General features: G+C 40.7%; 1 protein-coding gene, 1 long non-coding RNA gene and 1 pseudogene across 9 annotated transcripts; all 3 read left to right on the forward strand.

Annotated features, from left to right (window-relative positions):
- Nucleotides 1–2,654: 2,654 nt before the first annotated feature.
- RWDD3 (RWD domain containing 3) lies at nt 2,655–85,845 on the forward strand (the record flags this gene model as incomplete). 7 transcript variants are annotated; one of them, XR_013824200.1, is made up of 7 exons in its annotated part: nt 2,655–2,739; nt 10,479–10,966; nt 13,101–13,216; nt 13,315–13,441; nt 81,889–82,004; nt 83,256–83,336; nt 85,770–85,845. XR_013824200.1 is itself a non-coding variant. In XM_079899524.1 (5 exons), the coding sequence occupies 4 exons, from the start codon at nt 2,655–2,657 to the stop codon at nt 13,427–13,429; spliced, it is 804 nt and encodes a 267-aa protein (XP_079755650.1). In that variant the 3' UTR covers nt 13,430–13,441; nt 33,432–33,467. The 7 variants fall into 7 exon arrangements, 4 of the variants coding, with proteins under 4 accessions (XP_079755650.1, XP_079755649.1, XP_079755648.1 ...); XR_013824201.1 differs by lacking the exons at nt 81,889–82,004; nt 83,256–83,336; nt 85,770–85,845 and adding exons at nt 24,284–24,466; nt 24,816–25,442; XR_013824202.1 differs by lacking the exons at nt 81,889–82,004; nt 83,256–83,336; nt 85,770–85,845 and adding exons at nt 24,284–24,466; nt 24,791–24,815.
- On the forward strand, nt 52,340–54,949 carry LOC307192902 (phosphorylase b kinase regulatory subunit beta-like; annotated as a pseudogene). Its single transcript has one exon. The product of its transcript is annotated as a phosphorylase b kinase regulatory subunit beta-like (transcript).
- A 12,075-nt stretch (nt 85,846–97,920) lies between the features above and the next one.
- Nucleotides 97,921–124,253, forward strand: LOC307194583. Its single transcript, XR_013830582.1, has 4 exons — nt 97,921–98,002; nt 98,649–98,815; nt 117,843–118,014; nt 123,874–124,253. It is a non-coding gene; the product is annotated as an uncharacterized lncRNA (long non-coding RNA).
- The last annotated feature ends 19,926 nt before the right edge of the window (nt 124,254–144,179 follow it).

Consider the following 144,179-nt stretch of genomic DNA (forward strand, 5'->3'; position numbering starts at 1 on the left):
GTTTTAACTGGAGGTGAGAGATTTAAAGCTACTCCTTTGTATGGTCTTGGGAAAGCAACTATTTAGAAAAGTTGCATGTATAAATAATATTGTTCTAGGAAACCATACACTACTGGGGGCAGGGGAGTGGAGAGAGAAAGAGAAATGTTCTAACCAGACATTCATCCACATGTCTAGACATCATAGCACATTTAGATATTTAGAATTTTCAGTAGCTTATGAATACAAGAAAACTTATTGCTTTAAGGTAGGCTTTAGATATTTGACATGTAGCTGATATTTTCATAGTGTGAGAAATATCAAGCTGACATTATGCTTTCTCTGTGTTGATTACTTCCAAATGTCAGAGAGTAGTAACTTATTCATGGGACTTCAGGGCCTTAGGATAGTATCAATTTAAAAGACATTCATATCGACTTCTTTTTTATTTAAACATACTAAATGGAGTATGAGAAGCAGGTTAAGGAATCAATGAAGAAAGGAAGAGCAAAGAAGAAACCTACTGACAAGAAAATTTTAAATAGACTGATGTACTCTTACATCACCTTGCTGACAGCAGGCTTTAGGGACTGCCTCCAAATATTTCTGACGGCTGTAGTCTTACTGTTCACATTATTTCACTCATACCACTTATACTGAATTTGGGAAATTAAAAATAAGATATGAACTACTTTATTTTTGGTCAATCTTTAATAAATAAGTCAAACAACTAAATTAATATTTTCCTACCACTTTTTTTTTTTTTTTTTCTGCAGTACGCGGGCCTCTCACTGTTGTGGCCTCTCCCGTTGCGGAGCACAGGCTCCGGACGCGCAGGCTCAGCGGCCATAGCTCATGGGCCCAGCCGCTCCGCGGCATGTGGGATCTTCCCGGACCGGGGCATGAACCCGTGTCCCCTGCATCGGCAGGCGGACTCTCAACCACTGCGCCACCAGGGAAGCCCTTTCCTACCACTTTTAATACTAACATTGGACTTCAAGCTAAAATCAAAAATAATTTAATGATATTTTAAATTAAAAATTTATTCTTTTGTTCACCAAACTCTTTAGCAGCTAATTATGAACCTACTGAACTACTATTTTGGAAATAACTCAAAGGAGTTATTATTATTATTAAACAAAAATTGGCCACATTAGAGACAATTATGTGTTTAAATAAACCTTTGTCTTTCCAGTTATGTACACAGCAGTGCTCTTAATTGCTTGGGGTCACTGAAATCCCATGGCATCCTCTGAGAAGCATTTCTCCTGCAGTTTATCTTGTTGAATTTCCTTTCTGTTCTCGGAAGCCAGTATCTTTTCCTTTTTAAAATCTCTTTTTAGTAACAGTGGGAATGATGCTGATGATGGTAACATGAATCCAGTCTTCAAATCAGCCCCGTTTTCCTGACTTCTGTAGGTCAATGTCAGGAGTCACTGTGTAGCCATCTACATCCCTTATTTATCTCAGAAAATGTTATCTCTGATACAAACAAAAAATTGTGGGACCTCCATGAGCTAGACCAGCTACCATCTGAGGCTGCAAAATTTTAAATTGTTACCTGACAAACAAAAGGACAAGCCAAAGATGCTGACTGACAGAACTATCACACACAATCACTGTAACCTTGTTCACGAAATCAAAGTTGAAACAGAATGGATTGATAATTGTTACCCTATTGGAACTGCAAACAATCTTAAATTTAAGTGCTGAGTTCAAGGATGAGCATTTCATTATTGAACTTCAAGAATCACATTGCTTTGTATGCATCAAATATCACAAAATAAGTAATACTGAAAAGCTAGCGTTTGCTACATTTTCATACTTTTTGTACCCCTAAAGGCCCAGGAGTTCTCCTGGCCGATTTCAGCAGGTCTGTCCCCTGTGAAGGCGGGAGACCAATGGGAAATTACGTCGTTGCTCCCAGCACCCGGGTGCATAGCTCCTCCAAAGGTTCTGGGTCACCCCAGTCACATCCTTAGAATGCCAGAGGTGGTAGGTCCAACCCTCCCCTTCTGCAACCGTTGTTAGGAGAAGGACGTCCCAGAAACCCGGTTCTGGTCCAGAGTCCGAGCTCCAGTTGCCTCTCAGCATCTGGAGGTTGCTCCTACCCCGGACGTTTTCTGGGTGTCCCAGACCGCCTGGGTCGCTAGTGCCTCCAGGAGGGCGGAGAATCTCGTCTGTTCTGTTAACTGCAGTACCCCCAACACCTAGTTTAGTTCTGAGCCAGACAGAGGCTAACCTCTTCTGGTCACTTCGCTGCTTGTTTTCTCCTCTTAACCTCCAAGTTCCTTTCAAGGCCAAGTCTGGGCGGGAAGGGCTAGTGTTCAAAGCCCGAGCTAGAGTTAGAGAATTTCGGGCTTTGCTGGGAGGCCTCCCTCCGTCAGGAAAGCAGCGGGTGAGCTGCACGGTGACCTCTGGCAGACACCACGGGGCCTTCCCCCTCGGACAGAAAACCCCCGAGAGGGCGCGGAGCCTCGCGTCTGGAGTAAGCGAGCGGGAGCTTGTGGGCGGGGCTTTTCGGGGCCTCCCGCCCGCCGCGCGCTGCGGAGACGCGAGGCGCCCCCCGGTGGCAGCCCTGCAGCGCTGCTCGGGGCCGGCGGGGGCGGGGGCGGCGGCGGCGGCGGCGGCGGAAGGCGGAAGGGGAGGTGTTGAGCCAGCCGAGCGCCGCGGCCATGGCGGAGCCGGTGCGGGAGGAGCTCTCGGCCCTGGGTGCGATTTTCTGCGGGCCCGGCGAGTGGGAAGTGCTGAGTCGCTCAGGTGACTACCCCCGCGCCAGACGGACTGGGCGCCCTCTGCTCCCCACCACCAAGGCTGGGCTCCCCGCCCCGGGCCCACACTTGGGGGCCGGGGTAGTTGAATGAGGGAACGACACGCCCCGGGACTGGGTGTGTGTGGAAGCTAGCGGGAGAGTGCGGCGACCCCCAAAACGTGAATAGTATCGCGCCCCTGCTCGCTCCTCTGCAGTGAACGGACAGCATAATGCTCAGGCTCTTGCGGCCCGTGGACCGGTTCCTGCTTCCCGCGCCGCTCCACCCACTCGTCCGTCCCACCCCCCACTCTCCCGTCGCACTCGCACTCGCCCTTCCCCCTCCATCCGCCGTTACCCCCCGTCCCCACTCTGCCGTTGCACCCTCTGACTCGCCTGTCTCCTCAACTCGCTGAGCGCTACGAGCCAGCCGCGCCCTCCTGGAAAGCGTCCCCCCCCCCCCCACGCTTTCCCTGGCCGTCCTGTACTTACCCGTCAGATCTGACCGTGAAAAGAGGTTTCTCCTGACACCCCTAGTTTAAATCCAGCTTCCCCAAATTGAACTACGTGCTTTGTAAGCACCACGCATTATGTCCTTCAGGGCACCCACCACAGTTTAACTATATGGGTATTTGGTTGTTTCAAGTTGCAAGAGGGCAGGGACCCTGTCCGTTTTGTAATCACAAAACTCCAGGAACCTACGACAGTGCCAGGCACGTGGAAGGTATGCAGTAAATGTTTGTTAAATGAATTTTTGAATTCGACCAGTGCTCAGTCAGGACTCTCAGTTTGATTGCTTTTCTCCTGCTTTTTCTAGTCGGCTGAAAGGTGGTTGCCAATTACAGGCTCTTGGGGGCGCATTAATCATTCAACTCATTTATTGAGTCCCCGGAAGCGCTGACAGGGTTTCAAAGACACTGACTGCTCAGGGCCTCTAGGAGCTTACAGTCTAGAACGGTTCTTTTGGCTATATTTTCATGATAGTGAAAACTTCTTCTCTGCCTGTCTATGGCGTCTATTAAGTAAAAACCAAAACTTCAGTTTATGAAAAAGTGCAGTGATGCACATAACTTTCAGTTTTTACTTAGCTTTCAAATACATTCTGTGAATTTTTTGGCATAAGATTTAAACTTCTGTTATGTTTCAGCTACTATTAAAATTGTCCTTCTGACCATAAATTGGTTGACCTTTAAGAAGGTAGTCTAAAATGTTCTGAATGTTGTGAGAAAGCCATCAAGGGTTAGGATCCATTCCTGGTATCTACGTGGTGTGCTATTCACCTACAGAGCAGGAGTTGGCTCCTTTTCATTTATTCTTTCTTGATCACCCGTGTCTATACGTTCATTGAGCACTGTTATGTTCTGGGCACTGTGAACCAATTCATGTAATGAAGCCGCTTTCTTTTCAGTGCCTAGCCTGTCTTGTAGCTTTCTGAAACAATTCTTTAAAATCCATATGAAAGGATTTACTCACTTTTAGTATTTTCTCGTCACCTCTCTTCTGATTGGATAGCGTTTGTTATTCTTCATCATCTTACTTTGCTGTCTCTGGCTCTCTTTATTGATAATTACTTCTGCTTGAGGCAGGCTGTTTGAAGAGATCATCAGTTTTCTTAAATTCCTTTATTATGGCTCAACTAGGAATCTCCTGGGAAAATGAACCTATGATTTCCCATTACACCTGAAAGAGGATGGAATGGTGGTGGTCTGGGTCATGAGTATGGTTGAGCATACGACACTGCTGACAGGTCAGAGAAAACCCAAAAAAGTAAGCATAGAAAGAAAGAAAGAGCAATTTCTTAATATGAAGAGCACTGTGGACCCTTTATCTGCTGTTAAATTGAGCATGACTTTCAAGCCATGCCTCCTAATTAATTTAATTCAGTGTTTTGGCATCAATAAGTAATTGAATTATAAAAGAATTCAGTGTAACAACTTAGGACATTTTGTTGCTGAAAGGTTCACTGGAGAATAGAACAATTCAGTGATTGAAATTGGGACGTTTGATGTTCACAACTGGGAATTAAGGGTAAGGTAAGGACTTCTTTAATAGACCTCAGTAAATATACAGTGGGCTGCTGGCTACCACTGTCATGGTCACTGTCAGCTTGGGTTGGAGGATGTAAGAACATTCTGAACACCATCAGTTCCTTCCTGGCCTTCCCCTCAAATAAGCTGCTCCTTGTTGCCACTGGAATCAGGTTAACATTGGGTAGGATTGCACTTCTGGTACGAGATAGCCCAGGCAGGCTCAGGCTGCTAACCCTAGGGTCATCTATGAAGGTCATAAGATTGAAGAGTTTGAATAGTTGGATTCTTTTAGCTGGACTAATTTGTGCTGAGAATTTCAGGGGACTTACATACACTGTGGCCTCTTTGTGATGGTTGTAGAAAGCTCATAAGAGGCATCAGGTGTAACTGTCTCTGATGGGTGCAAGTTATGTAAGCTCCTATTCCTGTCCACTAGGGAGGGCTGTGGGCAGATCAAACCAGGGGTATTCTGCTTCTCCCTGTGCAGTGCAGTCAGACAGGGTGCCAGGTTTAATGGGGTCACCTACCACAGACCTGATACTTTAAATGCATCTTACTTGATGAGGGGTATTCTTTTTTTTTTTTTTTTTTGCGGTACGCAGGCCTCTCACTGCTGTGGCCTCTCCCGTTGCGGAGCACAGGCTACGGACACGCAGGCTCAGCGGCCATGGCTCACGGGCCCAGCCGCTCTGCGGCATGTGGGATCTTCCCGAACCGGGTCACGGACCCGTGTCCCCTGCATCGGCAGGCAGACTCTCAACCACTGAGCCACCAGGGAAGCCCGATGAGGGGTATTCTTAACTTTATTTTATAAAGAAGGTAACAGATGCTCAGGCTGGTTGAGTAACCACCAGGCTCTAGAGTATATGGACTCTTGCATTGCGTCATGCTGCTTAACAGAGATGCGGCCATTGCGTCAGGAAAACAGTTCTTGGAGAGCAAGGATGACACCTGTCCAGGAAGAAGAGAGCAAGAAGAGCACCCAGAGCAGAGAAACAGGGATGACCCCACTTACGTTCAGAATAGTTCTGAAGGGGAGTGTGTGTGCATGCCTGTGTAGGTACCTATGAGGTAGATGGGATTTGGTATTGTTATAAATCTTCATTTTCCTGATGAGGTAATTGAAGGTCACAGAGATTATATTGCCATAGTTAGTGCTCATTATATGTGGAGTTGTGTTTCTGGAAATCATCTTACAGATAAAGAAGTTATAAAATGGGAGGTGTGTAAGACTCAATATCATATGATATGTTCGCACAGTAGCTTCAGAGTAGCTTTTTGTATTCTGCTAACACTAATGCTCAGATTGGATTGGGCCGTCTTGCAAAATGAATCATGACTGTCACCCACTGACCCCTCTAAATCTGCTCAGCCCTGTGTCCTGCTGATGGTCAGTACTGAGGTCGTCTCTAAAAACAAATCAGCCTTGAACTTCACGTCTAAAGGATGGGATTGCCACTTTTAGCTTCACTTATTTTTAGTTTATTTTTTTTTTTCTGTAACCATGTTTAACATGTATAAAATTCCAGCTGTAACATAAAAAGAAGCACTGGTGGATGTATACTTGTGGGGAGCCACCTGAGAGCGAGAGGAAAAAAATCCTGTGCAGTGAGGTAAGAGAGGGTGTTGGGGGCTTTTTAGTGGTTTTCTGAACAAAGTCTTACCCTGAGGACATATAAAACTGCAAAAAAGAAAAAAAAAAGCAAGTATAGGGAAATTCAGTTGTATATGGTATATAAATGATTTCTTAATGGGCTCTAAATGAATCTTGAAGAACTCATCCTCTTAAATTTTGTTTACATTTTCCACTATCTTCTGTTATTGGACAGCATTTATTGAATTTTTATTGTGTGTGATTATGAAGTAGAGTGAAGTCTTAAAAATAACAGTATGGAATTTGGGGTTCAGTTCAGTTTCTCTCGTTTGAATTTCTGTTGTTTGGAGTGTGGTTAGGAGCATAGTTTCCTTCATGTACTTGTAAGGAAGAATAAGGTTTGAAACTAACCTATTTTAGTTATGAAATTGATATACTTATTTTAAGGTACAATGACTTATTTAAAAAAACCAAAAAAACCCAAACTAGGGAATATGTATGCAAGCTTCAACCAGAGGCAAAACTTACATCTTTTGGTAGGATCTTTAGAACAGATGAAAATAGTCTTGGAACTCATGAAAATTTTAGATTTGTAGGGCAGGCATAAATTTTCTAGGGCATAGATTTTATTGAGAATGATGAGTTTGTGAGTTAAACTTAATGACTAGAGTTTTTTGGTGCCAGGGAAGGCCAGAGATTAGCATTAGATGTAGAACACCATTATTTTTCTGTTAATCACTCTGTTTCTAAGCTGTTAATAAAGTAGATAGGGACAACCTTGTTTTCTTTTTTTAATGGAAAAAAAACCCCCAAAATCAGACTGATAGTACATGTGATTACATGAAAAATTCTGAGGAAAAAAGAGCCAGTTTAATAGCATGTACAAACTAAGGCAGATGAGAAATGGAAGGGTAATATACATACTTCTAGAGTTTTAGGGAGAAAATGAGTTTTTAAAAGAATACGTAATTTTATTCCTGCATTAAGTATCAGCAGAATGGGGTATGTTGTTGGGATTTTCATTTTCTTACAGAGATAGCATCATTTTGTGTAATTTCAGCTTGCAGCTCCTGTGTGTGTGTGTGTGTGTGTGTGTGTGTGTGTGTGTGTGTCTGTGTGTGTGTGTGTGTGTGTGTGTAGCTACGGAGGGAGTCAAAGAGAAGACCAAGTAGGAAGGTTGTTAATCCTTTCCAATTCTTGATAAAATTAAAGCAGTTTTCCTTCTAAGCTTATAACTAATAATTTCACGGTTTTCTAAGGCGGAAGTCAGGATTTTCTCCTGTTGCTTTTCTCTTTGCTGACTAGGGCCAGAAAATCACTAAGAGAGAAGAATGAAAGTTGGTAAGGATTTGAAGAGCCAGCTCAGTAGGCTTTCCAGACCTTCTCCCTGGACTGCCTGTTTCTGTCAGTTAGGTCACTGCCCTGGGGAGGAATAGGTGGCTGTTTAGGTGGCAGAGATTGGAGAACACTCTAGGTTTCAGGGTTTTTACCAGAAAGGGAGCCTTGCTTGCGGGGAAAACCTTGCTTTGTGAGCACAGATAATGTGTTAGTTTCTTGTGGCTGCTGTGACAAATAACCACGAATGTGGTGTCTTAGAACAACACATATTTATTCTCTTACAGTTCTGGAGGTCAGAAGTCTGAAATCATTTTCACGGGGCTGTAGTCAAGTTGTCAGCAGGGAGGCACCTTTTGTTCAGAAAACATTAAAAAATGCTATTCCCATGGAGAGTTATCTCCATGGAAATAAAAAAAATATATAAAATACAGGTTTATAGAAATTATATGTATGTATGTTTATAAGTAAAGACATTTTTAGGTGTAGAAGAGAAGTTGAGGAAGATCACTTTGGCTCTGTCCACTATTTCATGTTATGAAACTGGATTGACTTGAGAGGACAGGATCTGTGTCTTACCCGTTGTTTTCTCTCAGACTAGAACAGTGCCTTGGGCCTAGTAGGTACTCAGTGAATGTTTGTTGAATGATGAATGAAGAGCTTTAAAAGTTATACCTCCCCCTTGAGAGGGAAAGTGGACCCTCTAGATGATTTCTGGAGGGTTTTTTTAGCCTAGTGGTCACATGTCTGTAGGTCTATTTATAATGCCCATTTTATCTAGTGAAGTGCAGTGATCTAACTGACATCTAGGGAGCTTACTTTAATAATAAAATATTTTTTACAAAGGATAAGTAACAGGATAGAAGAAAGAAGGGTTTTGAGAAGCTGGTGATGGATTTTAGAGGAATGTACTAAGTTGTTTGGAAAATCTTCCTTTATGCAGCATATATTTTACTTATGTAATACAAATTTAAGTTACATCACTTTAATATGATCTTTTTTTTAAAATAAACTTATTTATTTTATTTATTTATTTTTGGCTGTGTTGGATCTTCGTTGCTGCGCGCGGGCTTTCTCTAGTTGCGGCGAGCGGGGGCTACTCTTCGTTGCGGTGCACGGGTTTCTCATTGCGGTGGCTTCTCATTGCAGAGCACAGGCTCTAGGCACGCGGGCTTCAGTAGTTGTGGCACACGGGCTCAGTAGTTGTGGCTTGCGAGTTCTAGAGCGCAGGCTCAGTAGTTGTGGCGCACGGGCTTAGTTGCTCCACAGCACGTGGGACCTTCCCGGACCAGGGCTCGAACCCGTGTCCCCTGCATTGGCAGGTGGATTCTTAACCCCTGCGCCACCAGGGAAGCCCTAATGTGATCTTTTTTTTTTTTTTTTCTTTTTTTGTGGTATGCAGGCCTCTCGCTGTTGTGGCCTCTCCCGTTGCAGAGCACAGGCTCCGGACGAACAGGCTCCGCGGCCATGGCTCACAGGCCCAGCCGCTCCGCGGCATGTGGGATCTTCCCGGACTGGGGCACAAACCCTTGTCCCCTGCATCGGCAGGCGGACTCTCAACCACTGCGCCACCAGGGAAGCCGCCTAATGTAATCTTTATAATGGTTACTGCCTGGGTTTCGGGGTGGTGTCCTAAAACGGCAGTGCTTTGCAGCTGATACTGAAGGTTCTATTAAAGAAAAACCTGGTGTAATGGATGTGTTTGGTCCTATATGAATCCATGTCTGTAACAACAGCTTCTGTATAAATGGAATTGGATGGCTAGAGAGCCATTTTAATGTTCTGTTAGGTTCTTTAAAATGGGAATGCACTCAGGTTTCCATTGTTGAGGGTGTTGAGCAGCGATCCAGGTATGAAAATTAGAACAATCTGACTGCCTGTCTTGTGAAGGAGAATGAAACAAGGGCTGTGGAGAAAGAAGTAGGGTAGACGGAGGCAAGTTAGCTTCAAAGAGCCTCGTCAGCACCCAGTTCGGTTCTACTCTGCTCTTCTGATCTGTGTGCTTCTGCCCCCTGCAGAATGAATCAGCCTGACGTTTTATCAACTTTTGAAAAGTGGGGTGAAGTGGTGTGGAACACATCAGAGGGGTGAAGTGGAGCAAATCTGAAAGAGAGCAGAGTGTTTCATCTCGTATCCTGTGTGCGCTTTCCCCTTTCCCCCTCCTCCTTATGGAGCCAGAAACAGCTGAACTGATGTCTGCCCAATTTTAGTTCCTCCCGCTGCCTTCATGTTACACTGATACGAATATATTTGAAGTGAAAAAGAGCGGGTCCAGGCAGTTACTGTGTATGCACAGTCATGGTTTGCTCTGTACCCCTGCAACCACATGGGATCCAGTATTTGGTTTGATTCAGACTCACTGCAACATGACTTTCACCGGATTTAGTGTATAACTTTTAAACTAATCACTGATTTTATAAATACACAATACTGTTTCTTTGAATGTTCATATGAGTTTATTAGGAATTTCTGAATTATCAACTAAGTCTGGGGAGGAAGAACATCATATGATGAGAAACCTTTCTGGTAACCTTAATAAAAATGGGATAATGGCAATTATAAATGCCAGTGAAACCTGGGTGCTGGTGAGCATGATTCTATGACTATATATGTATGGCTGAAAGTAAGAATCTGTAAATCATGGCTTTCTTAGTGTGATGTATCTCTTCATAAACTAACTTAGTTTTCACATGAAAAATAAATTGATACTTGAAACAAAAATTCTAACTTGTTAGTGTTCCACTCAGATTGAATTAGGTACAGCTAATCATTATTTTTGGATGCTTTCCAGAGACAGATGGAACTGTGTTCAGAATTCTCACAAGAGCCGAAGGATTTATGGATGCGGATATACCCTTACGATTGGTGTTCCATTTACCGGTTAATTACCCGTCGTGTCTGCCTGGTATTGTGGTTAACTCCGAACACCTGACCAGGGCTGAGTGTGAGATTGTGAAGGAGAAGTTACTGGAGCAAGCAGAGACCCTTTTGTCGGAACCTATGGTTCATGAGCTAGTTCTCTGGATTCAGCAGAATCTCAGGCACATCCTCAGGCGGCCAGAAGCTGGAGGTGGCAGTGAAAAGTGCACTTCTGCAGCAAGCACGACTGTGGATGATGGATTGTGGATGACTCTTTTGCATTTAGACCATATGAGAGCAAAGACCAAATATGTCAAAAGTGTGGAGAAGTGGGCTTCCGATTTAAGGCTGACAGGAAGACTGATGTTCATGGGTAAAGTAATACTGATTTTACTGCAGGGAGACAGAAACAACATCAAGGTGCCAAAAAATTTTAATGTTGAATATGAATTTGGCTATTTTCTGCTAAAATGGTGTGTCTATAAGTGTGTTTGATAACAATGGGACAGATTAATCATTAAGATGTTTCTGCTTTCACTCTTACCATGTTAATGGATCTTTCTTTTTAAAGACTGTCTTTAACTTCTAATTACAACTACAGACTTGAAAAGCTTGAAGAATAAGTAGAAGATTATGTTTTAAAAATCATGCCACTTAATGAAAGTGGTAGGTTATTAAAAAAATCTCTGGTACATGAGTGTTTGTTTCTGTAATCAGCTTTGAGCCTAAATTTTATAAATTTGCACTAAAAGTTTGTGTGTATTTATAGTTCTTTCCTTAGTTAGGCACACAGCAAGGTGTATATTTGTGGGTAGCCTGCAAAAATTTTAACTTTTTGGAAGTTAAAGATATGTTCTGACGCTTGAACTTGGTATCTGTTATACCTGAAAAGAGGAGCTGTTCCCTCCTAACCAGGATTTAGTGTGAGTGGAAGTAGAATCGTTAGGGCTGTCAGCTTGTCACCTCCTCCCTAACTTTTGCTTTCCACCTGACTTGTCTCAGCAGCTGCTTTCAAAATCATCGTCTTCTTCAGAGTTTTCAAGTTCTCATTCTAAACTCATCTAACCTGCTTTATGTGGGACCAGACAAAGAAAGCTGCTTATTATATTTTAAATCTTAAAAGAGCTGCAAATCACTTAATAGGTTTTATGCTTTCAAGTGGGTTGGGTCAAGAATAATTACAATGGAATTTATTTGAAACAGATTTATATTGCATAACCTATCATCTTAAAGGTTTGTAGGATAACTACCTAGCTTTTTGTCATGGGCTCTTATCCCAAAACTTGTTGGTTAATAACTTCAGTTGACCAGAGTAGTGCTGGGTTATAGTGTATAGGTACCACAGATTTTCAGATTTAATAAAGATATTGTGTTGGGGTCTGACCAAGGAACCACATATATTTTTTAAAATTTAATTAATTAATTAATTTATTTTTGGCTGCATTGGGTCTTTGTTGCTGTGTGTGGGCTTTCTCTAGTTGCGGTGAGCGGGGGCTGCGCTTTGTTATGGTGTGTGGGCTTCTCATTGCTATGGCTTCTCTTGTTGCGGACCACGGGTTCTAGGCGCGCGGGCTCAGTAGTTGTGGCACACGGGCTTAGTTGCTCCTTGGCATGCGGGATCTTCCCGGACCAGGGCTCGAACCTGTGTCCCCTGCATTGGCAGGCAGATTCTTAACCACTGTGCCACCAGGGAAGCCCCGGAACCACAAATTTTAAGGTGATTTACAGTATATCTATAAAGTTTGATCCTTTTGGATAAAATACTGGCTGACAAAATGAATACAAATTAATTTCTTTGCTCATATATCCCCAAAAGGCTCAGATTTTTCTTTAAGCCAGCTCAGGCATATTAGGCTAAGTGTAGCTGTTTTGCAGATGTTGTTTCTCAGATTGGATCCATCAGTTAATTAATTTATTTAATCATATGGCTTGACCTCTGGTAATGTAGAGTACTTTTCAAGGAGTTCTTTCTTTTTTATTAGCTGTCCCTAAAATGTCATTTAATGTAAATATCCCTTAAATTTTTATAAGACTGTATATCAGGATTGAGAACTACAGGTACATATTTATAGATGCCATCAATTTGGAATGTTCGGTACTGTGTGCCTGTTAACTTCATTCCGACCTTGAGGAAGTGATAATAATGACAGTAGCTGGTACTATATTAAGCACTATTGTGCCAAGCACTCCTCTAAGTGCTTTATATGTATGAACTCATTTAATTATCGCAACTTCCCCATAAGGTAGATGTTATGAGTACCATTTTATGGAATAGGTTACTGAGGCACAGAAGATCTAGATAACTAACCCCAGAATCAGATCTAGTTTAGATTTAAGCCTACGTAGTTCGATTAGACCCTTCTTTACTCCAGCATTCACCAGAATGTTATGCTTCAAAGTATGTGAAAACACTGTGTAACTCTCTTACTGCTTGATTCAGAAAGTGAGTACTCTGTAAGCGTGGAAATAAGCCTATAGGTTTATGGCTCCTTTCAAACTAGGACTTTGAGATTCAGAGTAAGATACGTATTTAACGTACTGATTTATCATTTAGGAGTACCTGATTCTTCAGAAAACCTGCAAAGTAGATGTGGACTCAAGTGGAAAGAAATGCAAAGAGAAAATGATTAGTGTACTGTTTGAAACAAAAGTACAGACAGAACACAAAAGGTATAATTTAGTACTATTGCAGATGGAAAAGCAACTGAATCGATAATTATACTCTGACAAATTTAGGCATATTCATGAGTTTCTCTTGTATAATGCAGGTTTCTGGCATTTGAAGTCAAAGAGTATTCATCGTTGGATGAGTTACAAAAGGAATTTGAAACTGCAGGACTTAAGAAGCTTTTCTCCGAATTTGTACTTAGGCTGGTAAAATGAAGTGGAAGACAGGTATCTTTTAGTGAAACAACAGCGTTTTTTGTTTTGTTTTGTTTTTGTTTTTTGCGTTGGATTTTGAGAGTGGCTGATTGAAATACTCATAAGGGAACAATTTTAGAGTTTTCTCTGAAGCAAAATGACAGACACCATCATAACTTAAGGACAAAAGCCAGTTCTGTTTATGGAATATTAAACAGTAAAAATATCCATGTATTCTAATTTTGCCAGTATAGGCTGGGTTCAATAGATGGAATGTTATTTGAGAGATAAATACAAAAAGATGATGGTGAATGAGCCCTTGTGTTTATACAGAGGATTTGTTTGGAACTGTGCAATTTTCTGCCTAATTTTCTTGTAATTAAATGAATTTTTAAAAAGAGATTTGTTTTCATGTTTACTTCCTTCATGTTTACATTTTTAGCATTTGATAATGATTTTTCCCCCATTCAGATTATTCTGTCTAATGTTTTAAGTTGAATGTTAAGAAAATTATAACACTGATTTCATTGTGGAATTGGATAAATGGTTAGTTTAAATACAAACTAAAGAAGTTCTACAGAACTTGATTTACAATTGCTTTCTTTGGGGTCCCAGAATTGCATGATACTTACTAGTGATAGGACTGGAGAGTCAAATTAAAATAAAATTCTTCAATTTAAATTAAAACTTACAAGGGAAGAAGTGTTTTACACAAAATGAACTTGGCTTACCAGAGGGAAGAAATCATATGGAGATACTATTTTTTATTTTTGATGAAATTTGTTAAAGTCTGATAATCTCAGAATATATTTATTATGACATAAGGAGAGAAGCCATAAAATAAAAGCTTGTGTTAAAATTTGTACCAAAAGTATAGACAGGCATTTATGTTTGAGAAAGGATATTTGTGTTCCTGAAGCCACCTGTGCTCCTAAAATAAGAGGCTAAGTAATAGAAGAAAGGCCAGGCAAATCTCCCTCACTGTAATCTGAGGTACAGTGATGTCATTATAAATTATAACTGATGGGAGAGAGAAATAAGGAGATGCTGTGGCCCGCCCAGTAGCGTTTCTTGAAAGTGCTGCTCTGTGACTGTGGCAGTACCGTCTGATTGTCTCATTTTCAGACACCCTTGTAATTAAATTAGACCTACCTCTTGATCATTCCATTAATTAGAGGGGATTTTTTTGTTCGTTTTATGTCATTCTAGGGTGTTGATGATTTTTTCCTGGAGAACTGGTAAATGTAGTTAGGTTGTTCTATGGGAGGGTGATATTCTCAGAGTTCAGAAACTGCTAGGAGCCTGTACCCGCCGCTGCACTATTGGAGACTGTTGTAATTGATCCTAGATCTGCTCAAGTGGTACTGCCTGGACCAGAGCTAAGGTTGCTGATAGGTACTCTCTGTGGTCTGTTGGCATTCACAGTCACTCCACCCCTGCTGCCACTGCAGCCATTGCCAGCAACTACCATGGTGCCAGAACCTCTGCTGCCTCTGACTTCCCAGTGGTGCCTCCTGTTGACCAAACCTAACAGGAGTCCAGTTGGCAGAGAAGTCGGGAAATGTAGTTTGCATGTGTCCCAACCCCAGGAGAACAGAGCAGAATACAGGAGGGTGGGTGTGTAAGTGAGGGAGAGGGAGCTGAGTGCCTATGGCGAGTAACAAGCGCGACCTTCCCTTTTAGCTATTAAGCAGCCACGCACAGCCTTCTACCCATATTTAAGTTTCTGTACAACAGCAACAGTTTACTTCAGTCTATGCAGATTTTACTATCTTTTGTACAAAGGAAAAACTCTCACCTCTCCCCCAAAAGGGGAAAAAGTAAAGTTCCATCAGTTACTATTATCCTTAGCGGTGTTACTTATCCTGGTTCAGTCACAATCCCACCTCAATTAAACTGTCAAGTGCACTACGACCAACATTTCTTATGTAACTTGATAGGGGGTAGGGGAGGGAAAAAACTAGTTAATATGTACAAAAATATCCGCAAACGATGAAGTAGATTTGCTTAAGTACTTGTTTCTATAACTGGTCTTGAAGCTGTAGTTGATATTTATAACTTCTTCCTCTGCTCCATTTGGCTTTGCTCGTGGCTGCCTCTTTACCTAGTAGGGTGGGCGAATCTTCATTCTGGAAGGTCTGAGTCCTTGGGAGTTGGTTGTTTATTAACTTTCACTCTTGAATAAGAGAATATTAAGAGGCAACTCAGAGAACCCCTGGGCTCCTGACATAGTTCTTATTGACCCCATTGTGTAGCAGTAGATCAATTTCCCTGTAATAATGTGGTCAACCACCCCAGCCATTATAGGAACCTCTTTTGTTGCTTGTTGGTTTAGTGTCATAGGGACCCTAATATATTCAGGTGTCAGTCTCAACTTCAAATTCACTTGAACCATTTTGTGTGCCCTGGTAGAAATTTTTTTTTTCCATGGGAGCTAAGACCACCAAATCAACATAGCCCCTTTATAGGGATGGTAATAAAAAATTCTGTGAGTGGGTTATTAAACATAATACTGAGAGAAATCCATCCTATTTTTATTCTGCGATTCCTGGACCCATGTATTCCGGCAGTGGGAGAAATAACATCATATATTGATGACTGGTTCAAAGTCTTAATAGGTCATTATATTATTCTATCAAGCCAGCTACTTCTGGGTGATTTGGTACATGGAAAGACCTATGAATTTCATAGCTATGAGCCCATTGCTACATTTCTTTTGTTGTGAAATGAATTTCTCATTTAGAATTTATGTTGTGAGACATAACCATGTCTGTAAGATTATGGTTGGTAGTCTTACAGGAAGAGACTTAGGATTCATATCCAGAATTAATATTTTCATGAGAACAGTTGCTGACCCTTCCACTAGAGAAGAGATCCAATGTAATTAATTAGCCACCAGGTGGCTGGTGTCTCCCAGGAAGTGGGGCCCTACTGGTGGCTCAGGATTCGTCTCTGTTCTTAGCAGGTTAGGCACTCAGCAGTGACAGTAGTAAGATCAGTATTGGTGAGAAGAATTTCATGTTGCTGAGTCCGTGTATAAGGTCTGTCCCTGCTGCCACAGTTACTTTGTACATGAGACCACTGAGCCAGCACTGGGATGCTAGGGAAAGAGGATGACTACATCCAGAGGATGAGTCAGCCTGTCCGTTTGAGCAAGGAAGACATTCACTGCAGTGGTTGCCCTGTGAACATCACATGGGACACGAATATCCTCACATTTTGTGCTCATCCTGAGAGGTCCATTCACACACTCCTGCCCCAGATTTCCTTGTCATTAGGCTTCTGATCTTATTCTTTCAAAGTCCCTGACTACCTGGCCAACCCATTAGCCACTGCCCATGAAATACTGTAGATCTACGCCTGTGGACATCTCTTTACCTAGATAAGTAGACAGCCAGAAGTACTGCTCAAAGTTCTGCCCACTGAGAAAATTTCTCTTCACTACCTTTCAGAGACACTCTAGATTGCAGGGATAATTGCCAAAGCACATTGTGAAGAACCATCCCTATACCAGGCCTGAGTTCTTCCTTCCGCAGTAAATAAGTTATGGGTATCCCCATGACAGCATAGATGTGGACTAAGGAAGAAGCAGCAGTGCAGGAGTAGTCGCTATTGGCATTTGAGCCACTTCATGATCAGGGCCTGCTTGAGCCTGATCTTGTACATATCACTTCACTTGTACATGTCCAACTTCATGATTTCGTGGATGAAATAATACCTCATTAGTAATCAGAAGAAACGCAAATTAAAACCACAATGACACCTCTAGCCACCCACTAGAATACCTAAAATTTAAAAGATGGACAGTAGCAAGAGCTGACAAAGAAGTAGAGTAATGGCAACACTGATACACCATTGGCAGAACTATAAATCGACCCAAATGCTTTGAACAAGCAGTTTGGCATAATCTAGAAAAACTGACAATTCCATACCTTATAAGCCAGTATTTCTGCTTCTAGGCATATACCCTACAGATGTGTGCATGTATGTGTGAGGTTACCTGTACAAGAATGTTCATAACAATATTATTTTTAATAGCCCAAAGGAAGCAACCCAAACACCCATCAACATAGAATGGACAAGTAAGTTGTGGTATATTCATGCAATGAAATACTGCACAGCAAACTAAATAAGTGAACTATAGCCAACATGCATTCATCTTTAAAAAAGCAATGTTGAACAAATGAAGTAAACACAAAAGGTACCCTATGATTGTAAAAGTTCAAAAGCAAGCAAAATGATATTAAATTATGGATGCATACTCAAGTGCTGAAACTAAAAGACAAGAAAAGAAGTTGGTATAATAAAAGTCAGGATGGCAGTTACCTATAGGGTGAAAGGATGGGGTTGTGGTTGGAAAGAGGGTTTTTTCTGGGGGGTGGGTAGGGAATGGCTATGTTCTACTTCCTGACCAGGGTGCTGTTTCTCAGACGCTTCTTTTATAATAATTCATTATTTTTTATTTCTATTTCTTTGATATATTTATTTATTTTTGGCTGCATTGGATCTTCGTTGCTGCACGTTGCCTTTCTCTAGTTGTGGCTAGCAGGGGCTACTCTTTGCTACAGTGTGTGGGCTTCTTACTGCAGTGGTTTCTCCTGTTGTGGAGCACGGGCTCCAGGCATGCGGGCTTCAGTAGTTGTGGCACACGGGACTAGTTGTTCCGCGGCATGTGGGATCTTCCTGGACCAGGACTCAAACCCGTGTCCCCTGTGTTAGCAGGTGGATTCTTAACCACTGTGCCACCAGGGAAGTCCCTATAATAATTCATTAAGCTATAAGTTACTTTAATGCATATTTCTGTATTTCTTCCCCTATAAAAGTAGGCTTGGCTTAAAAAACGCCAGTTATTATATTTTTGGTAAATAAGAAAAATATTGAGGGTAATTCTTAAATCTTTGTAATTAATAGCAATTTCTCTAATCCTGAAGTTTGGTTCAGACAAAATTGTAAGTTACGTGGAGAAGGTAGGTTATTTCAAGCAGAGTGGTTAGGGAAATCTTCTGTAAGGGGATGCCATTGGAACCAATAGCCGAATGAAAGGGACCAACCACAGGAGAAGGAGGCAGCAGGAATTCCAGGCAGTAGGAACAATAAGTGTGAAAGGGCTGAGGCCTGAAGGAGCATGGCCTGTTTGAAATAGTCAAAAACAAGAGTGACCTGTATGGGAAAGAATGATGTATGAGGTGACATCTACAATCTACATGCACAGTGATAAGTTTGGAGAGAGACAGATACAGGAGCCTGATGCTGTTGAGTCTTAAAACCCAATATAAGCCTTCTTCTGTTTTGCTAACTGCAGTGGGAGTCAGTTGCACTGGAAACAGGTGTGATATGTAATTTACACTTTAATAAGATCATCTGGCTGTTACAGAGCAAATGAGTAATAGGAGAGCAATAATGGAAAAAAGAAGGCCAGTTAGGAACCTGTTGCAGTGGTTTAGCTGAGGGATGATGGTGGCTTGGTTGTGATGGCATTGGAGAAAAGTGGTCAGATATTAGATACATTTTTGGAGATAGAGCTGAGTATATTTGATGCCAGATTGGATGTAGAAGATGAAGGAGAAAGAAATGAAAGACAATATTTAGGTTTTTGTCTTTCGTAGCTGGGTGAATGATGGTACCACTGACTTGTGAATTAAGGAAGTCTGAGGAAGGAGCCTATTTGAGAGATATATTAGAAAAAGTCATTATATTTCCTTGCCTCCTCTTTGCTGCCATTATAGGTCTATTGGGAAAAAGGATTTTAAAAAATGAATTCAACTAGTGTTGGAGGAGGTCATTGAGAGGATATGAACTGCCGGTTGACCCAAGAGCTGGACTTGGGCAATCAGAGGCTCCTCACCCCTGCCCTGTCCTTGGAACGTATATTCTGCCCACCGTTCCTACACTAGGAGCCATTCAGGGATGCAGCCTTGAGACAGTAAGGTGGTTGAGAGCACCTGGACTGAATATGTGACTGAACCCACTTAAGGCCTCTATGTAAACTTTTAAGATTCTGGTGGGGTGCAGAGATTTACTCATATTATGGCCATCCAACACAAGCCTCGTCTGTAAGTTCACTTGCTTATTAAAACTACCACCTCCCAATCTGGAGTGATCTGCCTCTTTCTTGGGTCTCTCCTTGCCCTCCATGTATGGGGGCAAGCTACGAGCCAACAACAAGTTAACAAATGGAAGTTTTGGCAGCAAATGAAATAATTTAAAATAATTTTTCCAAAAGCAGATTGGTTAAAAAAATTGGTTTAAAATCAGTTGTTTCGATTGAGTAATATCAGTTACTGGTTTTTCATCTAGTGGTACTTTTGGTGAACCATGGGCGGAGTAATTTTTGCAATGTTTGTATGCACCTTTGAGTGTGAGTCTCCTATAACCATGCCGCTCATGGTGTGGTTCACAGACACAATCTCATGCACTACCCCAGACCTACGGAACTAGAATCTACAATTTAACAAGCCCCCAAGGTGATTTGTATGCACATTGAAGTTTGAGAAGCACTATCCTGTCAACATATCTATGTTCTTAAAATATGTGAGGGGGTCATATGTGAAAAGTTGAATAATAGACATACATGTTGTAAGGGGCATTCCAGTCCTGGAAAGCTAAAAATATTATAAAATTCCTAATTACCTCTGTCTATCAAACAATATTTGATCATATAAATGTGGCATTTCTTACATATTCTTAATTTTGTTCTCTGTCTCATAATTAACATGCAGTTGAGTAAAGATTAACAATTGTATGACAGAAGCTGTACGTCCACCTTTCTTTGCATGCCAAGTGATCTCCATCTTGTCACAATTGTGCTAACTTTATGAGACCTTTGCTTGCTAGCATTATTTTTGGCCCTTTAATTTGCTGTTTTCCATTTATTTTTAAACAAAAGGGAAAATGTAACATTTAAATGATTGTACAAATCCAGCTATATAAAAAGGTGCTGTTGAAATCTTGGAATTGTCATAGGATAGCTGACTCCTTTGTCACTTGATGCACAAAAGTCTGAATTTGATTGGTCAGGAAAATGAATTTAAAATTAAAAAAAAAAAGGAGCAGATCCCTCATCTTGTGAAAAAGACAAAAATGTCTAAAGGTTGCAAAACTGCCAGTGATGTATAAAAATTATCAAGAAATAAAAAAGTTGGGGAGTGGCATCTTTATTTTTGATCAGTTTGCCATTTTAACGAATCTAATGCCCCAATCAGTTTGCTTTTCACCATTTGGTTTTTGACTACATTGCTTTTTTCCAGACAACCCGGATCACAGATTTCAGTTTCTCCAGTTCCTTCAGATCACCTGATGTTATGTAGCTTTATTCCTTCTATCCTTCTTGTATTAGGATTCTCCAGAGAAACAGAACCGATAGGATATATATTTATTTATTTTAAGGAATTGGCTCAAGCGATTATGGAGATTGGCAAATCCAAACTTTGCAGTGGGCCAGCAGGCTCAGGAAGAGTCCATGTTGTAGTTAAAGTCCCAGAGCCGTCAGACAGGAGACCCAGGAAAGAGTCAATGCTGCAGTTCAGGTCTGGAGGCCGAGGCTGGAAGAATGCACTCTTGGTCAGGGGAGGTCAGTCTTTTGTTCAATTCACGTTTTCAACTGATTACATGAGGTCCACCCACGTTATGGAGGGCAATCCACCATAAAGTCTACAAATTTAAATGTAACTCTCACCTCAAAACACCCTCACAGAAACATCCAGAATAATGTCTGACCACATCTCTGGGTAATGTGGTCCAGCCAAGCTGACACCTAAAATTAGCCATCACACCTCTAGAGAACTATCCCATCTGTAGCTTTGCTTTTAGAGGTGAGGAATGTGGCTTTCCATTGTATCTGCTTAACTCATTGCAGTATATTCCTACCATGTTTTCACTGCTACAAAACATTAAATACTGATATGAATCTGTAGCAGCATTGGTAAGAAAGATACCATTTTCACATAAGTTAACAACTCGACAAATTGTAGTTTACCTTGGCTTGAATGACCCTCTTGAGACAGGACTGGCCCCAATAATACACTCCACAGAAAGCTACATTTCTACTAGCCTGGGAGTATAAAAAAATGTAGACTCAATGACATATATTGATTTTAGAAAAAAGTGAACTCATCTGCTTTGGGGCATCTCAAAATGATGTTTGCTCAGTTCTTTGTTGGCAGCAGATACCCTGAAGTGTTATTAGGAGGGAATTCTGGAATTGTGCTCCTTCCTATAAGAACCTGGTGTATTTCTGATACGTCTGACAATGCTGCTTCTCCATCATTAAGAGATGATTAACCTCTGCTAATGTTCAGCAGTAGACCTTTCGTGCAACTAAGAGAACTATGTAGTAAAGTGCTAGTGATTTCCCAAAATCCTGTGCATGTGTTTTTTCACTTCTATGTTTCTTGGGAATTTCATCCATTTCCATAGGTTTCATTATCCCCTCTATGTGGTTGTCTCAGATTTACACCTCAGGTACTGATCTCTCTCCTGAACTCTAAAACACTCATTTCTAACTGTGTGTAATATCACAACTTAGATGACAACTTAGATGTTCCGCCAACGCCTTAAATCCAATATGATTAGAACAAACTCATTAACGATTCCATTTTCATTGTTGTTGATACTGAAACTATCACCAGGCTCCCAGGATTTTCCTTTGACTATTTCCTCACTCCCTTGCATCCAATCAGCTGCCAGATCTAATTCTCAGTGATTCTTACATTCACCCATCTTTTCCATTCTCACGGCCACCATACTTTACTTGTTTTTCCTAGCCAGGACTATTGGAAGTGTCCAAACTAGTCTTCTCACCTCAGTTCCCCCCTGTCCCATCTTATACATAGCTACAGTTCCTAATATCTAATATTAAAAAATTGGGGTCAGATCTACTTTATTTTAATTAATTGATTTATTTTAGATATATTTTAGAATACAGACTTTTCTTGTTAATTCTTGGAGTTTTGGAAAGGTAATATGGAGAAAATACTGTATATTATAAAATCCCCCTAATGGAGACTGAGGCAGCATCCTGTAATCAAACACTGTTATTTCTTCAGTGAAATGTATGAATACTCACATTAAGTAATATAAATAATGATATAATTGGTATAAGTAAATGGTGTCTCATTGTTCATGTTAAACTTTAATACCTAATGTGTTCAGATCAGATTGGCTTTTGTCTCCACATACATTATTAAAAAACCACATATTTTTGATTTTTAGAACTTTTGGACTTTGGAATTGTGGATAAGGATTGGTAGACCTGAACTAGATAAATCTTCCTCAAATAACGGTATCCTGTTTCCTACTGGATTAGTTGCAAACTCTTCACTCTGCTATTTTCATATGCCTTCTCAATTTGATTACAATCCATTATTTCTAGATTTATCTTCCACTCATCCTCTATATATCCTTTTGCCCTAGCTAAACTGGATAAATACTCTTTTTTTTTTCCTGCATATGCTCAGGTTCATCCTTCTTGCTGAAAGATCCTTTCCTCTTATCCATTTTTCTGTCAGCTATCTGTTGACATTTTTTTCTGTTTCCAGAACTTTTTCCTCTGATCCCCATTTTGGGATCAGTAGTTGTTTTCTGGTCTAAATTCTTGTAGCAAGCTTCAGTTGTCCCATATGTAAAGTAAGAATAATACCACTTTCTTATCTCTTAGACTTGTCACTGGATTAAATAATGTACAAATGCACCTAGCACGGTGTAAGATACATAATAGGAGCTTAATTGAGGTTAGTTCTTTCCTTTTCCTCTCCTCCTCCTCCCTTCCTTTTTCTTAGTATATACTGTACTTTATGTTACAGGTTTTTTTTTTTTGTTTTTTTTTTTGCGGTACACAGGCCTCTCCCTGTTGTGGCCTCTCCCGTTGCAGAGCACAGGCTCCGGACGCGCAGGCTCAGCGGCCATGGCTCACGGGCCCAGCCGCTCCGTGGCATGTGGGATCTTCCCGGACCGGGGCACGAACCCGTGTCCCCTGCATCGGCAGGCGGACTCTCAACCACTGTGCCACCAGGGAAGCCCTATGTTACAGTTTTTAAAGTACTTTTATTGTCCACACTTCTAGATGAAAGGTTTTTGAGGATAGAACCTTGCTTATTGGAAGCTCAGTAAATATTCAGTTATGCGAAATGAATACAAATGGTGTTACTGGAGGAATTTCAACTCCCCCTCTGGATTCTGGAAAGACTGGTTTGTGTACATAGGAATATATATTTAAAAACTTAAAACAAAACAAAATGAAAAAAAACTATGATCACAGGACCCATCTTGATGCTAAATAGCATAATTTCTGCTTCAGTGGTCCTCTGGATGTCCTAAGCCATTGTAAGGGAGATTGCTCACCCAGACCATAGCAAGTCTCAGAGCCTAGAGGAGCACATTTATTTTTGGTGCATTAATAGGCCATTGAGCTCTTGGGAAGCTCTTGCCAGAAACCAGTGGGCAGGATGACTAACACAGCTCCTCTGCACTCATGAGTTTGGCGCTCACGTGCATGGAACCTGGATAGTGAGAAAGCACTGACCATGCTCCCACATTGTTCCCTGGGGCTCACTGGTCTGTTCCTGGGCTCACTCTGGGGGGGGGTCTCTGAACACCACTTTTGCTTTCGCCCACTTGGTCCTTTCATGTTGGTTCCATTTATCTCTAGGCTCTGCTCTCTCTCTCTCACTCAAAACATCTCCTCTAAAGCCCCTTTAACCCCTAGCCCAGAGAATATTATGTCCTCCAGAGAGAGAAAAGCTAGTGGTGTTAGAGATCACTAAGTGTTTACCTAATTTCTATTCTAGCTTGCTTTCTTAGTAGTTTTTCGTTAGTAATTTTCCAAGTAATTTCTTACCTGGGTACATTGCTATCTAGAATAAAAACTATATTTTACAGCTTTCCTTGAAGCTCGGTATGACCATAAGACTAAATTCTGGGTAAATGGAGGTACCATATGTGGTTTCCAGAAGGGCTTCTTGAAGGCGTTGACTCACTGGGAGCTGCTGCCTTTTCCTCCCTTCTACTGCCTGGAATGTGGACAGGAGGGCTGAAACTCCAATGGCAATCTTGGGTTATAAGGTGAGCATGAGGGTGAAGGTGGAGCAGAGAATAGGAGCTACCTTCCGAACGTGTTTTATGTGAAAGAATATACCTTTGTGGCTTTAAGCCACATTGGAAGTTTTCTATCGTATGTCATCAAATCCCGTCCTGATGGATATGAAGTTTGATACCTAGTATAAATAATAGAAGCTAAAATGTGACTGATTATGAATTATTTGAGCTTTGTTATTTAAGGCTTAAACTTTTGCTTGGAGCTCTTAGAATTCTAGATTTTCTTAATTCAAAGTAAGCTTTCGAAACATGTTGTCTAAGAATTGAATTATTTTGTTTACCTGTGTCCAGCTTCAACAGCCATTCTCTATTGCAGAGAAAGTGGGACACTCTAATTTTGGGGCTGAGGAAAGGATACAAGAAAATTCCAGGGGAGAAGACATGTAAGTTAGTATTTCTAAATACCATCTCACATCATATCCTATAGATAAATATTCCTTTGACTCTTTGTAGGGGAATAGCACCTTATCACATTCTTCGTTTATGTTCCAGTGTTTCTAATTAAGTACGAGCTAATTTGGCATGCTTTTATTTTTATTATAATCTTTCTGTTTCCCAGAATTATTACTAATAATTATTGGAAATCTGCATGGTGCTAAGATAGCCAGTAGAGCTAGGATGACTTCAAGCTTTTTGCTTAGAGTTCTCCTGAAAACACAGATTCCTATGAAAATAACACACAGGGGAAAAAATGGAGAAATCTGCTGTGAGTTTAATTTATGTGCACTTCATGGTTTTCATTAAGCCCATTGCTGGATTTACATTGTCAGCCCACACAAATGTGAATTCCCAAGAAATCCAAGTAGAAAGAGGAGAGAGAGAAGGGCAAAGTGTATTTGAGTTCTTTATGGCTAGAGCTTTGTTCTAAGCCCTCAAGTATGAAGTTACTTATATCTATTTATAAATCATCCATGTATATATATTCATAAATTCACTCCACGTACCAGGGAGCATCTCAGTTAACTTTGGATGGATGAGGTTCCTCACAATCCAAAGGTCAGTTCCTTAATTAACAAGACTCTTTTGGAAACATTCTAGAGATGAAAACATTTTAAAGCTGTTGTACACTCATCTGATAAGCAGACCGGATCGAACACATACTAAGCTCAGTGTGTCAGAGTTGTCATCAACACCACGACTTCACTCTGCTGCGGTGGAAGGAAGCCCTCTCCTGGTCTGTGGAGGTGAATGAGCCTCAGCTTCCACCTCTACCAAGGGAACCCTGTTGTTTCATGCTCCAGCAAGTGTTTGTTCCTTTCTTTTTGCTCTCTCTGCTCTGTTTCTCTTCTCTCTCTCCCTCTTTTTCTTGCTCACCATTTCTGATGCTTTTTTTAAGTCCTGCCATTGAAGAGATTGGCTGCTTATTGATTTCTTTCCTCTCCTTTCTTCCCTTTGTTTTGCTTTTTTTCTTCTTTGTGGTCTCTTCTCTCCCTTTCTTGCCACTTCTTTTAAATTTTATGACTTTAGGGTCACAGGGCTTAGCTTTTATAGCCATCATCACCCAGTGAGAGTGCATTTTCTTTCCATCAGTATGCCAACTGATCACAATGTGTCCTCTTAGACTTTATCTCTTTTTCCTTTACGTTATTTCCATTGGTACTCGCAATTTCAGGCTTTAAACATTGTTATTAGGTTTATAGTTTGTTCCTGAAGGTCGACAGTGCTTGACTGCATAAGTGGGGCATCATATATGCAGAAGTAAAAGACCTTAGAACCAGAAAGAGCTAAAATGATTTTAATCCAACTGTTTTTTTTTTTTTTTTTTTTAAAGTGTGATACTGAAGTAAGTTACTTACCCAAGGCCATGTATCTGGTAGCAAAACTGGGACTAGGACCTAGGTCTATAAATCTACTTTGAAAGAGAATTATATTAGCTCTTTCATCTTATATATGATCAAAGAGGACTCAGGGAGCCAAGTGAGCAATTGTTGTCCAATTGTTACAGTCTCCTAGGAAAACATCTGCTCCATTCTGTTCTGGCATGTTAGAGAGGAGAGAGAATTTCCTTTATTCTTGATTCGTAAAATTATACTTAAGTTTACACTTACTCATAGTCAATTTTATATGGCTTCCTCACAAATAAAAGATATTTTCTTATGATGGTATTAATTTATGTGTGAATAGGACATACAGGGCCTGTTGCCTGAAACTTGTTATACTTCTTGTTTCATACATTGGATGTTTTAAAGACCAAGTGATTCTTTTTGGTTGGAAGTAAGCATTCTGTGTATCACAGAATCTTATATTTATTTTTAAAAATGTAATTGAAGATATTTAGCTGTTAGAGAAATGAGCATATAATAAAAATCTCATTTTGTACTGTGTTTATGTATTTCATTTTATCAAGAAAATTAGAATCTGAGATTTAGAAAGAAACTTAGAGATTTTTAGCCTAATTCTCCACCTGGTATAGTAATTTTTAAAAATTATAACTCTAACAGGCATCCACTTCTGCTTGAAAACCTCCAGAGATTTGTACTGCCCTCATGAGACTGGTGTTATTTTTATTGGACGGCACAAGCAGATTAAAAGTTCTTTCTTGCATTCAGTCGGAATCTGCCTTCCTTTACTTCCAGCTTTTTATCCTAATTCTAGCCTCTGGAGCAACACAGAATTAGTATACTCATCTCTCCATGACAGCCCTTTGAATATTTGAAAGCTGATATTATGCCTTTCCTTATTCTTCACTTCCCAATTTGCTTGAATAATTTCTCAAAAATTATAGCTTCCGGGCTTCGCTGGTGGCGCAGTGGTTGGGGGTCCGCCTGCCGATGCAGGGGACGTGGGTTCGTGCCTCGGTCCGGGAAGATCCCACATGCCGCGGAGGGGCTGGGCCCGTGAGCCGTGGCTGCTGGGCTTGCGCGTCTGGAACCTGTGCTCTGCGGCGGGAGAGGCCACAACGGTGAGAGGCCCGCGTACCGCAAAAAAAAAAATTATAGCTTCCCCTATTCACCTGGACATTTGCTTTTTTTAAAAAAAATTATTTATTCTTGACTGCGTTGGGTCTTGGTTGCTGCGCGTGGGCTTTCTCTAGTTGCAGCGAGTGAGGGCTACTCTTTGTTGTGGTGCGCGGGCTTCTCATTACGATGGCTTCCCTTGTTGCGGAGCACAGGCTCTAGGCGCACGTGTTTCAGTAGTTTTGGCATGCGGGCTCAGTAGTTGTGGCTCGCGGGCTCTAGAGTGCAGGCTCAGTAGTTGTGGCGCACAGGCGTAGTTGCTCCGCGGCATGTGGGATCTTACAAGACCAGGGCTCGAACCCGTCTCCCCTACATTGACAGGTGGATTCTTAACCACTGAGCCAGGGATAACCCCTGGACCTTTGAGCCAGGGATGCCCCTGGACCACCGAGCCAGGGATGCCCCTGGACCTTTGCTTTTCATTACACTCTAATTGACCAATGTCCCTCTGAAAATGTGGCACCTAGAATTGAATTCTATATTACAGATGTGGTTTAAACAGCTAGAAATACAATAGAACTGTCACAGGTAGTGATCTGTGGGTAGTAATTTCTCAGGGAAGCCTCTTTTAAATCCCTTAAAAGAAGGTGGCTTGTATGAAAACACTTGGTAAACTGTAAAGTACTTTATAAGTGAAATACTTTGTTATATTCTATTTTAAAACTTTAAAAATATAAAAAATAATGAAAGAATGTGTGTTTTTTTTCTTGCCAGTAACAATGCTGATTTCAACCTTTAGGTTAGCAAAATCAGTAGAGTGAGCAAAAAGACTGATGTTTTTTCCTTGTGGCAAAAATACAAAAACAGTTTTAATCTCAGCCATTATGTTGGAGTACTGGGCCCTTTCTGAGTTGAACGAGTTTTAAATCATCTAGTCATTTTTGGAACATGCTTTTTGTTGACTCATATGATAAATGTAATGACATTTTATCATATAATGAATGTCTGTACATACTTATTTAATGAGGCAATAGCAGAGTCTCCTATTGACAAGACAACTTAATAAGTAAAACCATTTTCACATTCAAAGTAGAGTTTTAAATATGTAATCTGTATTCCTTCCATTTCAGAGTATACTTTTAAACATTTCTGAATTTTATGAATTTTGAGTAGAATGGGAATATGGTTTAATATTGTCATCTAACCATTCACTTATTCTCAATTGCTTATTGAGTATCAATTACATGTTAAGGACTTGAAAAAGACATTGATGAATTGTGTATCCTTCTTTCTTCACTAACTCTAGAAGAGTTTTTGAAAAGAGTAACTTTTTACCTAGTGTGTTTGGCATGAGTTTATAGTCTGAACATTCTAAGAATTTAACACACTGCTAGATAGAATAATCTCAAAACTAGCTGTATCAGGTTATAGTTGGTGAATATGAATGTGAAATATAAATATGAGGCCCAAATGGGATAATGGTAATGCTGGGAAGCCCAACACACTCCCTGGCACATACTAGATTCTTAATCAGTACTTGCCATATGAATACTGCATATTAAGAGAGTATTACTCCTAATCAGGTAGTGAACCTGGTGTTACAGCTGGAGGTTGAGTTCCATATACTGACGTGCCATTGTTCAAATGAATGAGACACATTTGGGACTGCACTGAATTTTAAGACCTCATATCTCTTTTTAAGAAACATTTCTTGGTCGAAAGAAATTACTACATTTTCTCGAACTTGACAGTGTGTTGTGGTGGTTATAGTTTGATTTGCAACATGGGTCAGATACTCTAAAGAACATAAATTATTTTAAATTATTTAAATATTCAGAATAAAAATCAGTTGTTCTGTACTGTCCACACTGGAAAGAAATTTATTAAAGAAGATAACCCAGTAAATCACTTCCACGGATTAAAGTATTCTGATATTTATTTAGAGAAAAATAAGAAAAAATTAGAATTCTGGAGAATCATTTATTTGTTGACGTACTTTTTAACTTTATTTAAACTTTATTATTGTTTTCTTGTTACAAGTCTTTGGTGACTGGGGCCATGTAAATTGGAGGGAGCCTGCTTTGTAAATTTAGATTTGGAGTCAGATAATTTAAATTTATACTACTAGATCCAGAATTTCTCTTTTTATTGGATTTTCTTTCTTTTAAATAGTTTTAAAAAGTTACTATACAAATAGGTAAACCTTTCTAGAGAAAGACAGTGTTTTCCCTTTTTATTTTGTACACTTAATCTTCCTAAGCTAGGTATTATTTGGTTAAACATACAATTTATAGTCATGTGCAGACTGAAGAAATATAAATATTCTAATAGCACCTAGTTGTTATTGTTTTTGGCTATATAGATGTGTGGGCTTTTATATCAATATTAGTTAGTGTTTTCTAAACTTCATAGTATTTTCCTCCAGGAAAGAACTGTCTCTTTTCTGAGAGGGGGAAAAAAACCCCTGCTTATGAAATGAGGCTATTTTGCATATTAATCAGGAGGTCTTTGAACTCTAAGAATAAAATCCGTCAGTGCTTTGGGTATGGAACAATTATGCATTCAAGGACTTTAATTTTATGCTAATAATGCAACAAGCTTTACATTTTTCTTTTTTTTTGTTTGCATTTCCTAAAGATAATTTAATGCAAATAATCCATCCATATACTGCATAGAGCACGTAGGATGGTTTCCCTATAGTTAAGATTGTATCAGCACTCCCATTATAAATCTCTATTACCCATGGTTTATAATTTAATTGAAAAAAACCCACTGCAGGCAAAGCTCAATACTTAGGGTTTCAGGCTAAAAGTAATATTTCTCTTTTAAAAATTGCCTCCTCTATTTAATTTCATAGTTAATGGAAATATAAGAAGGATCATCCTGGAGCTGATTTTGAACAAAGCCAAACAGATCATTGTCTGTAACTAAAATAATTTCTAAGTTAAAGTAGTTGATATGTTAGAATTGGCCTAATACTACAACGTTTAACAAAATGAGAAAAGACAATGGGATCTGTTTATCCTTTCTCTACACAAAAATATACATAAGGAGAACAGGAAAATTCTGTAAGACCAGACATTTATAAAGTATACATTTGACAATATTGTGTGAAGTGTTATGCTTTATTTTATTTCAAAGTACACACCTCACTCCTCTCAGTGGATCTGGGCTCAGGCTGTGGAATCTGCTTTTTGTCAAACTGAGATAGGAAGGGGCATAGGGTGGGAGAAGCATGCTCTGGATTCTTTACTTTATCTACTGTATAAATCTTATCTTAAATTTATGCTTCAATTACCTTGAGGGGATTGAGGGGTTAATTAACAGGCATAGCAGTCTCAACCTGCTTACACAGTAGAATTGAAAAGATCAGTTTTTAGACACATGGTGGTTTTGTCATCATCTTTTGAACCCAAATCCTGTAGAAGAGAAAGGTTAACCTGCCAGGTAATATGCAATCTCCAATCAAGACTTCACTGTAGCTTTATGAAGCCCAATGAGACAAAGAACATATGAGTGAGTTAGAACAAAATGTTCTCTATTTCTCTCAAACCATCAACCTTTTCCTGTTTAATTCCTACCTGTAATGCTGTTCATGAAATAATATGCTATGCTTTCTTAACCCTAAGCAGTCCTCAGAAGCTTAAAAATGATCTGGCTCTATGTATGAAATGTACTGTGTTTCTAAATCAGTGGTCTTTGAGATCCTAGGGACAATTATTTAGGACAATAATACAAACTCACATTTCTTACAGCACTTAGTGGTGTGCAGAGGGCTTTAAGAGACATTAATACACACAACCACTCAACAATAAAGAAAGTGGAGGCTAAGAGATTAAGTAATTTGCCTAAGCGTGCAGCTAACAAGTGGTGGCCACCCCTCTCATTGTGTCTTCAGTCTAGTCCTCCTTCGCTAGTGGCTCAGTGGCTCCTTAGTTCTTTCAGGGGAACTCAGATTTTTAACCTTGAGAAATAGCGTCTAGTGATACCATGATGAGAATGCCTTGTACTTACTTGACATCTGTTGTCAGAAACTGTAAGGGAATTCATAAAATTTGTAAGCCTAAGTCTTTAAATATTCCATATTAGCTTAGATTCATAAGTAAAGAACTTAGAGCCTGGGTAAGAGTCATGTATATCTAAGCTGCACAGTAGATCAGTGAAGAAGTAAAAGGAAGTCATGGATTTACTATTCCATCTCTGAAAAATTATTCTCAATGGTGATGTTTTGATTATATCAGAAACATCGCTTATGTATAAAGGTTATGAGAAAAGATTGTGTGAACACATGTGGTTGTACAGCCTTAAGAGGTTTTTGAGAAAATAGTAGACAATTATTTTCCAAGGATGGTGTAAATGTAGCAATGGTATAATGAAGCAGGGAATATATTAGAAAACCCCCTAGGATCGCTTTGAATCTGGAAGTCCATATTTTTTATGTATAGTGAAAAGCAGACTATCTTCTGATATTTACAAACTGATTCAAAGTTTTTTAGTTTTGATTATAAGAATTTTAATAGGTCACTTCTTACCCGCATCCCTTTTATTTTTGTTGCTTTTGGGTGGTGTAAATGTATAATAGTGCAGGGTTTACGTCTAAATTTTTTATTACAAAACGTTTCCTACCCCACTAGGTATTGTGAATAATATGTGATATTGAGTTCAGGCATTCAACTTGACAGCGTGCTGTCAGTGGATGGTCGCTCCATGTGGGAACCGGTAACCTTGTTTCTTTCCCCTACTCTGTCCTGAGCAGATGTCATCATTTGGTGCAGTTTTTACCTCCCATCCAAGTACTATCAGGCCCCGACCTTGCTTAGTTTTTTTTTTTTAAATTTTATTTATTGATTGATTGATTGATTGATTTATGGCTGCATTGGGTCTTCATTCCTGCATACGGGCTTTCTCTACTTGCAGCGAGCGGAGGCTACTCTTCATTGCGGTGCGCGGGCTTCTCATTGTGGTGGCTTCTCTTGTTGCGGAGCATGAGCTCTAGGCACGCAGACTTTGGTAATTGCAGCATGTGGGCTCAGTAGTTGTGCCGCACGCGCTTAGTTGCTCCTTGGTGTGTGGGATCTTCCCGGACCGGGGATCGAACCTGTGTCCCCTGCATTGGCAGGCAGATTCTTAACCACTGCGCTACCAGGGAGGCCCCCCTTGCTTAGCTTTTGAGAACTGGTGCATTTAGGGTGGTATGGCTGCAGACGCTCTTTTGCCTCCTTTTTCTCTCTGCATTCCCCACAAGATGAATTGCTCATGCTCTTCTGTTTTCTTGCACTGAAATTCTCTTGTTTGGGCCACCGGAGATTCCTAATGACAGCATCCAACAGATAATTTTTAGGCACTATCAAGGAGAGGCAGTGAGATGTACTTGAAAGACAGTGGATTTTGGATTTCGACCAGGGTTGGCACACTTTTTTTGCAAAGGACCAGATAGTAAATATTTTAGGCTTTGTGGGCCGTGTGATCTCTGTCCCAGCTACTTCCTTCTGCCACTGCAGCACTAGAGCAGCCATAGAGAGATGAGAACAAATGGGTGTGACTGTGTTCCACCAAAACATTACTTATGGACACTGAAATTTGAGGTTCATTTAATGTTCATATGTCACAAAGTATTTATTTCATTTGTTTTGACAGTTAAAAAGTGGAAAAGCCATTCTTAGTTCATGGGCCATAGAAAAACAGGTGGCAGGTGGGATTTGGCCCACAGGTTGTAGTTTGCAGACCCCTTTAGACAATCCTGAGTTTACCCAGCAGCTCTGTTAATTACTGGTCTGTGTCCTTGGTGTATGGTCAGACCACTCAAGATGGCAGTCCTCTTGCTTTCTGTGCATCCCCTGCCTGACGAGTGCCTGCTGCGCCTACACCCTATGCACCTGACTGACCTTCCTGAGTACTTGCCCCAGGCCCCAGTGAGTGATTGTTCTTATCAAAGTGGGGGTGAGGGGCGTGCCCCTCTGCTGGTTTCCCTGGTAACTGATGAGCCAACCTGACATCAACTGCCCCTATAACTGGTAACCTCTCCTTCCCCAAAGACTGCCACCATATCCTGACAACAGTCTGCCGCACACATTGGGGTGTTGCTCCAGGACCTTGCTTCAGACGTGTAAGCTCCCCCATCCTTTAAACCACTGATACCTCTGTCGCTGACTCCCCACTCTTTCTTCCATCTTGAAGCTGGGCAAGTACAAGCCTTGTAGGCCGGAGGGGTGCAGCCCAACACTTGGGTAAGTTACTTCTTTGAGTTTCAGTTTGGTCACTAAAATGGGAATTGTACCTACTTCATGGAGTGATTGTGAGAATTAAACTTGATAATGTAAAACACAGAATGTGGTAACTGTAATGACAGTTACATTGTAAATGGTAGATATAAAACGCAAATTTTAAATAATTAATGATTAACTTGCCTGTTGGCTTTTCCTTAATTATACTGTTGAACTCTCTTCTCAAAATGGAAATAGCTTTCTTATTCGTAAATAAAAGTACTACATGTTCTTTTAAAAAATAAAATAATATGGAAATACAAAGATAAAGAGAATGATAAAGTAATAAGAATAAAATTAACCCACAATGTTAATCCCACAACAAACCTATGATATAGGTACCATCACCTCCTTCATTTTATCCATACATATGAGGAAACTGAGGTTCAGAGATGTTAAGTAATTTGTCCAAGGTTACTATATATGTAGTGTTTATTTACCTTTTTATTGTCCAGAAGAATATTTCTCTTTTGGGGAGATTGTGTTTCCTCTATCTGATACCTGTAGTTGCGGTGAGGGCCAAACAGAATGCTTCCGTCCTTTGGCCACAGAGTTGACATTGTGCCAGACAGGGCCACTCATCATGCCCTGTTGCCCTGGCTTGCCGTATGATTCATTCTTTTCTTTTTAACATTTATTTATTTATTTTTGGCTGCATTGGGTCTTGGTGGCTGCGCACGGGCTTTCTCTAGTTGCGGTGAGCAGGGGCTACTCTTTGTTGCGATGCGCGGGCTTCTCATTGCGGTGGCTTCCCTCGTTGTGGAGCACGGGCTCTAGGCGTGCAGGCTTCAGTAGTTGTGGCATGCGGGCTTCAGTAGTTGCGGCATGTGGGCTCAGTAGTTGTGGCTCACGGGCTCTAGAGCGCAGGCTCAGTAGTTGTCGCGCACAGGCTTAGCAGCTCCGTGGTATGTGGGATCTTCCCGGACCAGGGATCGAACCCGTGTCTCCTGCATTGGCAGGCGGATTCTCAACCACTGCGCCACCAGGGAGGGAAGCCCTGATGATTCATTCTTGGTTGGCCATGTGATCCAGGCTTGTCTGACCAGTGCCATTTCCTGAGACAGTTTCAATTGAAGCACCAGGAAGCTCTTTTTTCTCTGGCCATGAAACTTGAAGAATATATTTTTAGTATTGCCAGTGACCATGGATTGAACTTGTGGGAACAGAGGGCCTGAGAGAATGAAACCAACTCTAAGGAGCAGAGCTGGTAGACTCTGGGAGGGGACAGTCAGTAGGTGGGGGGAAGAGAAAGAAAGAACCTGATGAGGTTCCATTCTCTGGATCCAGGTGTTTCTGAAGGCTTACTCATGGTTTGGTGGTGTGAGTCTTGACCAAAACATTTTTCTCAGGTCAGTTTGATTTTCTTTCTGTTTTTTGCAGTCAAAAGAACACTGACTGAGCAAGTCAATGGGATACAAACCCAGACCTGGCTGACCCTGGAGCCCTGAGCTTTCTTCCCAATCCTCCTCATAGAGAAACACAGCTAATAGTTTGAATTTTTCGTACCAACTTCTTTTCTTTTTTTAAACGACTAAACCAATATTATAGTATATGTGAATATTTATATATATATTAATTTTTTTAATTGAAGTGTAGTGAATGTACAATATTATATGTTATAGGTGTACAATATAGTGATTCACAATTTTTAAAGGTTTTACTTCATTTTTAGGTATTATAAAATATTGGCTATATTCCCTGTGTTGTACAATATATCCATGTAGCTTATTTTATACGTAACAGTTTGTACCTCTTAATCCCCTACCCCTATCTTGCTCCCCCTCATCCCCCCACTGGTAACCACTAGTTTTGTTCTCTATATCTGTGAGTCTGTTTCTTTTTTTGTTATATTCACTAGTTTGTTGTATTTTTTAGATTCCACATATAAGTGATACTGTACAGTGTTTGCCTTTCTCTGTCTTATTTCACTTAGCATAATACCCTCCAAGTCCATCCATGTTGTTGCAAATGGCAAAATTTCATTCTTTGTAATGGCTGAGTAATATTCCATCGTATATATATATACCACATCTTCGTTATCCATTCATCTGTTGGATAAACACTTAGGTTGCTTCCCTATCTTGGCAATTGTAAATAAAGCTACTATGAACATTGGGGTGCATTAGTGTTTTTGTTTTTTTTGGATATATCCCCAGGAGTAGAATTGCTGGGTCATGTGGTGGTTCCATTTGTAGTTTTTTGAGAAACTTCCATACTGGTTTTCCACAGTGGCTGCACCAACTTACATTCCCACCAAGAGAGTACGAGGATTCCCTTTTCTCCACATCCTCATGAAATTTGTTATTTGTGTTCTTTTTGATGACAGCCATTCTGACCGGTGTAAGGTGATATCTCATTGTGGTTTTGATTTGTATTTCCCTGGTGATTAGCAATGTTGAACCTTTTTATGTGTCTGTTGGTCATGTGCATGTCCTCTCGGGACAAATGTCTATTTAGGTCTTCTGCCCATTTTTTAAATCAGGTTTTTTTTTGATGTTAAGTTGCATGAACTGTTTATGTATTTTGGATATTAACCCCTTATCGGTCATATTATTTGCAAGTATTTTCTCCCATTCAGTAGGTTGTCTGTTGGTTTTGTCGATGGTTTCCTTTGCTGTGCAAAAGCTTTTTAGTTTAATTAGGTCCAATTTGTTTATTTTTGCGTTTATTTCCTTTGCTTTGGGAGACAGATCCAAAAAAAATATTGCTATGATTTATGTCAAAGAGTGTTCTATGTTTTCCTCTAGTAGTTTTATGGTTTCCAGCCTTACATTTAGGTCTTTAATCCACTTCGAATTTATTTTTGTATATGGTGTTAGAAAATGAGGCTGACCTGGGAGTACGGGTCCCTTGGTTTCTGGCTTTTGGTAGGGCTGGGTCGACTGATGGAAGGGTTGCAGGGTGGGGCCGTGGCAGGAGGTGAGAGGGAAGGAGAATTCAGCTGAGATACTGCTTCTCCTGGTCCTCCCTGTGGGATTGCTGAGGGATGGCTGCCTCCCTAGACCCAAGGTCACAGTTCTGGTAGGTGAGCCTCTCTGCTCAACTTCGTTGCTCCAGCCTTGGGGACTGCCTTATCCCTTTTGGGTTCCCTCCACCCTGCCCACACCCTTATGAATAATCCTTTTATTAAATGCTCTTCAAATTTCCCAATTTGAGCATGCTGTTTATTTCCTGTGTGGATTCTGGGTAATATTACTTGTATAAGCGTGGCTCTTCCTTCCACATTTCATGTCAAGATAGGGTATTACCCGTGTTTTTAATCATTTCAGTCCTCATAAGGGGAAAATGATATCTTGTTTTAATTTATATATTTTTGATTATTATTGAGTTTGAACATCTGTTCACATGTTAATTGGCTATTTGCATGTTTGTCTTAATTGCTTGTTAACATTCTTTGCCCATTTTTCTTTTGGGTGATCTCCTCCCTCCCTTTTAAATTCTTATTTTGAGTGGAATATTTTTTCTATTATATTTTCCAACTGATTGTTGTTAGTGTAAGTGAAAATTATTGCTTTCGTATTTTGCCATTCCTCTGAACTCTTTTGTTTTAATGGATTTTAGCTGATTCTCTTGGATTTTCCAATAACATTTGCAAAGAATGATAATGCCATATCTTCCTTTCTGATTTATGCCGCATTTCTTTACCCTGTTTCACTACAGTGGCTAGATCCTCCAAATCACTATTGAACAATAGTGGCGGTGGTGCGAATCTTTGTCTGATTCCTGACTCTAATCCAGAGTGTGTTTCACAGAACTCTAACACTGAGGGATACCCCTTGAGGAAAGTTCAGACTCATGCGGGAAGCATTGTACGCTCTTAGAGAGTCCCAGTGCATGTGAGTGTGTTAAGGGCTCTGCGTCTTTTTGTTTTTGGTTCTTGCTTAATATAGCTCTGGTACTGAATTTTATGCAGTTCATTATCAGCTCAATAATTTGCATAGGTCCTGGAGAGCCAAAACACAAACAAAATATTTTGTAACAATATAGTTAAACCACTGTGGTTTTATGTAAAAATTCTGAATTATTCTAAGGCTCAATGCTTATTAGTCTAGATACTTAAGCCACTATATTTTGTATTTAAGGGGTCATATGACTCATCCTCCACTTTGGCATGTTTTGCTCTCAGAAGAAACAATTGAGATTTAAAAACCTAACTTAAATGGAAGGACGGATATCAGGAAATCATACTGTTCTTTCTCCCTCTCTTTCTTCTCTGTGTATGTGTTTTATACACACATACACATATACACAAACAACCAAACAAATAAAAAATTCCAAGAACCAACAGACCTCAAGTTACTATTTTCTTACAATGTCCATGCTTCTTTATTGGCCCCTTACCCCTTCCCTCCAATTCTTTTTTTTTTTTTCCCCAATACTTTTTCATTGTTCCTTACTCCCTCCTTTCCTTTCTTCCAATGTATGTTTAGTTATCTCCAGAAAAATCTTTCTCCATCATTGCTCTTTTTCCATTCCGATTATTAATTAAAAATTACTCTTACTGTTGATGAAAATCAAGTTAATATTAAAGAATACCTGCAACAAGAGAAGGGAAAGGCACTCGTTATTAAACTTATCTTAACTGCCCAAGTAATACATGTTGTTATGTGTTCACATGAAATTAAGCCCTGAAACAGAATTGATGACAACAACCTCCAAAGACCTTGAAAAAGCTCAGAAGTCGCCTTCAGAATTCTGATAAATGTCTCATCTACATTTGCTTTCTCTTCAAATTAAATCTATTATTCTCAGAGCATTTAAGAATAATAAACTATCTTTAATTCAATTTAACTTTCCATTTTCTTTAATTACGAGTATTGAAACAGTATTGCTTCCTGCTATATTTCATTGTAAGTCTTTCAGCTATGCTATAAGGCTAAATTAAGCTTTTATAGATTTTTTTAGGCTAAACCTAATCCCTATTTATTGCTTCTAGGGTAATATTCATCCTTAGTTTTAAAAATACTGACATGTAAATAAAGTCTTAGAAAATAACTCACTTACAAATTGGCAATTCCTGTGTGGTGAATTAAAAAAAAAAAAAAGAACAAAACCAAAAGATGGACTCTCCTATTTTTACAGAATTTCTTTTGTTAGTTCAGTAAGGTCAAATTTTGGGGGTGTGAATCTAAATCATGTTTCTAGGTTAATACAGAATTAGAGAAATTCAGTGGTACTTCAACTTAATTGCTCTCCCATCATTTTAGTCATATGTTTATTTTTCATTTTTAATAAAATTTCTTTAATTTCTGAAGTTGGAATTCCAATGTTTAAGAGAATAGATCCATGATTTTATGCCAATGGAATGGCATACTGGTTTTTGTTTTTTTGTTTTTTGTTTTGACAGGGTAGGGGGTGGTGTCTGGCAAAATGCCTTTTCCATTAAATAGATCTATAAGGAAAAAAAGTCATTATTGCTAATGAATTCAGGGATTTTACTTACTGGAAGTAGTCAAGTAGTCTGGTACAAAAATGCACATTGCATTATGAACCATAACACTGCAAGGTTTGTAATATAAGAGCTGCTAAATATTTTTTGAACATCACAAAGGCTGTGTTTCTTGCCTGGAGCTTGCTCTTTGTTATACTCTGCATCTCATATTCTTATCTTTCTCATGAGGAGTAGTGAATCTCAATAAAGTCTATGGATTGTGTTATGTTTAAAGGCTACTCACTGAACCAATATTTTCACAGATAAGATCAATAATATATGTGTAAATCTTTGAAATTTAGATTGGAGAGGAAGCTGCCTAATAAAACTCTGCTATTGAATTTTATACAACATCTTACCAGCCTTTTAATTTTATATTCAGGTCCCAAAGGACCAAAAGACAAACTGAACACATCTGCAATTATCTGGATTAAACCATGATGGTTTTATGCAAAAACTCTGAATGCATTTAAGGTTTATGTATTGTGAAGGCATTGTGTAATGGTTATTCATTTCATTTCTTTGTTAAGAACACTTGCCTAATGTTAAAATTTTGAATTACAAGTTTTACGTTTATACCTATTTAGTTGGACCATTAGTTCAAGATGCAGACTAAGGAAGCACTATAGTTGTAAAGTATGCTTCATCCAAAGATTTATTTTTTTATAGAGTTGGTTATCTAATGCTATATTTGTAAGGCCATCAGTTATCAAACCATGTAAGTGCTAAATTCCTTTTGAAGATTTCAAGAGGTATTTTAATTAAGTTTTCAAAATTGCTTTTGGATCATCTTCACAATTCTTTAGTGCTTTATTTCCATTAACAAAATAGTAATTAAAATTAAATTTTAAAGGAAATAACCACAGTAGGTCATACTTCTATTAACTTGAGGTAGATAATGAACCTGTCCTATATAAAGACTGAGCTAAATCTGCTGAGAGGCTGGGGATAGTGTATTTTAATTAAGGAAATCCTTATTTGCATCTAACAAACAGCATTGCTACTTATAAATTTAAGATCTTAGTGATGCATATTAGTGCCTTACCTCGACAAATCTAATAGAGATTTAATACTTGTGTTTTAAGGAGCAATTTGTCATAAATTAAGAGCATTTGCATAGTAAATTTCAAGGATGTTATTCTTTGCAGAGTTTTCTATAATTAAGGAACACATCAAACATTAAAATTGTATAATATTTGTAGTACTAGGAAAGCTTGCTTTGTTATTAAACTGAGGCTCATTTTCAGCTGCACATAACCCTATGGAAAAGTCCATCTTTAATAAAGACATAATGAATGTACCGTCACTAAGATTTTTTTTCCCTCTTAAATCTTGAGCAAGGCTTATGTGTTTAAAGAAGGTTTTAGCATGCAAAATGCAACTCCGAAGTCATCTATTCACTTGGATGGAGAGTATTTAATCATTTAAAAAGTAGACCAAAGAGCTAACCCCAGCCACACTGCTAAATACTTATAAGCTGCCTCATGTATAAATTAAGTGTTCTCTAACTGGGGGTGTGGGTAGAATCCTTCTTTAGTCAGTTAAGTGTTTATAGTATTAATATCTACTTTAGTTATTTAGAGTAAAGAAATTGAAAAGCTCATTTTAATTAAGAATGACAACTTAATTCTCAAGTTTCTTTTTATTTTGATGGTACTACAAGATAATTTTAGCATTTGCATTTCATTGATCCAGAGAGAGTATTTTTATGAAATATAGCTTAGGATAAGGCTCAACAAACCCAGTTCACCTGTGGTCATATGGCTTTTTGACTTGTGGTCAGAGTGTCACTTAGACATTTTCACCTGGGGGTGACGTAGGATATGAAGAGCTGGGCTTCTCAGGAAAGAATGAATGTATACCTTATTCAGTTTACGTTAGATTGCTGTGTATCCTTATTATCTTCTTCCATAAACTAAGTCCCCTTGCTTTTTCCAACCAAGAGGAAAGAATCAAGAGAGTGATCGCCAGCAGTTATCTACAGAGTTCATGGGTTCCTCTAGCTTGTAGTAATTTTAAAGTTTCCCCTTGGCAGGGAATGCAAGTGTTTATTCAACATTCATTCAATGAATATCATGTTTCAAAGGACTACTTCAGGTTATATGGGTGTGGGCACTGAACGACTCATGATTTTTAATTCAGCATTGCGTCAGTTCTAATAAAAACTATAAAATACTTGGGTACTTAGTTTTATCATATTGGAGCCCATATGGAAGGTGGCGTTTCAAGCTAGTCTCAGAATTTAGATATTTCTATGCTGTCAATATTTTTTATTATTATTATATAATCGGCTAAAAGAGTCAAATAGTTATAATGTGTTAAAACGAGTTGTATCTAAGAAATAATAGCAATGAAAGAGGATGTTTGAATTCTTTTATTAGAAGGGCAGGTTAAAGCTATAGAAATAGCAGGCATCTGTTGTGGGTTCAAGTCTCAAAATTGTAATTACTGCCTGGGTGATCTGGGTTGCAAGGTTAAGTATGAGGTCCCTATTTCCTCAATGTTAAAAGAATAGATTAATTTGAAAGCTTTAGTGATTTTATAGACAAAATTTATGAAAACTATTCCCTCTTATTCTGTTTTCACTACCACTTGCTCATCTGTGTGGTATGGAACACAGCGTTATACCACAGGGACTTAGGGAGGACTTGCCAAATTGTCCATTATGTCAAAGAATTTACAACCTAATGTCTTGGATGAGAACTACTTTCAGGCTCTTTTGTTGTTTAGGTTGCAATGTATTAGATGCTCAATAAAACTTGGTGTTTGGAAGCTGGTCAACTAACTTGCTGAATTGTGGATATGCAATGTCCAAATGTCCATTGCATTATGGCCAAAAGAACTAAAAATAACAGCCAACTTTATTCAGCACTTTATGTGTGCCAGGCAGCAAGCACTTCACATGTATTAACTCATTTAATTATCACTATAACCTCACAATATTGGCATTATTACCACTTCCGTTTTATTTAGAAGAAAACCAAGGCACAAAGAAGGTAAGAAAATGGCCTGTGCAAGGAAGGTATAGAACAGGGAAGCTAATCTAAGCCATCCATGCCGTGGCCTACACTGTTAACTTCTTTGCTATTCTGCCACTTACATTTTGTGGCCTGTCTAAGGAGAATTGGTACAAGGATATGTATGGGACTCAGATCTTTTCTTCAGTGATTAATTTTTAGGTTTGAGATGGTGCTAGTGGAGGGCACACAAGGGAAAATGTCTGAGAGAAGAGCGGCAGCACAGAGCATAGTCATGTCCCAGGGGCTTTGGAGCCAGACATGATTTTTCGCGTTGGCTCAGTGACTCCCTGGCGTGACCTCAGGTGAGCTGCTGAAGTGCTTTGAATTTCCTGCTCAGTAAAGTGGTGATGCTAATGTCTACATGATGGGATTGTTGTTTCATTCCACCCACAAAGCAGATGCCTGTTCCCGAGCACGGGCTTTCTACACTGTAGTTATTATTACAATTTTCCCACTTACTTCACCTTAGAGAAGTATGGTGTCTCAGCAGAACTCTTCTGCCCAAAGTGCTTCCACTCAGAAGTTAAGCTCTGCTCCATTTTTGTTAATCTTGGTGGCCTACAATGTCCCTAGTTTCTATGATATGAGTTTTACAATTGTGTTTTCAAATAAATATCGCTTTCTCTGCAGGTGTATCCATTTTCCCACGTGAGAGAGTAATAAGCATCTGCATGACATTGGAGGCTCACTGCAAAAATAAAAAATATTTTGATCAGGCACTTATTTGTAGTTAATCTCTATGATAACACTTCGTGGGGATTAGTGATGGTTAAATTGATTTTAGAAAAACAGCCCTAACATAGCATGTTTTCATTTGGAAAGAGGAGAGGGAGTTTCATTTTTTCATTTCAGCAAATACTTACGGAGTCCTTACTATGTGCCAGGTACTGTACCTGGGTAGAGGGAATAGATTTCATTTTAAGTGATCACTGAGTGATTGATGGAGGCCGTTTGTAATGCTGTGTTAAGATGGATTGTGATCTTGAGCTGGCAGAAAAGATTGCCAGGGATTGAGAGAGGGGGACGACAAAATTGGAACGTGTACGTGCTGCTTAGGATGTAACTACAACAACACAAGCAAAATCCACACTTGAGTCGCTGCGTTAGACACTCCCTGTATTTATAAAGTGTTTTGAATATGTTGACTCTTTTGGACTTTATTATATATGCGTATAATAATGTATTATACATGTATGATCATTTGGTATATTTTGTCTCACCCATAACATCATTCTGTACCATCTTGGTATAACTTCAAAGAGAAGTTATTCATTATCTTCAGATATACAACAAAGACATAGTCCCTTCCCTTTAGGAATTTACAGTTTAAAATAGACACTACTAAGACCAAAACACCCTATAAATATCAAACGGGTACCTACATTGAATAAAACATTTTGTATTTCCAGAAATGTTACTTACCTACCTTAATCAGCATGTGTGCTAGTAATTTTTGCTTCTGTTTCTGCAAAAACAGAAAGAACTAATGGTTCAGTCCTAATGGGGAACGAGAATAGATGTCACAAAATCATACAGTTCTTTAAATGAGTTTTCCCCATCCTTCTTATTATTGTTATGCTCTTTATCTCTGTTTGCTGCTCTAAAATATTAACCTTTAAAAAAAATTCATTGCACAGTTGGTTGCAGCACTGTGATCTGCCAAATTAGAGCATTCTGAATGTTTATGTCTTTGGGAATCCCCAGCAGGTCTGCCTAAATTCCCTGAAGAGAGAGAAAAATTCAAATCATTGTTTCCTCCTTCTTGCTTTTGTTCACAGAACGGACCTGCTCATGAAAAGCAAGAGCACAGAGATGAGGGATCAGGAAATTGTAGGACAAGGCAGCTGAGTTCTGCTTTGTGGAGCATTATCAGAAGTGAGCCCTACTGTCAGTCACCATGAGGTGTCTCGGTGACTGAGGCGGATTTGTGTGAACTGTCAGTTGAAAGCATTGACAGTGTTCCATTAGTAATGAATTATGGGAGTAATTTCATTAATTTCTTTACCTCAGTCAGTAGATGTTAGTGTAAGTTGCTCAACCAAACATCAAAAGAACCATTGCATTTTAACCTTTTAGTCTTTTACTGTGTAACCAGGAACAGCAAAGAAATAAATTAGCATAACATTCCCTAAAAAAAAAAACAAAAAACGACTGAAGATAAGCAGTGGACATAATTTTTCCTGTTTTTAATTTAATAGCAAGTTTATGGTTTTATGCAAAACCATTCACATTACATTTGACCCTCTGGGAGCTGCCTTTTTTTTCTGTGGGTATAATTTTGATCTTTAATAATCTGTTGTTAAATCCAGTCTGAGTTTGATTAATGAATTGTGATGAGCCGGTGCATTAATTTGCAGGTTTGGTCTAATGCCCTAAAAGGCTGCTTTGTTGTGGATGTTATTAATGCTAAACTCTTCAGGAGGAGCCATGGGATGGCAGTGTGCTCCAAATAATGGACTAGCTACTTCTTTGGGAAATCCCAGTGATGGAGCCGAAGCTCTAGAAGTGACTGTGGAGCCATGTGATTGAAAGCAGAAATCCTGATTTAGCTTTATGTTCCAGAACAGGGGGCTGCAGTCTGCAAGGGGTCTCTGGATGGAATTCAGGGGAGTCTGTGAATTTAGATAGTAAAAAAATTCTGTACTTTCATTAACCGCTACTGAAATTTAACATTCTGTTCAATTATAAACATAGGCAACAGACCACAGTATTATTAATAGTAGCTGTGACTTTGTCATCAATAGAAACCACAGGTATTTTCATAACACATTATAAGGTTGTAAGTACCTCAACATGTCATTTATGCTCCCCGCTGCTTCAAAGTTACCAGTCGTTATTATGACAGCCACTCCATCTGGTTATTTACTGTGTTAGTAAAGAAGCAGACATACATTACTATATCACAAATTTTACAATTGATAACTGTATTTTAATATAATTGGTTTCATTTATAATCTTATTTTAGACATGATTCAAAGAAGGGGTCTATGGCCCCCATACGGTTAAGAAAACCCCCTTCTTTGAGTGACTGTGTCTGTGCTGCCATCTTTCCCCCTGGTAAGTCCATCCTTCTATTCCTCAGACTCTGTTGCCAGGAATAGGTCTAAGGTTCAAACATGTTACCCACATGGCCAGATGCTAGCAGTGACTGAGGTGTGCTAACATTATCAACTTCTCAGTTACTCCCCTGCTTTTCTACCCTAGACTCCTGGAAGCTGTGAACTGTTTGTCTTATTCACTGATAATTTCCCAAGCACATATGGTACTTTTTGACACACAGTAGGCACTTAGTAACTGCCTAATGAACGAATGATAGTTCAAAAGGAGATAGTTTTTTGCCCCATTTGAATGAATCTGTGTTTTAAAATCTTTTTTTTCCGCATGAAATAAAATCTAGTATCCACATTCTAAAGAGTTTATGGCATTATAAAAGGTATTTACAAGGCATTAGGAATGTTTATAGGAACTGATATTGACCAGTTTATTGTCCAGCAGCTCAGCTTATCAGGGAACTGTACACTCTTGTAGCCGATTTTTAAAAGGATTGTTATAATTAAACAAAGAGAACTGTTAATCTCCAAAGGCGAATATAGCTGCAGAGAGATAGGAAAATTAGATTATCGAAATAGATTAACATGTGTGTTGGGAGTATGAAGAAGTGTATGGATATGTTTTATGTGTGTTTCTGTGTGTAAAGAGACCCAGCCCAGGTGAGAGAGTCTTTAGAGCTGTAAGTTGCCTTGGAGATTATTTTTCAATTTAATTTAACAAGTATTGAAACTGAAGTGCAAAGAGGTTAAATGATCAGTGACCTCCTAATTGCTAAATCCAATAAAGCCTGCCCGGACCTTATCTTACTCGGCCACTCTATTGCATTTTGTGTTGCTCACCTTTTCCTTTTACTCGAAGCCTGTGCATATGCTGTTTCCACCAACCCAGAATGCTTTCCTTTTTGCTCCTTTCTATCCCTGCCCCCTACTCTTTCTTATTCCAGAAGAACACATCGTTTAAACCTTCCTGGTCTCCATCTCTCAAGTAGAGCTTCGTTCTAGTTAAGTGCTTATCCTTAAAAAAAAAAAAATTCCAACCTTCCCAAGTAGCCTTTCCTGCCGTGGAGCACAGGCTCCGGACGCGCAGGCTCAGCGGCCACGGCTCACGGGCCCAGCCGCTCCGCGGCATGTGGGATCTTCCCGGACCGGGGCACGAACCCGTGTCCCCTGCATCAGCAGGCGGACTCTCAACCAGTGCGCCACCAGGGAAGCCCCCTAAGTAGCCTTTTTAGACACTTTTAAAACTCTCCTGGCTGTTCCCCGTGCCCACTCTCCATCCTCTGGTGTACTTTTAGTACCATAGATAGACTGTACATCTGTTTATGTATTACAGCCTTTGGAGGGCAACAAACCATTATAATACCTAAGATATTTTCACCCCAAGAACCAATTTCACCTCCCTGGGGGTAAGATCACCCCTGTTGAGAATGCATGCTCTTGTAGAACTTGAATGTCACCAGACTCTCCCTGTCTTCTGTGGGTTCAAACAAAGTTACAAATGGCACCAACCTCCCATTCTGTGAACAGAAATTCCAGTCTTTTCTATGCAGTTTCTTCCCTCCTCAAACTCCTCAGGAGTGTTTACCTGTTTTTATGAAATTAGTCTTTGTCCCGTCTTCCTGTTTCTGCCTGCAGGCGAACTGGGAACACAGACACTACCTTCAAGGATGAACTGTAGAGGAACTGACCTCCATTTTGCGCTTGGTCTTGATGGTCAAGCCTGACGAAGTGCTATTGGTGGGTAGTGAATCTCGGAACCCTCTGCTGTTGCTGCCATCGCAGCTGTCTGGTGGGTGGGGAGGATGGTGGCCATCGCTGCTCTTGCTGCTGGCTGCAGGTGCCTGTGTTTGCTGGCCTTGGCTGGGATCTCTGGTAGAGTCATTGCTCAGCCAAGTGTGTTTTTTGGTGACATAACTCCTTCAATTCCCATCTGACACAGATATGTTCTCTAGGGTACAGCTAAGATACCAGGTGAATTTGCAACTTCCTGGGTAGTGCATGGTCCCTCTGGCCTCCAAGCTTGGGTCATGCTGTTCCATCTTCCTGAAATGCCCTTCTCCCTTTCAAGTAGATAACTTGGCTCTTGGTTACAATATTACAATACCACTTCTTTCAGGAAGCTTCTCGAATTCCCCTTCAGAGTCTATGTGTGATACCCCTCCTGCACACTCCCATGGTGTCCTGGATTCCTAGAGTTATTGTATGCAGACTGTTTATTTGTCTGTATATCCCATTATACTCTAAGCTCCTTACAGGTAGAAAACATACAGGGTCTAGCCTAGCACGGTTCCAGTCATCTAGAAGGCACTCCATAAATGCTTATGGAACAGATAAATTGATTCTAGATACCTGCGATATAGCGGTGAACAAAATAAACAAGTCTTTGCCCTCTTGGAGGTTACATTCCAGTGGGTAAACATAGATAATAAACAAGTAAATATGTACAATGTATAGTATGTCAATGTTGATAAGAGCTATGGAGGAAAATTAAGCAGAAAATGCCTAATGCGGAACTGACTTTTTTTCTTCTTTGAACTTGCTGTATGTTCAGTCTCTCTTATCCTAGCAGATGGCAACTCCATTCTTCTAGCTGTTTGAATCAAAACCCTGGAAGTCATCCTTCGTCTTTCTCTTACACTCGTTCAATCTGTTATTGTCTCCTCCTGCTAGAATGTAAGTCCCATGAGGGCAGGAATCATGCCTCTTTTGTTTACTAATTTGTCCTCGGCACTAGACCAGTACCTGCTCATATTGACACTGGATTCATGTTTGGTGAATTGAACTGAAGAGGAATTGGAAGTTGTTGGTGGAGGGAATTGCAATGATAATGGTCAGGGACAAAGGTGATTTTTATGCAGAGACCTGAGTAAATGAGCTTTGTGAATCTAGGGGGAGAAACATCCAAGCAGAGGACACAGCGAGTGCAAATGTCATGGGGCAGGAATGTCCCTGGTGTGTTCTGTGAAGAGTAAAGAGGTGGTTAAGACTGGAGTAGAGTGAATCAGCGGTGGGGTGGGGGTGGGTAGGAGATGAAGTAAGGGGATGGTAGTGCAGGTCATTCAGAGATGAAGGTCATGACAATTATTTGGCTTTTATTGTGAATGAAATGAGAAGGCAGTTGGACAATTTTGTGGAGTAGTAAGATGATCTGATTCAGCTTGAACAGTTCACTGTGGTGACTGAATTGACAATAGACTGTAGGGAGCGAGGGCAGAAGCAGGAAGACTGACATAAAACTCTGAAATAAATCAAGAAAGAGATGCTGTTGGTTTACACAAGATTAGCAGCTGGGAGGTAGTGAGAAATGGCCAGATTTTGTATTAATTTTGAATTAAAGCCAACAGGACATGCTGATGATCTAGATGTGAGGTGTGAGAAAAAGAGGAGCCAGGAATAATTTCTGTTTATTTTTTAAGTAAAATTTTTTTACAATATAACAGGCATGTAGAAAAATGCCCAAATCATAAATGTACAGCTTGGTGAATTTTTCACAGAGGGACAAGACTCAAGTAGTCACCTTCTCCAGTAAGACTTAGAACATTACCAGCCCCCAAGAGGCCCCTACTAGGCTGCTTCTCAGTCATTTTCCCTCATTCTCAGTGTAACCACTGTCATTGAGTTTTCCCACTGAACCTGTATTCACAAGTTTTGATAGATCATATTTTCATTATTATTTAGTTCAAAATATTTTCTAATTTCCATTTTGATTTCTTCTTTAACCAATTTCCAAATATTTGGTGGATGTTCTAGTTATTTTGTTACTGATTTCTAGCTTAATTCCACTGGGGTCAGAGAATACATTAATGCTTTCAATATTTTGAAATTTTGGGGAATGTGGAGACTTGTTTTATGGCCCAGCATATAGTCAGTTTTGGTAAATGTCTTATGTCCCTTTAATACATTAGAGGCAGAATTTTTTTTTTTTTTTCGCGGTACACGGGCCTCTAACTGTTGTGGCCTATCCCGTTGCGGAGCACAGGTTCCGGACGTGCAGGCTCAGTGACCATGGCTCACGGGCCCAGCCGCTCTGCGGCATGTGGGATATTCCCAGACCGGGGCACGAACCCATGTCCCCTGCATCGGCAGGCGGACTCTCAACCACTGCGCCACCAGGGAAGCCCCTAGAGGCAGAATTTTATATATGTCAATTAAGGCAAGTTTATTAATATATAATGCTTTGTATTTCTGTGGTGTCTGTTGTAACTTCTCCTTTTTCATTTCTAATTTTATTGATTTGAGTCCTCTCTTTTTCTTGATGAGTTTGGCTAATGGTTTATCAATTTTGTTTATCTTCTCAAAGAACCAGCTTTTAGTTTTATTGATTTGTGCTATTGTTTCCTTTGTTCCTATTTCATTTATTTCTGCTCTGATCTTTATGATTTCTTTCCTTCTGCTAACTTTGGGTTTTGTTTGTTCTTCTTTCTCTAGTTCCTTTAAGTGTAAGGTTAGATTGTTTATTTGAGACTTTTCTTATTTCTTGAGGTAGGCTTGTATAGCTATAAACTTCCCTCTTAGAACTGCTTTTGCTGCATCGCATAGGTTTTTTTTTTTTTTTTTTTTTTTTTGCGGTACGCGGGCCTCTCACTGCTGTGGCCTCTCCCGTTGCGGAGCACAGGCTCTGGATGCGCAGGCTCAGTGGCCATGGCTCACGTGCGCAGCCGCTCCGCGACATGTGGGATCTTCCCGGACCGGGGCACGAACCCGCGTCCCCTGCATCGGCAGGCGGACTCCCAACCACTGCACCACCAGGGAAACCCCATCCCATAGGTTTTGGATCATCGTGTTTTCATTGTCATTTGTCTCTAGGTATTTTTTGATTTTCTCTTTGATTTCTTCAGTGATCTCTTGGTTATTTTGTAGCGTATTGTTTAGCCTCCATGTGTTTGTGTTTTTTACATTTTTTCCTTGTAATTCATTTCTAATCTCATAGCATCGTGGTCAGAAAAGATGCTTGATATGATTTCAATTTTCTTAAATTTACTGAGGCTTGATTTGTGACCCAAGATGTGATCTATCCTGGAGAATGTTCCGTGTGCACTTGAGAAGAAAGTGTAATCTGCTGTTTTTGGATGGAATGTCCTATAAATATCTATTAAATCTCTGGTCTATTGTGTCATTTAAAGCTTCTGTTTCCTTATTTATTTTCATTTTGGATGATCTGTCCATTGCTCTAGGTGAGGTATTAAAGTCCCCCACTATTATTGTGTTACTGTTGATTTCCTCTTTTATAGCTGTTAGCAGTTGCCTTATGTATTGAGGTGCTCCTATGTTGGGTGCATATATATTTATAATTGTTATATCTTCTTTTTGGATTGATCCCTTGATCATTATATAGTGTCCTTCCTTGTCTCTTGTAACATTCTTTCTTTCTTTCTTTATTTTTTGTGGTACGCGGGCCTTTCACTGTTGTGGCCTCTCCCATCGTGGAGCACAGGCTCTGGGCTCACAGGCTCAGCGGCCATGGCTCATGGGCCCAGCTGCTCCGTGGCATGTGGGATCTTCCTGGACCGGGGCACGGACCCGTGTCCCCTGCATCGGCAGGTGGACTCCCAACTGCTCGCCACCAGGGAAGACCAACATTCTTTATTTTAAAGTCTATTTTACCTGATATGAGTATTGCTACTCCAGCTTTCTTTTGATTTCCATTTGCATGGAATATCTTTTTCCAGCCCCTCACTTTCAGTCTGTATGTGTCCCTAGGTCTGAAGTTGGTCTTTTGTAGCCAGCATATATATGGGTCTTGTTTTTGTATCCATTCAGCAAGCCTGTGTCTTTTGGTTGGAACATTTAATCCATTCACGTTTAAGGTAACTATCGATATGTATGTTCCTATGACCATTTTCTTAATTGTTTTGGGTTTGTTTTTGTAAGTCCTTTTCTGCTCTTGTGTTTCCCACTTAGAGAAGTTCCTTTAGCATTTGTTGTAGAGTTGGTTTGGTGGTGCTGAATTCTCTTAGCTTTTGCTTGTCTGTAAAGCTTTTGATTTCTCCATCGAATCTCCATGAATGAGATCCTTGCTGGGTAGAGTAATCTTGGTTGTAGGTTCTTCCCTTTCATCACTTTAAGTATGTCATGCCACTCCCTCTGGCTTGTAGAGTTTCTGCTGAGAAATCAGCTGTTAACCTTATGGGAGTTCCCTTGTATGTTGTTTGTTGTTTTTCCCTTGCTGCTTTCAATAATTTTTCTTTGTCTTTAATTTTTGCCAATTTGATTACTATGTGTCTCGGCATGGTTCTCCTTGGGTTTATCCTGTATGGGACTCTCTGCACTTCCTGGACTTGGGTGGCTATTTCCTTTCCCATGTTAGGGAAGTTTTTGACTATAATCTCTTCAAATATTTTCTCTAGTCCTTTCTCTCTCTCTTCTCCTTCTGGACCCCTATAATGCGAATGTTGTTGCATTTAATGTTGTCCCAGAGGTCTCCTAGGCTGTCTTCATTTCTTTTCATTCTTTTTTCTGTATTCTGTTCCACAGCAGTGAATTCCAGCTTTCTGTCTTCCAGGTCACTTATCTGTTCTTCTGCCTCAGTTATTCTGCTATTGATTCCTTCTAGTGTAGTTTTCATTTCAGTTATTTTATCGTCCATCTCTGTTTGTTTGTTCTTTAATTCTTCTAGGTCTTTGTTAAATGTTTCTTGCATCTTCTCGATCTTTGCCTCCATTCTTTTTCCGAGGTCCTGGATCATCTTCACTATCATTATTCTGAATTCTTTTTCTGGAAGTTTGCCTATATCCACTTCATTTAGTTGTTTTTCTTGGGTTTTATCTTGTTCCTTCATCTGGTACATAGCCCTCTGCCTTTTCATCTTGTCTATCTTTCTGTGAATGTGATTCTTGTTCCACAGGCTGCAGGATTGTAGTTCTTGCTTCTGTTGTCTGCCCTCTGGTGGATGAGGCTATCTAAGAGGCTTGTTGTTTTTACTATTTAAAAAGTGATTTTATTATAACATAAAGCATACACTCCAAAGAGAGATAATGTATCACATATGTGTACAGTTTAAAGAATAATAGCAGCCGGCTGGGAGGAGCTGACAGGCGGCCCCGGGGAGGCCAAGGCGTTGGCCCGAGTGCAATGGCAGGGTGCATGGCCGAAGTGAGCTGGAAGGGCTTGGAGCAAAGAGCCCAGATCAATTGCTATAGTTTAGCCTGTGATGCTTATGATTAGAGTCAACAATTTGAAATGGCCAGCTCACCTGATGCAGTTGTCTCTTCTCTACCAGGTTTCTTAAGGTCTGGCTCAGTTTATGAACCTCTTAAAAGCATTAATGTTCCAAGACCTGATAATGAAACTGTGGGATAAATTGGGTCACTAGTACAGAATTGTCAAGTCAACACTGCTGCTGTATCGAAGCCCAACTGCAGGTCTCTTTCCCACAAAAACATGTGGTGATGATCAGGAGGCCAAGATCCATGACAGTCTATACTGCCCTGCTGTGCCCTGGGCTTTGGCTCTTGTATCAGTCGCATTGATGATGACAAGGGAAGGACCCGTGAGTTGGAGCACTTGGCTATAAAATGTATGAGAGGAATTGTCTACTGCTATATGCGTCAGGCCGATAAGGTCCAGCAGTTTAAGCAGGATCCGTGCCCAACACGTTGTCTTCACTCTGTTCTCAATGTACATACAGGGATGAGATTCTCTCCTATCAGGATTATGGTCATCTTCAGATAAATGCAGCATCACTCTATCTCCTTTACCTTGTGGAAATGATTTCCTCAGGACTGCAGATTATCTATAACACTGATGAGGTCTCTTTCATTCAGAACCTTGTATTTTGTGTGGAAAGAGTTTACTGTGTGCCTGACTTTGGTGTCTGGGAGAGAGGAAGCGAGTATAATAATGGCAGCACGGAGCTGCATTCGAGCTCTGTTGTCTTAGCAAAAGCAGCTGTAGAAGCAATTAATGGAGTCAACCTCTTTGGCAACCAGGCCTGTTCTTGGTCGGTTATATTTGTGGATCTCGATGCTCACAATCGCAACTGGCAAACTTTGTGCTCACTGTTACCCAGAGAATCAAGATCTCATAACACAGATGTTGCCCTGCTCCCCTGCATCAGTTATCCTACGTTTGTCTTGGACGATGAGGTTCTGTTTAGCCAGACACTCAATAAAGTGGTTAGAAAATTAAAAGGGAGATATGGATTTAAGCATTTCTTGAGAGATGGGTATAGAACATCATTGGAAGATCCTAATAGACGCTACTGCAGACCAGCTGAAATTAAGCTGTTTGATGGCATTGAATGTGAATTTCCCATATTTTTCCTTTACATGATGATTGATGGTGTTTTTAGAGGCAATCCCAAGCAAGTAAAAGAATATCAGGATCTTCTGACTCCAGTACTTCATCAGACCACAGAAGGTTATCCTGTCATACCAAAGTACTACTGTGTTCCAGCTGATTTTGTAGAATATGAAAAAAGAAACCCTGGTAGTCAGAAGGGATTTCCTAGCAACTGTGGCCGTGATGGAAAACTATTACTTGGGGGACAAGCCCTTTATGTCATCACAAAACTCCTGGCTGATGAATTAATTAGTCCTAAAGACATTGATCCTGTTCAGTGTTATGTCCCACTACAGAATCAATGTAATGTAAGCATGAGGTTTTCCAATCAGGGCCCACTGGAAAATGATTTGGTTGTTTATGTAGCGCTTATAGCAGAAAGCCAATGCCTTCCAGTTTTCCTCAACACATATGGTATTCAGACTCAAACTCCTCAACAGGTAGAACCCATTCAGATCTGGGCCCAGCAGGAGCTTGTGAAAGCTCATTTCCATCTGGGGGTCAATGAAAAATCAGGACTCTGCGGAAGGCCAGATAGGCCCATTGGCTGCCTCCATACATCAAAGATTTATTGCATTCTAGGAAAGACTGTGGTTTGTTACCCTATCATCTTTGACCTAAGTGATTTCTAAATGTCTCAAGATGTTTTACTGCTGGTAGATGACATAAAGAATGCACTACAGTTTATTAAGCAATACTGGAAAATGCATGGGCATCCACTTTTCCTTGTTCTCATCCAGGAAGACAGTATAAGAGGTAGCCAATTCAATCCCATATTAGATGTGCTGGCAGCTTTTAAGAAAGGAGTGGTTGGAGGAGTTAAAGTTCACGTTGATCATCTACAGACACTAATATCTGGAGCTGTGGTAGAACAACTTCTTACGAATCAGTGACACAGAAGAGCTTCCAGAATTTAAGAGTTTTGAGGAACTAGAAGTTCCCAAACATTCAAAAGTCAAATGACAAAGCAGCACCTCCAGTGCTCCTGAACAAGAACAGCAGCCAGATGTTACCATTACTGAATGGCAAAACAAACCCACCCATGAAATTCTTCAAAAACTGAATGACTATAGTTGTCTGCTTAGCCAAGTCATCCTGCTGGGTATACTGCTCAAAAGAGAAGGACCCAACTTTAACACAAAGGAAGGTACTGTTTCTGATCACATTGAGAGAGTCTATAGAAGAGCTGGCAGCAAAAAATGTCAGTTGGTGGTGCGCCATACAGCAAGCCTTTTAAGTAAACTAGTGGACAGCCTGGCCCCATCCATTACTAATGCTTTAGTGCAGGGCCAACAGGTAACTCTGGGTGCCTTTGGACACGAAGAAGAGGTTATCTCTAATCCTTTGTCTCCAAGAGTGATTAAGAACATCATCTATTACAAGTGTAATACCCATGATGAGAGGGAGGTGGTCATTCAGCAAGAACTGGTCATTCATATTGGCTGGATCATCTCCAATAACCCGGAGTTATTCCGTGGCATGCTGAAAATACGAATTGGCATTGTGTGAGGCAGTGCAGTAAGGCACATGACCAGGCTCTAGCATCCAGCAGAACTGAGTGCAAGTCCTGACCGCCACTCATCATCTCAGTGGCCTGAGGCCAGTGGCTGAACCTCCCTTCTGCTTTCATACCAGCTTCATTGTTTTGTGTGAGATGAAACAAGATAATATGTTTAAAAGGCCTGCCACAACTGAGTAAAGTATAAGTGCTTCTTTTCATTTTTTTAAACATATTTTTGATTGTACTGAATACAGGTATCACGTAAATATGTTCTAATTGTAAAAAAGTCAACAAAAAACAATAATTGAGCATATAGAGTAACCTAATATGTGGCCAATTTGGGGGATGTTCAAGTGTTTGAAAAGAATATGTAGCCTGTCAGGTGCAAATACATGTGAATGTGTGTGAGTGTGAATAAGTGTTTAGCTTGCTAATTGTATAATTAGATCATCGGTATCCTTACTATTTCTGTCCTACTTGACCTTCGATTGCTGATAAATTGTAAAATGTTCTCCTGATTATGAATTTGTCAGTTTCTCCTTGCATTTTTATCCATTTTGCTTTATATATTTTAAAGCTTTGTTTCTGTCCGTGTTACCATGTTTTAACAATATATCTTTCCTTATGTCATTTATTTTGTAATTGAATTATTTTTAAAAAATTATTTTTAATTTCAAACATCTACAAAAGTATAGAAAATAGTATAATAAAGCCCATACTATTACTCAGCTTCAACAATAATAAAAAAAAAGAATAATAGAAAAACAAGCACTGTACAACTTAAAGATACAGAAGCCCCTTAATCTCCTCATTTGTGTTGCTACCTAGTACACTCTCATACTTCTATCCTGAATTTTTTGTTACTCGCCCTTACTTTTAATAACTTTTTCATTAATATAAGCATCGCTAAATTATTGTTTAGTTTTACCAGTTTTCATCTCCATATCTAGTAGATTAACTTTTAAGCATCAGTTTTAAATGTCCTTTTTTATGTTTAATCATGGTATTTACATGATATATCTCCATTCTTTTACTGTCAACCTTTCTGTATCCTTATATTTAAGATGTCCTTATTTAGGCAACATATAATTAAATTTTTATTTTTTCATCTAGTTGGACAAACTTTGTCTTTCAATCGAAGTATTTAGTCCATGTACATTTAATATAATTACTGATATATTTGGAATTCTATTTACTGGATATAACAACAGCCTTAACCTAATAAAGTCTAATGTAAATTATAGTTTTACCACTTCCCAGACAATGCTAGGATTTAAGAACACATTAAATCCATTTATCCCTTTCTGCTGTTTGATTTACTGCTGTCATACATTTATTTTAATTTTATATGTATGTAAACTTCACCACATGTTATTATTGTCATTTATATATTTGACTCCTGTTGCTCTTCATTCTTTCCTGCATTTCTGTCTTTCCATCTGGGATCATTTTCATCTTGTCTAAACTCCTTCAGCATTTCTTTTAATAGGGATCTGCTGACAACAAACTTTTTTTGATGCCTTTATGTTTGAAGGATATTTTCATTGTGTATAGACTTCTAAGTCGTCAATAATTTCTTCCAGCACTTCATGATATCATTCTGTTTTCTTCTGGCTCCTATGGTTTCTGTTGAGAACTTAGTTATCATTGTTGTAGTTTCTTTGAAGGTACTATGCTTTTTTGTCTGGCTGTTCTTATGGCTTATTCTTTGTCTTTGTCATTTGGCAGTTTTACTATGATGAGACTAGTAATGTCTGTATCCTTCTTGGGATTTGATATTGTTCATCTGTTTGGAAATTTCTCAGACATTACCTATTCGAACAATGCTTTTGCCTCCATTTCTCCTCTAATCTATTTCTGTACTTCTGGAGCTCCAGTTACACTTAGAACTTTGCCGTCTCCCATGTGTCTCTTTCACTTTTTTCTATATTTCCTTCTTTTTTTTTTTTTTTTTTTTGTCCTTTGGTCTGAATATTCTCTGCCAACAGAGAATACTAGTATTTAGTATCTTACAGTACTAATCCTGTTCTTATTTGTGTTTAATCTGCTAGTAAGCTCATCTGTTGAGTTCTTAGTTTTAATTACTGTATTTTTCAGTTTTAGAATTTCCACTTGATTCTCTTCTTATGGATTCTATTTCTCTGGTAAGGGTATCTTTTCATCTATTTTTTAAAAACATATTAATCCATGTTTCTGGATCATCTATGGCCTTTTTTTTTTTTTAATAAGTTTATTTATTTATTTTTGGCTGCGTTGGGTCTTCGCCGCTGCACGCGGGCTTTCTCCAGTTGCCAGAGTGGGGGCTACTCTTTTTTGCGGTGCGCGGGCCCCTCATTGCAGTGGTTTCTCTTGCTGTAGAGCACCGGCTATAGAGCGCAGGCTCAGCAGCTGTGGCGCACGGGCTCAGCTGCTCCGTGGCATGTGGGATCTTCCCGGACCAGGGCTCGAACCCGTATCCCCTGCATCGGCAGGCGGACTCCCAACCACTGCGCCACCAGGGAAGTCCCTGGCCTATTTTTACTTTCTTTCTTTCTTTTCTTTTTGATCTGATTTCTTGGTATATCTGGTAATTTTTTTATTGAATGCCAGACATTTTGCATGAAAAATTGTAGAGGCTCTGGATGACGCTATTTTTCTCTAGAGGAAAATACATTTTATAAAATGGTAGGCAGCTAGAATAGGAACAGAACAACTCAGTCCAATCAGTATATGACTGAAAAGTCTGGGTTTCAGAATTTTTAAGGTTCTAGAGTCATCTGCCTGGGTTCAACTTGCAGGCTGGATAATCTTGGGCAAGTTTTATAATATTTCTGTTCATCAATTTTCTCATTGATAGCACAGGGTAAATAATAGTACTTTCCTCACAGCATAGTTAAGAAGATTAAATGAGTTAATATATAAAAAGTACTTAAACTAGTACCCAACACATAGAAAATGTCCATTAAGTGTTTGCTAGTGTAGGTATTAATTTTTGCCTAAGGCCAAAATCATCTCCTTCTGTTACTGCATTTAACAAATATTAATTGGAGTGGCTACTGGTAGAACTCAAAATGTGGAGAAAGATTAGACCTTGTTAGAGGATAGGATCAGGAAATAGGGTAGAATTAAAAGCTCTTGCTATATTGAAAACAGAGTCAAAGAGGTAATGTAAGCATCTCAGTGTTGGTCTATGGTTAGCTCAGATCATTTCCTACATGTAATTCAGTCAGTTCCCACAGTGCTAGGTGAAGTTTCAAGGTGCAAGTCTATTTCAAGAACTGGTCAGTTTTTTACTTGCTGTCTCTGGAGTGGACTTGAGGGGTGGTTAGAGTCAGCAAAGCTCAGGAAGAGGGAGTGAATAGCCTCTAATATTCTCCCCATTCTACCTCTCAGGCTTTGACTTCATTTCCTTTTGGAGTGGTGCATTCTTGATCTAGGAACTAGGAAAAATGTTCTATCAAACCACAAATTAGACACAGTTTCATCAGAGAAGTTCCTAACTGATGTTTCGTCCTTGCTCTTACAAGAATCGTCCTAGTAGGATCATTCCAGTTTGATCGGATTCAAGGTACATGATTATGCCACAGACACTGTACCTGAAGCAATCTGTGTTGTTTTTGTTTTTTTTTTCAATTTGTGTTTTGACTGGCGATAAATTGATAATCACCTAGCCGGCTAAGCCAGTCCAGAGAGGCAGTTAATATGGTGAAACTTCAATAAAGTCGGCTGTCAATGCGATAGATGTTACAGGTGAACTACTTGATCTCTCACTGCAATCCTTTGAATCTCTGTTATCCATCACTCTATAATACATGTGTTTAGCAGGGAAATAGGCTTCTGAAATCTCACCATCCAAGTAAGCCTCCACAATAACATTTCTAAGTCTGACACGCAAGTCTCAACAACACTGTCAGAACGCTAGTTAGCTCTCAAATTTAGTGAGGTGGGCTTCCCTGGTGGCGCAGTGGTTGAGAGTCCGCCTGCCGATGCAGGGGACACGGGTTCGTGCCCCGGTCCGGGAAGATCCCACATGCCGCGGAGCGGCTGGGCCCGTGAGCCATGGCCGCTGAGCCTGCGCGTCCGTAGCCTGTGCTCCGCAACGGGAGAGGCCACAACGGTGACAGGCCCGTGTACCGCAAAAAAAAAAAAAAAAAAAAAAAAAAAAAATTTAGTGAGGTGACGTAAATTTACAGAAGGGTGGCAAGAAACTGAAGAGTGTTCCTCTTTGTGCTCTTGGACAGTAAAAAAATTTTAGAAGCATAGCCTCCGCAGTCCCCTTACCAGTCGGACTTTTGAGTAGCAGGTTTTGGTACAAAGTTTCTGAGATTTTCCTTTGGCTAAGTCTTAAGTGGTACAAAGTGGAGTAGATGAGTTTACAGAAGGTACAGCTTTATTGCATGAATAGAAGCAAAACTTTGACGAAGCAAATAATACTGAAAGATATTTTTTATTTAGGAAAAAGGATTTCATTTTTTTTAGTTATCCTGTACTTGGTTTCATTGTCAAAATGAGTTATCACCTCAGTAATTCTTCCTGGAGAACTTGTAACACACAAAGGCCAAAACTCAAGACTAAAAACCAGTCATGGCCCTCCTTAGCATTTCTAGGGTGTTACTTTTTATGAAGAAGACACTCTTCCTGTGGCATATTTTGAATTTATATGAACATTCTAATGAATGATCTTATTGTGTGTGGTTCAATTTCCTGAGGAAAGAATTTTCTTCTGTTTAATCTCAGGAAATAGGATCAGTTCTGCCAAAGTTATTATAGAGCCCAAGGAAACATTTCCTATATTTAAATTAAGCAACTTTAAAATTGCTTAAAGGGGTCTTACTAATTAGAATTCCAGTAGAGAAAGCTTGGGAAGGTTTCAGAGTGCTGTATCTGAATCCACTTCTCTTCTACTCCTGATGGGAATTTTGAAGGGATTTTGCATAGTTTCCCTAGGTGGTCAGTTACAGACCTACTTTACCCAATAATTTTTTTTTTCCGGTACGCGGACCTCTCTCTCACTGTTGTGGCCTCTCCCGTTGCAGAGCACAGGCTCCGGACGCGCAGGCTCAGCGGCCATGGCTCACGGGCCCAGCCGCTCCGCGGCATGTGGGATCCTCCCTGACCGGGGCACGAACTCCTGTCCCCTGTGTCGGCAGGCGGACTCTCAACCACTGTGCCACCAGGGAAGCCCCCCCAATAATTTTTGAATTCATTGTTCTCAAATATCAAAATGCACGAAGGAAAATATATTCTTTAAGCTACGGTATACGACAGTGATTCAACCAAAGGTTTCTTACAGTTTAGAAAAAAAAAAATTGGCTCTCCTCATCTTTATTCAGAATAGTCTGGAAGAAGTGTGTAATCAAAACCTTCTGAAGAAGTGAACTCTTTATGACCGCAAGCTCCATGAGGACAGGCACCCGCATGGTACTCCCTAACTTCTCTCAGAGCAACATGCATGATATTTTGTGCAAAATTAATGTTCATTGAATGTGTGATTAAATCTACTGATTTATATTTCTTAGAGAAATACTTCTCAGGTATTCCAGAGCATTCTGATGATTTTGAAAAAGATGGATTGTTTCACGCAATCTTTAGGCTGATTGACTTGTAGTTGACTTCTCATAACAGTAGGACTTTCCTAGTGTCAGTAGAATGCAGCTAGCTAACAGACTGTTTGCTTTGGTTTCTGACCCTATCCTAACTAAATTTAATATAAGGTCTGAGAAGCAGGGGAGGCAAGAATAGATTAAAAAAATTTTTTTTAACATAAAATGCATTATTATTTCTAAAAGTAAAATTATATCTAACATGGTAATTAAAGCAAATTTTTACACTTATTAGAGGCATTGTATAATATTTTTAATCACACTAATAAGCAGTAAGTTGAAATGTTCAGAAAAGAAATAGTAATAACAGCTAATACTTATTGACTATTTAGATGAGCCATATCTTAGCCACTGGAAATATTACCTTTTAAAACTTGTTCACATTTTCCATTTTTTATTCAACAGTTTGCTTTCTCATAAAGTGACCAACTATGTTTTAGGCCCAGCTTAATCTCTTTCAGTCCTAGGTATGTGGGCCTATGCTAATTTTCATAGTCATATTAGCATCTACCTTATGTTTCTAAGCCACATTCAGTTCTCCATTCCAGAACCTCTTCAGTCATTGGACTCTGAAGAATCTGAAGAGCTCATCAAGACACTTCATTTTGTTAAATGTTCCCAGTGAGCCTTCATGTGCTCTGTGGAATTCCATTAATTTGGAACTCAATGTCATGCCATTCAAACAGGGCCAGCTCAGAGGGCAGTCAGAGGAATTCACAGAAAGAAAGAAGCTAGAACACCCAAACACAGAGGAACATAGAGGGGTAACTAAACCAGTATTGTTAATTTACCAGAGAGGATGGACTTAAAGGGATATTTAAACCATTTTAAACCTCTTTGTATGAAAAAGCTGATAGACAAATTTATTGGATTTGGGGAAGAAATATGGTTCCTGCATCATGACTGCACAGTGACAAAGTGGTGAGCAGATAAGCAAGAGAGCAAAAGAATGCTCTTTCTTCATACTATCTAGGGCTGGTGCACAGTGAGCTTCCAGTAACTTTTGTTGAGTGAATGAAAGCAATTTCTATGAAGGGAGACGTTTTAGGACACTAGACCAAAATACCATAAACACGATTATCTCAGAAGACCATTAACTCTGGATTTACTTGTGCAAATGAGAAGTGAGAGGTCAAAGGGGATAAGTGATAACCGAATGTTTGCTCTGTCTGGATTCAGTGTGTACACCCACTAGCATACTTTACAACATGAAGGAGGCTGGTATAAATAGGTGCCTGTAGAGCCAGTTAGGCTTTTGTTTGATCCTTAAAACTGTTTTGTTTGTCCTATACCCAGTAATACCACTATATGGGAACAGTCACGTGGCATAATCTTAGACAAGTCACTTGACTTGGATTTTTCACCTGGAAAGAAATGGGGTTGTAACAGGTGAGCCTTGAAATCTTTTTGAGCTATAATCTTGGATTTTCTCCTTTCTTTCCCCTTTTCTGTTGCTTGCAACCCACCTCCACTAACTGGGTTTTGTGTATATTGGTGTATACAGAGTTTCTGATTTTTTTTTTTTTTTTTGCGGTACGCGGGCCTCTCACCGCTGTGGCCTCTCTTCTTGCGGAGCACAGGCTCCGGACGCGCAGGCTCAGCGGCCATGGCTCACAGGCCCAGCCGCTCCGCGGCATGTGGGATCTTCCCGGACCGGGGCACGAACCCGCGTCCCCTGCATCGGCAGGCGGACTCTCAACCACTGTGCCATCAGGGAAGCCCCAGAGTTTCTGATTTTAAAATGATCTGCAAATGGAAGGAGTAGAGAAAGAAAATGAGAGATCGATTTGGGTTAGGTGGTGAAGTATAAAGGGGCAGTTGAAGGAAGACTGATTCCCTGTTCCCTTATTTTAAGGAGTTTAATAAAGTGGAGAATAGATTCCCCAACAGGAAAGACAGAGCAATGGTTTCCTTTCTGCCTCCAGGATCTTACATAATGTTTCTGGAAAGGCCTGTGTGCATCTCATCTCTGGCAGCCCTTGAGCGGGAGGGCATTCCCCAGCTGGTTCCTGTTCCCCACCTGGACTCACACACTTGACAAAGGAGCCGCCCACTGCTCTCTTCTAGGAGGCCTGGGACAAATTTTTTAAGGTGGGATGATCTTTGAGAAAGGGAACAGTAGGCTGCTGTAACCCCTCAGCTAACATTTGCCTCTATTTATTTATTCCTCTAGGTTAAACAAAGATTTGCTTTTCCTTATTTTACGAATTACGCTATTGGTTCCGAGTTAGTATGACAGGGAGGAGGGGTTATTGAGTATATTGGCTTGAATTCTCACTTTTTGAAAGCAATCTATCCTGTAATTATTTCATATATCAGTGAGTTTTTTGCATCATTATTTCCAGTGAACACTGGAATGTGTATGGAAAAATTAGTGTACATCTGAAAACTAATTCTTTAAAAATTATGACTAGCACCTTACTGTACTTTAGGAGCTTCATGGATTTTAAAAAGTAGATTTTTAAAAATTAGATTAAAAATGTAAATTAGCTATAACCTCCAGTAAATTAGGAAACCCATGCCTCTGATAATACTGTTTACTTGGGACTAAAATAAAGCCTAGTATACCTATCTACTTCTTGGGTCATAAGACATCCAGTCACAGTCGAATACCAATTGGGGACACCATTAGAACTCTACTAAAGAATCAAAAACTATAACTGGGGATCCAATAAAAATGCACAGGTGATCTCAGTAAAAGAAGTCTTGGCATGTGGAAGATGGTCAATAAATATTTACTGACAGAATAAAACTGAAGAAACTGATAACTGCGTGCTGGGGATAAGGTTTGTGATGCTAACTCTGTAAAGCACAGCAAAAAGTAGACAAATACTTGTTTAGGAAACCACAGTGTAGAGAACATGTGGACTTGAACTAAGTGTCATAGATTAGCTCAGCCTCTGCTACAGACGTGTGTCTGTAGACAAGTTATTTCACCTCCGTGGGTTTCATTTTCCTCTCTGTAAAAGGAAGAGGTTGTCTGGTTTTCAACCTGTGGTTTTCTTTTTTCAAATTACGTCTTCTGAAGAATTCTAATATACACAGTAGGTAAAAGCAGACTGTCTTGGGTTGAATCAGGTGAGTCAGCCTGGAGCCCTGCCTGCTCTGCCCCCCATCCCACCAAGACCCCCACCACACACAGTTTGAAAGCGATTGGGCTTAAAGACCTGTCCTCTCCAGCTGGGACATTTGTGTGTTAATAATCAGTGTTACAAATAACGTCTGGAGGCCAGTGGAGGGTATTTGAGGGCATATTTTGAGAAGTACTTCTTTAGCGTGTTGTCTTCGACCCTCAAACTTATCCTGGCCCCGGTGTCTGTAACTCACTTGGTGGCCTCAGTCTACGTTGTGTCCTACACCTGAACCCTGGGAGTGAAGCAAGCCCCCCCCTCACTGCCCATATCCAATGTCACTAATTGCTCTCTGTTGGTGCCTCTGACTATTTCTGACCCTTTCTTCTTCAACCCCATTTCCACCACCAGGATCCAGGTCCTCATCCTCTTTCTCTTGGACAATCACAACAAATCCCTGACCAGTCTCATTCTTCCCCAGCTGTGTCAGTCCTTAAATAAGTCTTTTCATTGTTCCCCGTGGCCTATAGGACCATTCCAGTCTCCTTAGGAGGGCAGACAAGGCTCTCCATGGCTGTCCTTACCCTCCTCGCCAGCCTCTACCATTCTACCATGTCATTCACCACCTTGTACTTTATGCTCTGGCAGTATCAAGCTGCCTGTAGTTCTTTGAATACACCTCGGAGTTTTACACTTTCACCCTTGGGTCAGTGCTTCTCCTCCAACATTGCCCTCTAACCCTCTTTTCTGTAGCTAATTTCTAATATTTCTGTAAGATTTCATGCAAGAGTCACTCCTATAGAAAGCCAGCTAAGTGCCCCACTGTGTCTTTTAGGACTCTGCACGCTGCTACCACAATCTGTTAAAATTATCTAGGCAGATCTGTCTCCGTCACTAGATTGTAACTCATTGGAGACCAAGTATTATTTCTTCTTATACCTCTTATTCCCCAGTGTCAAATACAGTGCTTGGAGTCCATTAGGTAGTCATTAAGTGACCTACATGGGATGATCTACGGTCTTAACACATTAGCTCACTCATTCAGTTTCACCTGAGATCACCCAAGAGATCCAAGTGACCTCGGGGACAAGTGACAGGCTACTGTGAAGCACAATACTTTCAATATTTAAAAACCACTTTTCATATAAATTCATATTTATCTATTCCAGTATTTATCATAGAGCTATTTTAAGCTTTAATAATACCATTTGCTTTTCCTTTTAATAAACTGCATCATTTAAGAAAAGTCAAAATACACAAGTGACAGATGTTGACTAAATTTACTCAAGTAAACTTTTGGGTCTTTTGAGTTAATTTCCAATTGTTCCTTTGTCCTAACATGAGCCTCATGCAGGGTGAATGCTCACCAGGTCCCCCAGCCCTGGCACACTTGAGAATCTCAGCCAGGAATGCAAACTTCTTCAGGATATCATTCTCCCTCTGCTTGCCTAGCACCAGGGCCACCTGGAGCCGTTACGGCATCTTTGTGTGAATTAGGAAAAAGCAACCTCTCTGCAGTGATGCAGCCCCAAAGGCACAGGGCTTTAGCAACAGAGCCATGCCTTTGCGCTAAGAAAAGGTGACTGTGTTCTAGGCAGAGGGCCCCACAGGAAGGGGAGCCGGATTTGAGCCCCTCTATCAGGTACCTTTGTGAAGCAAAGACTTACCCTGCCTATGCAAGGAGCCACCTGGCTCCCCTTGGCCCCCAAGTGATAATCTGTGGCTGCCAACTAAGCAGGAAAAGGAATATCACGGTCTCTCTGAAGGGCATTTTCTGGGCTCTCTTGTTAAGTCCAGCTTGCATTTTGATGGGGCCAGACAGTGGCTTTATGAGCTCCTACCAAGAGAACTCCTTCCTTTGCACACAGTTGTCACTTTGTATAGCTCATTTTGCTAAGTGACAAGGCTGAATCTGTCACAACAGGAGCCAAACAAAATGGTGATCGCCGGCTTGCGTGTGTGGAGCCTCCTCGTTTCACGCACGCACTGTGTGGTAAGCATTCTTCACGAGCAGTTAATTGGTCTTCTTGCATAAAATGAATGTGACATTTGAGACAGATGTTTATTGTTTGTGACATATATATATTTTTCAAAACTCCAGCTACTGAAATTGGCCTAAATTACCATCATAAAACACAGCCTTTGTACATTCAGGGTCTTTTCTGATCTCTGACCCGTGGGAACAGCATGCAGATGTGGTAATATACACATGGATATACTTTTCTTTTTATTGACAGAATGGATGGAGTTTCTTTAACAACTGTGCTCAGGCTGAAACAACTGCTGAGTTCCACCAGGGGCTGCTGTTGAACTTCTAAAAAAACCCCATATTTTGGAGGAGAAGGGGGGTGGTAGTGGATGGGGAGGGAGGGATGGGAATGGGGGAAGAGGAATAGGAAAAAAAAAAAAAGTCTTGGAAGAAAACCTGACATTTCTGTCTGAGGTGGAGCATGCTTTGCTGATGCCACACATGGAATGTTTCGGAAGTGTCAGTAATAAATACTTCTCTCAGAAATCTTCATATTCTAAATCTCTGCATATCATACCCCAAGGAGAGTCATACAAAGACATAGCTGTCAGGGTCTAATTTTGGATCTGAAAACTATGGCGGTTGTCAGGCATCTTTTCCCATGAGTGATATTTATCTTCTCTCACAAACAAACTGAGTGCAGCGTTTTTAATTAATTTCCAGTGTGTCCCGTGATAATTTCCCCCCCTACTATATTAATATGATGATTTAAACCTTCATTCAGAGGCAGACTTTCAGTTGAAAATCACTAAAGGTTTAGTGTTATCAATAAGCTACATGTACATTGGTTTGTAGGGAATCAATAAAGTTGCCCTTTCCTTCATTTTTATTTTTAGAGGCATCAGTGGGATTTTATCTCTTTTAAGTATATTAAGGAAATCACGAGTGAGCTGATTTTGTAATTTTTCTTCTTTTGATTGGAGGCAGTACTTAGGCTGTTTCTCTTATTGCGTGTGGAAGACTTACTTTAAGAAAACTTCTCAATTTGATGATGAGGAGTGAATTTTCTTCTTTAAAGTATTCCCATCAGAGAAACTTAATTTCTTTTTTATATAAAGGAACCAGAAATAGACCATTGAAAGGGGCATATCCCTGAAATATACAAATCAGATGGGGACAGCAAGTGAATAAATCTCTTCTTTCCTTGTCCAATATCCCTCTTAATAGAAAATGTGGAATAAAAAGCATGCCATCATAAAAATTCTAAGGATAGGAGTAAGATGAAGTTATGATGCATGTTTCTTAAATAGCATATTTTTTAAACAAATGGAAATGAAAGTTATGTCTTCCATAATAAGAAGTCATGTTGGGAAGAATTTTATTTATTTTTGGCGATGCTTATATCTTTATTCAATATTATTATACTCTTAGATTAAAGGTTGCCTCAAATTTCATAACAATTTTTTTCTCAATTCACCTTTAAGATATTTGATTACTGGGGTGATAGGGCAGTTCTTGAAGAAATATTTATCTTTCTCTGTAAAGGACATTCAAACACCATTGGAAAATCATGGCAATAAAAGGTAAATTCCTACAGTATTATATAAGGCTTTTAATTATTGGCAATCAGAATATTAAATCCTTGGAAATGCATGAAACTCCTTATAGGACTGGAGCTTACATTTGTGACTTTTTTTTTTAATGTATTTGGATGTGTTTCTTGCCTTCTCTCTCCAAATCCCAGCATCCACTATATAAATGCTTTTCCTAGATCCATTAGGAACATTTAATAACCAAATATCTATGTAGTGAGAATGGAATTTTTAAGGTTCAATTGTTCTGTTAATAACAATCTGTATTTTTTTCCTGTCTTGCAACTTGCCTTTAAGCACCACAAAAATCAACCTTTAAACACAGATTGATTCTGACAGCTTTTATTTTACTTGATTTCCAAGAATTGTTATAGAAATGCTTCTTAATTGAAATAGTTCTCCTGTTTGGCTTTTATTTTATTGTCCTTTACTTCTTGACATCTTGTACATTAAATCAGAGGCTGTTTTAGAGACATGAAATGACAGCTTTTTCAGAGCCCGATTCTGGATCCTGATAGATCTGCACTTCTCAAAGCAGACAGGCTGCTCTCGACAGCCTCCGAGAAGATTCCTGCATGATGGGCACGTCACCTGGAAACACAACCATAAACTGCAGGTTAATCACTAAGGACCAACTTGTGTCAATTCCCCATTGCCCTGCTCCCCGTCTAAGAGGAATAAAGCCAAGAACTATTTTTTCTTTGCTATTTAATTTAACAGAATCTGGACTCAACTTTAGTTTGAAATTATATTTTCATCCAGGATGGAAAGGCTACTCACGTAATTTAGTAGTGTGTTGTAAAGAAAAATCAAAGCGTCCTCATGGAATATTTTCCCCCATTGTATCTCCTGTGACGAGAGAACACATAAAGTGAATGAGATGTGACACAGGCGTGCACGGAGAGCACATTTGTTACACTGAAATTCTGAGGAAAATGCTATTTGTGTTACTGTTGTTTTGGAGTTAGAAAAGGGTTATTTGGGAAAAGATATATATTCATATCAGTCAGTAGGAATGAAATGAGACAAGATGCAAAAATATGAGAGTGCAGGGAAGAGCCGTGCAACAGACCAGACCAGTCCTCTTCCGAGATAGAAAGCAAACATTTGATAATGGGAACGCTAACAAGATGAGTATTCTAGATTTGTTTTTTAGTTCTACCTAACTCTTTGTAACTTTACAATGTAAGAGTCAGAAATTGGAGCCAATTACCATAATATGTGGTGGTTTGGTGGGAGCATGTTCTACATCAGACAGTTAAAAGGTTTTATTGCTATTAGGAGCATGTTAATGCTCTTGATAATGTCTCTACTTGCATTGTAATGTCTCTTGTTGAAGTATGGAATTCTTTTATCTTCTTATTACATTATGCAAAAACTTGAATTGAAAAGATATTTGTAGGAACATTTAAAGTAGTGCATCAATCAGCTTCAAAGAAGAGCAAATGTTCTCGGAATAGCTTATAAAAGGATAACTGTCAATTTTATTTTGGATGAACAAAGGCGGCAACGTAAAAAGCACTTTATTGTAAAAGCATACTGTGCAATTCAATAAATATGCAATATAAATATAAGAGAGAAGAAAGTTCATAGTTATTAGATGACTTAAATGTAATTTAAGTAATACTTTTAAAATGCAACTAGCAGTGAAGTACTCTTTTTCTACTGGTTCCGAGTTCTAGCCTCTGAGGCCCCGTTAGGTGATAACTTAACTCTCTCTGATAACGTAAGAATTGGAATAGATTAGTCATGGTCCTGTTTTTAATATATCTTGGGAAGATACAGAAAAGAGCGTGTGTGGAAAGGGTTAGAAAAAATTTTAACAACTACTTAATGATGCAAGCTTTTCAAAATGATTTGTTCTTATCTGCATGGTGTTCAGTTGTTTCTCATTCTGTCTTTGCTGCTATAAGACAATTTTGCATTTGAACGTAATGCTATCGTGACTTGAAATAGCATTCCCAAGTGTTTTATGTTTGTTAGAAAAATCCTTTAGCAGACTAATTTCTGGACTTTCTAAATTAGGGGTGCTTTGTTACCTTTTATATAAGGGTGCTTACATCTTTTCTTATAATTAGAAATATTTTTCTTATTTTAGATAGATGGATTTTTAACTGTAAGCGCTAAACATATAACCTTGTTTTCAAACGTGTTTCTAAGGTAATAAACTTTAGCCTGATAAGTGCTGCAGAGATGACTCTTTTTGATAAGGTTTAAGAATCTTCAAAATGAACTATTCAAAAAAATAGATCCAGCATACAGAAAACATTACATAAGCTTTCAGAGTAGAAAAAAAATCATCTACAGAGGGCTTCCCTGGTAGCACAGTGGTTGAGAGTCCGCCTGCCGATGCAGGGGACACGGGTTCGTGCCCCGGTCCGGGAGGATCCCACATGCCGCGGAGCGGCTGGGCCTGTGAGCCATGGCTGCTGAGCTTGCGCGTCTGGAGCCTGTGCTCCGCAACGGGAGAGGCCACAGTAGTGAGAGGCCCTAGTACCGCAAAAAAAAAAAAAAAAAAAAAAAAAAAAAAAATCATCTGAAGAACTCAGTTTTTCTATGATTTCTGTTTAGATACATACCTATACGCACCTAAGTATGGACAGGCAGCTCCTTGCACGTGGAAGGCACTTGATAAATATTTGTTGATTAAGGTTAAAATTTAAAGAGAAAAAATTCCAGTCATTAAGTATGTCTTTTATTTTGTAACCTGACAAAGGGATGCTAATTCCTTGTTAAATATAGCAATATAAAATTTCTCCCAGACTCAGGCCTTTTCGACATTCAGAAAACTTCATTTGAAGTCAAGTAACCAGGTGAATTCACTCCCCACACCATTGTAGCTTGTAAAATTATATTAATGCTTGTTACATTTCTAAGAAATAATCTTTTTTTTTTTTTTTTTGCGGTACGCGGGCCTCTCACTGTTGTGGCCTCTCCCGTTGCGGAGCACAGGCTCCGGACGCGCAGGCTCAGCGGCCATGGCTCACGGGCCCAGCCGCTCCGCGGCACGTGGGATCCTTGCGGACTGGGGCACGAACCCGCATCCCCTGCATCGGCAGGCGGACTCCCAACCACTGCGCCACCAGGGAAGCCCGATCTTCATTTATTTTAAAACTGCAAATATGGCACCTTGTAATAAGAAATCAGTTCATAACTTTATTTGTAACATCATTTTACTAGTGACTTATTTCTCATTGCTGTTGTACGTGACGCCTAATTAATTCAAATAATTTTCTCCTCCTTTCAGTGGGTTTCATCCAGACTCTTTGTAGGAAACTGTACTCAGTCTGCTGCTACTTTCTGATATGCCCCGTTTTCTCATGCTTCCATTCTCTTGGCCTGTTTGGGAACACTCTCATTTTGAAAGTACAAGGAAAATTATCTCATAAAATTATCTCATAAAAAATTATCTCATAAAAGGAGAATTATCTCATAAAGAAATTTAATAACAACAGAACTTCGGAGATTTCGAAAATGTAGAATTCTTAAGTTACTGAACTATGGGAAAAGCTGTAATTTATAACCAGCAAGTTAGTATGTTGTACACATCTGTGTACTGTTTCAGAAAATAAAGGTTGTTACCATAGCAACTCCACATAATATGGAACATACGTTATTTGTGAGATGCCAGGCTTCGTGTTGCAAAAAAAAAGAAATCTCCCTCCTCATGGCTGCTCTCTGATGTTTCAGGGGTTTCTACCTTTTCTTTACCATTACAAGGGATTCTCTTCTTTCATGTCCTGTTATTTTAAATATTTTTGTTATTTTCAGTTTCCCATACTTTTAGAGTTTGTCAGCTAAATTGATACGTTTGCAGAGTACTGCTATGATTTGGTGACCACCACTGAGATATTTTGTCATCTAGTCTTATTTTAATTTTAAAGAAATTCTGGTTAATTTTTTAGATATAGCAACAAGTGCATATTAAAGACACATGTAGCTACTGTGAATACAACAGGTAATGTAACATTTAGTTTGAGTTGACCCATTTAGGGTTTTATAATTTTGTATTGCAAAACCATTATGGTATTTAATCTCTTTTAAAAAATAAAAATGTCACAAAATATGTACCTACTTATGGATGTCATATTTCATTTGAAAATTTGCATGTCATATTTAATTTCATTTGAAATAATTGTTTAGACAGTATTGATCATTTTATGATGAGAAAATTGAACTCCTTTATGAAGGAGAGGTTTCCAGTCTTTCTTGTTAAGTGGTAGTGTCGAAGAATAAGAGAGTTGCAAAAATTTCTGAAATCTCAATTATAGGTAGAATAGTGAATCAATAAAAGAAACAAGGTAATAATAAAAAATAGGGTACCCTTCAATATGGCTGGACAAGGGATCAGAATGTCCAACTAGTTAGAAATAAATGTCTAAAAACAACTTAACACTTTCAAACAATCCAGAGATTTTTTTTATATGTAGAAGCATCTGACATGATTGAATTTCTTGTGCGTGGTGACTTTTTAGTCTAGCTTTAATATATAATCGCGATCACTGACATATTTTATCAGGTTAGAGGTTTCCTGGGGAGCAGCATCTGAGTTTCCCTTTGCAACAGACAGGATGCAGGGTACTAGCTCTCCTTAGATACAACTACCTCTGTATCTTCAGAATAATGTGTCATAAAAATGTTCCATATCAATCCTAAAAGCAAAACACTTCTGGTGAAAACTAGCAGAATGAATAATGCCTTTCCTTTCTTCAAAAAAACCTTAATAGTTAAATCAATACAAATTTATTAAACATCTACCATGTGCCAGGCACAGTTTTGGGGATGTAAAGATGAATAAATACTTCCCTGTCTCCAGGGAATGCGCCAATCTGGTCAGAGAGAGAAGGGCACCACCGACCCAGTGCAGCATGTGCTGTGACCTAGTTCTCCGTGGGCCTCACCTGTCAACAACAACCAACAGCAGCAACAATAACAGCCAACATTTATTGAACACATTTTTTGACAGGCACCTCGGGTGCATTTTGTAATTTAATCCACACAACAGTGCTCTGAGGGTTTTACTCACAAGGAACTGAGGCTTAAAGAATCTGAGTAGTAACTTGCCTAAGGTTATACAGTTGAGTTGGGATCCTTGAACCTGTTATACCTGAGATAATACATCTTGACTACTTGTCCCCATCTGCACCGCTGCCATCCTCAGCCACGGCACCTTCCTCTCTCCCTGGGCTCTATGGCATCTGTCTAGTTGGTTTCCCTGCTGCCACGTCAACCCTATGGTCCATCTCCGCACAGCTCCCAGAGTGGAGAATATAAATCAGATCGCATGTCTCCCTTGCTTGGACAATGGCTTTCCATTACACGTCGAATATAACCCAAGTTCTTTGCCATGGTTTGTAGTGTCCTACAGTTTGCTACCCCTCAGCACCCCTTAACTTTAGTTCCCACTGCTCTCTCTCAAGCTCATCGGCTAGGCTGTAGACCGGCAATCAGCACACTTTTTCTGGAAAGGACCAGATAGTAAATATTATAGGTTTTTCAGGCCATACAGTTTGTGTTGTAACTACTCAACTTTGCTATTACAGCACAAACGCAGCTGCAGATAATAGATGAACAAATGTTCCAATAAAACTTTATTTATATAAACAGGCAGCAGGCTGGATTTGGCCCACAGACCAGAGTTAGCTGACCCCCGTTTGGGACTTACTCTGCTACTTTTTCTTCCTCCAATATGCCAAGTCTCCAAACCTTAGGGTCCCACTCTCTGTCTCCATATCTCCCCTGAACTGCCATCAGCCCTCACTCTGAACGAGAGGTTTTACTTGACTGCCATATTTAAGGAGCTCCCTCTACCCCACCTGTACGCCAGATCATCTGTTTCACTGCCTTCGCAGCTCTCAAACAGGAAAGATCTCATTAACTTGATTTCTTACTTGTTTACTGTCTACATTCCCTCTATAAGGTAGACTGTGTGTGAGGAGGAATTTTTTGGCCTCGCTCACTGTGGTACTTCCACCAACGAGAGCAGAGCCTGAGGCACAAATAGATGCTCAGTAAATATCTTCAGTTGCATGGAGCAAAAGCCTGTCTGAAACCAAAGCTTGTGCTTTTCATGTTGTCTCAGTATTCCCCTTCTGAAAAAAAGTGGTCATGCCAATGACAATTTGACTCATTACATTGGACTCCTAGAGGGTCTCTGCACCCTGGCAAAGCACCCCTCTGCCCCCATATTCCTGGTCAACCTCAGGGAATGTGTTCCACAGACATCAGCTCAAGGCGTCCACTGAATATGACTCCTCTTATGGTATCATCACTGCCTTTGCTGACACTGTTACTGTGTCCACTGGATGTCCTCACTTCAACCAGGCTCCTCTGTCACATCTACTGCATTGCTCTGCACCCTCCAGACACCTTGGATGTCTTGTAACACCACTTCTGGGTACCACAGAGACCACACGGCGACAGCCATTGCTCATGCCTGGCCCTGCTGCCATCTCTGCAGAGGATGGACCTCTCTGAGCGTTGCTGCCTCAGTCAAGCACCCAAGCCTTCTGCTGGGGCTACAGTTGCTTCTAGTCCCTCTAGATGCCACCACACTGCCTCTGGTCCATGGTGGAGTTGGGAAGAACACCCTCTTTTTGTTTCCTCTCAACTCAGAGGTTCTGAATTTGTGCTGCATGTGCCCCAAGGCCTTACAGCATTTGCAGTTTTTACTTAACTGCCATCTCGCTTCCTAAGTATAATAGCTGACGCTTGTTATAAGATGCTTTATTGTGTGACACTTACTTGTATAATCCCTATGACACATGAGGTAGGAACTCTGTTATTATCATCTCCACCGAGGCTGGAGAGGTTAACTAACTCGTTCAAGGCAACTAGTAAGTGACAGAACTGTGATTTGAATCCAGGCACTGAATTTTAGAATTCATGCTCTTAATCATCAGTCTATAAACATCTGGACATGTGTCCATGGGGTTAGACTGGGGACAAATGCAAGAGACCAATACCACATGGTACTCCAAATCTCCCTTCCCCTGTCATCGGGGGGCTTGTTACCCAGTCAGCTACCCCCTCAGTGCCCTATGTGCAGAGATTCCTGGATGCACACCATTGGTTTTCTAGATCTGTGCATATATGTCTGACCTCAGACTCAGGGGAGAACTGCTTTCCCCAAGTAAGATGCTAAAGTAGATGCCCGAACAGTGTCTGTAACACAAAGGAGTCATGAATTCATCAGGGAAGGAGGTGAGATTTGAACTGGATTCTGAAAGATGAATGTGATTTTGCCATTCAGAGAATTTGGAAAAAAGGACATACCTAAACCAACGGGCCAGTACAGACTGGCCTGTAAGATGCAACAGGCTAAGTTGTGGGGAGAGGTAAGGCTGGGAAAGGAGAATGGGTTGGATCTTGAAGGGCCTTGATGCATGTTAAGGAATTTGGATGTTTTTTGTAGGCAAGGGTAGGGGTGAAAGTGTAGGGGAAACTAGCAGCAGCTTAAACATGTGAGTGCTAGACAGCAAAGAGCATTCTAATATTCCTGTCAAGTGGAGATTTGCAACCTGTGGTTCAAAGTCTACTTGATGTCTGCTTAGCCTCTGGGTATTTTGCTGACTAACTTCTTATAATATTGATGGGGACAGGACTCAGTCTTCATGGTTCTAATATGAACTAAATACCTATAATGCCCTATATTAAAATGTTTCATTTTCCTCATTCCTTTTTTTTTTTTTTTTTTTTTTTTTTTTTTTTTTTTGCGGTGCGCGGGCCTCTCACTGTCGTGGCCTCTCCCGTTGCGGAGCACAGGCTCCGGACGCGCAGGCTCAGCGGCCATGGCTCACGGGCCCAGCTGCTCCGCGGCATGTGGGATCTTCCCGGACCGGGGCACGAACCCATGTCTCCTGCATCGGCAGGCGGACTCTCAACCACTGTGCCACCAGGGAAGCCCCTTCATTCCTTTTTTTGAAATTGAAGTATAGTTGATTTACAATATTAATTTCAGATATATAGCATAGTGATCCAGTATTTTTACAGATACTCTACTGAAAGTTCTTACAAGATAATGGCTATAATTCCCTCTGCTATACAATATATCTTTGTTGCATATCTATTTTATACATAGTAGTTTGTATCTCTTAATCCCATACACCTAATTTGCCCCTCCCCCTTCCGTAACGAGTAGCTTGTTTTATACATCTGTGAGCCTGTTTCTGTGTTGTATATACATTCATTTGTATTATTTTTTAGATTTCACATATAAGTGATATACAGTATTCGTTTTTCTCAGTCTGACATTTTACAATAAGCATAATATTTTCTAGGTCCATCCACATTGCTGCAAATGGCAGAATTTCATTCCTTCTTACAGCTGAGTAACATTCCATTTATATATATATATATATTACACTTGGGTTGCTTCCATATCTTGGCTATTGTAAATAGTGCTGCTATGAACATTGGGATGCATGTATCTTTTCGAATTAGTGGGGTTTTTTGGGGATATATCCCTAGAAGTGGAATTGCTAGGTCATATGGAGTTCTATTTTTAGTGTTTTGGGGAACCTCCATACTGTTTTTCATAGTGGTTGCACCAATTTACATTCCCACCAACAGTACAGGAAGGGTCCATTTTCTCCACATCCTCTTCAACATTTGTTATTTGCAGACTTTTGGTTGATAGCCACTCTGACAGGTGTGAGGAGGTATTTCATTGTTTTGGTTTGCATTTCTTTAGTCATTAATGATGTTGAGCATCTTTTCATGTGCTTCTTAGCCATCTGTATGTCTTCTTTGGAAAAACATCTGTTCAGGTCTTCTGCCCATTTTTTGATTGGGTTGTTCGGGTTTTTTTGATATTGGGTTGTATGAGCTGTTTATTTATATGACCTTGTAGGTCATAGTGTTTTCTCTCATTCTGTAGGTTGCCTTTTTGTTTCGGTGATGGTTTCTTTTGCTGTGCAAAAGCTTTAAAGTTTAATTAAGTTCCATTTGTTTATTTTTATTTCTTTTGCCTTTGGAGACAGATCCAAAAAATATTGCTGCGATTTATGTCAAACAGTGTTCTGCTTATGTTCTCTTCTACTTTTATGGTTTCAGGTCTTACGTCCACTCTGAGTTTATTTTGGTATATGGTGTGAGGGAATGTTCTAATCTCATTGTTGTATATGTAGCTGTCCAGTTTCCTCACTCCTTCTGATAAAGTTTTCTCTCTCTATGCCTGCTCCCACCCCTTGCCTCAGCAGTAGAGGTGATTCCTAAATATTTTGTTCTACTGGAGTGGCCTCAAGAAGTTCTGGAACTACTGCTCTAGAGGACCCCAACCATGTGGACGAAGTTACACCTAATTGTCTTGAATGCTTCATCCAGGTCAACCTGTCTTCTGGGGACCTATGTGGAGTCTCCCAGCCACCTTCCAGCTGTTATGGAAGGTTATGACAGCACTAACCCTCAGTCTAAGAAGCTGCCAGCCAAGCATGCTCATATCTAACGACTTTGGAGACTCTCCAGTTTCCATGCACACCTAATTAAGCAGTTATTTACATTTCATTTTACTTAACTCTCATGACTCCTTTCTAATTGGCAGACTGATGAAGTTCCTCTGTGACATCACAATGCTCCGACTGATGATGTATGTCTTCCCTTTGGGACTCAAACGCCTGTTTGAAATTAATGAGTCTCTTTCACCCAAACTACTTTTGAATTTTGTCAGCTCTGTCTGTGAGAAGTGTTTAGACTTACCTGGCTCTTGTCAGGACAGAGATCTTAGTTATTTGACAAATTTACATAAAACTGTAGAGGGAGAGTAACCCAATCAATCTGATCTTTGTGACTCCCTCCCCACCACAAGGAGTAGGAGGTAGGAGGAGTAGGGAGTACTTTCCAAGGTCACAGAAGAGCAGGATATAACTTAATGAGTCTTTTGAAGAATTAAAAAGAAACTGTTAGTCTGAAGAAGCGCTCACCATCTTTATACCCTTTTCCATTTTCCCAGGGTCGATGCAGGCACATGAATTTTTTTATTCCCATGACTTTCCAAATTTTAAGAACAGTGGAATCCTTTTTATGTTTTTTTTAGGTGAAATCTTCAATGATTCCCATATATAAAACAGGTAACAGCAGAGCTGCTGTAGGTGAAGGGGGTGGAGGAGCCCGGAGAACTTTCCACAGAATGTTCCTTCCCTTCCCCCTCAGCTCCTCACCCTGCACCCCAGCCCTGCAGGGCTCTGAGGAATTTAGTGTGAAAACCCCTGCTCCATCCCACTTATTCATTCTGACATTTGCTCTAGGAGGTATAGTTTACATGAAAAAGGGTATAAAGAAACATTTTTAAAGCATGATCTATTTTCTCTTAATAGTGAATTACACTAGACTTCCCTTGATTACTGTTCAAAATGGCATGACTTCTTCAGGATACTACAAAGAGCAACAAAACACAATGGTTCTTCCACCCCATTAGTTATTCTTAAGTTACATGTATTACTCTTCCTACCAAGAGGGGAAAATTGGTCCCTTTGCTTCAGCTCTGATTATCGCTCTACTTTCAATCTTGGTGGTGGGAGTGGGCACTGAATCATACAAACTATCTATCTTAGAACCACATACAAGTGAAAACCAACCTAGGGCTATTTTTTAAAGTCTGATTCTAGGCTTTTTGGGGAACTGGAAATATAAAACTTTGAAATCACACACATTTAAAACTCAAGAGAAACCAAAAAGGTGTATATAAAGACATTCAATAATGAAAAAACAGATTTCCATGCCGTTAATAGTTAGTTCAGTTGGTGAAAGAGAGAAGAGGAAGAAAGAAGGGCAGGGAAGGTGCAGGGGGAAGGGAGGGGAGAGCAAGAGATGTGGAGCGGCCAGAGCTGGGGAGGGAAGGGGGGCTCCGAGGCTCCAGTGTTTGCCTCCACCTCTGGGAGCTCCGTTCAGGGTCTCTTTCTGGGGCAGCCCTCACCTGCTGGTGAGCATCACTGCGTTCCTGCCCTGCTGTGGCCTGAGCCTCGAGGAGCAACCCGCACCATGTCCGCAGCTCGGCTAGGCTCTTCTTTATCCCGTCAGGTCTTGGCTTGTGGTGAGGTCCCTTCGGGAAAATTCCCACATTTTCCTGAGAGTGCCTGTTCTGAATTTACTCTCTGCATTCAAGGAAAGCCACTGTGCTGGGGTGTTTTTACTCTATTTGAGAAATGTCTTCCATAAATCAAGGAGAAGAGTAAAAATTAAAAATAATTCTCTCTTCCTTGGGGTTTTAATTTCCTTCCAAAAATTTTTTTGGGAAATTCTTTTTTTTTTTTCTTAAAAAAATTAAGAACTCAGTCCCTGATGGAAAGGTGATTTTTTTTTCCCCAGATTTTTATTCATATGATGACAGGGGTCAGAAAGACAAACATTTGAGTAGAATTTCAATCAGCCAGGCATCTCAGCTATGAGTTCTGTGTACAGTCACTTAATCACTATAATAACCCTGTTGCATAATCTGAGGCTCAAAGACTTGGCTTATGTAACAAGTGGAGAGTCATACCTAGATCTGTCTCACTTCAAAGTTACAGGTCAGGTTACTTGTACCGACTTCAGAAATTACTAACCTTAAAGGTTGGATGATTAAAAAGCATTTTCCAGTGTTATTTCCTAATACTGGTTCCTACTACGTACCTTGGACACCTAGAATAAGTCATGAACCCCTGCTTTAGTACTTTTTTTTTTTGCGCTATGTGGGCCTCTCACTGTTGTGGCCTCTCCCACTGCGGAGCACAGGCTCCGGACGCGCAGGATCAGCGGCCATGGCTCACGGGCTCAGCTGCTCCACAGCATGTGGGATCATCCCGGACCGGGGCACGAACCCGTGTCCCCTGTATCGACAGGCGGACGCTCAACCACTGCGCCACCAGGGAAGCCCAAGTTCTTTTGAACCAGTTGTTCTCACTGCTTGCAATTCCCATCCTCCACAGAGTTGCTCATTAAGACCCTAAAAGCCCATTACAAATCCACCTGTTTACTTATATAAGCCATGATAGGATTGGCCTTTCATCTTAAAGGTTTTTCCAATTCAAAGGTTTAGTGGTTCTGTAACTGAAAACATGAGCCAAGGAGTGTTATTCTCTACTGCAAATGGTTAACAACTGTAGTCGCAAAGAGTAGAAAAACTTGTTTCTTAAGATTTTTACTTCAATACCTAAAATATGTTTAAACACCAATATAAGGAATGAGACAGATGATAATATATTATTTCATGTTTATTTTGATCTTTGTTTATATCATCCCTACCAGTTTTTTTTTTTTTTTTTTTTTTTTTTTTTTGCGGTACGCGGGCCTCTCACTGTTGTGGCCTCTCCCGTTGAGGAGCACAGGCTCCGGACGCGCAGGCCCAGCGGCCATGGCTCACGGGCCCAGCCGCTCCGCGGCATGTGGGATCTTCCCGGACCCGGGCACGAACCCGTGTCCCCTGCATCGGTAGGCGGACTCCCAACCACTGAGCCACCAGGGAAGCCCCCTACCAGTTTTTGAACCTCTTTAGTTACTATCCTGTTTAATTGGTAAGATATCTAAGGCATTAAAGTAATATTCCCATTTAAAATAACTTCATAATTGAAGGAACTAAATTATTCATGATTTCCAGTCACACTTATTCAGATCTACAGTGATCATATAATAGGAAACATTTGTATAGTACTTACTAAGTGTTAGACACCTGTCTAAATGTTTCACCTATATTAACTACAATGAGGTATTACCTCACACCAGTCAGAATGGCAATCAACAAAAAATCTACAAACAGTAAATGCTGGAGAGGGTGTGGAGAAAAGGGAACCCTCTTGCACTGTTGGTGGGAATGTAAATTGATACAGCCACTATGGAGAACAGTACGGAGGTTCCTCAAAAAACTAAAAATAGAGCTACCATATGACCCAGCAATCCCACTCCTGGGCATATATACCCAGAGAAAACCATAATTCAAAAAGATACATGCACCCCAGTGTTCATTGCAGCACTATTTACAACAGCCAGGACATAGAAGCAACCTAAATGTCCATCAACAGACGAATGGAAAAAGATGTGGTACATATATATACAATGGAATATTACTCAGCCATAAAAAGGAATGAAATAGTTCCATTTGCAGAGACATGGATAGACCTAGAGACTGTCATGCAGGGTGAAATAAGTCAGAAAGAGAAAACAAATATCATATAATAGTGCTTATATGTGGAATCTAGAAAAATGGTACAGATGAACTTATTTGCAAAGCAGAAATAGAGTCACAGATGTAGAGAACAAACTTATGGATACCAAGCGGGGAAGGGGGGTGGGATGAATTGGGAGACTGGGATTGACATATATACACTACTATATAAGGTAGATAACTAATGAGAACCTATTGTATAGCACAGGGAACTCTACTCAGTGCTCCGTGGTGACCTAAATGGGAAGGAAATCTAAAAAAGAGTTATACATATGTATATGTATAACTGATTCACTTTGCTGTACAGCAGAAACTAACACAACATTGTAGAGCAACTATAATCCTATAAACATTTAAAAAAAAAATCTCACACCGCTACTGTGAGGATATGTTAATATAGAGAAGTGATTTTTTTTAGGATACTGTTTCCTAAACTTTAGTCATTTCTGTACCTCTTTCATGACTTTGCTATGCCTGCATACCATCTGTGATATTTTTCCTCAATATAATTCTAAGTAATAAAATTGGTGAGAACACAAGTTTGATGTAATATTCTATTTTTTAAAATAAATAGATAGCAATGAAAATATTTGGAATATGGCAACTAAAATTATCTCACCAGTGGTAAAAATGTTCCACCGTTTGGGAAATACCATTTATTCTAGGAAATGGTCTGCTTCTGGCTTATGACTCTGAATGTAAACTTAGGGTCTGATACAGTTATCCACAGTGCATCAAAGAGAAAAGAAATGAGCACGCTGGTGGGCCAGGAGGTTGACAGGTGCCTATAGGCCCCAGGATAAAGCTTATTAAAATCTTGGAAGTTTTTCAATAAAAATAAAATGTATATGTATTTATCATATATATGTATTCAATTTATATCCCAGTTTTGAATGATGAAGTTATTGTAGGCTTGTTGCACAAAAGATGACTATCCACAGGGCCATCATTTAAGTAGTTTCCTTGTTAGTTTCAGCAAGTCATTCTAAGCAGCATTTTCCTGAAGGTGGTGTGGTGCTGCTGTCATTGTCCTGTATTTTTATTCCATAAATAAACAGGGTTTCTGTGATTTAAAAAAATGATGCTACGTAATAACACTCTCAATCAGATGACCACCTTTGTGGTTTCTCAGGAAAAAGGTGAAATGAGGTTATATTATTACTTTATATTTTTCTGTTTCCCACAGAATTTCCTTTTCAGATTCCAGGGCAAATAGAACAAAGGATCAGTTTTTACAATTGAGTTTTTTCCCAAGAGTATGTTCTGATGTCTCATTATTTGGAGATAGCTGTGGAAAGAAGGATCAGGAAAATAGAAAGGCATAGTTAATTGTGTAATTCAAAATAATAGCAATTTTTTTCATTTATGTGTCTTTTTCGATCCATTTTTTTTTTCTGAGAAAGATTGAATGGAGTCATTTTCTCTTTTTTGTCTCTTTTTCAAAACTCATTGATGCCACACAATGCACGTTACATAATAATCACATTTATCATGACTTTGGGGAAGCAGGGTTTCAAGTAAACATGCTGTACAAAATATTTTATGAAAAGTTTGATTCTCGTGTTTGAGGATAATAAAAGGATTCCTTTGTTTCTTAGAAAAGAAATCCTGAAAACAAATGAACAAATGGACTTGGTGCATGGACACCTAGCCGAGCCTGTGTCTGAGAAGAATGACATGCCTTCAGCATGAAGTCGCTACAAGAAAAAGACATGTAATTAACGGGGGAAAAAAAATCAGAAGCTGGAGCCATTAAAGAGACTGTGATATGAGGAAAACATTATACAGGAGATGTGACCAAAGATCTCAGATCTGAGAGCTGAAAGGGAATGAAACTAGTTAAAATTCCACTGCTCATTCGCTCCATGGGAGAAATAACATTACTGTTGGATGTCACTTGCCACTTCATTTTTAGAAACAATTAAAAGATGCAAATATTTATGAATTGCTGTGTATGTTGTAATCCTATTCAAAACAAACAGTGCCTTGTACCTTAGATTCTCAATGCTGGTTAGTGTTGGCATTCAGGGGTTAAAGCAAACCATTCAAAATGAGTTCACTACTGATACTCAGACAAAGGGATGCAACTCCGAGAGCGTGTTCTGTTTCCCTGCAAGCTGTTGCCTATGCCAAATGAGTATTTTAAAAACCATTCAAATTAAGTTGAAAATTTGTAATTATATTTTCTCTTTTAATTGTAACTTATGCAAATGTTATATTCCAGCTGTACAAATAATTTTCGCTTCAGACTACAACATCCACATTAAATCTAGCACGTAATGCCCTGATACGAGATTCTTCCCAAGCTTGCAGATTTAGAAGGCTGGGGCTGTTAGTTATGGCTTCTGTTGCTGTTACTCTGCAGTTAAGTATAGATCGCAGAGTGGCAATAGAGAAGGGAGACACCTTTGCTATAATTTGCTGGAGACAATTGATGAATAAAACAGGTAGAAAGAAAAGAGAAATGCAAACAAACGAAAAAGGCACAAAGTCTAGGAAACCTGGGTGTTTGGTAAAGTGGATATTCTATCCTTGCTGTAATTGATGAATCCAGCTTGCAGTGCATTAGTTACAGGAAGAGGCTGCCTGTGACTCATTTGTTAATTGTCATGTGTTTTAAACCACTTAGTGAAAACAGAAATTGAGTATTTTCCATTTTCAATAAAAATTTCACTTGGGGAAATCATGTACAAAACCATTACAATTTTTAATCAAGAGTGAAAGAAGCATGGATTATTTTAAATACACACACATACACATACACACACACAAGGGAGCACACATATGTGAGAAATAAAAGAGAAGGAAAAAAACACCAAATACAGCATGTTGTTTTGATTATTGAAGTGTTTCTTTACATACATTTGGAAAGGTTTTCATGTTGATAGTTTTTGGAAGGCAAACGTGGGGAACCTTGATTTACTTCAATCCAGTTGACGGCTGATTAGCTTTTTGTGTTTAACAGTGTCTGGAAGCAATGGAAGAGATGAAAGAAGAAAGTTTATGACACATCCTCAAGTAACTCACAACCTCAATGATAAACAAGGTGAACTTACGGAATAAGATAGACTATAATAAATGTCATGTGTGTGTTTATAGATCTAGCAGAGAGTTCAACACTTCATTTTTCAATGGGACAAACAGATCCAGTGTGACAGTGATTTACTCAAGTTCACACATCTAATAGTGGTGAAAACATGTTTCAAACCTAGGAGGTCTAACTTCTTGTCCTTTTTGTTTTTTCCATCATGAAGGCATCTGTCGATTGAAAGCTGCAATAAATAGAAAGACTCTGTTTATTAAATGTGAGTCCTTCCTATGTTTGCCCATGAAATGAACTTCAACTCAGCTGGAAAACTGTACGGTTTTTTTTTTTTTTTTTTTAATACTTTCATGGCCCCTGGATAGAGGTTGGAAGGTTTTGTTGATCTCAAATTAGCTCCAGTTAGTTAAGATTAAACTTTAAACAATGGAAAATCCGAGACAAAGATCCCATAGCTCTGAAAAGTGTGCTGTAAATCCATATACTTTAGGTCAAAGAGCAAGTGATTAAAAGTTCAGATTGATTCTTGTAGTAAAAGGGCAGTACAAAGAAATGCTAAAAAATAATAGCCATGGACAGAAACCCTGGTGCTGTGTGAGTCGTCAGCCTGGAAATGCTCATGGCCTGAGTCTCATTTATTTACTGCTTTTGCCACAGTCTGTTACCTAAGCAGCTGTGACTATGACTATACCCTCTTTACTTGTACAGAAGCTTGGGGACCAATGTCTGGCAAAAAGGATTGATGATGGTGGGGTTGCTGTGCTGGTCTGTGTGCAATGATTTTCTACAAGTGAATATGGGGATGCGTATTTCTTTGAACACTGATTCATCCATTCACCAGTTCATATATTTATTTACTCATTCATCAGGCATTTACTGGGCACTTACCATATGCCAGGCAATACTGTGTTTACACTGGGAATACAGATTGACAAAGTCAAAATTAAATAATTAATTGAATGAATATCCATTGTCTACGTATAAGTCTGATGGAACCAGGAATTCTTTTTTTTATAAATTTACTGTTTTAAATTTATTGGCTGCATTGGGTCTTGTTGCTGCACGCAGGCTTTCTCCAGTTGCAGCGAGCTGGGGCTACTCTTCATTGTGGTGCGCGTGCTTCTCACTGCGGTGGCTTATCTTGTTGCAGAGCCCGGGCTCTAGGCGCGCGGGCTTCAGTAGTTGTGGTGCATGGACTTAGTTACTCTGCGGCATGTGGGAATCTTCCCGGACCAGGGCTCGAACACATGTCCCCTGCATTGGCAGGTGGGTTCTTAACCACTGCACCACCAGGGAAGTCCCAGGAATTCTTGACTTCTGATCTCATCCCTCATCCAGAAAGTCAACTGTGCTGTCATGTCCAAAGCCATGTTAGTTTCCTTATACCTCGCAGCGTCTCTCATTTAGCCAAATTGAGTGTAGATTCACAGATGCAGACTCTTCCTCCTGTGTATCTTACCAGAATGGCAGCTTTCAAGCCTATACCACTAAAGGGATCCAGCGTCTTTCATAGTAGGATTGTGGTTTAAAGCATGGACCTTGGAGTTAGATGTGTATCCTGCCTGGCTCCACTACTCCCTAGATGAGTGTCCTTATTACATATTTAGTTTCCTCATCAGTAAAATGAGTGTCATCTGGAAAGGTTGCAGTGAGGATTAAATTTAAATAAATAAATGCTTGACAATAAAGCCTGGCACATGGTGGCTACTTTTGCTCTACTTTAGTAACACTTTGCTAAAATTTGCTCTTCTCTCAACACCCGTTTCCATTTGCAAGTGACGCCCCTTGTCTGCCATGTATTAGCCCCGTGTGCCCATGACATTTTGAGCAGTAATTTAGGCATCTGGAGTTTGCAAGAATCCTCCGGCTCCCTGTGATTACTTTGATATGCTGCTAATTGTTTGATTTTCTAGTGGTAACCATGGGTAGGGCTACTGAGCTTATCTGTGGAAACTTTCTGGAGGAAGACCTGAGGTGCAGCCTGGGAGAAAGCCAGGCCAGGCTGGCTTCCCTCCACTGCAGCAGAATGGTTTCTGGGATGTAAATTGAGTCAGAGTTCCTTGGTATTTTCTCCTGGTCCCCTCCCCCACCTTCATTATCTACTTTCATGGGTCCCTCCCTACCTCCTCTTTCCATCTAGTCTTGAGACATTTACAAATATACATTAACTCCACAGTTCCTGACTAGGGCATTATCTTTATTAATGTTTGCAATTTGTGTGGATTATAGATCTCTTCGTGACCTCTGCAATGCCTCAGGATATGCCACCGCCATTTATTTGTATAGTCTTCTACTTTGATGAAATGCAGATAAATTGAAAAATCTACCAAGAATCATTGTCCTTGGGATATTGGGAAACAAGCACTTCCACGGTTAATTGTATGTGTGTTTTTAATCATAGCCTAATAAATTGGCTTTTCTTTTTTATTCCTTTAGATTTGCTCTCAGAAAAATCTCAGAATATTAACGTTTCTGCTTCACAAGTGGTCAACTGCTCATCCTCAGAGTGCACGCTGAATTGGGCAGAGCAACAAAAGCAGCAAAATCGGGTGGAGGAGGATGAGATTTGTTTTGTAATTTAGAAGTAGGAGGAATTCTTTCCTTCAAGTCTTGGAACCGTATTGGGCACGTGAGGTAAGGAAAATCCACACACAAAGTGATAGCGTTCTAGTGGACTAGGATTCACAACATAATATTTTCCCCATCTTGCTGACTTTTTTTTCTGGGCAAGAGGTCTCCATCCAGAGCTTCTCAGTCTTTAGGGCGCATAGGAAACACTGGGATGCCCATCAAAATGCTGATTCCCAGGTGCCACCATCCAGGGATTCTGATTCACTAGATGAGCTGGAGCCTGGCATCTTGCATTTAAAACCATCGCGATGCATGGAGTCTGCTTTGGTTTCTACTCTTGGCTCTGCCTATTTTTCCGGGCTTGGCTAAGAAAGCTGGTGCAAGAGGAGGTGCCTGGCAAAAACAGATGGAGCTGTGTCAGAGCTTTTTATTCAGAGCTCACAGTACTGCCTAATACACAGTGCCAGCAGTTTGTTGCTGAGGGAGACACCTATGATTCCATTAATTATTTAGGGATCCAAAGTAGTCATCATTAATGAATCTGAATGTATTACAATGATCCTAATCAGAGTAACAGATGCAAAATGACAATACGATACACACAATTTTCCCCCAGCGAGTTACACACTATTAAGGTCTGTTGCAGTCAATGAATCCAGATGCTTCCTCACTCTTACTGACCATGAAAGATCCTGGTTTCATTACATGAAAGAAAATAAGTTCATTCTGTCATCTTGCAGAGTTAAAGCGGGATCCAGTTCAGCAGCTGGTAAGGCATCGTAAGTTGGTTTGCAATAATCCTGCTTCCATTTCAGGATTGACTGAGTGGAAGAATTCTGTTGCAACTGGGCTTATCATTCCCTTTACATTATTTTTCTGCTTTCCCAGATGAGATGGTTTACTCTTGCTCAGAAAGCCTCAGTGTGTGTATAAAACTAAGCACGTTTTATACACACACTGAGTGAGAAGAAAGCGAACTGTTTTTATAGAGGGTAAATTCATTAAAATCAGAGTAACAAAACCAAAGTCAACCACGATAAAATGGGAGGCATAAAGCTTCTCAAGAGTGTCTCCCTAAAAACGTCGTCAGACTTCTGGTATGCATGAGGCTGTGCATGACAGCATTTGCCCTCTTCGTGTTCTAGGGATCATACAAAAGGAAAAAAAGAAAAGGAAGAATCTCTGCCATTTTCAGAAAAACCAGGAGACAAATATAAACCACAGGCTCTGTAACACCTGTAAGAACTGCCAAGAGAAGCTGAACCTGTGTAGCAGCTGCAGAGGAGGAAACAAAAAGAAGTAGCACAGAGAGTGCAAAGAGTCAGGGATGGCCGATCACAGCAAGTGTCCGTGAAAATACCATCCTGAAGGGGAAGGGTTCACTCGAAGTGCTAAAGTGAACACAGTTGCCTAGGAATTCAGGTTAGCAGGGCTGGTGCAGGAGTGTGCCTTTCCTGGTTTGGCGCCAAGAAATACAGTAACCAGCTGAACCAAGAATCCGAAGATGAGCTGTATTTGCAGGGAACAATCTAATTCGTGGGGCAGCAGAGGAGAATGTAGCCTGGAAGGCCACTCTGGCCACTCCCCAGTCAGAGAACTGCTTGAAAATAGCTGGTTTGGGAAAGTGCAACTCATTTTTTTTTTTTTTTTTTTTTTTTTTTTTTTTTTTTTTTGCGGTACGCGGGCCTCTAACTGCTGTGGCCTCTCCCGTTGCGGAGCGCAGGCTCCGGACGTGCAGGCTCAGCGGCCATGGCTCGCGGGCCCAGCCGCTCCGCGGCATGTGGGATCTTCCTGGACCGGGGCACGAGCCCGTGTCCCCTGCATCGGCAGGCGGACTCTCAACCATTGCGCCACCAGGGAAGCCCAGTGCAACTCATTTAATGATGACAAGTTGAAAAAAGAAGGCATTGATAGAAAGGTCCTATTGGAAAAAAACGTGGGAAAGAGCAGCAAAGCTACCCGGCAGATGGAGAACACTCCCAAGCAGATGAAAATCTCATCCTGACAATTCGCTATGAATTAAAATAAAAGTATACTCGATGAAGCAATTACCTTGATGAATGAAGACCACAAAGAAAAAATTGAAGAACACAGAGGAGAAGTGGGGGGGTGAGTAAGTGGAAAATATAAAAGATGAGCTGAAATGCAGGGAATAAATAATTACAGAATGAAGACACAATTGGAAGAAACGTGAGGCAAAGAGCCACGATAAAAACAGTGATGGAAATAATGGACATAAAAGACAAGAAAAGGACATCCTGGATACATACAATTGAGTTCTAGGAGAAAAACATAAAGAATGAAAGAAAACCCAAACATTTAAAGATATAATTCAGGGAAACTCGCTGATAATAAAATGTGACTCTACAAACTGAAAAAACTGTGTGTATCAGGGAATATTGACCCAGCTCATCATAACCAGAAATCTCACCAGAAATATCCTGGTGAGAGTGAACTCTAAAAATGAAGGAAGAATACTTCCGGCAGTAAAAGGCTGAAGTACAATGACTTAGAGAGGTAAAAATATCAGGCTGACTTCATACTCGTATCCGCAGCCACACTGAGCACCAGGAGCCGGAGGGGCAGTACCTCTCAGATTCTCAGGGACAGAAAGTGTGAGCCAAGGATGTTATATCCACCTCAACAGCGTGCGGAAAATCTCAGGGATGACCGTTGCCACGAGCCTTTATTGAATAAACTACTCATGGGAGAAGTTCTGCCAATCAAGCGATGGCTGGCATGTCTGGGGCAAAAGTACTGGCAGTGAACTTTTTTTTTTCTTTCTGAAACTGAAATTTTTTATTAGGAAAAATTTCAAAGTAAACAGAAGTAGAGAGAATAGTATAATGAACTCCCATGTACCCACTACCCAGCTTCAACAGTTATCATGGCCAATCTTGTCTCATCTATACCCCTAATCATTTTCTCCCTATCCTCCAGCTGGGAAATAATCCATTATGTCATTTCATCCATAAAAATTTTAGTAGTATCTCGGAAACAAAAGAGATGTAAGGAATATTTAAAATATACAACCCCAGTACCATTATCACACCAAAAAATAAATGACAATAATTCTTTAATGCCATCAAATATCTAGTGTTCATATTTTGTGATTATCTCATAGATATTTAGAAATAAATTTTAAAAGTAGTTGATTTGTTCAAATTGAGCTCCAGATAGGGGTTATACATTGCAGTTGATATGTCTTTGAGTTCCTTTTCATATACATGTTTTTTTCCTCTATTTTCAAACATTTTATTTTTAATTGCAGTAAAATACACATAACATAAAATGTACAATCTTAACCAATTTTTTAAGTGTACAGTTCAATAGTGTTAAGTGTGTTCACATTGTTGTACAACCAATCTCAAACTCTTTTCATCTTGCAGAACTAAAACTCTATACCCATTAAACAGCTCCCCATTTCTTTTGCCCTCATCCCTTGGCAACTACCATTCTATTTTGTATGAATTTGACTATTCTAAGTATCCTGTTTAAGTGGAATTGTACAGTATTTGTCTTTTTGTGACTGGCTTATTTCACTGAGCCTAGTAATTTTTTTGAACTTTAAATGCTTTGTTAAGCTTTATTGTAATAGACTAAATTTTTGATTTCATAGAGTCAGTGATACTAAATTGGCTATTGGATTTAGTGACTTCTTGCATCAGCTCCTGCAACTGTCCAATTTGTTCAGCACCAAAGTCATTACGTTTTTCTTCTGGGAGGATGGTTCCAAAACATGCTTTTTCAGTTGAATTTTGTGTTTTCTTTAGCTTGTTGCCATAGCACTGTGGCATATACCTCCCTTTCCTGCAAGAAACACTGAGCCTTGTCAGAACCAAAGGTCTTATGTCTCTTAAATTCATCCTTCACATACTCCTTGCTTAGGGCTCTCATGTCCAGGGGAAGAACCCCGTGCAGCAACAAGGTGCCCGATTAAGGTCGGGGAACAAAAAAAACGAGCTAGCCTAGCATAGCGCAGGCGTGGACCATAGACTGCACCTGTGCAAAGGTTCATTCATGTCATAGTATGTGTCAGAATTTCCTTCCTTTTTAAGTCTGAATAATAAGGGCATACCTTGTCTTATTCTGCTTCACAGATACTGCGTTTCTTACAGGTTGAAGGTTTGTGGCAACCGTGGGCTGAGTGAGTCCATGGGAGCCATTTTCCCAACAGCATTTGCTCGCTTCATGTCTTTGTGTGACTTTTCATCATTATTATTATATTTGTTATGGTGATCTGTGATCAGTGATTTTTGATATTACTTATTGTAATTGTTTTGGCATTTTTTAGCAGTATTTTTAAATTAAGGTAAGTACATTATTTTTTAGACGTATGTTATTGCATACTTAGTAGATTACAGTATGGTGTAAACATAACTTTATATACACTGGGAAACAAAAATTTCTTGTGCCTCGCTTACTGTGATGATATTCATTTCATTGCAGTGGTCTAGAACCGAACCTGCAACGTCTCCGAGGTATGTCTATATTTCATTGTATGTATATGACACACTTTGTTTACCCAGTCATCCATTGATGAGCATTTGGGTTACGTCCACCTTTTGGCTATCGTGAATAAAGCTGCTATGAACGTGGATATACAAATATCTCTAAGAGATGTGGCTTTCAATTCTTTGGGGTTATACCCAGAAGAGAAATTGCTGGATCATGTGGTAGTTCTCTTTTTAATTTTTTGGGGACCAGTCACACTTTTTTCCACAGTGGCTTCACCATTTTACATTCCCACCAACAGTGCAACAAGGGTTCCAAATTCTCTGTATTCTCACCAGCACTTGCTATTTTCTGTTTATTTGCTAGTAGCCATCCTAATGTGTGTGATGTGGTATCTCGTGCGTTTTTTTTTTTTTTGCGGTACGCGGGCCTCCCACTGTTGCGGCCTCTCCCGTTGCGGAGCACAGGCTCTGGACGCGCAGGCCCAGCGGCCATGGCTCACAGGCCCAGCCTCTCCGCGGCATGTGGGATCTTCCTGGACCTGGGCACGAACCCGTGTCCCCTGCATCGGCAGGTGGACTCTCAACCACTGCGCCACCAGGGAAGCCCTCTCATGTGATTTTGATTTGCATTTCCTTAGTGATTAGTAATGTTGAGCACCTTTTCATGTGTGTCTTGAAAATTGACCAGCTGTATGTCTTTTTGGAGAATGTCTATCCAAATTCCCTGCCCATTTTAAAATTGAGCTTTTGTTGTTGTTTAGTTATTTAGTTGTTGTTGTTTAGGAGTTCTCTGTGTATCTGGTATCAACTCCTTATATGTGATGTGCAAATATTTTCTCTTATTCTGGTGGTTGACTTCTTACATTATTATGTCTTTGATGCATTGTTTTAAATTTTGATATAGTCCGATTTATCTGTTGTATCCAATACAATAAATTATTGCTAAACCCAGTGTTGCTAAGCTTTCCCCCTATGTTTCCTTTTAAGAGTGTTATAGTTTTAGCTTTTACATTTAGGTCTTGATTCATTTTGAATTAATTTTTCTATGTGGTACAATGTAAGGGTCCTACTTCATTCTTTTGTGGTAATGAGTTTAAATGTATTTAAAAATGGAGCCAAGACTAAGACAATTGTGGAAATTAGGATGAGAGAACAGAATGCAAGTATTATATGCATGACTATGCAGGAGTGACACGACTAACTACAGTGCAGAAAAGAAGGGGGAAAAGAAGGTAAGAGGTGGAATAAGTTTGCTGAATCCTCATTGGTAGTGACTGACAAACGATTTCATATAAAGCTGCCAAATGAAGTAATAAAAGTGAAATGTTTATTTAGCACTACAGAGATAAAAATTAGAAAGATAATAATATAGCACTGGGTGGCGGAGGAGAGAAAGAGTGGTGTGAAGAGGAGGAAGAAGAGGAGAGAGAGAAAGAGGAAGAAACTAATAGCTACTAATTAAAAACAGAAGACTGAGAGTATTTTATAAAGTTTTAATTATAGATGTAACTCATGGAATAAAAACATAAACTTTTCTGAAGAGCAGAATAACTACGCACACATAAACACACACCATCTTTCTTTCTCTCTCTCAAAGTTGACCACATGGTGGGCTTCCCTGGTGGCACAGTGGTTGAGAGTCCGCCTGCCGATGCAGGGGACACGGGTTCGTGCCCCGATCCGGGGAGATCCCACATGCCGCGGAGCGGCTGGGCCTGTGAGCCATGGCCGCTGGGCCTGCGTGTCCAGAGACTTGCTCCGCAACGGGAGAGGCCACAACAGTGAGAGGCCCACGTACCGCCAAAAAAAAAAAAAAAAAAGAGATAGAGTAGCCATATATGTATGCCTGACTCTTCTGGCTCCTCTTTTCCTGTTTTACTTCTCTTAAGGATTCTCGAAATGTTTTCTTCTTCTTTAATCATACTTATACCTGGGTTTTTCCACTATAGGGGGCATTTTCAAGAAAAGATATTTGCAAAATTCCAATAAGAAACAGAAAAAAAATTGTAGAAACTTTATATGGCACAAGAACAGTTAATTTAAAAAAGATAGATTTACAAATTTGACAGTTATACGAAAGAAGTATAGTCTTACTTAGGATAGCTAGCCTTGGTTGAGATGATGTGGCTTGTCACCAGTGCAGTGAGTGTGGGAATAGTGAAGTAAGGAGAGATTTGTGAGATGCTTATTGGAGGCGGGGCTGTGATTCATTGGCTAGGCCGATGAAGGCCAGGGAGAAGCTGGAGATGACTCCAAGGTGACTCACTTGGGCAACTGAGTGAATGGTGATGATATTAATCAAAATGAAGGATGTAGTAAAAGGAATTCATGTTGTAGGGAGGGTAATGAGTTTGATTTGGGACATTTTGAGTTTAAGCTACTAATAGGATATTTGGAAATATGAGTATGGGGACCATGTTATTGGTTTGGCCCGAAAGTTCATTTGGATTTTTCGTTAACATTGTACAGGAAACCCGAACGAACTTTTTGGCCAGCCCAATATTAAAAGGGGTCTTGGCATTTTTTCCTCATTGACAATAGAATAAGACCTCACCCATCTTCTTGGCTTTAACTATTGTCTTCATGACTGTGATTCCTATGGCCATCATTAGTGCTGTTCAACCAATACTTTGGATTCTGCTTCCCAGCCACATCATAGGATTGTCCTTGCTGCCTTTTTGAAGTTAGATGTGACCACATGGTTTGCTTTGCTAATGAAACATGGGAAATGACATGTGTAACTTCAATGTGGCAGCTTAAGAGACAATAAAATATGTTCCATGTTCCCTCCTCAGTGTCATAGTGATTGTGAAAGTACTTTTCCAGGCAGAGCCAGGGGCCCTAGTGAGTATGACACAGAACACCTGAACTTGTACGGTTTTGAGAAATAAACCTTTGTGATTTTAGGCTAGGTGTTTGTTACCACACCATCGCCTACTATTCTAACTGATATAATTCCTAAAAGCTTATCTCTAGCCCTCTCCTCTACATAGTGATCATAAAAACACTAAATTTTCAGGACAGAACTGATTTTGGGTAATTTTATTATTTAAAAAAGGGTCAGTTACTGGATGTAAAACTAAATGTGATTTGCTTTTTTATATACCTTTATAAGATCTCAGAACAATGGCTTTAAAACTCTTCAACCATGATATATAGTAAGAAATAATTTTACACTGGGACCCAGTAGACACATAAATCAGAAAAGCCTCATGAAATAATATTTAGTGTTACTGTAGGTGAAGGATGATCGTTTATTCTATTTAATCTTATTTCACTTAAAAGTAATTATTATAAGCTGCTAATTGGATGTTATGATTCAATAACGGGTCTTAACCTACAGTTTGCAAAACCACAACTTAGGGTGTGAGCTTTGGGGTTGGAATGCCTAGTTTAGTCCTGGCTCCTCCACCTACTACTGCTATGTAACATTCAGTAAGATGTGTAATCACCGAGTCTGTTACCTCTTCTATAAAGTGGGATACTAATTCCTACCTAATTTCTTATTTTGTAATTGAATAATGAGATTAAAAATAATTGGATTGAATATTAATCTAAAATTAATTTATATTTATATATAGGCTTTCACTCTCTCTATATATATATTTATTTTTTTGGTTGGGAAGATAAGACCTGGCATAACTGAAAGATCAGAGTATCTAACTTTTCAGGAGCTGTGGTGGAACAGATACATCATTCACTGATGTATCAAAGCTCCCTGGCCTACCTGTCCCCATGGCCCTGTGACCTCCCCACCACAGCCTCACCTGGGACATTCTTTCTACGCAAGCTCCCTATGGGTGTGAGGCTTGGACACAGGGATCCTGTGCATGATGGGAACAGAATTTGTAGTGCATTTGGGAACAGTCTGCTCTTATTATCATATTATATTGTTTCTCAGCCTTCTTCTTGCCTATCTGAGTGACTTTGTTATGGAAGAGCACTGCCTTGCCTCAGTACCCAGTTCACATGATTAACCCTGACACCAGTCAACATCGCGTGTGCTCTTACTGATGGCCTGTTGTCTTGTCTTCGCAAACGATTATAAGCTTGTAGCGGTTGCTCAATAAATATTTATTGATGGAGTCTGCCTATAATGCACTTTACCCTTTTTGTTTTCCTGGACATCTTCTATTAATCTTTCAGTTCTCTGCTTAAAAATCACTTCCCTTGTGTGCTCCTATCCTGAGTGCCTAAGGTATTCCTTTGTTTTCTCATTTTAATATTTCCAACTTAATACTTTCTAAGCAGTTATGAAATTTCTTATATAATTTTTTGTCTTTCCTGCTACAGTACGAGCTCTGAGAGGGCAGGAACTGTTCTGACTGTTGTAATCTAGGACCATTCACAGTACTTTTTTAAAAAGAGCATTTCAGTATGCCATTTTAGGCCAGACGTCACACACCTGAATGTTTGTATGAACCAGACAGCTCACATAGGTGAGTCAAGCCAGCCAGCTGAGATTTGGGCAAGTAGAGATTGCAGGCCTTAATAAGGGGGCAGCTGCTACTTAGCCTCACTAGGACATTACCCAAAGGAAGTGGCCTCTCATTGCTAAAGCTTCTTTTTTTTTTTCTTTAATTTGAAATCTCCTGGGTTTTAAATACTGACAACTAAAGCTTTTTTTTTTTAATTAAAAAAACCTATAGGGGGCTTCCCTGGTGGCGCAGTGGTTGAGAGTCCGCCTGCCGATGCAGGGGACACGGGTTCGTGCCCCGGTCCGGGAAGATCCCCCATGCCGCGGAGCAGCTGGGCCCGTGAGCCATGGCCGTTGAGCCTGCGCGTCCGGAGCCTGTGCTCCGCAATGGGAGAGGCCACAACAGTGAGAGGCCCGCATACCGAAAAAAAAAACAAAAACAAAAAACCTATAGGGACTTCCCTGGTGGTACAGTGGTTAAGAATCTGCCTGCCAATGCAGGGATCACGGGTTCTATCCCTGGTCCGGGAAGATCCCACATGCCGCGGAGCAACTGAGCCCGTGTGCCACAACTACCGAGCCTGCAGTCTAGAGCCCACAAGCCACAACTGCTGAGCCTGTGTGCCGCAACTCCTGAAGCCCGCAGGCCTAGAGCCCGTGCTCCGTAACAAGAGAAGCCACTGCAATGAGAAGCCCGCGCACCGCAACGAAGAGTCGCCCCCGCTTGCTGCAACTAGAGAAAGCCCGCGCGCAGCAACAAAGACCCAAAGCAGCCAAAAATAAATAAATAAAATATAAATAAATTTGCTTAAAAAAACACACAAAAAACCTATAGCCTGCTAGTTAACAATCTTTATTCTAGACTATATATAATAAACATATGCATATATTTATAATCTGATTTTTTTCACTTATTTGTGAGCTTCTTTCTCAGTCAATTTTACATATATTTTTCAGTTCCCTTATCTGTTAGATGGGGATAACAAGATATTATTTCACAGGATTGTTGTGAAGATTAAATGAAATTGTACATGAAAGCCCAGAGAGCAAAGCTAGGCCCCACAGCAGGTGATCCATGAATGGAGTCCCTCTTCCCTCTCTCTTGTTTAACCTTCATTTCAGAGAATCAGTAGCCCTAGAAATGGCTAAAGAGAGTGTGTTCCCTAGAATGCTTTGTGAGGTGTTAATAGATATGGGGAGGGTCCTCTGGGCAAATAAATCTGGAGATTATGACTTAAACCAGTTTAAGCATACATCTTTACAAAAAACTTCTTAGAGACTTTAATATGCTAATATGCCTTGTGACTCTTCAAAAAGGGGATAAAGATGCAGTATTTCTAAAATTTAATTGACCTGAATGAGTATCTCATAAAGCACACTTTGGAAAATGCCTGAATCCTAATGTCTGAATCCACTGAACTCTGGCTTTAAGGTGTCCTTGGAAGCAGTGGTCAGAGCCCAGGAAACAAGCTCCTGCCATGAGGGCCTGCATTTCCATGCTGTCTACCTCACCAGCCCACATGGGGCTGGTACTAGTAGCTGTACAGGTTAAGAAATCTGGGGCAACTTCATTGATCCTGCAATGCTTTAGTAGCAAAGCCATAAACAAATGCACCCACTGAACAGCAATAAGTTGATCCTTGCTAACAAAACGACCCCTCTTGCTAGCATTGATTTTTATCTTTAACTAGCTATTCTCCCAGAAGAACCAAAAGAGGCAATTTTATTTCTGTTGATTCCATTCTTGAGATCGTTATGTTGATTATGTGTATTCTCTTTTCTTGTGTAGATGTTTGAAATTTCCCTAGGAAACATTTTCTTCTGCCTAAGATTGCATAGGACATCATTTTAACACACAGTAAATGTTGCTGGGTAGAAAAATGCATGCATTACCACGTATTTTTGCAAAGTAAGAGATTTATATCTTTGTAATTATTTTCAATGTCTGTTTATTGATTTTTATAATACAGGGATATTAACTTGAAAGGGAACAAATTACATACAACAAATTAAGCACTTGCATGGATTAGAAAATCGAGGTAGTGCACTCAAGGCATGACTAATACGAGAGTGCTGCACGATAGAACTATGTGGTTTTACATCACATCTGGGAGAATTTCATCCAGCCACTTGTCTGAAAGAATGTTTAACTGAAATGCAGGTGCGGGATGACATGCATTTGTAGAACTGTAGGATTTTAGAGAAGGGAACCTTATACGAGGAAACCAAGGACCAAAAGAATTAAGAATCGTAGTCAAGGTCATTGAACTTTAGTGGCATGGCCAGGGCTAGAACCTAGCTTCCTAGACACCAGTCCAGACACCAGTCGGTTGACTTCCCAACCACATCCAGCGTCTTCCTGAGTTCCAGTGTCACTATTTATCAGCTTTGCGTCCTTGGGCAAGTAACTCTTTCCTCATTCATAAAGTAAGAATGACTCCAAACTGATGCGCTAATGCGCATGGGCACATCATTGGGTTTGGCGCTAATTAACGCTCTCTAAATAACACTTCATTCATTCATTTGAAATGTATTTATTCAGTCCCTCCTAAATTTCAGGCACTTATTTCTTTGAGAACGGATTCTTCCTTCCAGTACATATATTTACTGTAAGTTTCAACATAATTTATATGGCATATTTTTAAGTCTGTAGGCGTAATGCTTCACAACTGAATTAAAAACAAACAAACCGGGCTTCCCTGGTGGTGCAGTGGTTGAGAGTCCGCCTGCCGATGCAGAGGACGTGGGTTCGTGCCCCGGTCCGGGAGGATCCCACATGCCACGGAGCAGCTGGGCCCGTGAGCCATGGCCGCTGAGCCTGCGCGTCCGGAGCCTGTGCTCTGCAACGGGAGAGGCCACAGCAGTGAGAGGCCCGCGTACCGCAAAAAACAAAACAAAACAAAACAAACCCCCCCTCCACAAAGCCGGCGCTGCAGGAGCGTCAGGGCAGGCGGGCGGCGGGCGCAGACACGCGACCCCTGGCTAGCTCCTCGTGTGTGTGTGTGTGTGTGTGTGTGTGTTGGGGGGGTGGGGGGGGCACCGCCGGATCGCACTTCCGGACTTCCGCTCCCAGGTGGCGCTGCGGGCCGGAGAACTGGTCGCGCGAAGGCTCCTGGGTACGGGCCTGGCTGGCGGTGGAGAGGCGGGCCCGAGTAAGCGGGCGGCCCCGGGCTCCTAGGGAGAGGATGCGCTAGGAGGGTGCAGTGGGTGGCGGCCCCAGCCGGGTGAGCGGGTGGGTGGAGGGAGGCTTGCGGGCCGGAGGGGTGTGGAGAGGGGTTGTCGCAGGGGCGTGGGCTTTGGGCCCGGGGTGTCCTCTCCGAGCTCCAGAAGCTGGCCCTTCTGAGATCCACCTGGGGAACTCCCGCCTCCTCCTTCCCCCGCGCCACCGGGTGTACGGCTTGAAGTAATAGTCTGAGAACGCTTGGCAGTGTCTTGTCACAGTATGATTATGGTGTATTGGGGCTGGGAGGGCGGGAGTTAATGCCATGCTCAGCATAACATTAAAAATGCACCACAATTTTTGTAAAAAACAAACCCCCAACCCAAACACACAAAGGGTAAAATCAATAATCCCCAAACTCTAAAATCCAGTGACTTGTAGTATGATCCTGGAGCTCATTGGACTAAAGTGGCTATATAAATTAACTTCTTATTGTTATTACCATGACCACCCCCTGATGTCCTTTTTTAAAAGGGCAGTGGTAAGTGATTCTCACCGTCTTGAGTAATGGATCAAAAGCTCCAGGAAGGTGGCAATGCAGCTAGTCCAGTGGGGCAGGGCTTACAAATGATGGAGTAGCTGAAAGGGTTTGGGCATCTCCTGCTTGTCCTGCATCACAGGCTTTTTCTTTTGATTTGTTTTCTTCCCAGTTCAGTGACCTTGTTTGATTTATATATGAGGCTTTTGGGAAAGATGATTTCAAAATGGGTGATGATAATTCGTCAGGATCCTGGGAAGATTCAGTTCGTCGTGCCCATACCCTGGTTCTGCTTCTCTCTAGATGTTGGAGTTGAAGTTTGCAGGAATAGAAAGCATGGTGAGTAGCGATCATGTATCATTTGTTGATCAGGGCTGGACACTTCCTCCAAAGACGTCTTTAGATACGCTAGTAGTTTTTAAAAACTTGAAAGTGGGGTTGGAAGGAGTAGGGTAATAAACAGTAATAGATTTATTTGAACATCCTCTTCAGCAGGACCTGATGTGTCCTTTAGTTTTCTAGTGTGACAGGCTAGCTCTGGGCAGGGGAAGGTCTGCTCCAGGACTGCAAGAGTCCTTGGAATTGCCTTATCATTTCAGATTAAGAACTGGGGGTTTTTGAGCAGAACACATCTTCTCTTTAGGGGAAAGTCATCTCTAGATCTCTGTGGTTGCTTTCTTGTATCTTTCCTTTTGGTTGGTTTTCCTTGGTTCTAAATGTTACAGAAATAGTGTTGGTTCCTAGAATATATTTTTTAAAAAGTTGTTTTGAATGAGTGTCAGCTTTTCTAAGAAGTAGGATAGATTTATTCAATTCATATTTGGAAACCCTGGCATTACAATGAAGTTTTCCTCTTTCATGTAGAATCCAATAATTATACGTTGGTACTTGCTGTCATCTGACCCTTGTGTATCTCTCTCTCCCCCTTTCTAAAAATTTCTAAATTTAATTATATTGCCTCAAATCTTAAATATTATGTTGGTAAATGTGATGTCTTTTGCAGGATAGTCACCAACTTACAGGTAATTTCTTCCCTATAAGTTTATTTTTCAAAAAAATTGCTTATTTGGACCTCATAAAGCACTTTTCCCAAAGAAATATTATGAAATGGTTGGTTTCCCACACAACTCTTTTCATCCATAATGCGCCTGAAATGTTGTATATTTATATTGAAAAGTAAAGAGAAAAACAATTGCTAAAATAGGAAATAAGACTAAATATGTGAAGACTGAAAAATAAGCCAATATTTATTTATAATATATTAATTGCTAGATGTTGGGAAAAACAGTTTTAATTAGCAGAATTTTTTTTTTTTTTTTTTTTTTTTTTTTTTGCGGTACGCGGGCCTCTCACTGTTGTGGCCTCTCCCGTGGCGGAGCACAGGCTCCGGACAAGCAGGCTCAGTGGCCATGGCTCACAGGCCCAGCCGCTCCGCAGCATGTGGGATCTTCCCGGACCGGGGCACGAACCTGTGTCCCCTGCATCGGCAGGGGGACTCCCAACCACTGCGCCACCAGGGAAGCCCAGCAGAGAATTTTTAAAACTTTAGGGGAACACTTGAAGGGGTTTTCAGGATCATTAAAAGGGTTTGTTATATGGGCTCTTTAATACATCAGCTTTTGTTTTTCTGTTCTTTTATACAGGTGTATGGTAACATTATTCTTATATATATGATCTCAGCTATTACCAGGGCAATTCTTTGGCTTTATATATAAAGTCTTGTCTTGTTACAGGGGGTATGACAAGACTGAGTGAAAGAATTGCTGTTGAGCACTGCTGAGGATATACATCAAATGTTAGAAATGGGGCTGCTGCGGACTCAGTTGTGCAAAGCCCCCCCACCCCACCACCAAATTCGTATGTTGAAGCCCCAACCTCCAATGTGATGGTATTTAGAGATGGGGCCTTTTGGAGATGATTAGATTTAGATGAGGTCATGAGGGTAGGGCCCTCATGATAGGATTAGTGCCATTATAAGATGATGAAGCGACTCCAGAGGTGTCTCCTCCATGTGAGGACAAAGTGAGAAGGGAGCTATCTGAAAACCAGGAAGAGGACCCTCACCTGAAACTGAATTGTCCAGCACCTTGACCTTGGACTTCCCAGCTTCCAGATCTGTGAGAAATAAATGTCTGTTGTGTAAGCCACTCAATCTGTGCTGTTTTGTTACAGCAGCATGAGCAGACTAATACAGGGGCCAATTTATGCATTTCTGTGATCTTTTTCACAGGTGAAAACTGTGGATTGTGGCATGGCTCCACGGTTGAGTTTTCATCATATGGTAAAAGGGAAGGACAAGTGTACTATGAAGTTGAAGGCAGGAGAGAGACAATGATTTAGATATGAAATTTGGAGTCCAAGCTACGGGGGAGGGAAAGAGTCAAGAAGAGCTCGTCTTGGGAGGGCGTGGAGTTTTGAGAGAACTGGAGGCTGGTTATTGGATGTTCATGTCTGGGAGAGCACGGTATTGAGCAGGTTAAGGCTGTTATTGTGTAGCATTGTGAGTAAATGTGGCTTTACTGTGATATTCAGATATGGAATTTGAAGCTTTATGTGGTTTTTTTTTTTCTAAGTAATACCCAAGGATTTTCAATTTCTTTATTTTTTACATTAGAACATTATGAACTATTTTTTAAGACCTCATAATTGGACACTGTTCTTTGGTTTCATGGTATTTACAAGCTTTGGTTCATCTCTCTGAATAGTTTTCATATTTGGTGCATCACAGAGTCTTGTGCAATCATCTAATAAACTAGCTTAATTTAATTAATTTAATAAACTAGCCTATTTGTATTAAAAGAAAAAAGTCAAAGACAGGGAATATTTATTGTGGTCAAATGCATATATGTTGGGTTTAGGGCAAGATATTGCTGAAACACATCCCTCCCACGACTCCACTCTAATTTTGAAAGGGAGTGGATGTGGATGGGTGTTCAGACTTTTTCTCAACATTTTACAGATGTTTCCAAATGTCCTTTTGCTGCTGTAACACAGGAATGCTTTTCTCCATTTATCTCCTGAGGTTCCTTTAAGGATCAAGTGAGATATTGCTCCTGTAAGCACCTTGTAAACAGTCAGGTTCTATGCATGTGTTAATTCTTCTCTGCCTTGTACTTAGATACAATGGCTGTACTCAAAGAAATGCATTGAGGACAACTTCCAGGACCACGAGTTACAACTTTGCACTCTTCCCTGCTGCACTGCTTACTTCTTAGTGAATGCTAAATGCATGTGGCAGGACCCTGACCCCAAATCATTACAATGGATAGACTGTGTGCGCGAAGCTTAAACCATATGTGTGCTTGCTGCAACATGATGGATATAACTGCTTGCTGAGAATTTGATTTATTTTCCAATAGTTTAGCATCCCTCTGCTTTTATCTGATATGACCATTTTACAAGCATGTGTACCAAGCATGGCTTCAAAATTGCAGGTTATGAAATACAGAAAATGGAACAATTGCCATGCATAGCAGAAATCTTCCTGTTCAGTCTGTGTGCTCTATATTTTAAAGTAAGATGGACTGCTGAATGGTGATGGGGGCTTGCCTTGGGTTTCATCATTTTTTCCCCTACAGGTGAAAGGAAATGCAAGACTTTCTTCATTTTCAACTTCATATTGTTAATTGGTTTTTCACAGGCTGGTTTGTGGTGATGGGTTTTTGCCTTATCATTTGTTGGCATAATAAAAATGACATGATGATGGGGAAGAGAGTAGTTCCCCTTTAGGATGGAACAGAGCAGCTGATACTAGTGATGAAAACATAGCAGGCTCATGGGGATGCCTCCCCCTTTCCCATTTCATCTCAACCCAAATCTCTATTTTTTCAGTAATACACTTGCTCGCTGAGAAATGCCCATCAGAAACTCACTGCTATTGTATACATGCATATGTTTGTATGTAGAATAGACTGGCTAGTCGACAGTCTGTGTCACTTATGTACCAGCATAGGAACACAGTTCCTAGAATGACAGCTTGCTTCTTTGGTGGGTATATTTATTTTAGCATTCTTACCTGAAATATCTCTCTTTCCCCCTGGTCAAAATTGACTCTGGGTTGTGAGTAATTGACATCTAAGAACAGAGCAAATCGAGGGCTGGTTTGACTCTGATAACACCCCTACTCTGCTGGGGGTTTCCTTTAGCTCAGCTATGCGGAAGGGATTGCTGGGCAGTGTGGAACCTTGATTGTCATTCCGAGCAGACTTAGGCAGAAGCCAAGTGTGACAGATCTGGGAAACTTGTGCTTGCATAGCTGAGAGAAAGCATGTTTTTTTTTTTTTTCTTAATTAATTAATTAATTTAATTTTGGCTGAGTTGGGTCTTCGTTGCTGCATGTGGGCTTCCTCTAGTTGCAGCGAGTGGGGGCTACTCTTCGTTGCAGTGTGCGGGCTTCTCATTGTGGTGGCTTGTCTTTATTGCAGAACACGGGCTCTAGGCGCGTGGGCTTCAGTAGTTGTGGCATGAGGGCTCAGTAGTTGTGGCACACGGGCTTAGTTGCTCTGCGGCATGTGGGATCTTCCCGGACCAGGGATCAAACCCATGTCCCCTGCATTGGCAGGCGGATTCTTAACCACTGCGCCACCAGGGAATTCCAAGAGAAAGCATGTTAGTGGGCAGTGCAGAGAAGATATGGTGATGAAATGTGCACCTGTTCATCGAGTGTATCCAGGATGGGGTGTCAGTCATCTGGGACCTTCACCTGGGCTAAGCATTCACCATTGTGTTAAAATGCTTGCTGAAAACTCAGCTTGAGACCTTATGAATAACTACTGCATGTGCATAGTTCAATAGCATCCTGTCAACTTACGTTCCTTACGTGCCTTGGCATTCCTGAGGGTTTCCATTTTGGGGACACTCTGCATTATATGTCTCTTTCCATTGATCCACTGTTTATCTTGGATAATTGATTGGTTATTTTAAGTAAGTTAAGTCCATACAAACAGAGAATTTAGCAATTACCTCAGAAAAGCAGATGTTTTTCTATTTCTTCTTGATAATGGTTCCTTAAGTGACTTTCCATACAGGATGAATACCTAAAATGTAGTGAGCATTTACTATATTTCATGTGCTGTGCTAAGCACTTTACATGGTCCTCATGACACTCCTATGAAGTAGATGCAATAATGATCTCCATTTTATTGAAGGGAAACTAATGTATAGAGAGGCTAAGTGACCTGTCTAAGGTCACACAGCTGCCGGTGGTAGAGAGGGATTTAAATCCAAGCATTTCGATCCTGGAGTCTGAGTTCTTATCCTCTACTCGATGTTCCTTGGCTTGGCACTTATCAGGCACAACAAATGTTTTTCAAATGCTTCCAATGCACTAGATTCTGATTTAGGTGTTAGAGTTATAGCTAAAATAGGTAAAGTATCTCATGGAACCTTCATTCTATTGATATGGAAGAGGTCAGACATCATCAAACAAGCAAAAAAAAAAAAAAAAAAAAAAAAGATGGTTTTAAATAGGAATAAGAAAGTATAAAGAACCAGGATCACGTACTTTAGTGACTGGTGGGAAACAGAAAGAGTAGGTCGGGTGGTTAGAGAAGGTCTCTCTCAGGAGATGGTATTTGAACTTGGACCTTAATAAGAAGGAGCTGGAAATTTTGTGGGAAGAAAGAGCTAACTGCAAAGGCAGAGGCCATGAGTGGGGATATGTGTGCTGTGTTCAAAGACCACAAAGCAGGTCACTGTGCCAGTGTGCGGAGTAGAGGGGAAGTGACGAGAGCCGAGAGCTGGGGGATGAGTGGGAGCAAATCACACAGGGCTTTGTGGCATAGAAGTGTCTTCAGGAAGGACATGAAAGTGTCCCATCTCTCCTGCCTCCATATGCGGTGCTTTGCACTTGACACGATGCTTAACTGCTTGTGATTCCCCAGACCCCATGCAGTGTCACTCCTCTGTGCCTGGGCCTTTGCTTCTCCTGCCTGGAGCATCCTTTCCCAACATTGGTACCTGGCCAACTTTTAGTCCTCCTTTGAGACTCAGCTCAGGGGTCATTTCCTGTGGTAGAACTTCTCAAATTGTCTGCTTGGACCCAATTTTTGCCCCTCCTCTGGACTTCCCTTGGTCCCTGTCTGAATACTTAGCATGCCTTTATAATTTTTCGTTTGTATGCCACCCTGAAAGACCACGAGCTACTTGAGAGCAAGGAGTGTGTGGTGCTCGTCCTTGTATCCTCAGTGCCCAGGCCCGCGTGCGCCTTATAGAAGGTAATATATGTGTGTTGAACTCACCCAAAGGCAAATTAAACTAAAGAATAAGAATATGCCAGGGCAAACGAAAGCAGAGCAAATTCAGCAGAACTTGGAGTTCCCAGACTTGGGTGTTAGATATGTTTGTTATTCTTCTATCCATGCTCCATTCTAAGGGTTGGTTGGGGGTTCCTACCTTCTTCATAACAACAGATAGTCTATTAATAATACTAATCATATGGCTAATACAACATCTGCATTATCTCATTTAATTCGCACGATTACCCATGGGAAAGGTACTCTTGTTTTTACATTTGACTATTGAGGAAACTACAGTTTAAAGAGATTTGGTAATTTCCCCAAGGACACACAGCCATTTAGAGGTGGGGCTGGGGTTCAAGCTGAGGTCTGACTCCCAAGCCCATGCTGTTGACTGTGATGTGACGGTAGCCATTCTAGACAAAAGCTGATTCAGTTAGTGTTTTCATCATCAATTCCCTAAGATCACCTGGAGGGTTCATGTGGAGGCAGCTGTGTTCAACAGCAGCCATCAGAGAACCCTGAAGGGCAAAGGATTTTGGTCCCCTGGCTGCCCCTTCCCTGCAGCCAGATCACCATCCTCCTGATTTTCCACACTCTCCGGAATGCCTCCCTTCCACTTGCCTCCCCAAAGTCCCCTTCCTCCTCCAAGGTGTTGCTCACTTGTGAATTGAACTTCATGTGATTAATGAATAGAGATAATGATGATAGCTACAATTAAAAAGAAGCTGAAATTTATGGAATTCTTACTACATACAAGATATTATCTCGTTTAATTCTCCAGTACTTTGGGAGGTTGGTAGTATGATTATCTCTGTGTTACAGAGGTGGAAGAAGTAAACAGGGAGGTTATGGAGTAGGAATAAAGGACTACATATGCTGCAGGGTTTTCCCCCTCCCCTCCTCCTCTCCCTCCCTCCCTCCCTCCCTTCTCCCCTCCCTCCCTTCCTTTTCTCTCTCTTTTTCTGCTGAGCACCACTGCCCTTTTCTTCAGCTAATAGTTCTCTGATGGCGTTCTGGAATTATCTTTTCCACATTGGGTGCAGCCTTGGTGGAAAAGCTAATCTAGAGGTCTTCCACCCCTCCCCCCCATACTACCACCCCCTTGTAGCCGGGTGACCCATGTGACCCAATCAGGGCTAATCAGTTTTTCTCTTGAGACACTAAACTTGAGCAGAATAGCACCTGGATTGAAAAGCAGCTGGAGATGATTCACCCAAGCTGTGCCCTGTCAGGATATCAATTTGCTGCTGCTGCCTTGATCCCTGGAGCAATCTTTATTCTTGCCCCTTCTGCATCCATTTTTTAGCTACTCTTTCAATTCTGTGAGCAGCTTTTCTATGAATCCTCTTTCTGGTTAAGCAAGCCAGAGCGAATTTCAATAGTTTATAATGAAAGAATCCTATCAGATGTAACTAATGACACTGACACTCATCCCATATTGTGTGACAGACCTTCCTGGATCACTTTGAGGATCCCTAAAATAACTCTTCCTTCATCGACTGCCTAAGGTTCCTAGAATAGTCACCGTAATTGTCAACTCTATTTTTCTATCAGTTTAGGTTTTGGATCTCTTAATAACCATTCACCACGTATATGATTGGAACCATATCTTTCGGTTCTTTTTTATTCAATGCAGTTGTGGACATGGGGGCCATCCCCCACTGAGTGTGTGGGACCTAAAAGTCATCTTTAAGGAGATGTAACATCTGGGGCAAATTGCAGTGTTTGTTTCTGCCTCCTTCAATTTTATACAGTGAGAAATCTGGATTATCAGTTGATTTTTTTTTTTTTTGCAGTACGCGGGCCTCTCACTGCTGTGGCCTCCCCCGTTGTGGAGCACAGGCTCCGGACACGCAGGCTCAGCGGCCGTGGCTCACGGGCCCAGCCGCTCCGCGGCATGTGGGATCTTCCCGGACCGGGGTACAAACCTGTGTCCCCTGCATTGGCAGGCGGACTCTCAACCACTGTGCCACCAGGGAAGCCCTATCAGTTGATTTTTGATCTTTGCTCTGGTGCTGTTGACTTTGTTTTGATGTGACTGGTTTCAGATGTTTATTCTATAGTTCTGAATTTAAAATTCTGTTAGTTATTGGTATAGCTGAACTTGCCCGTGGTCTTGTTGCTTGACCCACCATCAATAAAGAGGGGATTTACTTTAAAAGAATGTTAGATAATGATCAAGGACAACTTGGAAGGGAAAAGAAAACAGCAATAAAAAAGCTCTATTCTGCAGTCTCAGGATGAACAAGGGTGGCTGGAAGAGGGAGAGTAGTCATTCCACTTGGTTTTCTACGAAAGGTGGTAGACTTCGGGCTGGGTGTGTGATTGTGCTCCTCAACAAAGAATGTTCTTTCTCTTCTAACATTGTTCCCTTCCCCTTGTTACCGTCTGGTTCTGCGCATCGTCCAAAACCCTGAGTATGGGGCACTTGACAACTTCTAGGGTCAGCTGGAAATGAGCAAATGCTTGTTGGTGGGTTGATTGTTCACCTTCATTCATCTCCCTGTAGTCGTTTATTGTCTTTGTATGTCCAGTACCTGCTCGCTCTTTTTCTGGTAACAACAACTTGATTTCATTTGGGAGCATTTCTCCATGATTCACAGTTTATGTGGTTCAGTCTATAATCTCACTGTCAGCTCCTGGGTGGGCACATGGTCTAGACATTTTACCCCCTCAGGTCATGGCAATGAAATACAGTCCTAAGATTTTCTTTGAAATTTTTGGGAAGAGACTCTCTTTCCATTGGTCTTATGAGATAACAGAAATGGACGTGGAGCTGCTGGCAGCCTTCTTGCCATGCAGTGGGGAGATGGGGTTAGAGAGAGGTAAGCACCTGAATCCAGCCTTGCCAGTCCAGAGCGACCCCAGGCTTTTCACTGACACAAACCAATACATTTCCTTTTTGCCTTAAGCAGTTTGGTTTCTAACAGATCTACCCACCACCGAGTTCTGATTAGCTCCAGGATCACTGCACTCCACAGAATAGAGGGCCAGTAAATTTCAGAGACAGGAACACCCTCAGCCTCCAAAGTGCTTCTTGTGTTTTTCACTAGCCAGCTCTAGTGGAGAATAGTTAGAAAAGGGATATAATGACTTCTCTGTCAACTTGAACTGAAATAGAAAAGATCTGTGCGGGTGATCAAGGTGAGAACCCCTGCAGAAATGTCCCCATAGTGTGGGAGGAGCTTCATGGCTTGGATTATTATAGCAGAGGAAAACCTAGATTGTCAACAACAGTTGTGTGAAAGAAAAGAAAAACATCCTTTTGCTCTTCTTCCCACTTCCTTCCTTTTTTTTTTATGTTGCAGATATTAACTGGGGAAACAAACTCTCGGAACAGATTTTTCCCACCAAACAACAGGCAAGAGTTACTGTAAGATCTGGTACTTCCATTTCGAGGGGCTAGGAATAACTGAGAACCAGCCTGGGAAAAAGGGTTGCCCCTTTTCAGTTATCACTAATAGTGCCTCCTGTCTTTCCTTGATAAAATCTCCCAGATCATGACTAAAGTCTGGACAAGCTTCCCTGGAACCAGGGTCACGGAGTCCATTAGAGTGAGTGCTCTGGAACATGGCATGATGTCATTTATCCTAAGGAATCAACTTGTCACAAGCCTAAATTCTTTGCTGGTTAACTAGAGTGACAGACAATAGAACCCTTGTCTGTAGCCACTTGATTTTCACTAGACTCACAGCATCAAAAGCAGAGCAAAGTTTGTCTGATTGAGGGTTGAGTCACATAGAGAGGGTCTAAAGACTGGATGAAAATGAAGATATAAACAAGAAAATGGAAATGCAGAGAAGGCTTGGTTTCGTGGTGTACAGAGCCAGACGCACTGACTGTGAGGTGAAATGGAAGATATCAGGGCTGTTATTGGTGAGAAGATAATGGAGAAGGTGGAAAAGCTCCAGGGAAATAAGACTTGACTTGCTTTCAGAACTACTTTGGTGCTGAGAGTTGATTGGCTACAGTCAGTCTAAAACCTTGGTGATGTTTAAAATGAACTGCATTTGCGGCTTTCTTAGGCGAAAGAGAAACAGGAGAGCACACTTGATTCTTTGGAGTTGCCTTAGGAAACTGCATTATATATTTAAAGTGGAATGATGTTTAGATTTGGAAATAAGGCAGAAGCAAGTGGGGTGTTATGCTGTGATTTCCCTTCAATTATTAACCCTCTACACTTCTGCCTATTACCTTTGCCCTTTTTTTTTCCAGACGTGATGTGTACAGGTTTGCATAAGTTTGTGTTAACTGGGGTGCTATGGTTCAAACTTAGTGGATTTTTGGGGTCCATTTGAGTTTCTGTAGGTTCTTGCTTTAGGTGGAGGAGTGTAGTTCTAAAGTGGAAACAAAGCACTGTGTGTGGAGGACCTGCTTCCATTCACCACTTCATGGCACTAGATGATGTATGGAATTAGAATGGATTTTGTGGTTGGGATGAACTGAATCTCAATATTGATTTCACCTATACTCTTGATAACTTGGACAAATGACTATCTCTCGGAGTCTCGGTTTCCTCATCTGAAAGGCAGGGATAATAATACCTTTCTTCCAGGAGTGTTTTGAAGATTAAATGAGATGATGTATGTGTAACTTGAGTGTCCCCAACAAGGCTGCCATCTCACAGATACGGTTATGTGAATGGTGGCCCCTGGAGTTGTGCAATGAGACAGTCTGGTCGCTATCCCCTCCGATAATCTGAGACCTACCTCAGCTTTAAGGTAAATGTAAAACAACTTGAGCTACCATCCCTTGGATTGATGCAAGACCCACACCTTTCTCAGATTCCCAAGGATTCTCTGGGGGTGTGGTGGAGGGGACTCTCATTTGCCTGGTTGTCTCTTGCTTTCAACTGTGGTTTCTGCTAAGACCTTGTTTGCCATCTTGTTTTCCATAGATGCTGTTGCAGATGTAGCCCCTCATTTTTCAGTCTTTAAAGGCAATATCAGAAAGTTGCTTTTACTGCAGACTCAGACAATGGAGAAGAGCTATAGCATGGAATTAAAAAACATTTAAAATGAAATATTTATTTTGACTGTTCTTGAACTCCCTGCCCATTCTGGCCCCAGGGGATTCTCATTTGCTCTCTTGCTTCTTCAACTCTGGCAGCCCCTCCGATCATTCACTCCCACAGTCCCTTCCATCTTCTCTTAGATCCTCATGTTTCCTGGTCCCTGAACCCCAGTCTGCACATCTGCCACTAGAAACAGAAACATTCTCTTAATTGATTATGTTCTGCATTTAACACTTCCATTTCACACTAGGTTCTGGAGTCTACCTTTGTTGAATCTAAAAATGCACTTAGGAGTCTATCCTGACATAAATTCTGTCCCTCCCCTACTGTGTAAAAGTGCTATAGTAATTTCTTTTATAAAACAATAATTGTTCCTCTTCTTGTTATGAGTGCAAAATACTAAGTCTATAATAGGTGTTCAGCAAATTGGGAGCTAATTATAGAATGAAAACAATCATATTAACAATAAAAACAAGGCAGACATAGAGTTTGTCTCTGATCTATAGAGTATGTGACTCCCATTCTTACATTGAGGGAAAGTTGCAGGTTTCTGGGGTTTGCAAAGAAGGGTTCACTTAACAACCAGGCACTGTCCGAGACACCTCAGTAAACAAATAAGTTCTCAAATAAGCTGTTCACCTGGCTTGAGTTTGTGCCTTTGTGTGCGTTACTCATGGCACAGATAATAGCTAACTACAAATGATACAAGAGGGAAGAAATATTAACAAATAAGGAAAACTCTGCAAGGATTCTGAATGAATCACAGATGTATAAAGACCAACTAAGTCTAGAATAGGTCTGAACATGCTCTTTTTCCAAGGTGGACCCCATCCCCTCAGGTCTTTGGTCAAATTTGCCCTCTCAGTGAGGAGACCACGGTTTCTGACTTCGTAACCCCTTCCCCAGCAACATTTCCTCTTCCCCTTTTTCTTCATTATTTTTCTTTAATGTGCTTATCACCATTTGAAAAACTATATTTTTGTTTATGTTGCCCTTTGTTCTCTCTCTTCTCCTACTAGAATATAGGTGCCACATGGGGTGTGATTTTAGTCTGTCATTCATTGCTGTGCCCCAGGGCCTAACAGAGAGCCAGGTATGTTGTGGACTTTGTACATATTTGTTGAATGTTTATTGACTGATTGACTGAGGGACTGGATATGATAGCAATGTCCTATTCTCTTTTATGCTGCTTTATTTTTTTCAGAGAGCTTTCATGTACATCATCTTGCTTAACCTCCCACCAACTTGGGGGGCAGATAGGGAAGGCAGGCTGGCATGGTGATGTGAGCTCTTTGGGTCACCTAGCTTATAAGTTGTAAACCTGGGGGCTTGAGCCCTTCTCTTTTGACTCCAAATTCAATGTTCTCCCCACAACCTATACCAAGTCGCAGCAAACAAATGTTGTTTGCATAAAACCTAGTAAATACTTCGGGGTAAAAAGAGTGATGGAATGTTCTGGGCTAAGTATCCCCCAGCATCTCTGTTGTCCCATTATCCTAGTCTGAAATGCTTGGATGAGAGGGTCTTGCCTGCCAAAATGAGGACAGGTACCATATATTTCGTTATAGCACCACACCAGCTGCAGTCTCAAGTGCTGAGGTTCCGTGCCAGGTTTAACAAAACCAGAGCAGACTCACTGTAAGCCTTTCATGTGCAAGTCTTAACTTACCCAACCTCACTGGGGGGGTCCCAAGGAAAAGAGCAAACCCCTGAGGGTGGATGGGCTTGGAGGCTCAGGTTCATAATAACAAAAACTCACATTTGTCAAGAGATTCACAGTCACCACATTTCTTTAACATTTACCATAAAATTTGATTTAAAACATTTCAAAGGAAGTCTCTTGTTAAAAAGGTGACAGACATGAATTTGTCTGCTTTACAGACGAGAAAAGCTGAGGACTGGACAGATTGTGCAATTAGTTTAATGTTAGACTATTCGTAAGGAACAGAATTGAATTTTTAGCTCAGGAGTTTTCAAGCTAAGATTGATGGGTTCTTTTTTCTTATTTAAAAAAATTTTTTGTTTTTTAATTTTTTGGCTCTACTGGGTCTTCGCTTCGTTGCAGCGTGTGGGCTTCTCTAGTTGCAGCGCGGGTTCCAGAGCGCTGAAACATGTGGGATCTTAGTTCCCCGACCAGGGATAAAACCCGTGTCCCTTGCATTGGAAGGCAGATTCTTAATCATTGGACCACGAGGGAAGTCCCTGACAGGTTCTTCTATTTATTACAAAGAGAGTTTCTCAAACTGTAGCATGAATAAGAATCACATTAAGAGTTCAAATACCCTCAGACATTATGACTCAGTAGGTGTGGGGTGACATCTAAGACTGTGTATCTCTGACAAGCTCCCAGGTTATGCTGACACTGCTGGTCTGCTGGCTGCGTGTTCAGTAGCACTGACATAGAGGTTCGAGTGGACTTTACTGCTCAAATTTGCATTGAGTTTCCTATGCAATTGGTCCTCCCTCTAGCCACCTGCCCCATCCCTCATATTACGTATCTGACATCATTTCCTGCTACACACCCCTTGCTTATTCCACTCCAGCCACACTGGCCTCCTTGCTGGTTTTTTGAGCACTCCATGCACACTCCCACCTCAGGGCCTTTGCATGTGCTTTCCCTTCTGCCTGGAATGTTTTTATTCGTAGGTAACCACATGGCTCACACCTTCTCTTTCTCAGCCTCTCAGATGTTACCTTTGCAGTGATGTCTTCTTGACCACCCCCACCCCTAGCGCTCTGTCTCTATTACTTTCTATAGTAGTATTTATCACCTTTTAAAATACCAGGTAATTACTTATTTAATTTGTTCATTGTCAGTCTACCCACTCTGGAGGGTAAACTGAGGATGGGTCTCTACCTTTTCACTCCTGTATTTGCCAGCACGTAGGACAGTGCCAACCATAGAGCAGACTCAAAAAATAGTTGTTGAAGGAAAGGAGGGAAGGAGGGAGCTGAATCAAGGGCTCTGCCATCTTGTAAACCCAGATTTTCTTATAAAAAGGGGAAAATTTGTCTTTATTAGGTAAGAAAATAAGAATATATTTAAAAATCTTTAGTATATTTACTTAAATTTGAGAAATTTAAAAATTGCAGAAAAGCACAAGGAAATCACCATCCACAATGAACAATTGTTGCCATTTTGTCAGATTTACTTCAGTACTTAGTACAATGAATAAACCACTGCAAACAAAGCTCACATGCCTTTTGTCTGCCACGCCCTGTCTTAGTCCCCTTCCCAGCTTCCCAGAAACAACCTCTATCATGAACGTTTTCTTTCGGTCAGTGGAAATAGATCTATCTCTATGTAGCAATGTGCATCTTAAAAATCTCACCTTGAGAAAAGATTGCAGAATGAATTTTTACCGTACAATGTCTTTAACTGAAACACACCCCCAGAGGGCAGTGCTATATATTGTTCGTCCATTAAATAAAGACTTCTTTAAGTAGAAAAGAGCACTTGGGGAAAGTTTCAGAAAAAATCAGTGATATTTAAGAATAACTCTCCATAAAGGAAATCTTTATAAAAGAGGAGGGAATAACGATCTAATACTGTTTAAGATAATGTCAATTTCATTTTACACATTCTCTTGAGTTTGTAAGGATTTTTAAAAACTTCATAGTGATAAAATCTAGAGAAATAGTAACAGAAGTGGATTTGATTTTACTCACTGAATAATTGTACAGTTGAAAGAAGCTCTTGGAATGAATTAGATACATGATTGATTAGTGATTAGTTTCATTCATTCTTGGTGTATGGTACTTGGGGATAAAGCTTTCCGTACTATGTTTGTTTGTTTGCAGAACTCTATTTAGCAAATCTTTGGTCTTTGTGACTACATAAATTGGCAATTACACGCACTTTAAACAGAGGAATATTGTGTTGAATTAAATTGTACAGTGGTTTGGGTTGAACCTAGTTCATGCTAGCAAGTCTTTTGCTTACTAAATCTGTGCAATAGCTATAAAATCCTTATATTATCTGAAGAGTTTTATTTTACAAAACAATCACATTATCAGATGGTTTCTCAGAGTATGAAAAGAATAAGATATTAAAATATATTTGAATCCTGAATCATATTTGATAGCACATGTTCTTTTCTCCTTGCTTAGTTTATGCACAGGGCTCAGTCCTGAGCAGTGCCTCTCAGAGGTTCTGTCAAAGGACCCCTCATGTCAGAGGAAGGGGAAGGATGGCTCAGGTGCTCTGGGGCTTTGCTCAAAGCTGCCTCCTGCAGGCAGGATATATTTTGAATGTTTGTGTTTTCTGAATTTCACAAGAGTTTGCGTTTTATTCTGAAATATTTTCTTTTTTCTTTCTTCTTTTTTTTTTTTGGCTGTGCAGCACGTGGGATCTTTGTTCCCCAGCCAGGAATTGAACCCGTGCTCCCTGCAGTGAGAGTGTGGAGTCTTAACCACTGGACCGTCAGGGAAGCCCCCAAAATAGTTTCTTTAAAATACATATATTTAAATTTACTTTTAAGTTAAACTACTTCATTTTTTGATTCCAAAATCTTAAAGCAAAATTGATACTTTAAAGTAGATGAACCCTGTTTATTCTGGTACTTTATGACATTTCCCTAGGTCGATGAGAGTACAAGAGTGATAAACATAACTATAAGGTATTACATTAAATTTGTGGGAAAACTCTATTTTTTGGACTTGGACAATAGCCAGCATTTACTGAGTGTTGACAGTGTGTCAGGTACTGTTCAATGTGCTGCTGTGGATTATATTTTTTAGTTCTCACAACTGTCCTTTGAAGCTTTTATCATATCCATGTTCAGATTAAGAGTCCACAGTACTTGGAAGTTAGGAGACCACTACAGTACAGAATTTCTCAGAAATTCTCATAATTAATATCAAATAAGTTCTGGAAATCCTGCATATTATACAACACTGGAGAGTCGCTATGACAGTATAATCTAGGCCTTGAAAAGTGTTGCAGTGAAAAAAAAAAAAAGCAAAATATTCCTCCCTTAATTTTGTTTAATAAAAAATTTCCTAAAATATTTTGATCACAGGGCCTCTTTCCCTTGCCTCTTCTTGCAGAATAGTTATTACTATCTCCCAGAAGTTATTTTCTTGGAGCAAACTCAGAGAATCAGCTGATATAGGCCCATGGCTCTGGGAAGGGACATGGGACTCTGTGGTTGGGGACAGGAATTCTCTATTCTGATGCTCTGAAAACTGAAGAAGCAGTTTGCTGGATCCTTGGCATAGCTCTTCAGAGAGAAGTATAGTTAATTCCACTGCAGGGCCGAGGGTTCGATTGGGACACTAAGATTCCACATGCCGTGCAGCACAGCCAAAACGAAAACAAAAACAAACAAACAAAAAACTGTTGAAGACCCTTGTAAGCAGCCCAGGCTATAGCAGCCCTGGGTCCCATCACCCAGGAGGGACATGGTCACCAGACTTAGCCCTTTCTTGGCTTAGTTCCTTCCTTCTTGGTTGGGATATCCTTTTCTATTAAACCAAGAGTTAAACCAATATTTAACTGGTTCTTCAGCAGTCTGACTCAGGTGGGTGAGTTATCTCAGGGGACATGGCATCCCTCTGGTTTGGGGATTGCAGTGGGATTTTTGTTCTGAGGGTGAGGAAGAGTTTTGAGTTACCTCTCACGAATATTTGCAACCTTCCTGTGAAACTGCGGGGGAACTTGAAATTATTTGAATGCATTGTTTCGCTTTAATAGGTGAAAATGGAGTTAACACCTAAATGCCTTTGTTAGTGTCACATGCTAAGTTGATGACCAAAGTGGAAGTGGACCTTCAGATTATTAACTTGGGGGGCACAGTCTGCCAAACTGTGCTAGCTAGCATGGAACCAAAGACCTTGATTTACAGTAATTGCACATTTCTAGACTTTTGTGTTTAAAATGTAGGAAAGTAATGATGCATTAACTTTGCATTACACGATTAATCTTATTGTTACTTTTGTGTGTGTGTGTGCATGTGTGTGAGGGTTTTCTTTTTTCTTTTTTTTTTTTTGGTTTTTCTTTTTTTTGAGTGAAAAAAGAAATCTGCATTTGTGTGTGATATGCTTGACTTGGGGGTTTCACACTGAGTGCATTCATTTGAATGACTCCATAATTACTCTGTCTATTAAGTGCTTTGAAGTTGTTATTTTGTTTTAATATCGAACATCCATGACATCTTCCAGCCAACAATCGGAAATTATTTACTGTCATATATCAAAGTATTCTGAAGGTATTAACTTATTCTCCCCTCTCAGTGTTTAGGAAGATAAAGGAGTATCCCCATCGCGCTGTTACTTATTTTCTTATGTATAGGGGAACGAGCCCCAGGTAAAGGAAACAACTTGCCCAAGGGGTTCAGGGAGGGGACTGGCCAGTGCTTTGTAAGACCCAGGATGGAGTACCCTCTGTGATAGAACGTGCCACATGAGAGTTCTCCGGCTTGTTGTACCTAAAAGGCTGTAACTTGGAGGAGGCCGGGGAAGACAGGGTAGAGAATTATCTAGAGACTCCCACCAACCTGCTGGAGTTTGGGTGGCTTCAGGCTGAACTGAAACCCCTCTATCCGCTGCATGAACAAGAGCATGTCTGGTCACCCTTTGATAAAGAATGTAATGTTTGGGAGAGAGAAGGTTTTAGCCAGGATTGCCTTCAAAGTGTTGTGGAGCAGGGGAAGTTGCTCTGATGAGGTAAGATCTCCCACCAAAGGGGCAGACTATTTAAATTCCACCCAAGAGCTGTAGTCTTTAAATTTGAATCCAGCTTCTCTCGAGCTCTCTGACTTGGATACTCAAGAAATGCAGACTGCCTGGAGAGAGAGCATATTAAGCTGTTAGTACTTACACCTTAGAGGCAGTAGATTTATAACTTTCTTTTTATTCCCTGATGAGAGGGGCCTTTCAGGCAGCACAGGGGGGTTGAATTGATGCTTGCAGTGGGGGTGTTGAAAATGAGGGAAGCATTTAGTCCCACCCCTGTTTTGGGCCTGGGAGTAGGACTGCGGGTGGAATAGGTTGATTGGTTGTGTGCACTGATGGTGAAGTTGGGTACTGGGACCCTGAGGTCTGCAACGTGAGCTCAGGAGGTGTAAGGTGAGAGAAAGAACAGGAGCTAGGATGCTGTCCAGGCTGGGTCCTCTGAGAAGCATATGCGAGGCTGGATTAGACAAACTAGAGATTTATTAGAGGAAACGCCTGTGAGAGAACACAAGGAGGGAGCTGGGAGAGCTGTGAGATCACAATGCAGGTCTGACCCGAGTGAATGAGAGAAAGAAGGAAGGAAAGTTGGGTGGAAGAGTTTTAGATTGATAAGGAGCCAGGGGTGCCTGTCAGTCCCCTATGTTCCAGGAATGGCCCCGTCTTAGTGTCCCTGCTGTGGTACGCCCTTGTATGGGGGAGTAGGCGGTAGGGAGTGTGTCCTCTGTGTGAATGTGGTGATGAAGTTCAGAGAGTGGCTATTGGGGCTGTCGCTCAGGCATGCACCTTGTCAGCAGAGATCTGAGGGGTGCATGGTCAGGCCATTGTGGTTCCTATAGTCAGTGGAGCCCACTTGGAGCTCTTTCTGGGTGTGGGCCACATGGTGGGGAGTGGAGCTGCTAGGGTTACAGTGATGTCTGGAGTAGCCAAAGGAGGATGAAGGGAAAAACACAGATCTCTGAAGATGTACACATTCTACCACATAGAATTAGGGTTAGTGTGGGCTTGGTGGAAAGAACGTCAGTGCTTTACTACTGATTCGGTTTTTAGCTCTGCTGTTTACTGGCTGCTTGGCCTTGAGAAAGATACTTTGGATCGCTGAACCTCAATTTTCCTATCCGTAAAATGGGGGTGATAACACTGATCTTGCAGGATGCTGTGAGGGCAAAATGAGATGATGTCTTGTACTGTGCCTGCCACAGAGCAGATATTCCATAAGGAGAAACGGTTTGTGATTCTGTTTTAGGGTTGACTAGATTTTTTGTTTGTTCAATACCTTGGGTTTTAAAATGTGCTTACATATGCTTCTGAAATAACAAAAGCATGCTTTTAGACACATCAGTTGTCATATTTTAGAAGTTGACTCCCAATATGACTGCATTTGTGTGGTCGGGCCTGGCTGAGAACTCTAATATGTGATCAAATTTGTTTTCTATTTCAGCATGCCTTAAGGATGATTTAGTTTGGGACCACATGGAAATTTAGCAGAAGCTATTCTACTTGGTGACTACTTTTTTCGGACACGTTCATGATGTCTTTCAACATGTCAGAATGACCAAGTCGTCCTTGGTAAGACGAGTGGCGTGGAGTGGCAAAAGAGCAGGAATCAAAAGGTAATGACAAGTCATTTGTGTAAAATGCTTCACAGTTTGTAATGTACCTTAGCAAAATTTGGGCTTCAGGGTATATATTCCCACAATTTGCTTAGGAGGAAGCTAAAAAAGATGATAATATGGAATACCACCTAACATGGTTTTAAGCAAATATGAAGCTCTTTTAAAGAGCTATTTCTTGGGAAATAAGGATAAGGCTATGCTAATCATTTGCCCATTTACCGTCAACTTCATTCCCTGCCCTTCCAAACCCTGACCTACATTTCCCAGGCTCCTGTGCCTTTTAGCTTGAGAAGAGGTTTGGCCAATGGGAGATACAAGCAGAAGACTGGAGGGCAGGGAGAGAGAGAAGCCAGTACTTTTCCCCTTTCTGCTTTGGGCAGCTTCTCTGGTGGCAACTGGGTCTCCTCCGTGCCTCGGGTTCCCACTCAGCACACCCACCATGGTTCTACCTTCTGCCATGTAGTCCTGTCTGTTCCCTTCAAATTAGAGGTGGTAGCAGCCTCCTGTTGTGGCTTATCTCCGAATTGCCTCTCTAGCCCTCTCTGACTCCTCATCTTTTCCATCGTCTTCCATGTAATCAATTCCCTGTATTATATGTCCTTCCATTGAAATACCTAGAGTAGTTTCTTCTTTCTAATTGGATCTTGGCTGATGCAGTACCTCGTGTTTATTAAGTTATTAGCATGTACCAGACATTGATCTCAATTTTTAAAATTTTACTTCACTTAGTCCTTACAACTCATTCAACTCTGAGTAGGTATTAGGATCATTTGCCGCAATTTAAAGATGAGAAATGAGAAATCTGAAGCACTGAGGCATGAAGCAACCAGTTCAAGGTCAAATAACCAGTGCGGAGCTGTCCCGGGTTTAAACCCAGGTAGGTGCTCAGGTTGGCCATTTCACCACACCGCTTCTCTGCTGCAGCCTCAGGGTGCCGCTCCCCACCTGCCACTCCAGGGCTTTGACCTGCCCTCTAGAGGTGACACAGACATACGTAGAACTGTCTGTTTCCTGCCTCGGTTTTAACTTAATTTTTCATTTCGATTAAAAAAGTAATCTGAACTCATGGCAGAGATTTCAGAGAGAATAGAAACCAGAAGTAGAAAAAAAATCACACATAATAATACCTTCATCTAGGAATCATTATTAATATCTGGGTATTTTTTCTTTCAGTCTTTTTTCTCATGGGGAAAGATACCTTTGAAACTGTTTTTGCATAATTTAATTTTAAAGGAGAAAGCTATGATTACAAGCATCTGAAAAGAGAAACTAATATATAATAGAAATGTTGTGTTCTATTGACTACATTGTCCTGAAAGTTTGCTCAAATGAGTCACTGTAGATACTTGACCAGGTAGACCTGTGGTTAAAGAGGAAGTATAAAATCAGCAAAACACAAGCTCTGTGCATACCCTGGAAATGTGTCTACTGAATCTTATTCAGTGTGTGTCAGCCTCCTTACATTTCGGTTTTCCCAGAAGATGACTTTGGGATGAAATATTGGAGCTCTTTCAACTGGAACAAAACATTCTCTATTTGTTATACCAGTAATGTTTTAACTTCTTGCATTTTACTAGTGTTCTCCACTTGAGTTCTCCCTATCCACCTAAAAAAGCAAAACCCAGCAATAATTCAACCCCCTGAGGTACATTATGAAAAACATGTGCAGCAGAATGGCTGCATGCTAAGGCAGGCACCAGGGATGTAATCCTGAGTTTTATTCCCTGGACTCTCTCTGCTACTCTGTCACATGGAGGGTGGTTCGCTCCACCTTTTACTGTGCTTCAGTGTTTCCAGTCAAGGAGAGGCAAGTGGATGATATATCTGGCAGGTACTTCCATAAAGGCATTTTGGGAATGTAGATGACTATAGGAGGAATGCTGCATGACGCTTGCTGTGCCCTGTTTCAGCTTGGGCTCAAGTTCTAAGAGTCCTGATGATGAACTGTGACTTAGAGGCAGTGATTTGGGATGCTTTTGTGAGTTTAAAGGTTTAACTTGGGATTCTCCCTAAATTACACGTTTGTACCCATTCATCAGTCTTGAAAACTTCCTTGGAGCTGTCATTGTACATGGGTAGATTTTCTTTCTCTCCTGCGGTTTTTAGCTTCCTCTGTGATTGTTCTGACTCTCTTACCACCCTCTCCGAGGACTGGCCCAACAATTACTTTGGTGTAGGGTATAAGAAAAAAAGGTGATAAAAAAGGCAACCAGCGGCACTGGCTTGATGGGGTATGGAATGGATTCTCATCAGTAACACAGTGAAATGGTTGAGCTGGTTGGTCTTCCATCAGAAGGAGGGGAAGAGGAAGATGAAGGGGAGCAGGGCACAGAGGCATCATAGAAACCTTCAGGTGAGAGTCAGTCCTTTGACCTGGAGCTAACTAAGAGAGACTGATAAAGATTGTGGTACGTTTTGTTCAAGGAGGCTGCTTAATTGAAACGATGAGGTGTGGGCTGGAACCGGCTGCAGTCTCTTTTTGGCAAATAAGATCCTAAGAGGAACCATAATTAAGCCTGGGATCAAGGAATTGGAAGAAGAAAAGGTCTTGATTCCAGCTTCTTACTGTGTTAGCTCATTACAACCTCTTGCACCAGTTAAGATTTCTGGAGGGAATATGTATACAAATAAAGCGATTTTATCATTTTCTGGAACAGTGGAGGAGGAAAACAACATGCTACTTTGTAACTCTGTAACATCATAGATCATCAAACGAGAACATTTCTCAGGATGGTCCATATGAATGTTTGTAACATTTTCTTGAAACCCCCATTTTTCCTGTTTTCCTCGAGTTTTTTCATAATTTCATGTTCAGTTTTGTGTATCTGTATCTTTTTTGCCTGTTTGTAGATTTTTTCATAGATAATTATTCCCTGGCAATTGTGTTATGGATTGACGTTATCATGTCCAGTGTAATGAACACCCCTTGTTTGGGAGACCAAGAATGCCCTTTCCTCCATCTCCTCCCTAGGAAACATTATGCCTCTTGTGATAGAGATTGTATACGTCCACTGAAACATGTTCCCTGTTCCTCCTGGGCGCCCTGTGGTCATCTGACCAGAACTGTGTATGAGTGAGAAAGAAACTTTTATCATGTTAAACCACAGAGGTTTAGGGGCTTATCAATTTCCAGTAGTTAGTATTACCCTAACTTAAGCACCTTTTATTTTGGGACCAGCTTTTCTCCTCCGTTCATGTAGGCAAAGCCATGTTCTTAAAGCCCACAGCTCATCCAGATCCCCAGATACACTTTATTGATTCAAGGGTGGCCACCTGACTCAAACTGAGCCAGCTGGTGTCCTATCCCTGCATTTTAAAACTCAAACCGAGAAAGTCACTCAGGTCTGCTCCAGCAGTAGAAGATGTAGCTGTTAAACTCAGAAACCGTCGGGAGTAAAGGTGAGAGAAAACCAAGACTGAGAAAGTCAGAGAGAGGGGGAGAAGGAGAGAGGGGAGAGGGGGAGATGGAGAGAAAGACTCTGAGTCTCTGAGTCCTCTTGACCTTTTACCCATCTTATATCTCTGCCCTTCCCATGTTTTAGATGCGACATTCTCTAACATCTTTCCAAGAAATTCTCATTTTTTCCTTAAGCTAGTTTGAGCTGATTTCTACGATTTGTAACTAAAAGAGTAGTAGATAATACATGTCACAGGAGGTTATTTACTGAATTGTAATAAAATGTTGAAGCCCATCGTAATAGATGCCCAAAAAAATCAATCTCCAATAACTATTTAAATACCTAATATGACAGTCAAGGAAATACAGAAGCAAGAAAATAAAAACAGCAGGTTCTGACATTTAAAAGCTTGCAAACTAGTTTGGGAATTAAGTACACACTGTATAAACCTATGGCAGACTCCATGGTACAGATAAGTAGAAAAAGACTACATGAAATTGTTAGATATTTGGTGTAGAGAATACTGACAAAAATAACTACCTTGAGTAGGGAGAGAAGTCCTGAGAAAGTCATTGGGAAATGCTTGAGCAGAAAGCCTTGACTGCAGTATTTCTTTGTTTCCCCCCACCTGAGACACCAATCAGTTGATAATGTTTTTAAATAATGGGGGTAAATTTTAGTAAAATTTAAAAATGGTTGAAAGTATAAAAATATTTTAAAATGATTTAACACCAGACAACAATTTATAGAGCCATGTTTAGGAATACTAATTAGCCAGCAAGAAACCAGACTTCTTTTGCAGCATTCTCTTTAAGCTTCCAGAATACTGAGCTACTGAGAGTTTCCCGTTCTAGACACAATTGATTTGCCTGCTTCCTCTGTTTGGAGGTGCCTTCCACCCTTAGTTGCTGCTGCAGAAGTAGACTTCAGTAGCCACACCCATAGTGGAATACACCAGCCACAGCTGATTGGACCAGGGGTGATCACCTGACCCAAGCTGAACCAATCAGATTACTTTTCTATATACAATTTGACAATACAGTGAGATGTTGAAGATTTAAGGCCTGTGGAATTAAGGCTAATGCTTCCAGGTAGCCCAACCCATGGGCTCATATTGTCAAAATTATGAGAATAGGCATAAAACAGCAGGCAGAGGGAGCTGATTACGAGAGAGGAGAATGGGGCAGATATTTGGGTTGGAGATGAGAGTTAGTGTGGCACTAGTTTCTGGCATTACTGCCTGAAATTGGTTTCTGTACTATTCCCTTAAATACTAATAATAAGCTTCCTTTTCACTAGAGTTTCTTAGAGTTGGGGTCTGCTTCATATCGAGAAACAATTCCCGATCAGGATGTCAACAGACATGCTTCCTTCCTGGGCCCATGTTTCTCCTGAGGGCAGTGCACTGGGTGTTCCCATCCTCTGAAAACCTAGCTCAGCAGCCATGCCCTGCTCAGAAGGGTTTTTAGCTGTTATTGAAGAGTGTATAGGTGATGGTGAGAAGGACAGGGACTTTCAGGAGCCCAGTGACAGAGAAGGGGTGGGCATAGGGATAGGCAGTGAGGACACGGATCAAAGCAGAGGTCTTGCTGTGTTGGAGCATACAGGGAAGAACAACCTTCAAGTATTTGTGTGGGCAGAGATTTGTGACATTGGAGCCATTTTGTCTGAAGGCAGAGGGCTCACAACATGCTGGATACCACAGAGAGGTCATCGTAAATCATCCCAGGCAAGAGACAAGCTGTTAAGTGTTCTAGGGATCAGTAATAACCCGTTTCTATAGCACTGGCAAGATTCAGCTCTGGACAGGGGACCACCCAGATGCACCTCAGATGTTTCTGCTAGAATTCAAATAAATCACGTTTGAAGACACTATACTGCTTCACATCAGGGGTGAGAAGTGTATGTGCAAAACAGTGTAAGCTCTGAGGGGCCGGGAGGAGAGCATTGCTGAGGAGGGTGGTAATGAGGAGTCTTCCTGCTGAGAAGCACCAGAACGCGGTTATTGATTGGAGGTGAAGGCAGTGAATATAAAGTTGAGGGATTTTGCAGTTTAATCCGGCATCTATCATTCCTGGAAGGATGAACAATTCAAAGTAAAACCTCATCCATGTTGATGTGTAAGAAGAGCTGTGGGTTAGGAAAAATGGGGCCCAGGAGGTCAGGACAAGGAGAGCTAAGACAGAGTAAAGGTCCTTCTCATAGCTTTTCATAACATGTGGATCAACCACATTGCCCTGTTGAAAGAATTAAGACAATGATATACTGAAAGCAGCTAATATAATGCCAGGCTCAAAATGGAGATTCAAAAAACTATTAGTTCTCCTCTCTTTTCAACAAACATGGGAAGCTTTGAAAATGGACTCCTGGCTCCTAGAGAGGAAAAATGGGTTGGAAAACCACAGATGTGTTGTTCTGGTGTGCAGAGAAGTTGTATTTTTTTCTTTTTTTAAGGTAGAGAGCAAAGACAAAGTGGCTGCATTATTTTTTCCCCTCAGCTTTTCCAGTGGGGTGGAGAGACTAGCCAGACCTAGGCTCCCCTCATCCTCCTGTACCCCCATGATTTTCGGCCATGTTGCCAGCCAGCCCCGCAGCCTGAATCCACCTGCCAGGGTGTCCAGGCTCTGGAAAGCACAGCTGGTCTCAGGCCCTGTCTCAGGTAAGTAATGGGCACTTTGGGTTGCAATTTCTATTCCTGAATAGGCCTCCTATCTCAGAGTCATGCTTCAACAAACACTCAATTAAAAGGAAAAAACCTCTGGGTGATGGAAGGCACCCTATTACTGAGAAGCAGGGGATGTTTACTGAAGAAAGCGACTTCTCCCTAGTTACTAGTAGCCTAGCGAAGATTTATGAGCCAGTTTGTCCCACAACGATCAAACCTGAAATGTGAAGTTTAAACCGGTGCATTCTTTTAATCAGCAAAACAAACTAGGTCATGAGAGTTGCTTAGAATTAGGAATTAGGCAAAGCAATAGAGTGTTAAGGCCACGGCTAAGAAGGAGCTAGTCTTGGGGTGGTTCTGTTAGCAAAATACACTAATTTTAGCACCAGACACCTGCAGATGAGAAGTCAATATTATCTTTTATTAAATGCCACTCACAGCTCATGACCATGATCTAAAAAAATACATTTTCTCTTTGGAATACAGAAGTAATCAGAATTTATTCACATGGGCTGACTCTGAGAATTTTGACATCAAAGGGCAACCCTGTCTGATTGATACCACTCAAATGGCAATATTGTTTGAAGAAATGCAGTTAGAGAGATGGCAATTTAAAGGCTGTAAAAAGTTACGGGCAAAGTGAGTGTAACATTCCATACTAATTTCTGACACGCGATACTACATGGTACTGAATTGCTGGTAACTTGCCAGTTTGGTTTTCCAGAGATTGAGTATCTGAAAGGAAAGGGAGGAGGGAATGTGGTTTGCAGGTGCGTTAGAAACACCACAGCCAACTATTTTTTCCCCCTGGAGGACTCCTCGTGGTAAATGAGAGCTTTGGTATCGAAGACTCTGGAATGTTAACAAACCACAGTCATTTTTCCACATATGTTACTTTGAAAAACAGCCCCCATCTCCCCCAACAGGATTTTGTGAATAGGGACGTTAAAGCAGTCCTCTGTCCTCAGCCCCACAGAGGCTCTCCAGGCTGTTACTGGTCACTGTGCATGTTTCACATGCAAGATATTGAATGAGCAAGATATTGCTCTTCACTGCTCTGTCTCAAGAAATCCATCATTGCCTGTGGCCTTAAGGCTTAAGAAATCACAAAAATGGAGGGGTGGGGTGATTAAAACTTGTTCAGTAGCTTAAAAATTTTCAAAATGTTTTCTCCTTGGCTCAAACCAGAACAAGGTAATGCCTGGTAAGCGACCCACCTGTGACTGTGCTAAGACTAAGGGCCCAGCCACTATGCCCTTAAAGCAAGCAGGTCACACAGCAGGGCCGTTCCTGGGGTGCAGCCTGGGAGACTAAGGGGAAGAGTCACAGAGGAGCTGAACACAGCACAGCCTTCAGTGAGCAAGAGGCATAGGTAGCAACGGTGAAATTGCCAACTGAAAACAGTCTTCTCAGAAGGCCTTGATTTGGGGGCACAGCTGGCAAGTTAATGCAGGAATGGAAAATCCATCCTTCTCCCTCCTTTCTCTCTCTTCTCTTCCACTGATCTTTTTGGATCACCACACTGATCCAAGGTGCTGGGTTCCAGGGATAAAATGGGGAACAACAGACAACCAGTTTTTGTCCTTCGGGCCTTATAGGCTAGTAGGAAAGAGAGATAAACCTAAGTAAACGCACACAAATAAAATCATTCTAAATTGTGATAATGTGCTATGAGAAAAACAATCAGAGTTCTGAGTTAGGGGATAAAATGATGGTAAACTACTTTTCATAGAGTGGGCATTATATACTTTTGAAGAGATTGGCATACAAATAGAGACCTTCCGTGTTAAGGGGAAGGGAGGACTGCAAAGTTTTCACAGGGAAACAAGATTGGTGAAGTGCTGAAAGAAAGCAGTGCGGTTACAGGCACTGGAATAATAAAACAAAATGGAACAAAGCTTTGCGTGGCGACATCGTTTCTAGACTTATCTTGGTGATCAGTCATTTCGTAATGAATTTCAGTGTTGAATCACTGTGGTGTTCATATGAAGCCAATAATGTTGTACATCAACTATACTTCAATTAAAAAAGAAGAAACAGGGCTTCCCTGGTGGCTCAGTGGTTGAGAGTCTGCCTGCCGATGCAGGGGACGCGGGTTCATGCCCCGGTCAGGGAAGATCCCACGTGCCACGGAGCGGCTGGGCCCATGAGCCATGGCCGCTGAGCCTGCGCATCCGGAGCCTATGCTCCGCAACGGGAGAGGCCACAACAGTGAGAGGCCCGCGTAACGCAAAAAAAAAAAAATAAGAAGGAACAAAAAGAAAAGAAAATCCAGGCATGGTTCCCTCTTGGTCAGTCACTTCTGTCATCACAGTATCTTTCAGGCCTTCTAGGCTTCCTTTGGAAAAAAACCCTTTTAAGGAATCTGACTTCTATAAATTACAAGTGACAGAAAACCAACCCACCTAATGTGGTCAGGAAAGGGGACTACTGAACTGTGAGCCAGGCAGGGTGCAGCTGACCCCATGGTGGCTGGAACCTGGGAGTGAGGGTCACTGAGGCTCACTTTCTTCTTCTGTCACGTGGGTCTCCTTCATTTTCCTCAGGCAGTCAGGCTTTTCTCACAGATGACCTGGGGCAGGGTTTCTAACAGTGGCGTGGTATGCATCTTCCCAAATTTTCCACCAGAGAGTAAGGGGATCTCTCCTTAGTTCTAGTTTGACTCATCCTAGGTGAAGGCTTTGCTTTCCTTGGCTCAGGTCACATTCCTGCCTAAGGTGACAGAGTGGGATTGGGAGGCAGAGTGGGAGAAAGGACAGATCCCCTACAAATGTGAAACGTGTGTAAGAAAGGTAATCTGGGTGTGCAAGTATCTAAGTGTATTTCAAGAATATGTGAGTGTGTGTATGCGTGTGAGTGTGGGAGTGTTTATGTGTATATATATGGATGTGGGTGAGAGTATGTGTAGTGAGTCTGTGTGTGAATATGTGTGTGAATGTGTGATTGTGTATATGCATGGGAATACATGTATGTATGAATTTGTAAGTGTGTACATGTGAGTGTTATGGGTGGAAATGTGTCCCCCCTCAAATTCATATTTTGAAGTCCTAACCCCCAGTACCTCAGAATATGACCTTATTTGGAGATAGGGTCTTTACAGAGGTAATCAAGTTAAAATGAGGTCATCAGGGTAGACCCCCATCAAATATGACTGGTGTTCTTATCAAAAGGGAAAATTTTGACAGACACACTCATAGAAGGGAGACCATGTGAGGAGACACAGGAAGAAGCTGGCCATCTACAAACTAAGGAGAGAGGCCTAGAGCAGATCTTTCCCTCAGAGACCTCAGAAAGAAACAACCCTGCAACACCTTGATTTCAGAGTTCTAGCTTCCAGAACTGTGAGACAATACCACCCCATCTGTGGCACTCTGTTATGGCAGCCCTAGGCAACTAATACAGTGTGTGTGTGACTGTGGGCATCTGAGTGTCAGTGTGTGTAACTAGGGAGGTGGCCCTAGTTACAAATCAAAAGGTGTCCACGGTGCCTCTTCCTTTTCTTTGCTTATTCAGTCCCACTTACATTTCAAGGCCCATCACAAATCCCCCCTCTCCTTGGCATCTTTCACAGGTTCTCGGTACTCCAGGAACAATTCATGCCGCCACCAATTCATTGTGTGATTCACAGTAACCTGAGGCAAAGAACTTTCCTCATTAATCTTTGAATTCCTGATGTTTGTCATACAGCCTAGCACTTAGTGGGTACTCAGATAATACTCATTTTGTTTACTTAACCTTCCATTTGAAATTTTTACTATAAAGTAAAATAAATATAGAGAAGTATACAAAACAAGACTTTATAACCCAATGTCTTATCGCAGAGTGAACATCGTATAAACTGCGCAGAGCAAAAAGACAGTATTCCCAGCATTCAGAAAGCCCCTTACCTTCTGCATGTCTCCTAGTATTTTATCTTCCATTTCCCTCAACTTTTATGGTAATTTTTTATGGTAATCCTTTCATTGGTTTTCTTTATAATTTAACTACTTAGCTAGGCTTGCATCCCTAAATATTTTAGTTTAGTTTGCATGACCAATAATGATAAAAGTGTTCAACCTCATCACTAATCAAGAAAATGCAAATCAAAAACATGACGTCATAACACTAAACACACAGCAAAATGATGAAAATTAATATGACTGGTAGTGGTGACAAGGATGTTAAAAATAGGGAATTGTAAACACTGCTGAGAATATATAAAGGCTTTGGAAATGTTTGGCATTTTCTCAAGGTGAACTTCTGCGGGCCCTATGTCCCCACAGTTTCCAGTAGAAGTGTGTGTGCATGTGCACCGATGACATGCACATGAATATTCATAGCAGCATAACCAACTGGTAATAATGATGTGATGGGAAAAATGCATTGTGCTTTGTGTTTGCCACAACCTGATTACTAGTGAAGTTAACCACCTTCTCATCGTTATTGGTCATTGATGGCAGGGGATTCTTTGATTTCTTTTTTTTTTTTTTTTTAATTTTTATTGGAGTAGTTGATTTACAATGTTGTGTTATTTTTAGGTGTACAGCAAAGTGATTCAGTTTTACATATACTTTTATCCACTCTTTTTGTTTAAGATTCTTTTCACATATAGGCCATTACAGAGTACTGAGTAGAGTTCCCTGTGCTGTATAGCAGGATCCTATTAAGGATCCTATTATCTATTTTAGTAGTATGTATTTGTCAATATCAATCTCCCAATTTATCCCTCCTCCCCACTTATCTCCTGGTAACCATAAGTTTGTTTTCTGCAGCTGTGACTCTACTTCTGTTTTGTAAATAAGTTCATTTGTACCCCCCCTTTATTTTAGATTCCACATATGAGCGTATAATATGATATTTGTCTTTCTGTGTCTGACTTACTTCACTCAGAATGACAATCTCTAGGTCCATCCATGTTGATGCAGAAGGCATTATTTTGTTCTTTTTTATGGCTGAGTAATATTCCATTGTATATATGTACCACAATTTCTTTATCCATTTCTCTGTTGATGGACATTTAGGTTGCTTCCATGTCCTGGCTATTGTACATAGTGCTGCAGTGAACATTGGGATGCATGTATCTTTTTGAATTATGGTTTTCTCTGGGTATATGCCCAGGAGTGGGATTGCTGGGACACTATAAAACTCTTAGAGGAAAACATAGGCAGAACACTCTGACATAAATTGCAGCAAGATCTTTGTTGATCCACCTCCTAGAGTAATGGAAATAAAAATAAAAATAAATGGGATCTAATTAAAAGCTTTTGCACAGCAAAGGAAACCATAAACAAAACAAAAATATAACCCCCAGAATGTGAGAAAATATTTGCAAACGAAGCAACTGACAAGGGATTAATCTCCAAAATATACAAACAGCTCGTGCAGCTCAATTTCCAAAAAAACAGATAATCCAATCAAAAAAATGGGCCAAAGATCTAAACAGACATTGTTCCAAAGAAGACATACAGATGGAAAGACATACAGACATACACATGAAAAGATGCTCAACACCATTAATTATTATAGAAATGCAAATCAAGGTATCACCTCACACCAGTCAGAATGGCCATCATCAAAAAATCTGCAAACAATAAATGCTGGAGAGGGTGTGGAGAAAAAGGAACCCTCCTACACTGCTGGTGGGACTGTAAATTGGTACAGCCGCTGTGGAGAACAGTACGGAGCTTCCTTAAAAAAGTAAAAATAGAACTAACCTGTGACCCAACAATCTTTGATTGTTTTGCAGTATATCTGCAGAGATTCCTGTTGGACATCCAAGTGGAGATGTCATGTAGGGAGTTGGATATACGTATATGAAGTTTATGGGAGAAGTTAAGGGATGGAGATATGAATTTGGGGCCATCAACACGTAGACAGTATCAAAAGCAATGGAAGGATTAAGATATGAGAGTAGAGAGAGAAGAGGTCTGAGGACTGAGTCTTGGATGGAGTGAAGAATCCAGTAAATGAGATTGGAAGTAACTGTGAGGTAAGAAGAAAACCAGAAACATCTGATATTTCAAGTCCAAGAAAACAAAGTGTTCCAAGAAAGAGGGAGAGAGAAGTTATCAAATGATGCTGAAAAGCCAAATTAGATGATTACTAAGAAAGGACTTAAATTTGGCAGTTCAGGAGGTCTTTAGGGACCCTGAAAGGAGCAGTTTTAGTAACATGCTTAACATTCAGGAGACTTAACCTGAATGGAAGGGGTTCAAGATGGGAGTGAAAAATTGGATACAGAGAGCATGGACGCTTGAACAGGTTTGTTGTGAATGGGAGCCAAGAAATGGAGAGGAGAGTTAACAGGAAGAGGAGGAAGATGTGGGGTCAACGGAAGGCTTGTTTTGTTTTTCAAAAGGAGGATATTACAATTTTGTTCGCTGATATGTGTGATCTGGTATCAAACTCAAAATGCTTATTCAGGAGACAAGATTGTTGCTGTGCCAAAGTCCTTGAGCAGGCAAGGGGAGATTGGTCCGCCTCCTAAGAGGAGGGGGTGGCCTCAGAAAGGACACACAGCTCAGTCACCATGATAGGAGGAGAGCCAAAGTGTGGGCACAGCAGCAGATAGGATGCCAGATTTGGTTGCAGGATGAGAAAGTTCTCTTCTGCCTGTTCCTTTTTAATTTATAAAATGAGAAATGACGTTATCACTTGAGAGAGGAATGTATAGGAGATGTTGGAGTTCTGAGCAAAGAGTGTGTGAGATATACTTGTCTTAGAGGGCAGGAGGATGAATTGGCCAGGACAATATGTTGGAATTCCTGGTTACTGTTGAGGATGTAGCTGAAGTTTGTGGTCATGATTTTAAAATGGGATTAGTCAGAAGGATTGAGTGTTTTTCTCTAGCATTTAGTGTTGGTTTGGGTGTAGGCACAGAGTAGCTGCACTTAACCAGGACTGCAGTTTTATCAGCTGAATACATGGTGGGAGAGATGAGCAGGAGAGTTGAGAGTGTATATGAGGGAGTGATTTTAGAAGTGGAATTTAAGTTGGGAAGCGGGGAAGTGAGAATCTGATGGACAGGCAGTACAAGAGTGGTAAGACCAATGATTTGGATATTCTGGGGGAGCCAGAGCATTGTTGGAGTTGAGGTAAAAGAGAAGCTGAAAAGATCATGGTTTATAATGAGAGGAATACTTGCAACTGAAAATTTGAAGGAGTGAAATTATTGGTGATGAAAAGAGAGAGGGTTTGATTATGAAAGTAAGTAGCTGAGGTGGGATACAGGATCATGTCAATGGCAGGTGAAAAGATCAAGGATCCGACAGATCTGTGTGGCCATTGAATCCACCAAAAATTATTATGGAAATAGAAGTGGAGAGAAAGACAGTGAGTAAGAGACAAATCCTTTCATTTAATGAGAGTAGGTGGCAGAGAGGAGAGTAGATCATTGCAAGGAGAAGTATGGGTGGTATAGCTGAAGTTTGTAGGGCAGAATCAGAATACTGGTCTGGAAGTGGCAATGAGAAATGAAGAGACTGACCACCTCCTTCAGGACAAATGGGATCAGAGAACAAACATCCACCACTTGGGAGAGCTGCAGCAGAAGCAGTGCCGTGAAGATCTACTTGAGATTTCAGTTGGATTGAGAATTTAGGATATTCAGAGAAGTTGAGTAGAAGCTGTTTTTACTCCTGGCAGAGAACCCAGGGGAAGGGTTTGGAGGGTGGTGAAAGGAAAGGAGATCGGATAGATTGGGGGATAGAGAAAACTATATGAGGCTGGGTGGGTGACAGGGATGAAAGGCATTGAAATTGGTCCCTAAGTCTTCTAAGGAAGGGATGGATAATTAATTTTAAGCAGAGTCTCTTTGAACTGGTCTCTGTCTGTGAGCAGCGGTCTGAGAGGAGTTGTTGGGTGAATGTGAGCATGAATGTCACACCAGGACTCCCTTCAGTTCTGCTGTAAGTGCGTCCAGGCCAGGGGAGGGGAATTTTTACCAGTGGCCCTTCAATTCTGCTAGTGAGATGTCAAGGCCAAGGGAGGGGCCAATTTTGCCGCTATGAAGCAATCTCTTATAGACACAATTATGGAGAAATAAGACCATTTAGGTAAAGAAGGCTCTGGGTCAGCATACTTAACTGATTTTTGTTTGCTGATCTCAGAAGAAAATACTGGGACAAGATCTGCTGGAAAAAATTTCGTTTAAATCATAAGCAGATGAAAACGCTTGGATACTTAAAGAATATTCTCGTCCTTGATGTTTTTAGCAGCTTATATTTAACCAACTATAATTCTTCTTAAGCACCATTTTGTTCAGTCTTTTGAATCTGAAGATTAGTCTTTCAATGAGAAATCTGCATTTCACCGTAAAGATGGAACACAATGCCTTCGGCTCACTTTCTCTGTGGAGGAGCAAGCTTATTCTGGTAATATATCTTCAGCATATTGTAAAAACAGTGATTGTAGCAAATTTATTTCAGGCAAGACAGACTGAGACATGCACATGTATGGCTCAAGGGCCATGAAAGGTATATCCTCCATTTCCCATACTTCAAGTAATGAAAAAGGCAGAGGTGACGTCAGTTATCTTTGATTTCAAATTGGGTGTCTGTGATAAAAGAACCAGTGAGGAGGAACAAAAGTAATTTCAGAATGAGAGATTATTGTAATTAGAGACAGCAGCAGATCTCTGTGCTATGAAGATGTTTCTTTACTTCCTACTTCCTTTGGGAAAATACAGAGTCTTGAGAATTTTCCCATTAGGTCAGAACAGTTGTCATTTCTGCCTCAGATTCTAAATATTGTACCTTAGTAGGAATTGTAAGGAAAAAGCTTCAGGTTCTCTCCATGGCCTCAGCCTCATTCCCAAACAGATTTCTGGCAAGAAGCATCTGTAATTACATCCACCATCAGCCATCTAGCCCTGATCATTTGATCACCATTATGGATTTTGAATCTATTCTCTTTTGTGCATTCCTGCTACCATTGTTCTAACTCAGACCCTCAGGGTCTTTCAGCTGTGTAATTACTGTAATTTGTGAAAAGGTGAGTATGATGACGTCAGTCTGGGGAAGTTAAGGGAGGGCTTTTTTAAGGGGGTGGTTTTTGAATTAAGTATTAAAGAATAGTTAGAATTTTGAAGGGTATTCTATGTGGTGAGGATGTTTAGAGTGAAGGACTCATGATGAGAAAGCATAAGGCCCTTTTGGACGGTACTGAGCTGAGCAGTTGACCAGAATTCTCCATTAAGGAAGATGAGATGGGAAACTTGGGTCAGGGCCTGGTTTAGCAGCATTCTGATCACCCAGTGAAGGAGACTAGGCTGTATTTGGAGAGTTGAGAACTACTTTCCTCCTTTATTTTTGGTTAAAAGGAGCTAATTTTCAGTTCCCCGATGTCTTAGATCACCCTGAGGTAGAAATTGGGCAGGGGTTATAGAGGATGTTAGTTACAGTAAAAATCTCTCCAAGAAGAGACCTGCACATTGCGATGGTTAGGAGAGGGGACAATAGCGACAAAATCTGCCACAGAGATCCACCAGCTAATGTGGCTCCTAGTCACTGCCAGTGGGAGGACATTTAGAAGTCAACTGAACACTCCCTTTATATGCCATCAACAGGACTTTGGAATATTTTCTGTTATAATAGACTTTTTGTTGTAATTGTAATTGCTGTAGAAGGATCTGGCCTGAGGACTCAATTTGCTGCAATAAAATATCGTAATTTTTAAAAGCCCAAGTCTGATAGAAGCCTAAGTGGAAATGCAGGCTCTAACAGAAGTTCTAATTTTACCTAGAAATAGGACAGCAAAGCAATCTCTACAAAAAAGACTTTATGCTAATTAAGGAGATTGTTTCACAAGGTGAAGATGGCCAGTGGCACATTCAAAGTGCTAAAATGTAAAAATCCATCATCCACTTTACTGTTTCCTGTGTTGTGCCTAGTACAAAGCCTGGCAGAAAATAGGTGCTCAAGGAACGTCTCTTGAATGAATGAATATGAAATGTTATGGGCTCAGGAAGTGGTACTTATAATATGCAATTGGCTTAAAATAGCTTTTTTTATTGTCATATACTAGGATTATGCAGTAGAAACAAAGCAAAAAGATACCCCACTATCTCCTCCAACTTTTGAGATTCTCCAGACCAGGATGAAGAATAATTTGAAGAATCCACAAAGCAAATAGATTCTGGACACTTGATTCTGACAAAACTATCACACACTTGTTGAAGGCATCCTAGTAAAAGGAGGAGATAAACTAGTAATTTAGGGTTTTGAATTATTGGGAGAGTGTAGATTCTGTTTACCAAAAAGTTTGATCTGATTTTAAAAATGTGAATATTAAAGCAGAGTTATTTGCATGTCCCTGTTGGCCTTCCCTGGAACCTATTGACTTTCAAAGCCTTTTTGCTGTTGGCAATGTCAGCAGGGAATGTAATGCTGACCATATAAGGGTTGGGACCAAATAAGGGTGGAATTATATAAATGAGCAGCTCTAGGAGTTTGGGGTTTAGGGGGTCTCACTCTAAAGTCACAATCCACACCTGAAGAAACAGGGTTTTGGATAAGGAATCAAAGGTTGCTGGCTCACACTGTACATGCTGTGTTGCTTGTAGGGACCACAGTATTATGACAGCATCTAGCAAAGCCAAAGGGTTGTACACACAGGTTTGGTTTGACAGGGGAGTGAACAGAGGCTCCTATTCAGCAGGCTCAACTTGAACCTGCTAAAGTCTGGTTGAAAGAGAATAGATGAAAGGGCTAAGGTGGGAGCATTTTCTCCCTTCAGCGCTTGGGAGAGAAAACTACTAGTGCTCTCCAGCATACTGGAGAATGGGATTGTTGTTGTTGTTGCTTTTAAACCAAATTTGTCGTTGTTATAAAAAGCTGAAAATGCCTTGTCATAGAAGGTATGTTGGGGTTCTTCTCCTGGTAGAGAATGCTCCTATACTTAGGTAAGGAGCGCACCCGGGATTACAGGTTGAAGGTGAAAAATGAGAATAAACCTTTATCTGGTGGTTTCTTTGTATCTCCTCCAGTGAATTCTGACTTTCGATCAGAAAGAGAGGATGGATTTTCTTGCCTTACAGCTTCCGGGGAGACATGCTGTGGGAGTCTCACTGCTTCGAAATAATTCGTGGATGTTTTGTGAAACCTTTTGACCTGGCTGGGAGCCTGGGGCTTTTGAGCATTCGAGAATAATAGGCAGCGTTGAAAAGGAGTGGATAGAATGTTTTATTAACTGTAGCTATTTTTATTAACTGGAGTCAGGGGAATATCAGAAAGGATCAGAATTTAGGAATTCTTTGAAAAGTCTTTATTTTACATTGGTTTTATTTTACATTGCTTCAATGCTTTACTCCATGGTGTAACAGACACTGCATTTTCTGCCCTAACAAATGAGAGGGCCAAGATGAGGCTTTGAAATTTTTATTTGTTGTTGAAAGTGGGGGGAATATGAGTAGGAGAGAGATAGAAGGAGAGTGAGGGAGGCTAGGCGGTAACGGTAACTTTTTTTGAGAGCAATTTCTTTCCTTCAAAATTTATACTATTCACAATAAAGGTTCACCACCATGTATCCCTCTCTCCTAGCTATACTGACTTTATTGTAAATTTTATCTACAATGCAATTCAATAGGTATGTTTTGAGTACACCTATGTATAAAGCAGGTACTAAGGTGTGTAAGGATTTAGAAATAAGCCCTATGGAGTCTTGGCTCCATAGTCTCTTGGTTGGGCTTGGTTCTCTGCCATTTGTAGGTTTATTACTCTCCCCATCCTCCATCCCCCAACCCCAAACCCCAAACCTAATCTTTGTCCTTAGTACATGAAACTGTTAGGAATTTTTGGTTATAAGCAATAGAAACTGATGCTAGCTAATCGCAGCAAAAGAAATATTTATAGAAAGATGTGCAAGTTGCGCATGAGATCAGAGAACCAGGTTTGGATCAGACAGGAAACATGCAGCTCCAGTATTTCTGGATAGAAACAACTACCCAACTGCCTTATCAGAATGAAGGTGCTAGCTCAGTAATAATGGAATTTTAACTGTTTCACTATTATTCTCACAATTCAAATTCTAGGAAGGAAGTATCTGATTGGCCAGTTAGGGTCACATGTCTGTCCCCTTGGCTGGAGATGATAGGGCTGCTTGGTTAATAGACATAATATACCACAAGAGGAGAGTAGATTGTCAGAAATTGGGATCTGTTACTAAATTATGATGGAGTAGATGCTGGGCAGTCAGGGAAAAAAGCAACAAATGCATTTTACATTATAATAAGATAGACCAGAGACTCTCTTCCCTAACTCCAACCTATGTTAGCTTCTGAGCTGGGTCGTAGAAGGTATAGGAACTTGGAAAAGGATGCTGCTGAAACAAGGGGTCAGGGGAGAGCTGAACCCACCTCTTCTACTCCCCACCCCGACATGAGGGACCCATATCCACCCAGAGGAAGAAGCATTATCTCCCGAAATTGGTAGAGGGGACTCCTTGGTGGAGAATTGCTTGGCCTCTGCCACTGGGACACATACTCTCAGTGTGAGGCTCCCTTTATGGAGTCAGCTGCACATTGGAGAGGCAGTAAGCCAAGCATGGTGGGGCCGACCCCAGAACACAGGGCTTCCTGCTATTCCACAGTCAGGTGCACTTTAGAGCAGTCCATGGTGCTGACCAATGGACAGCACATGCTATACCTGTCCTTCTGGAGCATGTCTGGCCTCGATGCACAGGATCCACACAGATCATTTTGTGGTGATAGCTACCCATTTGGCCCATACTCAGGTATGGTCCCTGAGGTGACTATAACCTGCTCTACCAAGCCTGTCCCACTAGGGTGAACATCCCAGACCCTCCTCCCACTACAGTGAAGGGGCCTGACTACCATGCCAAAATCAAGAGAGAGCCAGAAAGAAAATTATGAATGTTTACACTGTCTCAGCATTAAAAAAAATCCATTGATGGTGTGATTCTAGGCTTGAAGACCCAAGTTTTCCAGAAACAGAGCTAGTGCCTGCTTTATTTCCCTGTAACTGAGTCTGGACTTTTTAGGGACTGAATTTCCTGCTAGTAATCTCCTGGCTTTCACAGGTGGGTCACTGATACCTACCATGAAAACTCTCCAGTGGATATCACATACTTGATTGGAGCAATTAATTGAATTTATTTTATGTACATTTAGTGTGCACGTATAATGGATTATCCCTGAGATGAGTGAGGAAGGGTCATAGGAAACAGGGAGTAAGGATGAACAGTCAAGCTTGTGGTCCCACTTCCATGCTCTGTTGTAAGGAAAAATCATGGCACAAAATGAATAGGGCCGCACACATATGTGATTTGTAGAGCTTAAGTAACAAACCATGTCATGCTGGGATGAACTGTGACTAAGAAACTGTATAAAGAAAATGAATATTGGGGTTCACCTATGGTGCTGATCTTCACTTACATCAGAAGAGGACTGACTAGAGGTAGGATGAATGAGCTATTTGTGAGGCAGAATAGAAGAAACTCACAATGTTTTTTTGTTTTGTTTTGTTTTTTTTGTCTGTTTTTTTGCGGTACGCGGGCCTCTCACTGTTGTGGCCTCTCCCGTTGCGGAGCACAGGCTCCGGATGCACAGGCTCAGTGACCATGGCTCACGGGCCCAGCCGCTCCACGGCATGTGGGATCTTCCCGGACCGGGGCACGAACCCGTGTCCCCTGCATCGGCAGGCGGACTCTCAACCACAGCGCCACCAGGGAAGCCCCCCACAATGTTTTTTTTTTTTTCTTTTTTGCGGTACGTGGGCCTCTCACTGTTGTGGCCTCTCCCATTGCGGAGCACAGGCTCCGGACGTGCAGGCTCAGCGGCCATGGCTCACACGCCCAGCCGCTCCGCGGCATGTGGGATCTTCCTGGACCAGGGCACGAACCCCTGTCCCCTGCATCGGCAGGTGGACTCTCAACCACTGCGCCACCAGGGAAGCCCCCCACAATGTTTTAAAAAATATTTTTGACTATAACTCACAGTAAGAATTATGTTTTACATTGCGGTTCTTATACCCCTGCACACTTCCCCACACTCTCTTGGAACAAATGCCTTATAAAATAAAGCATCCTTTCTACATGTGATATACTCTGGTAGTCTCTATTCAGTTCTATTGTATTCTATACTTGCCCATTCAATTTCCTAAAAAAATGCTGATTGTGAACCATTAGATTGAATTCAGGACCCACTAAAGGATCACAACACATAGTTTGGTAAGTACTACAAGGCAACTGAGTAAAGGTTCTGGAATCTGTTAATCTAGGTTCAAATCTTGATTCTTCCATATTCTAATTGCCCTAAGTAACGATATGTTAGTCAGTTTGAGCTTTCATAACAAAATACCATGAACTGGATGGCTTAAGCAGCAGAAATTTATTTTCTCACCATTCTGGAGGACGGAAATCTGAGATCAGGGTGCCAACAATGGTTGGGTTTTGGTGAGGATCCTCTTCCTGGCTTGCAGACAGCTGCCTTATTGCTATGTCCTCACATGGCCCTTCCTTGTGCGTGTGCATGGAGAGAGAGGGGAAGAGATCTCTCTCTTCCTCTCCTTTTAAGGCCACCAGTCCTACAGGACTCTTATGATGTCATTTACCTTAATTAACCTATTAAAAGCCATATCTCCAAATTCAGTCATAGTGGATGTTAGGGCTTCAATATATGGATTTTAGAGGGACATAATTCATTCTATAAAGTTGGATAAGTTATTTAACTTCTCTACTTCTCGGTTACTTTATCAGTAAAATCAGTGTAATAATATAGTGAGTTTGTTATTCATTCATTGACAGTATTTATGGTTTATTCAATAAGTGCCAAATCCAAGAGAAGAAAAACAGAGAAAAATCCTTACCCTATAGGACTGTTCTGAATAATAAATGAAACAATGATTGTAAAGTGTTTTGCAAAATGTAGTGTTCAATAAACATTCGTTGTTGTCATTGCTAATTGGTAAGAGACACACCTAGTTGAACTTGAGTCCATCTGCTGTAGAAGAGCTATCTCCTGTCACATTATGGGTGAGATGATGGGTACTGTTGTTGTTAATGTGGGTTCAGTAAGACTATCCACATGGCTTGAATATGCTCTTCTGTGTGTTCTTCACTCGCCCCAGAGAGTCAGGTCCAACACTGTGATACGCCTGTATCAAGATATACGGCATGATTTTCCATAACTGAGATGGGTAGGAATCATAGGGACTCATAACTGAGGTGGACAGATAGACATAAACACAGCTCTAATGCATCAGTTCAGTGCTATAATAAAGTTATGAACAAAGATCTGTGGGAGCAGAGAAAGAGGAGATGAATTCTGCTTGAGGGTGGGAAAGGCTCAGAAAAGTAAGATTTGAGCTTTTCCCTCTTAATTTTCAGGTAAAAATTTAGGGCAGAAGGTGAGGGTATTTTAAGCAGAGGTTTCCTCTGCACTGGAACAGTGCAGACAAAGATGCATGCACGTGCCTGGGGAAGGATAAGGAATCCAGTGCGGCTGGAGCAAAGTCTGAATTCTGTCTTAGGAGATACAGAAAACAAGCTATCAGGGAGTTTTTAGCAGGAGGGTGTCCGGCAGTTGGGAGGAAAGAAGCAGGCATTCTAGCTGGGAGGCTGTTGTAAAGCAGGTGAGAGACAGGAGGGCTTAGCAGCTGGCTGTGGGAGAGAAGTAAATACATGTGAGAGCCATTTAGAAGTTGAATTGATGGAACTCGGCTTATTGGATGTTGGGAATGAGAAAGTTGGAGGAGTCAAGATGACCTTAAGATCTTTCACTTTGGTAATCAGAGGGGCCATGATCTGAACAGGAAATGCAGATGCAAGAGTGAGTTTAGGGAAGATAATGAGTTCGTGTTGGACATGTTGAATTTGAGTTTTCTGCATGGTTTGTATACTCGATATCTTTGTGGTGAAGAGAGAAGTAACCATAGCCTGATTAATGATAGAGTGTTCTGCTTCAGTAAATTGCTAATAAACCCATTAACCCAACTTCCAAAGAAAAGTTATATTTGAAAAAGTTGAGTTTGAAAAGTAATTTGAATGTCTGGCTGTAACTGAGTTGCCGGCAAACTGGGAGGCTAGAACCTGCCATCTTGCCTGTTTCTGATAGTGCACACACTGTTTCTTTATTTAGAACCTCTTACCAGTATCAATTAAACCCCAGTTAAAGTTGACATCTCTTAACCTTGCATTGGATCAAATTCATCGCTACAGCAGAACCCATATGGCAGAGAGACAGTTGTAGGCATCCATTCATTGCTTATGTAGAGTTACTGGCCCAGTGCCAACCAGTAATCACTGCTTTTTGTTAATAGACATGTTTGCTTTACAGTCATTTCTATACACAGGGCTCTGGATTAATTAGATCAAAATCTGTCATCCATCTAAGAAACCACAAGAACTTACTCTCTGTGCTTCTGAAGGAAAGGGAACAACAGATTTTGGCAAATTTAAAAAATGCATTTGCTTGTTTCCATAAGAACTTAGCAGACTATCTAAATAGTCAGTGCATAAGTAAGTTTTGATAATTAATAAGGAGCATAGAGTGGGTCGGGGAGTTAAAGATGAGACCTCAAAGGAATCAAGGTGCGATCTTTCTCGGGATATGAGTTAGTTGATTTTTAAAAGCATATTTGTCTTTTGTATTTGTTTGCCTGAAAGCTGACAGATTTTGTTTGGGAGTGAAGAGAGCCCCCCTCGCCTTCAGGTCAAAGGTTTGTTTAAGTTGAAGAAATAGCCACTAGGTTTCTTTGCACTCAGGTTCGAGTGGGAAGAGAGGTGACCTTCCAGGCAGTTCTGTAGCAGAGCCCTGCTGTAACTCTGCCTTTGGGTCCACAGCCCTGAGCGGCCTCAGGCTGAGGCCACTGCACCTTGGCACCTTCTGCTACCTCGCTAATGAAACCCCCTTAGACATGCCTTATGCTGAATCCTTCTCTGAAGTCACTATTTCCAGACCAAGGTTCTCTTGCAGTGATACAGATATTGTTTGCTGTTTCTTATATGGGAGCACACAGAGATTCAAACAGTATCCCAGAGTTTCCACCCTATGTATATGAGTAACTCAAGTCTAGTGCCTGTCACATATTTATTGAATGAAGGAAAGATGGAGGTAGAAAGCAGAGGAATGAAACCCACATCTGTGCAATGATCGCTGATGGTTCTTTGATCTGCATTAGAAAAAGGCCCCAATCTGCTGTATACATTTGATCTCTTGATTAAAAAAATAAATCTTTGCCATCCAGGGTTTTAAACAAAAGGTTGATTAGCCTATTATTTAAATCATACAGGTCGTTGCAGACATGAATCTTGCATCCCTAACAATTTCCCATTTCATTGTTTCCAACTACCACTTTGTATTTATTGATCTCTCAGTAATTAGTTCACCATCTAGACATAGTGGGTACTTAGAGACTGGCAGGTTGAAGTTGATAGATCTTTCCCTGCTCTCCATGATTCTTTACTTATTAAGCAGCTGTGTAAAGATCACACAGTAACCAATCCAAGGTCAGCATTGTTAGGAAGTCCTTCTAGGGACCTCACTCTCTTTACCCACCTTGACCACTGCATCCTAATCTCCCCAACAAGAAAGCAGGAGCACCGTTTCGTTGCTCAATACTAAATGAGACCTTAATCTCAATTGTGGTGTAAAGTTACCCAGTGAAACTGGCCAGGGAAAGGAAGCAGTAGATGTAGGACAGACTAGGCAGCTGCAGAATAGATGAGGGAAAAGTGGTTAAAGACTTCATGCTTAAGAGAAGGTAGAACAAAGAAGACATCAGGGCTGATCCCTGAAGAGACCACCAGGGCTATGGATCAGGAGTGTGTCAGGGGAGGTCAGGTAGAGCCAGGAGAATAGTATCCATGTACAGTTGGGCCTTGAACAACGTGGGGGTTAGGGACACTGACCCTAAGAACAGTCAGAAATCCTAGTATAATTTATAGTGGGCCTTCTGTGTCTGTGTTTCCTCTGTATACACGCTTCTCCATCCTAGGATTCACCCAACAGATCGTAATATTTACTATTGAAAAAAATTCGCGTACAGCTGGACCTGTGCAGTACAAACCCGTGTTGTTCAAGGGTCAACTGAAGTTCAGTACCTGTCGCTGTATCTTATGTCTGATTAGCTGATTGTCAGGTAGACGAGGGCAAATGGCCAAGCGGTATGCACACAAAAGCTTGCTGGAGCAGTGTTACTGGGGAAAACTTTCTGAGCTGGAGCAGCAGCTCTGTGCAGGTCCGCCACTGTCCATTGCATTCCAGGGTGGTACATAGAGATCCAGCAGGGCCAGGTGAGACTGGGGCTGTCAGACTTAAACAGCCCCACTGGGCCCTCCTTTGACAAAGTCAGTGGTGTGGATGTAATAGTACTATGACATGGCAGAACCCTGACTCCAAACTTATCTTGCCAGCTCAGTGTTAGTAGTGGAGGGAGAGCCAGACTCTCCCTGTGGAGTCAGGAAGCCGAGTTCCACGTCTTGCAGTTGGATCTGTATACCAGGGCAAACTAGGGGAAGGATTCACCACATCTGCTTCTTTGATGCCAGCCTTTTCCTTGGCATATTGTGTGTGGGGTCCAAGCTTGGGGTTGACCAGGACTGATTGTCTTAAACAGTAGGCCATAGCTAGCATCCATGGAATGGCAGGAGCTAGATTTTTTCTAGGAGGCCAGAATAAGTGGGGGATCGGTCTTGGGCAAGCCAACACTTACCTCTCACCAGCTGATCCAGCGTTGTTTTCATAAGTTATCAACATATTCTGAGAAAGACAGATGCGGAAATAATAGAAACTACCATTTATTGAATGCTTACTATGTACCAGATACCTTATTGAGCACTTCACTTATGAAAGAGATCAGTAATTGATTGCAACACTTAAAGTATAATAGCATTATAGGTAAGGCAACTGAGACAATCAGAGATTAACTAACTGGCTCAAGATCATTCAGTTAATCAATGACAGAGCTGGAATTTATACTCAGGAGGTCAAGCTCCTAATTTTGCACTTATACTGCCTCATTGCCTCTAATGGATTTAGTCTTAAGACTGTGGAATCCGTTACATGTTCTAGTGGTTCTCTTTCTGGAGAGAATTCTTGTAGTTATGAAGCTCAATAATAGATATAACATTATATTAAGAGCATATAGGTATGCTATGTGAAATACAGATAATAACTATTTAACCTTTTTAGCAGACGGTTTCTTTGTTTTGCTTCTGTGCAAAACTGACTTTGCTTCTGCCTGCTTATTCCTTTGGTAGTTGTCTTTAAATTTTAATATGCTTAACAAAGTCTAAAATTAATCAACATCTTGTGATCCTCCTGAATAGTATATGGAATTTAGAACAGTGTACTAATGGCCTTTGCCTTCCTAGTTTCCATGTTATTGTTACCTAGTATTTTAATTCTGTCATTTGTAAACAGTCCAATATTAGTCATTGTTTTGAATTTTTACTCTATTTCAATCAATGCTTATTTAGGATTACTGATGCATTTGCCAGTTTCTTTGCTCACCATTGTTTCTTACAACACATTCATTTCCCTCGAGTTTGATTTCCTTCTATTGAAGGATACACTTTAGTTGTTCTTTCACCAAAACCTTTTTCTTAATCTTAGTCTAAAACATTTTATTTGATCTTCATTTTTTTTTTTTTTACTGCGCTGCACAGCATGCGGGATCTTAGTTCCCCGACCAGGGATTGCATCCGTACCCCCTGCAGTGGAAGCACCAAGTCTGAACCACTGGACTGCCAGGGAATTCCCTTGATCTTCATTTTTAATAATAATTTAGCTGGATAGAAATCTTCTAAATTGACAGTTATTTTCTCTCAATACATTTTCCCCCCAGCTTTATGGAGATATAATTGACATATAACGCTGTGTAAGTTTAAGATACACAATGTGGGGCTTCCCTGGTGGCGCAGTGGTTGACAGTCCGCCTACCGATGCAGGGGACACGGGTTCGTGCCCCGGTCCGGGAAGATCCCACATGCCGTGGAGCCTGCGCGTCCGGAGCCTATGCTCCACAACGGGAGAGGCCACAACAGTGAGAGGCCCACGTACCGCAACACCCCCCCCCAAAAAAAAGGATACACAATGTGATGCTTTGATATACATATATACATATATTATGAAATGATTACCACAATGAGGTTAGTTAACATAT

This window comes from Stenella coeruleoalba (assembly GCF_951394435.1).
Source record: "Stenella coeruleoalba genome assembly, chromosome: 1".
Lineage (NCBI taxonomy): Eukaryota > Metazoa > Chordata > Mammalia > Artiodactyla > Delphinidae > Stenella > Stenella coeruleoalba.